General features: G+C 47.5%; 3 protein-coding genes and 1 non-coding gene across 19 annotated transcripts in view; 1 reads left to right on the top strand and 3 right to left on the bottom strand.

Moving 5' to 3' along the window:
- Positions 1 to 17,050, bottom strand: part of Nsd3 (nuclear receptor binding SET domain protein 3) — a 109,664-nt gene extending 92,614 nt beyond the window's left edge. For all 3 annotated transcript variants that reach the window (XM_036209382.1, XM_036209383.1, XM_036209384.1), the window contains exon 1: positions 16,992 to 17,050. The gene's annotated coding sequence lies outside the window, so the exon portion shown is untranslated. The remainder of the gene's footprint in view (positions 1 to 16,991) is intronic.
- A 5,593-nt stretch (positions 17,051 to 22,643) lies between these two features.
- Letm2 (leucine zipper and EF-hand containing transmembrane protein 2) lies at positions 22,644 to 42,518 on the top strand. 6 transcript variants are annotated; one of them, XM_036166299.1, is made up of 11 exons: positions 22,644 to 23,092; positions 23,492 to 23,891; positions 26,069 to 26,519; positions 27,682 to 27,825; positions 32,784 to 32,921; positions 33,744 to 33,944; positions 35,488 to 35,607; positions 39,163 to 39,276; positions 40,473 to 40,565; positions 41,244 to 41,318; positions 42,194 to 42,518. In XM_036166299.1, the coding sequence occupies exons 2-11, from the start codon at positions 23,845 to 23,847 to the stop codon at positions 42,254 to 42,256; spliced, it is 1,446 nt and encodes a 481-aa protein (XP_036022192.1). In that variant the 5' UTR covers positions 22,644 to 23,092; positions 23,492 to 23,844; the 3' UTR covers positions 42,257 to 42,518. The 6 variants fall into 6 exon arrangements, with proteins under 6 accessions (XP_036022192.1, XP_036022193.1, XP_036022194.1 ...); XM_036166300.1 differs by having other exon boundaries at positions 22,644 to 23,110; XM_036166301.1 differs by having other exon boundaries at positions 22,644 to 23,122.
- A 4,665-nt stretch (positions 42,519 to 47,183) lies between these two features.
- Fgfr1 (fibroblast growth factor receptor 1) lies at positions 47,184 to 104,891 on the bottom strand. Of its 9 annotated transcripts, none has more exons than XM_036209319.1 (18): positions 104,233 to 104,891; positions 91,398 to 91,576; positions 64,669 to 64,935; positions 62,864 to 62,953; positions 62,448 to 62,620; positions 59,563 to 59,686; positions 58,017 to 58,207; positions 55,879 to 56,023; positions 53,373 to 53,575; positions 52,283 to 52,428; positions 51,917 to 52,038; positions 51,097 to 51,207; positions 50,524 to 50,714; positions 49,394 to 49,516; positions 49,069 to 49,139; positions 48,645 to 48,782; positions 48,267 to 48,372; positions 47,184 to 48,138 (listed from the first exon to the last, which is right to left on the bottom strand). In XM_036209319.1, exons 2-18 carry the CDS (start codon positions 91,486 to 91,488, stop codon positions 47,962 to 47,964), a joined length of 2,469 nt encoding a protein of 822 aa, XP_036065212.1. In that variant the 5' UTR covers positions 91,489 to 91,576; positions 104,233 to 104,891; the 3' UTR covers positions 47,184 to 47,961. The 9 variants fall into 9 exon arrangements, with proteins under 9 accessions (XP_036065212.1, XP_036065214.1, XP_036065213.1 ...); XM_036209321.1 differs by having other exon boundaries at positions 53,379 to 53,575; XM_036209320.1 differs by having other exon boundaries at positions 62,870 to 62,953.
- Positions 81,691 to 81,765, bottom strand: Trnaa-agc. The gene has a single exon. It is a non-coding gene; the product is annotated as a tRNA-Ala (tRNA).
- Positions 104,892 to 142,963: the final 38,072 nt, after the last annotated feature.

Here is a 142,963-nt window from a genome sequence, read left to right as displayed (position 1 = left end):
TCAGCACCCGATCTGCTATCTGTTGTTTGTCTGAGACAGGGTCTCACTATGTAGCTCTGACTGTCCTGTAGACCAGGCTGGCCTCACACTCAAGAGCTCCACTTTCCTCTGCCTCCTGAGTGTGGAATAGAAGGTGTGTGCCACCACTGCCCAGGGAGACTGGCTCTTTCTTCCTAAAGAACTGGTGAAGAAAGCTCAGAAAGTCTCTGCAACATCACTTGTATGCCCAGCACAAAGCCTGTCAGCCAGTAATCAGGTCACTATGAGAAAAACAACAAAGTAAAATTTACCCCAATTACTTTGAAACCCTTTTAATAGTTATAATATGCAATTTTACTTTAGCTGGTAATACTTTCATTAAAAAATAAAATTAGAAAGCGTTTTATTAAATGCCAAAAATAAGGCCTATGAGATGATTCAATGAGTAAAGGTATTTGCCACCAATCCTGAGACCTGAGTTAACTCCTCACAACCCACAAGAGAGAATCAACCACCACCCTTGTCTTCTAACCTCTACTCATGCACCACAGTGTGCACACACAAATAAATATATTTTTTAAAAAACATACTGAAAACACACACGATAAACAACATGTCACCTAAGGGTCACTGGCTAAAAAGATCTTTTCAGAAATAGTATTTATGTAACGTGATATTCTCCACCATAAGTCTAATAACTCTACAAGCATATATAAACAGACAGTGGGCTACAATTCATATTAGGTACATTATGAAATACTCTTTGTATCAGTATTAAAGATAAGATTTGAGTCACTGTTAATGGGATTATAAGAAACTGTCATAATGTTACACTGATAAAAATATTAGAATCTTGACCTCTAGTAAAGGTGACTACCAGGGAAAGAAGAGTGACTTTTTGACATGAGTTATGGATTACTCCTAACCCTGTCCTCAACAACAACATCATACACATCTGAAGTGTACAGCTTCACTATTGACAGACTGGCCAGTTCAAATCTCTAAAATTCATGTTTGTCTTTTTTTGTTGATGTTTTTTCAAGACAGGGTTTCTCTGTGTAGCTTTGCGCCTTTCCTAGAACTCACTTGGTAGCCCAGGCTGGCCTCGAACTCACAGAGATCCGCCTGGCTCTGCCTCCCGAGTGCTGGGATTACAGGCATGCGCCACCACCGCCCGGCCATGTTTGTCTTTTTGAGACAGTATCTCAGAGATCTGCCTGCCTCTACTTCCCCCTCCCAAGGACTATGATTAAAGGTGTATGACACCATAACCAGCAAATGCTTTTACAATCCAAAGCAAAGTGCAGCAGTACCGTCTTGTGCTATGGACGAGAGCAGCTCTCAACGGCCGTTCTGTGGGTGGCTGCATGAGGTGGAGTACACCTTTAATCCCAGCACTCAAGAGGGGCAGAGGACCTCTGTAGTCCAAGGCCAGCCAGAGCTGCAGAGTGAAACCCTATCTCACAAAACAAAATGTGCTTGGTAGTGACATACACCTTTAATCCCAGCCCTCAGGAGGCAGAGGAATGAGATCTCTGAACTCGAGACCAGCCTGGGCTACAGAGTGAGTTCCAGGACAGGCAGGGATACACAGAGAAAGCCTGTCTTAGAAAACCAGAAACAGAAACAGCAGTGAAGCCGACCAACAGACCCCACCATGCACTCACGTCCCATTCCTTTCTGCATCTCCATCCCTCGTACAATAGATGAATACAGAAGCCGCTGAATGAATGCACAGACAGCAGAAGACAATCTCTCCTGTATTAATTAGTCCACTGGGCGTAAAATAACGACAAGGAGCCTGTACGGAATTCATTGGAGAGGGTTAGAAAGAACAGTGAAGGCATTCAAAATAGTGGAAGGAGCCGGTGGTGGACACTTTCAATCCCAGCAGAGGCAGGTAGATCTCTATAAACTGCAGCTCAGTCAGGGCGATACAATGAGACCTTATCTCAGAAAAACAAAGTTGGGGAGGGAAGTCTGGACACAGCTCAGAGGTTAAGAGCACTTGCTGCTCTTGTACAGGACCCTGGTTTAGTTCCCAACATCCTCATGGTGCTCACCACTATCTGTAACTCCAGTTCCAGGGGATCCAACACCCGCTTCTGACCTCCAAAACACAAGGCATGTATACGGAATACATACATACATGCAAGAAAAACACTCATATATGAAATAAAAATAAGTAACCAAAAATATGTTTAAGATAATAAATTATTATGTTTTTAAAAGCTTATTCTATACAACACAAAAAAACTGTATCAAGCAAGCATTTTTCTAATGAATAACTTTAAGTAGAAATTTATTTTGTAAAAATAAATGACAGAATCAGAGGATAACTCAGTGAGCAAAGTTCTTGCTACAGAATTTCAGTCCCCAGTACCCACACAAGCCGAGTGCACATCTATAACCCCAGTGCTGGAGGGATGAAAACAGTGGGTACCAGGGGCTTGCTGGTCAGTCCAGCTAAAATGATGAGCTCCAAGTTTACTGAAAAACTTTGTTGGAAGAAGTGGGGGCTGGAAGGATGGCTTAAAATCACTTGCTGCTCTTGAAGAGGACCTGGGTTCAATTCCCAGTCTCTACATGGAGCTCAGAACCATCTCTATCTGCAGTCCCATGGACCAGACATGCTCTTCTTACCTCCTCCAGCTGCACGAATGTGGTGCAGACAGGCAGCAGGCAAAACATTTACATGCATAAAAGAAATCCTAAAAAACTTAGGGTAGAGAAATAATAAAAGACACTGTAACACTAGCCTCTAGCCTCTACATGCACCCACACAGTGAGAGCAGCCAACACATATGAGCACATACCAAAATACACACACACACACACACACACACACACACACACACACACACACAATTACGAAAATTACGAACAAGTCCTCTAAATAAAGGCTTTCATTTACAATTTAGATAATTGTTCCATCGTTTAAGAATATGCAGGGGCTAATGAATTTACTCCATGGCTAAGAGCACTGATACCTTTGTAGAAGATCTGGGTCCAATTCCTAGTACCCACATGGAGACTCACAACCATCTGTAACTCCAACTCCATGGGGCTGACATCCTTTCCTGACCTCCAGGAGCAAGCACATGGTGTGTGTGTGTGTGTGTGTGTGTGTGTGTGTGTATGCGTGTATGTGCACATTTATAGACATATATACACACATACTTGTATATATTTGCAGGCCAAACATACATATACAATAATATATATTTTAAAATTTGTATGGAAGCCTGGCCTTGTGGTGCACACCTTTAATCCCAGCACTCAGGAGGCAGAGGCAGGCGGATCTCTGTGAGTTCGAGGCCAGCCTGGTCTACAGAGCGAGATCCAGGAAAGGATCCAAAGCTACACAGAGAAACCCTATCTCAAAAAAAAAAAAAAAAAAGGAGGAGGGAAGAAGGAAGGAAGAAAAAGTCTTATGGTAACCTGAGCTGTCTTCCAACACACTGTATAACCGAAGAACTCAAACTTCAGATGCTCCTGCCTCCACTTCCCAAGTATAAGCATGCACTAGTCCAAAAGATACAGACATAAAGTCTACATTTAAAACATTTTATTGCAATATCACTGGGTTTGAGGCCAGCCTGGTCTTCAGAATGAGTTCTAGGACCGTTAAGACTACACAGAGAAACCCTGCCTTGAAAAACAACAAAAACAAAACAAAACAAAAACAAAACTTTATTGCTCAGAAGTCTATATGCTGTTGTTAGTTCCAGTGACTAAAAGGATTTTAGGGAAACTGAAGAGCTGGCTCAGAGATTACAAGCACTGGTTCTCTTGCAGAGGACCCAGGTTCAGTTCCCAGCACCCACATGGTGGCTCACGACAGCCTGTAACTCCAGTTCTAGAGCATCTGATGGCCTCTGCTGACCTCTGCAAGCATGCATGTGGTACACAAACATACATGTAGGCAAAATACCCAAACATAAATCTAAAAATAAAAAAATTTTAGGGACTGTACCTAAGCAGCAGAAGCCAAATTCCAGGTTCCATCCCACACCAAAACAAAACAAAACAAAACAAAAATAAAGAACTTCAAAACTGTCCTTTTCAACTTTTTTTTTTAAACTGGGGGTGGGCACACATGAGTAAGTACCAAGTTGTGCATATGGAGATTGGAGAGCTACTTGCAGGAATTGGTTCTCTCCCTCCACCATATGGATTCCAGGTACCAGGGAATCAAACTCAGGTCTGCACAGGCTTGGCAGCAAGCACCTTTACCCTCTGAGACATCTCACCAGCCTGTATTCTGGGTTTCAAACAATTATTATTAATAAGCTATTTTATGTGAATGGGTTTGTTAACTTCAAAAATAGTAAACATGCAGGGGGTGAGACTTTATAGCAAACATTCTCCGGGGAAGACATTTAAATATCGAATGCTGGCTGGAGAGATGGCTCAGTGGTTAAGAGCTCACTGCTCTGAGTTCACTGCTCCTGTAGAAGAGGAGAGTTCAGATTCCAATACCCACATCAGGTGTCTCACAATTGCCTGTAACTCTGGCTCCAGATGCCCTCTTCCGGCCAACTCAGGCATCTTCATGCACATGTATATTCACACACAGACACAATAAATACACATAATATAAATTGTTTAAGTTTCTATAAAAAAAAAGGGGGGGTCCATCCCTAGCTGCTGGTGGTGGTGGTTCATGCCTATAGTCAGAAGTTCAAGGTCATACATAGCAAGTTTGAGGCTGCTTGGGCTGAAGACCGTATCTCAAAAGGAAATTCAGTTCTCTCCATTACCTCAAAGCTCTACCACACAGCGCTGATCGCACAGCATTGATCTAGTAAAACACCGTCCTTCAAACAACCTCAGGAAAACGTTCTTCCAAGATGACAGAAATAAAGTTAGTCATGAACACTCTGAAGAAATGGGCAAATATTATGATGCAAGAAAGAAATCAGCCTGGCATGATGGCACACACCTTTAATCCCAGCACTCAAGACTCAGGCAGAGACAGGTGGATCTCTGTGAGCTCAAGGCCAACATGATTCTACATAGAGACACCCTGTCTCAAAAAAAGAAAAAAGAAATAAAAGAAGAGAGATCACATACACAGACATTTAAGCAATCATACTTCATGCTAGAATAAAATGTCAGATAAACCCAGGGACAAGCAGAATGTCCACAGAGTAAAAGCATATACTATTAATACTGGTCTTAAAGTCATGTGACTTGAATCATAGTCAGGAGACTTTTGAAAAAAATTTTTTAGTTTTACTTGTATGGGTGATTTGCCTACATGGATGTCTTGCATCATGTCTATGCCTGGAGCCCTCAGAGCCCAGGAGAAGGTGTTGGATTCCCTGGAGCTAGAGTTACAGGCAGCTGTGGGCTACTACACTGGTGCTGGGGATTGAACCCAGGTCCTCTGGAAAAGCACCCAGTGCTCTTAACCATGGAGCTATCTCTCCAGCCTTGTCATGAAACTTCTAAGAGCTGGGCGTAGTAGCTCACCCCTTTAGTGGTTCACTCTTTTAGTCCCATAACTTAGGAGGTAGAGGCAGAAGAGTCTCTGTGAGTTCTAGGCCAGCCTTGTCTACATAGAGAGTTCCAAGACAGCCAGAGCTACACAGTGAGACTGTGTCTTGAAGGAAGGAAGAAAGAAGGGAGGGAGGGATGGCGGAAGGGAGGGAGGGGAAGAAAGAAACTTCTAACTCAGTGTGCCAATCTGGAGATCTAACCCCTCTGGGCTCTGACGTACAGTGTAAATGGACATTAAACCATATGATGAAGTATCTAAAATGACTCCAAACAATGGGAAGAGATGCCATTCCTCCTAGATGTCCACAGATGAATGTATAGCTTGGGTTTTTATCTTGACATGGACATATATGGCTTTTAAATTAAATTAATTAAGCCTCAATTGCCTTAACATTATTTAATGACTTTTATTTGAAATATCAAACATTAAATGAAATTTACATCCAATGCTTAGCTACATAAGATTTTAGAGGTACAAAATCAGCATGACTAGCATACTGTCTTCATAAAATTTTCTAAGTAATCAAAACATATCCAAAGCTATAAATTTTCCTCTAATTTTTCTCTTTATATTTTAAAAAATTTTGACAGAACAAAAAAATTAAGTATAACTATGCTACTCCACAATCTGGTTAGCTTTGTTGCTATCACTTTAAATAGTTCCCGAAACTTTCACTTGAAATTCCCCACTTACAGCGCGCTAAAGTCCTGTAATGTAGCTCAGGATTTAGAGGATAGCCTGGACTACATAGTCACACCGCCCCACATCGCAAACTACTGAAAGTTACTACAAACTAAGCAACTTCTTTTTTAGAAAGTATTGATTTATGTATGTACATGCACCTGAGCCTATGTATATATACTGTATGTGTAACACATGGGTACAGGAGACCATGGAGGTCAGAACGGGGCACAAGATCCCCTGGAACGGGGTTACAAGCAGTTGTGAGCCATGTGGGAGTTAGAAAGAAACCTAGGTCTTCTGCAAGAACAGTAAGCACTCTTTTTTTTTTGGGGGGGGGTTCTTTGTGCAACAGACCTGGCTGTCCTGGAACTCACTCTGTAGACCAGGCTGGCCTTGAACTCACAGCGATCCGCCTGACTCTGCCTCCTGAGTGCTGGGATTACAGGTGTGAGCCACCACAGCTAGTTGGTTCTTAGAGTTTTATAAATGTTCATTTTACTTTTTCATACCTTAGATTCTCTTCTATCCTCAAATCCAAAAAAAAAAATGAAGCTGGGTGGTGGCGGCGGCGGCGGCGCACACCTTTAATCCCAGCACTCGGAGGCAGAGGAAGGTGGGTCTCTATGAGTTTGAGGCCAGCCTGGGCTACAGAGGGAGTCCAGGTCAGCGAGGGTTGTAACACAGAGAAACTCTGCCTCCAAAAAAAAAAAAAAAAAGACAAAGTAATACGTGTTTTAAAGTACTAAGCAATACGTAAAACTAAAAACCTAAAGTTTTAGTTTCCTATAGCGACATCTGGTGTTTTCTGCTTTGTTTCACTAGTTCTATCACTTCGGGATTTTAGACTCAATTACAGTCAAATTTTACATCACTTCCTTGTTTCATCAGAACACTGAGCACTGGTTCAGTTATAGACGAATCATGTTACAATAACATCAGTGGAAGGCAATTTGGACTGGAAAGTTAGCTTCTTGTTCATACTTGTACCAACACGAATTCTCTTTCTGAGAACACCCACACAACCTATGCAAAGATGCTGCTCCAACATATTTTAACATCTACTAAGGCAACCAAGTGAGTTCATTTCTTCATCCACTAGACACATAATTACAGACAACCTCATCTGCAAACAGGGTTTCCTTTCTTCCTTCTCTCTTTTTTAATGCCAGAAATCAAACCCAGGGCCTCTTGATGCACAGAGAAACACTCTACTGCTGAGCCACGCTCTCAGCCTCTAATACATTACTTCTGTTTTTAAGAAGTACGGATTACCAACTACATGCCTGCTCCAGTCTAGGTACTTAGCACTTTCAATCTGCAGCTCTACAACTAAGAAGTAGTCATCTCTACTCAACAACAAGAATATTAACCCTTGGTGAAAAGGTGAAGTGGGGTAGGAACTCACATCTCAACTTGGGCCCCAGCCAAGAGGGGAGGGAGTTGGAGAGGTGGCGCTCTGGTTGAGAGCACTTGCTGCATAGCCACGAGGATCTGAGTTTCGATCACAGCACCCACATAACAAGCTAGGCATGAGCTCACAAATGCACGTTTGCAACCCCAGTACTGTGGGGGCAGAAACAGAAGGTTTAGAGGCTTGCTAGTAGGAAAAAGAATACAAGTCCAGGTACAGGGAGAGACCCTGCTTCAGAGGAAACAGGCAGGGAGGGAGAGAGAAGAAGGATACCCAACAACTCTGTGCTTATGCACACAGGTGCACATAAACGTGCATATACCACACCCAACACACACACAGTTCTACTAACTGGCTTAAAGCAAACACAACTGCAGAACAACTACTGGGATAAAGGTCAGTCAGATCAAAGCAAATCTCTTACAGTCGAATAGATGGGTAGAACACACTGTCCATGTACTCCCCCCCCCCCCCCACATGGTTTCTCTGTGTAGCCTTGGCTGTCTCCTGGAATAGCTCTGCAGACCAGGCTGGCCTCGAACTCACAGAGATCCACCTGCCCTCTGCCTCTGGAGTGCTGGGATTAAAGGCGTGCGCCACCTCCCCTGAGCCATTTTTAAAGAAGGTATTTATAAATCAAATCTGAATCAAAATGTTTTACTTTATTAATTTAGTTACATTTATTTATGTGTGTGTCAGAGGCAGAAACATGCATGGACCACAGTGCTTATGTAGAAGTCACAGGACAACTTAGGAAAACCAATTCTCTCCTTTTCACCATGTGGATTCCAGGCATTAAACTCAATTTGTCAAGCTCGGTGGAAAATACCTTTACCAGATGAGCCATCTACTCAGGCTTTTTTCCCCTTGAGACCAGGTCTCACTGTCTAGTCCTTGCCGGCCTGAGCCACTGTGTAGACCAAACTGCTGGCCACCAACTCACAGAGATCTGCCAGCCTCTGCCTCCCAAGTGCTGGGATTAAGTGTGCAGCACTCTGCCCTGCCAGCAGTAAATCTGTTTGTCTTTATGATGTGCTCTTCCCAAGCTGCTCAAGCTGGTCTCACACTCCAGCAGTCAAGGGACCGCCTGTCTTTGACTTCAAAGTATCTAGAATTCTAGCAGGCAGCACCTTACATGCACTTGAGAGCAGAGAGAGTTCCCAGACAGCCAGGGATACTCAGAGAAACCCTGTCTCAATCAATCAACCAACCAACCAACCAACCAACCAACCAACCAATAAAAGCTAGGTGGTGGTTGCTCACAAATTTAGTCCAGCACTCAGGAGGCAGAAGCTGGTGGATCTCTGAATTTGAGGCCGGCCTGGTCTACAGAACAAGTTCCAGGACAGCCAGGCCTACACAGAGAAACCCTGTTGTGAAAACAAAATGAATGAATGAATGAATGAATGAATGAAAGAAAGAAAGAAAGAAAGAGAAAGAGAGAAAAGCCAGCCAACTGATCTACTTATCCGAATTGGTTTCTATGGACAGTGAGAAAGCTGCCAGTGCTGACACCATGTTAGCAGCTGAAAAGGCAAGGAAAGTCTTTAAGGTCCTCAGCATTGCAGTGTTGAAAAAGCTGTTAAGACTTCAAATTAAAGTTCACTAGTTCTAAGAACTTCATATTGAAAAAGTAAATCCAATGTCATTTTCTTTGAAGGGCTACAGCAAGCGAATTGAGGCAAAGAACATTCTAAACGGAAGAAATTAATAAATAAAAATTGGTTTATTAAAAGACAATTTGGGGGGGACTGGAGAGATGGCTCAGTTGCTCTTCCAGACGACTGGGGTTCAATTCCCAGTATCCATATGGCAGCTCACAACTGTATCACTCACACAGACATATAGACAGGCAAAACATCAATGCACACTAGATAAATAGATAAATAAATTTTGAAAAAATAGTAATTTTGAAGTAGACTGAAATCTGAAGACTTATTCTATATTAGATGGCACTCTTTTTGGTTTGAGGCATCTAGGAAATTTCAAATTCTCCCATTCCTAAATTAAATAAGTATTGTGCTTTCAAATTCATTTTTAAAAAACTGGAGTTATTGTGTGGGTATTTATAAAACAACCTAAGAGGGTACCATATAAAATGTTATTATATAGCTTACATGAAAACTATAATGTATATAATTCTTTTTCATTTTTTCCCTTTGCTTTCTCCTCAACATTAGTCCTGATTGAGATTCATATCTTCCCCCAGCTTGGTGATACATGTCTGTAAACCCCAGCACTTGGAAGATGGAGGCAGTACAAACAAGAGTTCAAGGCTAGCCTCCTCCACATAACAGGTTGAGGCCAGTCCATCTCAAAGAGGAAAAAAAGAAAACAAGGGATTCCTATCTGGTTCATGTAGCACATGCACATACTGAGCACTTGTTCAAGGCCTCCAGTTACATGGGGAGTTCAGTGGTGGGCAGCCAGCCTGGGCTACTGGAGACCGCCCCATCTTAAAACAAACAAACAAACAAATGCCACGCCTATTAATTTTTAAATACACTAAGAATCCTCCTTCAGGGATGCTTCTCAAATTCGAAATCTTGTTAATGGCCAATGTGCTACAGGAGAAACAACACACATTCATCCAGCAAAACCACCATTTCCTAATTCACAAAATTCAAAATACGTCTTTTACTTTTTCACGTCCCACTATAGAGGTGTTATCCATGCTCTAGCAGTGTTCAGAGAACTATGTACTTCCTAAGGTTAGTAGTAAAAATGAAAATGAAACTGTATGCTTTTACAAAACACAAGCTAGGACAGGCAGGCAGGCTGTTGAGGGAGTCAGAGACTTGCCTGGACAGCCTCACTTCCTGAGTTTGCTCCCTGGCCCTCAGAGTGGAAGGACACACACCGGCACTCACATCTGGACACACACAGTGAAATAAGACAGCCAGACTTCTAAGTGAGCTCACTGCAGTGCATCTAGTTCCTAAGTCCGTCTTTTTAATTCTGGAAGATGAAATCCGCTGTGCGAGTGTCTGTGTGGGTGTGGGTAATCGCAGAAGTCGGTTCTCCTTCTCCGTCAGGAAGGTCCCAGGGATCTAACTCAGGCTGTCTGTCAAGTATGGTGGCAAGTCCTTCACCTGTTGAGCCGTCTCACCCACAGGCCCTTCATATTAATATTTACGAAAAGATTTGTTTACGAAAAGAAATAAAGCTCATTACTTATTTAAAAACACAAGTGATGGATGTGTTGTTTATTAACAAAAAAAAAAAAAAATCATTTGAATTGCTTCTTCAAAAGCTAATACCTTTTCCCCTCTCTGAAGTAAAACTAAAAACAGCATTGCATTGAAAAACAGATTTTTATGAATACCAACTTCTAAATCTTTTTAAAGCTTTAACAAATTTAATTTCTTGGGACTGATCTGCTTGTCACTGTGGAACAGTATGCATATGACTTTTGTTTGGAATCATAGAATATATTTTCTTTTTTGGTCGAGCTTCACTTAGCAGAATTAACTCAAGCTTCATCCATGCTGTGTTTATCATTTATTCCTTTTTATAAATGATCAGTAAAGATGTATATAACACAATTTAACTCTGTGTGTGTGTGTGTGTGTGTGTGTGTTGTTGTTGTTGTTGTTGTTGTTTGAGAGAAAGTCTCACTGTTTACACCAGACTGGTCCCAAACTTGAGAACCTCCTGAGTGCTGGGATCCTAAGTGTTTACCACTCTTGGCCTCATATTTGACAACTCTGTGTGTGTGTGTGAGAGTGTGTGTGTGTGTGTGTGTGTGTGTGTGTGTGTGTGTGTGTATGTGGTTTTTTGACACAGAATATCTCTTTGTAGCCCTGGCTGTCCTGGAACTCACTCTGCAGACCAGGCTGGCCTTGAACTCACAGAGATGCCCCTGCCTCTGCCTCCCAAGTGCTGGGATTAAAAGCCTGCATCACCACCACGCAGCTTTGGCAACTATTTTTGATAATTATATATTTCTGGACTCTAGTCCATTCATCTATCTTTATGCCAATAAAATACAATCACTGGCTTTATAAACCCTGGGAAAGAGTAGCATAAGTCTGGGCTGGAGAAATGGCTCAGTGGTTAAGAGCACTGGCTGTTCATCTAGAGGACCTAGGTTCAGTTCCCAGCAACCACATGGCAACTAACGACTGTCTAACTCCAGTCTTTAATATCTACAACAGGTAAGAATTTTTGCTTTAAGAGATTCAGTAAGTTGGGCACAGTGGCACAAAACTATAATTCTAGCAGTTGAGAGACAAGGTAGAAAAAGGCATGAATTAGGTATGCTAGCCTGGGCTATATACAGTAAGTTTAAATGAATTCATTTAATATGAATTTATGGGAACATATTTTTGTGATAGGAAAAAGTAATTTAAAAAATTAATCAATAGTGTCTCCTAGATTTTTTTTTTAATTGAGACAGGGTCTCACTATGTAGACCAGGCTAGCCTTGAACTCAGAGCTCCACTCACCTCTGCCTCTCAAGTGCTGGGAATAAAAGCATGTGCCACCATGTCAGGCCTGCAATGTTTTTAAAACTATTGTTTTTAATTAAGTATTTTCAGCTCATTAAAAAAACAAACAGGGGTTGGGGATTTAGCTCAGTGGTAGAGCACTTGCCTAGCAAGCACAAGGCCCTGGGTTCGATCCTCTGCTCCAAAAAACAAACAAACAAACAAAAAGAAAACTTGACCAGCATCTCAATTTTACTTTGGGACCAAGACTAGTTTTCTGATTTTTTTTTCCTCCATTCCTAACTATTTCGCTGACAATTTTATTACAACAAGGAAAATTCTGTCAAAACCTATTTCATTACACAAAACACAAACTTCAAGATAGCCTGGATATAGTGAATTTACACATAAAAACATTTTGTCCATATGCTACCTGTTGAAGTGTGAAAAAAACAACGTAAGCATGAACCCATCCGTGCCTCACTGCAACTCCCTGGAACTCATACTGACTGATGCTGCCTGACCTCAGCTCATTCCCTCTCAGCTCAAAGACTTTCATAGCAAGGAAGCAAAGTAATATGGTCTTGAGACAAGTCACTAGTTTATCACCAAAGCCTTGGACTTTTCTACAGGCCTCAATTTTTTCCTCCTGTAAAATAAGTTAGGTTGTACCATTTATCTTCCATTCGAACAGACTGTCACAAATGTAGTCAAAATCAACCATATTCTTATAACAGCAAAAGAATGATTAACTTAGCTGGTCCTAATCCCGGCACTCAGGAGGCAGAGGTAGAGGTAGATGGATCTCTGTGAGTTCGAGGCTAGCCTGATCTATACAGGGAGTTCCAGGACAGCCCGAGCTACAAAGTGAAACCCTGCCTCAAAAAAAAAAAAAAAAAAAAAAAAAAAAGAAAGAAAGAAAGAAAGAAAAGAAAAAGAAAAATGAAAACAAACAAACAAATGGGTTAACTTAAGTGGTAGTATTCCAAAAAATGGACCACTACTGGACTCTGAACCAAAAGTTGCAGGTCCACAGGCCTGCTAACTGAGTTAAGCAAAACAGCAGCCCGCGCTGTGCTGCGCAGGGTCTCAGATACACGGAAGACAGCGAGTTCCAGCTTGAGCGACTTGAAATAAAAGAAGAAAAGGCCAAGGGGTAGCTCAGAGGCCTGGGTTCTAGAATTAGAAGGTGAGCCCATGATATGTGTATTAAGTAAATCCACAGAAACTGTATTACACTCAAGACACTTCCAAGTAGTTATAGTGACAACCCGGGCACTATTCTTTTGAAATATTTTAAATAACAAGCATGTGTTATTCTTATGACTTTAAAGAAGAAACTAACAAACAGTTTGCTGCTCTGGGTTCTCTAATCCAAAAGAGCTATACTCAAATACCAGCCTGGCTATTTAAATATTTACTAACACTTGTAATGTTGTTATCTAGCCTGTTTCTCCATTTGCAAAAAGCAGTTAGAAGTCGAGTCTCAGAAAACCACAGGGAAGGTAAAAGGAAACCATTCCTGAGGAACCAGCAGAGCACACTGCAAGGACTATAGCCATCACTGTATGTTATGGCTATTATTTTAAAATTCCAGAAACTATTGTCTTTAGAGTGTCTCCGGACAGTTAGGCCAAAAAACAAACAAACAAGTTTTGTGGGCAATTAACTTCCTTCATTCAAGATTCCTTTAATCATTATAAGACCATCTGTGAATTTGCCACTCAAAAAAAAAAAAAAAAAAAAAAAAGGAGGAGGGATGTAGTTTAGTTGGCAAAGTGCTTTTAAAGCCCTAGGTGGGACCCCAGCTCTCCATGAACTAGGCATGCTAGCACATGTCAAATGGAAGATCAGAAGTTCAAGGTCAGCTATACTGAAAGTTTGAGGCCAGCCTGGGACATATGAGACTGTGTCTCAATAAATAAGTAAAAAATATTAGGATTGTCAGGCAGTGGTGGCGCGTGCCTTTAAACCCAGTACTCACTCTGTGAATTCCTGCCAACCTGCTCTATAGAGTGAGTTTCAGGACAAGCTCCAAAGCTATAGAGAAACCCTGTCTGGGGGGCCGGGGGTGGGGGGGGGGGGCATAGATCAGAGTCAGAAAGATGGCTCAGTGGTTAAAAGCACTAGCTGTTCTTCCAGAAGACCCAGGTTCAATTCCCAGCAGCCACAAAGCAGCTCATAACCATTCATAGCTCCAATTCCAAAGAACCCTCTTCTGGCCTCCATGGACCCAGACATAAATACAGGAAAAACATTCGTACACAAAAAAATAATTTAAAAAAATTGTAGCTGGGCATGGTGGCGAACGCCTTTAATCCCAGCACTTGGGAGGCAGAGGCAAATGGATCTTTGTGAGTTCAAGGCCAGCCTGATCCACAAATTGAGTTCCAGGACAGCCAGAACTTTTACACAGAGAAACTCTGCCTCAGAAAACAAAACAAAACAAAACAACCCCCCCAAAAAAAATTGTAAGTACCAACTAGGCTGATGATGAGCACAGTGCAGATTTAGATTTTGGGTGTTTAATAACTACAGTATCCTTCTTCACTGAATGGATACCTATCCAAGGAACCCAGAACAGAACATTCTAAGACAGTTCATTCAAGCTTCCAAATAGATGTTTTCTATTGTAATATACAATTGCTCATTTTCCTAAAAATAGTGGCACTAATAGTTCATGCACCTAAGTTTACCAATTACAAATAATATGTCAACCAAGAAAGAAATACAAATAAAATATCTGTATCAAAATAAATTCCAAGTACATGCTAAATGGCTTTTTTGAACAGAATTTGTCCCCAAAATTTAAAAAAAAAAAAAGTTCAGACTATATATTGTCAAATCAAAATACCCCATTATAAATCCAACATTTATGTCAAGTCTAATCTCAGAAAATCGTACTCCAACAATATTAAATTTAAGTTTTCCACCAAACCCCATAAAAATTGAGAAAACATTAGTACTAAGATTAGTTGAATCAGTCTGTAGTACGAATGGATTGAGCCCATTAAACAGTTAACAGGGCTCGCTGGTATTAGAAAACAGTTTCAATATTAACACATGGGCTAAAGTTTGGATTACCACAATTACAATCGTTTTTTTAAGTAAGGCGCATATTGAATCCTTTTCAATATGAAAAGAAAACAGATTTCACCCAATACCAATTTATCCACTTTGTCAAGACTTAGACCCTTAGGAACCAGTCAGAACCATACAAGTAGTTAGATCAGAATACATGAAAGAACATGTAGCTTTCCTGGGAGTGACAGAACTTCCCATGCACCTGCCCCCTAAAGGCTGGCAACTCAATGCAGATCTAAAGCTTACATGCCCACTTCACAGATCACAGTGCTGGGCTGAACTGGCATTTCCAGACTGCACTGAGCCAGCCACATGAAAGCAAAGCGAAGAGGTGATAGAAAGCTAATTAAAAAAACATTATTCATAACATGCATATCACCTATCACATATCACCAGGAACGTTTCTAATTTTCCAATATTCAAAATTAGGCAAGCAGATAATCTACCACAGGGTGATCTTCCCCACCCCTGCCTAAGAGTGCCCCAAGTAAAATAACCAAGGCAATTTCCTTGTTTACTTAAAGAACTGCAAAAAAAAAAAAAAAAAAGAAAGAAAAGAAAAAGAAAAAAAAATGTTGACTTGCTTGAGGTGTCTGAAACCAATCAATATTTAAGACTTTTCACAGTCATGTTTGAAATACCATAGTAATGATTTCTTCAGTTAGTAAAAAGAAATCTAATTTTAAATTTATAAAAAGGGTTAAATTTTACACTGCAATTTATCAGTATGCTTTTTTTTTTTGCAACCAGAAGAGGAAAGAAAGGGAGAAGCAGCAAAACACACAAGACGGAAAACATCGCTACCTCCTTTGGTGGTTATGAGTAATTGTAAATGACCAAAGAGGTAAGAGAAGTTCATGAATAGAAGTGGGGGGGGGGTGTAACAATGTGAACCGGTCCGTTCCAGATTCACGCAGATGTCGGAGAGGAAAAGGAATTTATTTACACTGCAGTGCCTGGTAGCAAACATGGCTGCCCCTGCCCCCTTTAAATCTGAATAGTCTTTACTCCCTCACCAAAACCATCAAATTATGGCCATGTCTCTCCCTGTCTCCCTACCATAACACAAACACATCTCTTCTTCTCTCAGAACAGTAACACCCACACCTCCCTCATTTCACAACAATCATAACCCCGTAACCACTAGCTTCTCTATTTCTGTAGCCTTGAAATACAAGACAGAATACACACAAATATAGGAACAAAAGGCTTTCCTTTCTAACCACCTCAAGAATCCCCATCCCTCTTTTCCTCACACTCTGTGACGCCTGGTCGATAATTCTCATCCCTTCCAACACTCAGCTAATGTCCTTCCCTAGCCGAATCGTACGTCTTTCAGTTTCCTGCGTCTATTTCCTACCCTCCTATTGCATCCTCACACAATCATTTTCATCCCCATTTCCTAATCTTATCTTTTCCTCCACTTTGATTCACTAGTTTCTCCCTTGATTCCCAGAAGATGCCTCGTTCCCCATCAATCCTATCCTATCCCTTTCCCCAACTCTTCTAGTTTCCACACTCCAGTCCAGACCTCCCTAATTTGCAGTCTACCGAGGTCTCTAATGTCCAAATCCAACTCTTCTTCCCTCCCCCTCCCCCGTTTGCATCCTTATCCCCGCCCCCATCCCACCTCTACTCCCAATTCCCAGCTCAGCACCACTACATCATATCCCAAGCCTACCTGCCCCACCTCCCAATTCCTTCCACACCCACCTTACCATCTGCTCTTATTTCCTCGAACCCTTTCAGACCACCCGCGGCAACTCCCCTTCCAGGGTCTCACTCCTTACGGGCGTCTAGGTCTTAGGTCGCCCCCACCCCAAGGAGCCTCCTGAGCCCTGACGCGCAACACACACACACACACACACACACACACACACACACACACGCACTTTACCTTCAGTTTGTTCCATTCTAACCCCCCGGCCGTGTCAGTACGATCACAGGAGAGACACGGAGGCCCGAAGAGGGGCTGGGTTGCCGGCAGCTGCCGGGACCGCGGGCGCAAGAGACGGAACCGAGCTAGGCCGCATGAAATCCTCGGACTAGATTTCCCTCGCGCCGAGCGCCCCTGCCATGGCGGCCGGCACTGAGGAGGGCCACGGCCCGGCCGGCCGGGCTCGTTTGCGGGCAGACGGAAGGCTGCGGGCGACGCGGAGCGAAGGGGAGGCGGCCGGACGGGGGTCGCCGAGTAGCTGCTGGTGCCGGAGAGGAGCCGGAGGCTGGCGGCCCCGAAGGGCAGCGGGGTCCCGGGGCTTCGATCGAAAACTGCACACCTCTCCTAGGCGCCCGGCACACAGCCCCGGCCTCGGCCTCCGTCCGGATCTCCGCGCCGCCAGCTCCCGCCGCCGTCGCCGCCGCCGCCGCCACCGCCGCCGCCGCCGCCGCCGCTGCCGCCGCCTCCGCGCACAAAGCCCCCCCGCCCCGTTCGGCGCCGCCGCCGCCAAATCCTAGGTCTCCCATTGGCCACAGGCCGCGGTGCCTGCCGGGAAATGCAGTCCTGGGCCGGGGCGCCGGGAGCGAAGGAGGAAGAGGGCTCGTCGGCTGCGGAGAGGAGGGGCGCGCGAGAGTCTGGAGCGGACGCGAGACCGCAGGCGATGAGGCAGAGGGACAGGAAGGGCTGGTGCGGAGGGGAAGCCAGGTCGGGCCTGCGAGGCTAATACTTACTAAACGGCAGCACGTACTAGACGCCATATGGTACTCGAGCGGGCCTGCTCTACAATCCCTAGATGTTAGGAAGAACCTAATGACCCGTGCGCGATTACGCAGACCGGGGAAGTGCTCGGGTTCGGGCGTCGCTGTCACTCTTGACAGCTGTCAGCAGAGCGCCCTGGCTCCCCCGGCGTCCCGACCAGGGGCTGCACTTTAGGACGAGAGCCTGAGAGCCTGGGCCGTCTCTCCCTTTCCGCCACGGAGAGAGACGGAAGGCTGCCAGTTTGCAAGCACTGTCGGGGCGGGGGGGGGGGGGGGGATGCCGGGTAGCGTCCGTGTCCGGCTCAGAAAGGCACCCCGACCTCCCGGGCAGGCACTGGACCCGGCTGCCCTCTTCCTGCCCGCACCAGGGCACAGAGACTTGTGGGTAACCAGGAGGACGTCAGTGCGACTGCATCCCAGGCCGCGGGCCACAGCGAGGACTGCGGGCGGGTCACGTGCCCCAGCCCTGCGCTGCTGCTGCTGCTGCTGCTGCTGCTGCTGCTGCTGCTGCTCCGGGGCCAGACCTCCGCACCGAGTGACGTGGGGGTATCTGTCCCAGAGCGATCACCCGAGAATCAGGGGAAGGAGGCAGTGCTCTGCAAACCTCCAGCCCTCCCCATTCTGGGAAATTCGAGTAAAACAACGACAGGCCCCGGGAAACAGTCTCGAAGGAGGGGGGGGGGGGGGGCGGAGTGCAGATGGAGTTTTCCTGGGGCCTGGTGGTTAGTTACTTAGACCCTTCAACCCAGAGACGTGAGCTTACAGAAGAAACATACGTAGCGAGCAGATGAGGAAACCGACATCCACTCTTGCTGTCTGTTCTGAGAACTGCAGAACCCGATCACTACGAAGTGTCATACTCTCCGTGGACACGACAGCGCTCCAACTATTGGTCACCATTACGAGAGATTTCCGATGTGTTTCTCTCTTCAAATCCCTCCTCAGTATTATTTTTAGAGATATTGTAATTATATTTAGGAGTGTTTTGCTCACATGTATATATGTACATCTTGTGCGTGCCAGGTCCCCGGAGGAGGTCAGAAGGGGTGTTAGACCTGCTGGAACTGTCGTTATGGATGGTTGTGAGCAACCATGTGGGTGCTGGGAACAAAACCCTGATCCTCTGAATTAAGTGCTCTTTACTACTGAGCCATCAGAAAGAACAAGTGCTTTTAACCACTGAGCCATCTCTCTCCAGCCCACCACCTCAGAATTTTACAAAATTTCTACATTTCAGTGATTTGGTTTTGTTTTTTTTTTTCATTTTTTTAAAATGGGTTTCGTTTGGTTGAGACAGTTTCTCTGTGTAGCCTTGGCTGTCTTAAAACTCGCTCTATAGACCATGCAGGACTCAAACTCACAGATATCCTCCTACCTCTGCCTCCTGAGTGCTGGGATTAAAGGTGTGTGCTACCATAGCCCGGCAGGTCAGTGATTTTAATGGGTACTAAATATATGTTTGTTAACATGACTGTTAATACTAAAGGTAATACTGAAAACAATTCAATTGATTTTATTTATTTATTTAGATTTTTGAGACTCTATGTAGGCTAGGATGGCCACTGATATAGTTCTGCCTCTGCTTCCCAAGTGCCAAGTGCTGGAATTAAGGCATGTGCCACCATAGAGGGGGGCATTACTCTTGTTTTTGTTATTTTAATTATTTACAATTAATATTAATTATGCCAGACATTGTGGCACACGCCTTTAATCCCAGCACTCAGGAGGCCGAGGCAGGTGGATCTAGAGGCCTGTCTGGTCTACAGAGCGAGTTCCAGGACAGCCAGAGCTGTTACACAGAGAAATCCTGTTTCCAAGTATATATATCTAATTAAATGTTTTTTGTGTGTTAATATCAGAGGACACTGGGGGGATTGGTTCCAGACTTTCACCACGTAAGTTATAGACGCAGTGGCAAGAACCTTTTCTACTGAGCCAGCTCCCTAGCCTACTTTACAGTTAATCTGTAAAATTTTGTTTAACTCAGCTGGCCTTGAACTCCTGGCAATCTTCCAGCCTCAGCCTCCAGAGCACTGGGATTATAAACACAAACCCGTTCTCAGTTAATCTGTAACCATCTTCTGTTTAGTCGTATTCATTTGCTTTGAGATCGGGCTTGCTGTGTGGCCCAGGCTAGTCTCCAACCCGACTGAAGCATTCACTCCTCCTTCCTCAACCTACCCAGCAACTGAGAGTACAGGCTAGGACTACGGGGCCAGGCTGTTCACTATTTCAAACCTGTCCTTTGTATATTACTATCACTTAAAGAAATCAAAATTGCATTTATAAATAGGCAGATTTATGAACTGGCTTTTTGGAGCCCATTCCCTGTGGTGGGATACCTTGCTCAGCCTTGATACAATGGGGAGGGCCAGGCTCTCCTTCAACTTGGTATGCCAGACTTTGTTGACTACCATGGGAGGCCTTACCCGCTCTGAGGAGTGGATGGGGGCAGAGTAGGAGGGAGGGGGAACTGGGGTTGGTATGTAAAATGGAAAAAAAATTAATAAATAGATAAAAATAGGCAGATTTATAAAATAAAAAAGGTGAACAAGGCAAGCAATATGAACCTAGCCTGATCCTCTCCCAGTCCTTTCCACTTTCCAGTTCCTATAACGCTCTTGCTTTTTTTGATCAGGCATTTGGATTTCCCATGTAAGGAGCTCATAAATGTCCTTAGAGATTTCATTTTGGGAAGCAGGCACACGTTACGCTTTATGTTTTCATCATCTAACATATTCTGAGTTTCAAACCATGCTAACTCTTCATAGCAAATGAGCAAACAACTCATCAAGACAGAAACAGAATAGGTTTGTCAGAGTATGGCAGTAAAATCTTTTGGGGGCTTCTCTTCTGAAAACAATTTAGGTAGATACATAGATATAATTTACATTTATCCTAAAAACCAGATGTCAAGCCTGATAAAATAGACAAGCCTGGAGAAAGTATCCATTGCTTTAAATGAATGGGTTTCATAAAAAGGGTTCTTATCTCCCCACCCCCCTTTTTTAAAAAGAATTGGATTGCTGACTCGTGACCATGCTAGAAAATCTACTTTATGTTTCAAATATTGTGATATAGCAGATAGTTCATCTGCTTGTAAATTCTGCATAAATTTTACCGTGCCTGTTTGTAAGTGAATATAATACATGGATAAGAATTTTTCCAGTATAAAATATCTCATTGTGAAATGAGAGAAATGTTTTTGCATCCTTTACTAATCTTTTCCGGAAAAGTACACGTTTATAATAATAATGCAATGATTCACTTATGAAATCAATCTTAAAATTATTATTGTAGAGCTTATAATTTTACCATCAGAATTTTCAGGGAGAGAAAAGAAAGCTTTAGCCTGGTGTGGTGGTGATCAGGAGGCAAGAGGATCTCAGTGAGTTCGAGGCTGGCCGGGTTTACATAGTGAGTTCCAGGCCAGCCAGGGCTGCACAGTGAGACCCTCTCTGAAGGCGGGAAAAGAGCGAAAGTTTCGTAGATTTCAATTTTTCTTAAAGAGAGATTGTGAAACGAAACCCCAATGTGGAAAGGTGTCGAACATGCACAAGGGGACCCCTAGCGGCCAAACCGAGAAGTTTTGCTTATTTTAAGTCGTCCATTCGGAGGTTTAGTTGAAATACACTTTTGTGGATTAAAAGCGGCCTGCATTTCTTTTTTCTTTCCTCTTTTTTGGTTCTTTTGAAACAGGATCCCACTGTGTAGCCCTGGCTGTCTTGGAACTCACTTTGTAGACCATGCTGCCTCTCATGTACTGAGATAAAAGGCATGTGCTACCGCACCCGGCCCTCAGAAACTATTCTATTTTGTACAGTTCAATTTTATCATCAGAGTTCTCAGAGACAGAAAGATTGAGAAAAATTTGAGCCGGGCATGGTGGCACATACCTTTAAATCCAAGCAGTCCAGTGGCAGAGGCAAGTAAGTGGGCCTACATAACGAGTTCCAGTCCAGCCAGAGCTACATAGTGAAACCCTGTCTCAAAAAATTTAAACAAAAGTAAATAAAAGAGCCCTAGTAGGTCGTAGTGGTGCACTCAGAAGGTAGGCAGAAGGTTCAGGGGTTCAAGACCGCTCTCTGCTACCTGTTAAGTTCCAGACCAGCCTTGTGCTACATAAGATTCTCAAAAATAAATTAAATAAATAAAATTGAAAAAAAAATTAAAAGTCGGATAAATGAATGGGAACAAGAATGCTTTCAGAACTTTCACTTGCCAAAAAAGCTGGCTTAGTTGCCTACCCTAGGAACTGAAGTTCTCCCCAAACCTGCAATGCCTATCTTATTTAACAGCTACGTTAGAATATATTTTAAATATCGAGATTACTACACAAACTAGTAACAAGCGACAGCATTAAGAAACCAGTTTCTTTAGTGAAATTCAAATTCCATATGAAGATTTCAGCCGCCTTCCAGCCTTCGACCCTGCAGAAGAGAGATGTTTTCCTTGCCGATGCTGACCTTCCTGCCACGCCGACCTCACAGCCTCCTCCGCCAACCAGAGTCCTCCAGGCAGGCAGTTTCAGAGTTTGAAGGGACAGAGGGACAGACCATCAAAGCGATGTCATTAGTGACTCCAAGATGGGTTGCCAAGGCGACTATCAGACATTAGTAGACACTACAGAATGTGGGCGGGCAGGGGGGAAAAAGAAACCCGCAGCTTTGGTCCCTACAGTACAGACGCCCCCTAAGCTAACTCCACCTAGAAGCCACTTCGCGGGCTCCCAAGGGGGACCCGGCTGCCTTCCGCGTTGCTACCGTGAAGGACGCGAGCGGTTCCCAGAATTTGAGAGCTCATTGGATGGTAGTGTCGTCACTCGGAGTGACGTCACAGGGCGAGGCGCCGGCAGGAGGCGGGACCATGGAGACTGGGCTTCCGGCCCCTCCAGCTTGGGGGCGGGGAGGAATTGGGAAGGTAGGGTTTGGGGCCCCATCGTCCCGCAGGCGGCGCGCACTCCCTCCCGCGTCTCCCCTCAGCACCCCCGACCTGGCCCCTAAACTTTGGCGCCCAGCCGACTAACGCCCCTTCGGTGTACCCAACCCCGCTCCAGCAATCCCCCCCTCAACCCGGGCCAGTCCGCCCCACATCCCCTGAGGCCGCCGGCCGAGAGAGAGCCCAGGGCGCCTTTTGCACCCGCGCGGCGATCGCGGGGTGCAGAGGTAACCCCGCAGCGCCCGGCGTGGGGTTCCGCCGAAACGCCGGGTCGACCGCCTGGCAGTGTGGCCCGTAGCCCGCGGCCGAGGGCCGGGAAGCCTCTGCAAGCAGGCCCGGCCCCCCTCCGGAGGAGCGTCAACCACGGTGGGGCTGGTTTCCGAGGTGCTGAGCCCGGTTCGCGATGTTCGCTTTGTGGTTGAGGTTTCCAGGGGATGTGGGGGGAACTAGACCGGGAACCTCCTTCCAGCGCGATTGCCAGCTAGCAGAGTTGCTGCCAGTCGCTGAGAAGCGGCTCGGGGCGGAGAACGGTTTTAGTTAAAGGTACAGAGCTTGCTTACTTAGTTCAGTCACACTGGGATGGGGTCCGTTTTCGTCTGCATCGGAACCGCCAGAGGTTATCATTTTGTCTTCGCTGTTACACACATGAAATGAGTTGAATATTTTTAGGCTTTTGGGTTGGCGGTAGCTTGACCAAACAGTGTGGGGAATGGACTGAAAATGAATCCAGGATGTTTACTTTCTACTTGTATTTTCTGCTTACAGATAAAGATGTCTTTCTCCTTTTAACCGTCGCAGCAGATTACTAGACACTATTGACCAGAAATAAAAAAGCCTTTGGAGGCCATATCGTCTTCACGAGCACCTTCTTAGAGCCCATTTCTGTGTTTTGGGATCGCAAAAGTACCATTTTCACATCCAGAGCTAAGAAAACACTGTGACTGTTGGAAATGAACTTGAAGGAAATTTTACACCTTGACTATGCAAAACTCTGCCCTTACACTAGTTTTTTAAAAATAACTAAATTCTGCTATTTAATTGATGCCTTTTAAAAATACTAAATTATTCACTTCTTTTGCCTAGGTCTCTGTGTTGGCTAGTTGAAACAAAAAATAAATATGGCCTTCCACAGTTATAATTCATTCTTAGCTATTTTGTGGACAAGGTAAGGTTTGGGATTTCCCACAAATGTGTATATGAATTTGTTCATCTATATGGAAAATATGTGTGCAAAAGGGTTGGCGACACATGCCTTTAGTTCCAGCACCTGGAGGCAGAGGCAGGCTGATCTCTGTGTGATCGAGGCCAGCTAGGGCTATCTATATACTGAGACCCTGTCTCGAAAGAAGAAAAAGAAAAAAATATAGCAACAAAACAAAAGGATTGTCATAGTTCACAAAATCTTGCAGAATTTTAACTACATCCTTAGGAGGAGAATATTTAAACTGCTTTAGAATGCGGGCTGAGTAATTTTGTAGGTGTGTGATAGAGGAAAAATAGAGAACATGGTTTTAGAGTAGCATTTCTGTTATTGCATATACATGAGGACCTCAGTGGTGAAAAGAGGTAAAATGGTTCATGAACAAGCTCAGCCCAGGGCATGTTCCTATCTAACGTCTCTTGTCACTTACATATGTCTTCAGAATATTGCTGAAAACTCACCATGTGCCACATTCATTGTCTATTTGCCCTTTGGGCCATGTAAAGAGTATTTATATTGATATGTTTCAAAACTATGATTAAAGAATAGGAAAAGAGTATCTTTTAGCCAAAAACCAACCAATGCCTTGTCAATAGTTTTCTTTCCTTTTGTTCCTCTCTTCTTTTTTGGGGGGGGTGGGTGGGTGGGGGGGTGTTTGTTTGTTTGTTGTTTTGCTAGACAGGGTCTCACTTCGTAACTCTGGCTGTCCTGGAACTCACTATGTAGAACAGGATGGCCTTGAAGAGATCCACCTGCTCTTGCCTCCTGAGTGCTGGATTTAAAGGTGTGTGCTACTCTGTGACTGGCTGGTGGCCTGTAGCTCTCTTTACTTGGACGGGTTTTTGTTTGTTTGTTTTAGTTTCTCAAGACAGGGCTTCTCTGTGTAACCGCCATGGCTGTCCTGGAGCTCATTTTGTAGACCAGGCTGGCCTCTTATTCACAGAGATCTGCCTGCCTCTGCCACCCAAGAGCTGGGATTATAGGCATGTGCCACTGCTGCCTGGTCACTTGGATATGTTTTATTTTTAAGATCTTATGTTCTAGTTTAACTATAGTATTAGAATATAAAAATCATTGGTTGGAGTGCTTAATTCTAATTCTTATTTTTAAATGCTCTTGAGGAATTTTAGGGAAATTATGCCTCATCACTTTGAGGGAGTCCATAGATGCACAGACAAAGCAATATTACATAATTAGTCCTCACAGGGACTGTGAAGTTGCCTCATTAAAACATTGTTATCACTAGAGTAGTTAATGGCAAAAGTCAAATCTTCATCTACTTTGTAAGAGTAGATAGAGCCAGTACTATCAAACCTCACCCCTGGCAGAAATAGGTTTTCGAATAGATATTTTGTTACTAATAAGATGTTTTAAGGGTTTTGTTGTTGTTGTTTAATTACTGGAGAGAGCATACACCCCTGGCACACTTTTGGAGATCACAGGACAACTTGTAGGATAATCTGGGTCCCAAGGATTTAGCCAGGGTTGGACAGCAAGCACCTTTCCGCCCTTGAACTATCTCCCTGGCCTCTAGATGTTTACATTAACAGCGGCCGCACTTCTATGTTGCTATAGCAAATTACCCTTCAGAATTAGCTTATTAATATTTTTCATAAGGATATGTTCAATGATTGCTGCAGTTCAGCTGTTTAAGAAGTGATATTTTTGTGGGTAGAGGTATAGCTCAATGGGTGAACACTTGCCTAGCATGCATGGACTACTCTTGGCTTCAGTTCCCAGCACTGTCTTCTTAATAACACACACCTTTAACCCCAATACTCAGGAGGCAGAAGCAGGTGGATCTCTGTGAGTTTGAGGCCAGTCTGGTGTGCAGAGAGAGTTCCAGGACAGCCAGGACTACACAGGGAAACCCTGTCTCATATATATATATATATATATGAAAGTTGTATTTCTGGTTAGGGGGTTGGAGCTCAATGGTAGAACACATTCTTAGCATGTGTAAGTCCTGGGTTTATCAACACAAACACACACACACACACACACACACACACACACTTGTATTTCATTCATTAATAAACATCAGTTGCTTACAAGCTTATTGCTTTGTTTTAACCAGATAAAATACCTTTTTGGTTTGTACTACTACATCTCACTGAAAGAAGGTTCTCCTTTCTTTCCAGATTGCCTAGCCATTTTCTCTATCCTTCCTGCTCTCACCCCCCATCGCTTGCATCCCTCCACTTGCCAGATTCTCATTTACGGGTGACCTATGTGAAAAACTATGGAAGCAGGAAGTACTCCTATCCCAGTCTGCCAGGCAACAAAGGTCATCCTCTACGAACCAGACTCACACAAAAACTACACACGTCGACTCGCTGGCTACAAAATGTCCCCAATAAACCTGAACCGGAGCAAATCCCAGGAAAGCCTAAGCCGACGATCCCTCAGCCTCCCAAAGAAGCGAAGACAGAGATTGCAGAAGAAAAGCAATCTTTTAGACAAAAAATCATGGACGAATTTAAACATTATTACAATGGATTCTCTTTACTTTGGATTGACACCAAAGTCGCTGCCAGAATAGTTTGGAGGCTACTGCATGGACAGGCACTAACGAGACGAGAGAGGCGAAGGGTAGGCAAGAATCATATTTGACATGGAAAATGTAAAATTAAAAGGAAGTAAAACTTCACCTTAAAACTCCTTAGGTAACTCCCTGGTCACACTGGAGGCTCTGGGTTTGATGTAGAGTGCTGCCCTCCCTGAGGTGGAAATTATAACTATTGATCAGAAAGCAAAGCTGCCTGCCATGCCAGGGCCTGCCTTCCTTGAGCAGCTAAGCAAGACTCCAGCCCCAGAGAACCTGTTTCCTTCTCCTATTATGTACCTTCAACTGGCTGGAATGTCTGCCTACAGTCGGGAGGCTTTTCAGATTGATTTTTATTGTTTTAAATTGTGTATGTGTCTGCTAGTGGGCACATGAATGTGGCTGTAGGTGTCTAGAGAAGCCACAGGCATCTATCTGATCCCCTGGCACTGCAGTTACAGACAATTGTAAGCCACTTGACATGGGTGCTGGGAACCGAACTCTTGCCCTCTGGAAGAACAGCAAGTGCTCGTAACTGCTGAGCCATCTCTCCAGCTCTATAGTTGTGTTTTTAAAGTCTTCAAGGACTTGAGAGGCTTCGTATTTTTATATATTAGAAATATAAGCCAGGCAGTGGTAGCCACGCACACCTTTAATCCCAGTACTTTGGAGGCAGAGGCAGGAGGATCTGTTAAGTTCAAGGCCAGTCTAGTCTAGAGAGAGATTTCCAGGACAAGTCAGAGCTATGCAGAGAAACCTTGTCTCAAAAAAGAACCCCCTAACCCTAGCCCAATATGTAATGTTAATATATTAAATATATATGTGCATTTTTAAAACCAAGTGCAATGGAACATACTGCTAATCATAGGTACTGGGGAAACTGAGGCAGGAGGCTCAGCCTGGGCAACACAGCAAACCCCTCCTCTCCAAAAGGAAAAGTTAATTTTAACTAATACTGCATCATCAAAATGTGGACCCTTAAGAGATGCCACTAATGCATATTGATTATCATAGATTTCTTTGAGGATAAATAAATAGCCCATAAATGCCACTTGCTACGTTGAAGAGAAAACTTCACCTTTCCAGCTGTAGAAAACCTTATTTTTTCACACACTTTGAGTGCCAAGGCAGGCTGTTTCGGGGGCGGTTCTTGCTTTGTCTGAGGCACGTCCCGGGTGTATAATGTTGCTTGTGCATTTATCTCTTTAGCTGTTGAGAACTTGCGCAGATGTCTTCCGCTTGGTTCCATTTATGGTGTTCATAATTGTACCCTTCATGGAATTCTTGATACCAGTGTTTCTGAAGCTCTTCCCAGACATGTTGCCATCAACTTTTGAAAGTGAATCCAAAAAGGTATACAGGATTTTAAAACTTAAAAAAAAATTAATAGGCTTTAGTTTTTAGAGCGGTTTTGTAGGTTAACAGGAAAATTGGGCAGAAAGTACAGGCTTACCATATGCCACTCATACCCCACCCGTTTCCCGTTAGTAACTTGCATCACCATGGTCCATGTTATAACCGAGTAACTAATGTTAACATATTATACACTATTATTAATGAAAGCCCATGCTTGACGTTGGGCCTCGCTCTGGGGTGTGCAATTTTGTCAGCTCCACAGCACTGCCCTGTCCACCATCCCAGTGTCCTAAGGAGTAGTCCCACTATTCCAAAACCCACGTGTCCTCTCCATTTGTACCCATATGTTTCTCTTTCCGCCTGGCCACTGTAGACATTTTCACCCGTAGTCATGCCTTTTCCAGAGTGCTGTGCAATTTGAATCACACACTGTGCAGCCTTCTCAGACTGGATTCTTCCACTTAGCAATATGCATTTACAGTTCTTCCATGAGGGACTAGAGAGATGGCTCAGTGGTTAAGAGCAAACTTTCTGCTCTTGGCAGGGGACCCTGTTTCAGTTCCCAGCACCCAAGTGGTGGCTGACAGCCATCTGTAACTCCCATTTTCAGGGATCATCCAAAAAATGAATACTGAAGTCCTTCTATGAAAAGACATGGTTTTAATAATTCTATTTATGAATATATAAGTGTTTTCTAAATCCATTCACCTTTTGGAATTTACTTCTAACTTAGGCAGGTATAAATAAAAATGCAATGAATATTTGTGTTCAGGGTTTTTTTTTTTTAACTTGAGCAAGAGTGATTGCACCCAGTAAGACTATATCTAGCATTGTAAAAATTTGCTAAACTGTTTTCCAGAGCAGCCATGCATTCCGCACTCCACCCAAGAATGCTGCTCCCTGTCTTCCCCAGCACCTGATACTGTGCTTTGGATATTAACCATTCTAATAGGTGTGTAGTGGTTAGCTCCTTTGGCATCTCTATAACTTCTTGGAGGGAATGTATGTTTATTTTTCCCACCATGTGTGTGTGTGTGTGTGTGTGTGTGTGTGTGTGTGTGTGAGAGAGAGAGAGAGAGAGAGAGAGAGAGAGAGAGAGAGAGAGAGAGAAAATGTGTGGTGTACATGTGTGTGGATAGCCATGCATGTGTATGCATGCATGTATACCTTATAGAGTTCTGAGATAGATAGATAGATAGATAGATAGATAGATAGATAGAAGATAGATAGATAGATAGAGATGGACAGAGATAGATAGATAGAAGATAGATAAATAGATAAATAGATAGAAGATAGATAGATAGATAGAAGACAGATAGATAGATAAATAGATAGAAGATAGATAGATAGATAGATAGATAGATCATCAGCTCTCCACTTTGTATTTTGAGTAGTCAGGGTCTCTCACTTAAGCCCACAGCTCACTGATATGGCTAGTGTAGCTAGCCAGCTTGCTTCTGTGTCCACAGAGTAGGACTACAGGCAGGTGGGACTCTAGTTCCTATGCCCCCACCCCCCAGCTGAGTCATCTCCAAAGCCTCTTTTGCCCACTTTGTAATTGGGTGTTTTGTTTCTTATTGTTGTTTCGAGTTCTCTGTGTATCTGTATATAAGCCCTTTCTCAAATCTATACTTTGTAAATATTTTCTCACAGTCTTTGCTTCATACTTTGCCCCAGTCCTGGAAATGACCCTAACTTTTTCCTTCCTTTCCATTGCTGTGAAGGATCCCAGGTCTTTGCCAGTGATAGGCAAATGATTGAGTAAGCCACACCCCATACTTGTGGTTCATCTTTTCAGAGGACAAACACTTTAAATGACCATGCCTTTGGAGTTACAGCTAAAAGCTGGTTAACAAACTCAAAGTCACTTAGATCTTATGTGTATGAGTGTCGGTCTGCATGTATGTCTGTGCATCAATCACATGCCTGCCTGGTGCCTGAGGAGGCCAGAAGAGGACACTGGACCTCCTGGAACTGGAGTTACAGAGGGGAATGTAGGTGCTAGGAACCTGGGTCCTCTGGAAGTCAGTGCTTTTAACTCCTGAGCCATTTCATCAGCCCCAAGTTAAATTTTTCTAATATTTTTTTCTAGAATTTTTATAGTTCTATAATTTGTCTTTGCGTGTATAATCCAGTTCATTTTTATGAAAGTTTGTAATAACAGTATCAGGGTTTTTTATATGTAAATATCTAGTTTTTCTATTATTGTTTATTGAATATTCTATCTCTAATATATTTTATTATTTGTTTTGTTGTTGTTGTTTTTCGAGACAGGGTTTCTCTGTGCAGCTTTGGAGCCTTTCCTGGAACTCACCCTGTAGCCCAGGCTGGCCTCGAACTCACAGAGACCTGCCTGCCTCTGCCTCCCGAGTGCTGGGATTAAAGGCGTGCGCCACCACTGCCCGGCCTGTTTTGGGTATTTTTGAGACAGGGTCTCACTATGTAGACCAGGCTGTCCTGTGATTCACAGAGATCTGTCTGCTTCTGCCTCCCAAAAGCTGGGATTATGGGTGTGTGCCATCATGCCCAGCCTCTCTACTGTTATTTTAACTGCTTGAAAGAGAGGAAGGAGAAAGAGATGGAAGGAAGGAAGGAAGGAAAGAAGGAAGGAAGGAAGGAAGGAAGGAAGGAAAGAAGGAAGGAAAGAAGGGAGCTATAAGTTCAAAGTCAACCTGGTTTACCTAGTAAGTTCCAAAAACTAGAAAATAATAAAAGAGCTAACATGATGCCTCAGAGTTTAAGAGCACTGGCTGTTCTTGCAGAAGACCCAGGTTGGATTCCCAGCACCACACTGTAGCTCACAACCATCCGTAACTCCAGTTCCAAGGGGTCCAATGCCTTCTGGCTTCTGTGGACAGATATATGTGCAGGCAAAATACCCATAAAATAAAAATGAAGATTTTTAAAAGGTTTATTTAAAATAATAATTAAAACAAACATCTACTGTTAGTTGGTTAATGAGTATTAGGTATGGTTTATCCTCAGTGTCTGTGAAGTGTACCAGGGAAGGTGCCTTAGTGACCAGAAAGGGGTTGGGCTAGAAAAGAAGCCCCCCACCCCCCTCGCTTGTCACTGTCGCTACTAGACAAGTGTCCTAGAGGTGGAAGCAAAGCTCTCCTCATGGACAATGAAATCTGCCCATCAGTAAGACTAGAAAGTGCCATCTAAAAAACAGAAACCGTTTCAGGGAAGGAATGGAGCTGAGGTTCAGAGAATGGGTGAAATTTTACCACAGTCCGTAAGTCTGGGAGAAGGCTGGTCAAGGACTCCGTAGCAGGAGGCAGACAAAAGGGATGTCAGGTTGGAAAGCATCGCCACTCACAGGAATTTGAACTTGAAATTGAATTTGAACTTCACCTCTGACTATGGTGAATAGAAGCTAAAACGTGAAGCAGTAATGGGCGACATGATTAGAAAATTGTTTTAGGAAAATAATTTTCCTGGCAGAAGGACAGAGCCAAGGAAGGAAATAAGCAGGGCCTACACCATGAGGTTGACAGTAAGAATAGAGACTTGAAGACAGATTGAGATAGTTCCTTTTCCCCTTTCTATTCTGTGCTTGTGTTCTGTTTGAGACAAGGTCTCTATGCAGCCCTGGCTGGCCTGGAACTCCTTATGTAGAACACGCTGGCCTTGAGCTCACAGAGATCCACCTGCCTCTGCCTCCTGAGTGCTGGGATTAAAGGTGTGGGCCAGCACATTTTTTTTCTTTCTTCTTTTAGCGATGTGAGGAACAGAACCCAGAACCCAGGGCCTTGTGCATGCTTGGCAAGCACTCTGCCACTGAGCTATACCCCTAGACCTTAATTTGAGATCAAAGTGGAAAAAAATAAAACTATAATGTTTAACTACCTGAAGATGGTTTAATTCACTTAAACTCTAGCTGGATGGCCTCTGCAAGCTGCTAGAATTGCAGGCCTTAATTTACTTACATTAAAATAATCAGGATCTAGAAAGAACCCACAGCATTCTAATGAAAATGTTCTTGAATAAATGACTTAACTGTATCCACCTTCTGTCAACCTTGGGCCCAGCATTTTGACCGTGGTTATTTCAAAAATCCTACCTACCACTGCATTTCTGATGACAAGTGAGGATTTACAACTACTACTCAACAGTGTCTTAAGAATGTAAAATAAGTCAGGAATGGTGGCGCACACCTTTCATTTCAGCACTCAGGTGGCAGAGGCAGGTGGATCTTTCCAAGTTCGAGTCCAGCCTGGTCAACATAGTGAGTTCTAGGACAGCCAAGGATCTATAGAGAGACCCTGTCTCAAAAAAAGCAACCAACAACAACAAAAAAGAATGTATATTTAATTCTCTTCTGTATAGTGCTTCCCCCCACCAATCTATTACAGCACATAACACTATATTATGATTAGATATTTCCTATTTAAACTGTAAAGTTGATTAGCATAGAGTTAGTTTCTTTGTAGAGCAAAATCTGGGGCTATCTACCAGAGTTTGGTTTAAGTAGCAGCCTAGATGAGGTTAAGAGGTAGTGACTCATCTGATAAGAAAGCCTTTCATTGGGGCTTATCATCATTGTATTAATGAGAAATAAATGCAAGATTAAGGAGACAAGTTAAGTAGATGCCCCTTTACAGTGGTTGGGTTTTGTTTTTTTGTTTTTGTTTTTTTAAAGATTTATTTATTATGTATACAGTATTCTGCCTGCATGTGTGCCTGCAGGCCAGAAGAGGGCACCAGATCTCATTACAGATGGTTGTGAGCCACCATGTGGTTGCTGGGAATTGAACTCAGGACCTCTGGAAGAGCAGCCAGTGCTCTTAACCTCAGAGCCATCTCTTCAGCCCCATGGTTGGGTTCTTACAAACTTGCTAATAGTGTTACTATCATATGTGTGGTGGGGATGCACAGTAGCAAGGTGGTAGTTATTTCTCTCATCATTACCAACCTGCAGTTGGGATTAACTTTTTTCCTTTTCTATTAAGGAAGAAAAACAGAAAAAGAAGATGGCTGCAAAATTGGAAATAGCAAAATTCCTTCAGGAGACAATGACAGAAATGGCGAGGAGAAACCGAGCCAAGTTGGGAGACGACTCTTCACAGCTTTCCTCCTATGTAAAACAGGTGTCGGGCTCACGCTAGGCCAGCGACTTCTGGGCTGGAGTTACAGAAGAAGCATGGCATCATGGATCATCCAGATTGTTCAGAATCTTTGATATGCCACATAGCTAAATTATAAATACACAGCATTTTAAACATTTAGTTTGGAAAAAAAACAAAAAAAATAAAAAACAGAGCCACAACAAAGCTACCTTAAAGTGATCATCTTGGAAAGAAAGATCAGGGGTTGGGGATTCAGCTCAGTGGTAGAGCGCTTGCCTAGCAAGCACAAGGCCCTCGGTTCGATCCTCAGCCCCCCCCCCCCAAAAAAAAGAAAGATCAGTACAAACTTTAGAAATACTCAAAAAAAAAAAAAAAAAAGCTGGGCGGTGGTGGTGTACGCCTTTAATCCCAGCACTTGGGAGGCAGAGGCAGGTGGATCTCTGTGAGTTCGAGGCCAGCCTGGTCTACAAAGCGAGTTCCAGGACAGCCAGGACTGTTACACAGAGAAACCCTGTCTAGAAAAACCAGAACAAAAGAAAAGAAAAAATATACTCCTGATTTTTCTAGTGACCAAGTTTGATTCTAGAAAGATTTGTGTTGCAGGGGTGGGGCAGGGCGTGTTAGACTAGGCATTGAACCTGGCATGCATCCAACACAAGTACCCAGTCTCCCACGGAGACACCGTTCCACACTAGACCTGTTTTTTATTCCCAGTGACCCACAGGATCCATTCCCAGACAATCCATAGAGTCTTTAACTGCTTTGACATTTCTCAAATAGTCTACTAAGAGGTTCATGTAAAGTGGGAAACTACTTTTAACTGGCCTTTGTCCCATTGCCTAGGTCCAGACAGGCCACCGGCCCAGCACTAAGGAGATAGTTCGCTTCTCCAAACTCTTCGAGGACCAGTTAGCCCTGGAACACTTAGATCGACCCCAGCTGGTTGCCCTGTGCAAGCTGCTGGAATTGCAGTCCTTTGGAACAAACAATTTGCTCCGCTTCCAGCTCCTCATGATGCTGAAGTCCATAAAAGCAGATGACCAAGTAAGATTCGAACCCCAGCAATAGTGTGTGGGGGTACCTTTGTGAAGTGCAATATTTTCTGTTGGGTCTGCCGTAGACTCATTCTGGCAAAATGAATGGTTTAAAAATCCATTGCTATGACAACTTCAACTTTCGCTCGCTACCCATTTCAATATTTGTTGTCTCAGGATCTATTTTCCTTGAGAAGGCCATTGTAAGCAGCCGCTAATCTGGATGTATTAGCCAGAACTAATCTAAAGTAGTTAGGACCTGCTGGGGAGGAAGTGTTGGCTCAGTGGTTTCTTGGCGGCACTCCCCTATCTCTCACACACATATACACACACACACACACAGAGACACACAGACACACACACATACTGAGAGAGACACAGACACACACAGAGACACAGACATACACATGGACATACATATATACACACACAGAGACACAAACACAGACACACACAGTCATACACACACATACAGAGAGAGACACAGACACACACACAGAGACACAGACACACACAGAGACATACACACAGACACACACACAGAGACACAGACACACACAGAGACACAGACATACACACGGACATACATATATACACACACAGAGACACAAACACAGACACACACACAGAGACACAGACACACACAGAGACATACACACAGACACACACACAGAGATATACATACATACACACACACACAGACATACACACAGAGACACACACACAGACATACACACACACACACACACAGACACACACACACCTCTGCCTCTGTTTCACAGAGGGGCACTCACGGCAAAGTTAATCTTCTACTGCGTGAGTTACTAAAAGAAGAGGGTAGCAGAGCACAAGGCTGGCCATCTTGCGAAAGACACCATTTGGAGCATAACTACTAATTAGGTTCCTTTAAAACCTGGAAAGAATGTTCCCTGAGTCAGAATCAGCTGCTGTAATACTCTACTTGGGGGAGCAGGTTTCCCCAAACAGAGAAGACATGAGCACATTGCCCTATTTAGATTTTGGATCGGTATAAACAATACCAGTCCTAGAGCTGCAGTTTTGGGTCACATGCAGAAATTGCTATTTATCAGGAGGAGTCTTGTGAACCAGAGAAGTCAGGCCGTTCTGAGAGAGTGATAGGAAAACAGTCGGAGGCACACAACTAATGGTATTGGAAAGCTTTTCACGACAGGTTTTTTTTTTTTTTTTTTTTTTTTTTTTTTTTTTTTTTTTTTTTTTTTTTTTTTTCTAACAAGCCCTCCAAAGGAAAAGGGGATGTTACAACCAGGCAAAATCCCAACCAAGACAGGAAATACTTCACTGTTGGGGATAGGATGTTGGGGGCGGTTCCATGATGACCTTTTATCGCTGTCCGTTAGCAGCATCCTTGCATCTCACTAGCCACCTTCCAAAGTTGTTGGTTTGCAGGAGTCAGTGTAAGGGGCAGAGGGCCAAAGCATTGGACTTGGGTTTCTGTCGATTCTGCTGGACTAGAGGCGTTGAGTAAAGTTGAAACCCAAAGATCCAACACTTGTTCCTTCCACTTCTTGCAGATAATTGCCAAAGAAGGGGTGAAGGCTTTGAGTGTGTCAGAGCTACAGGCCGCCTGCCGGGCCCGAGGGATGAGATCGCTGGGCCTCACAGAGGAGCAACTGAGGCAGCAGCTCACAGAGGCAAGCCGTACTCCAGCCCCCTTCGCGTCCCGGCCCGATTTCTACTTCACAGGTTGTAGTAGTCAGCTCTCTGTTGCCTTGGCAACAGGCATCTGGTGGAAGGGAGATGTATTTTGGCTCATGGCTTCCAAGCCTTCAGCCGGCAGTTGGCAGTTGCTTGGTGCCACTTCTCTGGTTCTCTGCCAGCACAGTTTATCTTGCAGAACTCCACAGCCGAGAAGTCTTGTTCATTTTATGGTGGTCCAGAAGCAAAGAAAGACACGCACGCCTTTAATCCCAGCACTCGGGAGACAGCGGCAGGCAGATCTCTGTGAGTTCGAGGCCAGCCTGGTCTACAGAGTGAGGTCCAGGACGGCCAGGCCTAGGAAATGAGACCCTGTTTTGTTTTGTTTTTTTAAAAAGGCAAAGAAAGAGGAGACAAGGTCCCACAGTTCCCTTCAGTGGTCTAACTACTTCCCGTGGGGCCCCTCACCCCCTAAAAGTTCCACACTCCCTAGTAGAGCCATAGTCTGGTGAGCAAGCTTTCAACACCCAGAACTTGGAGGAACATTTAAGGTTCAAACAGCTAAGCCACCATGCCTCAATGGCTTTATTTCATGGAGCAGTTAATCATACCCTAAAGAGATTCCTCTGTTTTCCTCTCGGATAGGGACAGGGAACCACATAGTTTCCTATAGTGCTATTACAAACCACCACGGTTAAAATGATCACAACCTGCTGGGCGGTGGTGGGGTGGTAGCGCACGCCTTTAATCCCAGCACTTGGGAGGCAGAGCCAGGCAGATCTCTGTGAGTTCGAGGCCAGCCTGGTCTGCAGAGCTAGTTCCAAGAAAGGCACAAAGCTACACAGAGAAACCCTGTCTCAAACAAAACAAAACAAAACAAAAAAAAACAAAAAACAAACAAACAAAAAAAGACCACAACAGCAGCCCAGAGGTCACAAGTGCAGGCTGTGCTCCCTTTTGGAGTCTGGGGAATAATCCACTCCCAAACTCCTTCACACTTTGGCTCAACCTTGTTCCCTGCTGCTGTAGGGAGGAAGAAGTTCTCACTTCCTCACTGCCAGCCCGCCTACTCTCAGCTCCAAGGGGCCCCCTCCTCCATCTGCAAAATCTGCCATGTGCCAGACCCTGCTCGGGCCTCACATCTTACACTTCCCATTTTGGGCCTCCAGGTCTAGTGATTAGGTAAAGCCTCCCCCCCCCACTCCACCCCCATCTTATCTCAGAGTAGACTGACTTGGGACCTCAATTCCATCTGTAAAATCCCTCCATAAAGCATCTAGACCAGTGGTTCTCAACCTTCCTGATGCTGTGATCCTTTCCTATAGTTTCTTATGTTGTGGTGACCCCACACACACACCATGAAATTAGTTTTATTGCTACTTTCTAACTCTAATTTTGCTACTGTCATGAATTGTAATGTAAATATCTGTGTCTTCCTGTGGTCTCAGGCCACCCCCTGTGAAAGAGTTATTCAATCCCCAAAGGGGTCATGACCCACAGGTTGAGAATCACTGATCTAGACTCATGGTTGAACAACTGGAAGGTGCGTATATATGGTAGATCTTGGGGCCAACTTGGAATTTGCCTATACCAAAGTAAGGACCTTGGCAGAAATTCTCATAAAAGGGCTCTCATTGTCAGTCTGTGCAGGGTCCAGACGGTGTCCGGAGCCCACTTTGGCTGCTTCTCCTCTTGGGCTCCAAATTAGTATGCAGTGTTGGCTTTGGTAGCAGATGTCTGTACCGCCCATCAGAGAGCACACTTGGATTCTAACAGCAGCAGTGCATTGGAAAACCAAGGAACGGTTCCGGATGAGTCCTCAGTGTTATCACTGTGAACGCTACTGTACCGTGTAAAGATGACTTGGGGACAGGAGCCAGTTTGTCCCTGGAAACCACGTTAGGTGGCTGCTCTCCTCTTACACGGCACACTAGCTGTAACTAGAAGATGAACATTTATAGAGCAATCCCAGCGCATGGGAGGCTGGGGCAGGAGGAGGACCATACAAGCTTGGGCTACGTAGTAAGTTTCAGGACAGCATGGATTCAGAGTGAGACCTTGTCTCCAGAAAATAAAAGATCTTTAAAATGATAAACGTGAGCTGTCTTTTAACAAAGACATGTCACATCCACGTATCAGCCAAGTTCAGACTTTGTCAGATCTTGGATAGAAGGGCACTTATGCATTGCTAGTTGAAAATGAAAACATCAGGAAGACAAAACCACATCATCTTTCAAAATTTAAAAACACACACCCATACCCTGCCTGGCTTTGGTAGCTGGTACCTGTAATCCTAGCATTTAGGAAGCTGAATAGAGGATCATCAAGAGTTGCAGGCCAGCCTGGGTGGTAGAGGGCATGAAACCCTGTCCTGAAAAACAACAGAAAACCTGGAGGCCAGAAGCATCTCAGGGTCACCCGAAGTTGCAGTCAGAGACAGCTGTGAGCCGCCTGGTGTGGGTGTGGGACCCGAGCGTAGGTCCTCTGCAAGACGGTTGGTGGGTTTAGAGACAGGACCTCACTATGTAGCCCTGGCTAGCCCAGAACGATGTAGCCCTGGTTGCCCTTGGGCTCAGGGATCCCCCTGCCTCTACTTCCGAGTGCTGGAACTACATTCCCACCACACTCATCTTGGCAGCGCCATTTTTAATTATCCCAAAGGTCATTAACAGGATTTTCAAATAAAATACAGCATTTCCGTACAATGGAAACCTGTCCAAATATTTAAGGGGGCATTACTGCATCCACTGGCATGAATCAATTTCAAGGGATTTCAGTGGGGATAAAAAGCCGAGGCCGAAAAAGGCTAGCAAGAAGGCTCAGCTGGCGAAAGCCTGACTCCTGAGTTCAGTTTCCAGAACCAGGGGCAGAAGGACAGAATCCCTTGGAAGAGTTGTCCTCTGACCTTCACACTCAGGTCCACACTTAGGCATTTTACACACACACACACACACACACACACACACACACACACACACACAAGCAAACAAAAGTGTGTGTCACTCATTCTGTAGAGATTTTACAAAACAATGTGATGCAGTGGCCCATGCTATAATCCCAGCACTTAGGAGTCTTGGCATAAGTGAGAGACTGGGCTGCATAGCAAAAATAAAATAACAACAACAACAAACAAAAAAACGTGGTCATGTTGATGCTTTAAAACCTTCATGCTAATGTTGATTTCTTTGGTTAATAAAGTTGTTTATTACTTTGAAACAGGCTCTTACTATATAGCTCAGGCTAGCCCTGAACTCAGCTTCCTGCCTCAGCCTCCCAAGTCTAGATTCCAGGATGCCCTGGCTTCTGGTGTATTCTTTCACACCATCTACTTTTTGCTTTGGAGAAAGCTATTTGGATCCGGAATTGGCTGGAGAGTTTAAGTGACCAGTGGGAGTGGTTGCTAGGTACTTGCCCAGGGGCAGAAACTAGGATGCTGGTTCTCCCATCCTGGTGCCACAGGTTATCAGTGTGCTTGGGAAGCCACAGATGAGCGGACCTCCTTCCTGGCTGCAGCAGCCTCTGACTCCATGTCTTGTTGCATTCCCCTCTAGTGGCTGGACCTCCACCTGAAGGAGAATGTCCCCCCCTCTCTTCTGCTCCTGTCTCGAACCTTCTACCTGATAGACGTGAAGCCAAAGCCTATTGAGCTGCCACGGAGTATAGAGGTCAGTGAGCGGTGCCGGTCCTGGACATCTATCATTGTAGGCCTCTCCGGAGACCAGGGTCTTCACGCCAGAGCAGACACTACTGTGGGAATTTACCTGGCACGGACGTCTAGTAGTCTTCATTAGCAACTCCTATACTCCTTCTAAACCATGGCTCCTTTTCTCTCTTGTTTCATTTGTTCGGATGTCTATACATTTTCAAGCCAATAAGGACTAACTTAGAATGTTAACCTTTTGTCTCCCGTCAACTCATTAATCCTTTTTTTTTTCTTTACTTGTAGTTTTTAAATTGTTTTTGTTGTTCAAGACAGGGTTTCTCTGTGTAGCCCTATCTGTCCTTGGATCCCCTCTGTAGACCAGGCTGGCCTCTAACTCAGATATCTACCCGCCTCTGCCTGCCTCCTGAGTGCTGGGATTCAAGGTGTGCACCACCACTGCCCTGCTTTTATTTACTTATATATTTTTGTTAAAGACTTGGAGCAAGACCCTAATTGCCAAATTGTTTTGTGTTTTGAGGGTTTTGTTTGTGTGTTCTGGGATGCATCTCACTGTGAAGCCTTGATTAGCCTGGAGGTCACTGTGTATACCAGGCTGGTCTTTCTGTTTTTGTTTTTTGAGACAGGGTTTCTCTGTGTAGCCCCTGCTGGTGTAGAACCAAGTATTTTAAATCCGAGATTCTAAATAGTGTGCAACTTTATATGTAGGATGCTCCAAACTCAAATGCTAACTTGCTATTGTAGGAGCATATTCCATGAAACTCAAGAAAGGCTTGGTCTGATAAAGAGAAATGAGTTTGACTTAGCCTACCAGGCATGGTAGTGCACCCCTTTAACCCCAGCACTGGAGAGGTAAAGGCAGAGGACTCTCTGTGAGTTCAAGACCAGCCCGGTCTATACAGTGAGTTTCAGGTCAACCTTCACAGTAAGATGCATCTCAAAACAAGAAAATAGAGAAAGATGTAGTCAGGCATATGCCTTTAATCCCAGCAGCGGTGAGTTCTAAGTCAGCTAGATCTACATAGTGAGACCCTGTCTGTCTCTTATCTCTGTCTCTGTCCCTGACACACACACACACACACACACACACACACACACACACACACACACACACACAGAGTCAGAGGAAGGCAAATGACTTCAAGGCACATACATATCCCTTTACTGGAGGAATTTACACTGACGTAATGTTTTCCCCAGGTTCCAAAGACAAACCCTGTCATGCCGTCATCTACACCCTGTGAGTCACAAGAAGATGTTGTCGATCCTGCACCTCAGCTAAAGGGAACTAAGGTTAGCTACTTTCTTTCGACTTGATTAAGCTGGAAAAGTTTTCCTCAGTGTTTACTTTCTTTTCCTCCGAACAAGATCTGACTGTGTAGCTCAAGCTGGAGTCAAAACTCCTGACCCTTTGCCTCAGCCTCCCAAGTGCTGAGATGACAGGCGTGCACACGCAGCCAATTCTCCACATTTTTAATCCTCCCAATGAAACTGATTCATTGTGTTCAATACATTATACTTGGTAATAAAGAACCTCTATTATACTGTTTAATCTTTCTTAAAAAAATCAACATACAGGACGAGGGATGTAGCTCATTGGTAAAGGGCTCGTGGCAAATTGTGAAACCATGGCTTCCATCCCCAGCTGTACCAAAAATAATTTTTTTTTTTCGAGACAGGCTTTCTCGGTGTAGTTTTGGTGCCTGTCCTGGAACTTGCACTGTAGACCAGGTTGGCCTCGAACTCACAGAGATCTGCCTGGCTCTGCCTCCCGAGTGCTGGGATTAAAGGCGTGAGCCACCACCGCCTGGCCAAAAATAATTTTTTAAATCAACATTTTAATTACATGTAATTTTCAGATTTTTTGGCCTTTCAAAACCTACAAGATAGACAGTAGTTAAGAGTTCCTGGTACTCATGGTGGATCCTCATGTTGTATTAAATCACTAATCTCTCAGTTCTGATGTTCAAGGATGAAGAATTTATACAGCTGCCCCCAGTACCATCCTCACTCATCACACCATCAGCAACCATTTCCAAAGAAGCAGTAAGTAATCTACGGAGAAAGCACTCTCCCCCAGTCATCTGTAAGGGCACGGAGACTCCAGAACCATGAGTACCACCGAACACCGCACAGTCTTCCTATCATCCAAACAGGAAGCTGGAGGCTGCACTCCAGCCATCTCCTAGTTGCTTTTTACCTCAGTTATCCAAAAGTAGAGAGAAAAAAAAGCAACCAACCCCCACCAATGCAGCGGTGGAGCAGGACCTAAGCATGTAAAGTCTAGAAGCTAATTACACTGTAGGCAGAACCTGATTTTTTTTATGTGCTAAATGCAAAATAGTTTCCACATGTTATATAGTTTCCACAGGCTTCTGATGTCAGGAAATACTAGCGGGAAAATAAAGTTTTTAGGAAAATGCATGTAAATAAGAAATTTCCGTGCCCACTTCTCCCGTTCAGGTGAAGGAATTTGGGGACAGGCAGAGAGCACGACCCAAGTGAACGGTTAGGAAGGTCACTGGGTGGAGGGATTGGTTGGGGGAGAGACGAACTGTGTCTGACAGTCCCGCTGTGGGATGGGATAGTCTGTGAACAACCTTGTAGCTGGGAAGGCATTCAGAAAATGGTCCCAAGGCCTGTGCTCTTCACCTGTAGTACCAAAGCAATGGACACACGTGACGTCATGGCCACTGTCTAGTTGCTTTTCCTTGAGGAGGGAGCGGGTGGCGGAAGCTCACACTAGTCCAGGCTTTCCTGGAATTGGAGCCAGTTCTCCTTCCTCGCCCGCCTGGGGGCAAGGGTTACACTCAAGCTACACACACTGAGCCTGGCTTGTGGCCATCAGTTTGGCTAAGAAGGTAAAGGGGGATGGGATGCCTGAAGAATTGACACTGGTTAAAGTCTTGCTTCGTACCTAGATCCTCCAGGCCAAATCCCAGAAGACCTCCCAGAACAGCAAGGCCAATTCCAAAGGAGCCTAAGGACCCCTTGAAGATGGAGCTCACTCTCTCCAGTCACTGTCCCCTCAGCAGTGACATCCATGAAGGAATTCCAGCTAAGACCGTCTGGCTTGAGATAAAGGGTCAGTCATTAAGTCGTTGGAGGCCTCGTGACCGTTCCAGAGATTCGAGCAGTGGCACCACGGTCAGGCCATTTAGAGAAGCTTAATTGCAGTCTATTTCTACTGTATCGTTGTAGTCCTACTAAACTTTGCATAAAGCCCACTCCCACGTTGTTTCGGAATGGCCTCCTGTTTGTGTGCACTTGAGGGCGAGTGTTGGAGAGTGAACTGTGGGCCCCATGGTTTCTAGGCAAGTACTCTATCCCTGGACTGTATCCCTCATCCTTTTCCTTTTTTTAAGTTTTGAGGTAAGATCTAAATTGCCCAAGCTAGCCTTGAATTTTAAACCCCCCTCCCCATCTCCCAAGTAGCTGGGATCACAGCCCAGTTGGTCCAGAGCTTTGAAGAGGAAATGTATTCCACATGGAGTCAGCTTGGCACCTTCCATACCTCTGCCTCCTATGGTGTGGAATCCCTTGTCAGAACATGGAGATCATTTTTAAGAGCACCTGGCAAACCTTTGCAGAGAGGCTCCTCAGTGGAACAGTGTCCTAAGTACCTGGGGGCCAGGTTGGATATACTTCCCAGTAGGGATATACTTTCTTGGAGGAAAAGAGGTTTAAAACAGATTTGTGGTGCCAGAGGGGCTGTTCAGTGGTTAAGACCATTTGATCTTGCAGAGGATCAGGGTTCTGTTGCCAGCACCCTCTTCTGAATTCCACGGGTACCAGTCATGCATGTGAAACACTCCTAGAAATAAATCTTGAAAAAAACCAAAAAGATTAACTAGTCAGGCAGCAGTGGCACACACTTTTAATCCCAGTACTCGGGAAGCAGAGGCTAGTAGCTCTCTGTGAAGTGAGGCCAGCTTGGTCTACAGAGTTCCAGGACAGCCAGAGCTACATAGTTAGACCCTATCTCGAAAAAACAAACAAACAAAAAAGGAAAAAGACATCCCCATCCTGTGTCCAGAGGCTGCAGGAATCTGGGAGGCAGACACTATTCTAGCACATAACTAATCTTAACCATTTGTGCTGGTCACCCAGCCACAGTCACAGAGGTTGGTAGTAAGCCCTGATACAGTCCCTTCACTACTTGGTAACAAGCAGTAAGTCAGAGATTTATGCTTAGTGTTTCCCGTGGACAAGCAGCCAATCAAGAGCATCTTCCTTTGGCTGTAGAGAGAAAGGGGAAAGGTATTGCTGCCTTTGCACAATAAAGTTAGGGTTTCTTACTATGAAATTGAAAGTTGGGTTGGGGATTTAGCTCAGTGGTAGAGCGCTTGCCTAGCAAGCGCAAGGCCCTGGGTTCGAGCCTCAGCTCAAAAAAAAAAAAAAAAAAAAAGAAGAAATTTTAAGTTAGATGGGATCACAGCCTGGGATCACCAAAATAAGAAATGCCAACAGCTCTTTGCTGCAAGTTCCTGTTGCTTCAGCTATTTCTGGTTTTTGAGACAAGGTCTACTACAGTCCTTTTCTGTTTTGTTTTGAAAGTGTAGCCCTGGCTATCCTGAAACGTGCTCTGTAGACCAGGCTGGCCTCGAACTCAGAGATCTGTCTGCCTCTCCCTCCTGAATGCTGGGACTAAAGGTGTGTGCCACCACCGCATCCTTTTTTTGAGCTGAGGCATCCTTTTTTTATTGAGCTGAGGATCGAACCCAGGGCCTTGCACTTGCTAGGTGAGCGCTCTACCACTGAGCTAAATCCCCAACCCTAAGGCATCCTTCTTAATCCTCATGCTTGGTCTCCTATGCTAGCAACTGAACTACACCCCCAGCCCAGAAAATGTATCTCAAAATGTTCCCTTGTCATAGAGGACGAATCCCACCCTGTGCTGCTAATTAACTGACTTCTCCAGACCGATGAAGCCCTCATCATTTTGTCGCCATTGGTCTGACCAGGCGCCTCACAAGAAAACCTCCCTCTTTATGCGCTTTATAGGTATGGGCTGTGGGAACAGGATTGGCTAGTTAACTGGCTTGATCCTGTTACATCTACATGACTCTGTGGCTGCCCTCTGGAGCTTTTGTAGCCTTCTCAATGGGCAGAATGGGAACAGTTAAATCTAGGAGCCCAGTCACTGTGGGCTCCGGTTGTGTTTTTTTCCTGTTCTACGTGTGTTCTTGGAGAAAGGGTCTCCCCGTGCAACCTTGGCTGGCCTAGAACTCACTATGTAAAGCAGACTGGCCTTGAATTTACAGAGATCTTCCAGCTTCTGCCCTCCTGAGTTCTGGTATTAAAAGCATGTGCCATTTAATACCATTCTCTTGGTATTCTGTTTCATTTGTGGGTTGTTTGTTTTGGTTTTTTGAGACAAGGTCTCTCTGTGTAGACCTGGCTGTGCCAGAACTCTGTCAACCAGGCTGGCCTCAATCTCAGAGCTTCATCTGCCGCTGCCTCTGGAGTGCTGGGATTAAAGGCGTGCGCCACCACGGCTGGGTATTTGTGTGGTTTGTTTCATGTAGCCCAAACTGGCCTTGAACTAATGGCTTTACCTGCTTTTGCTAACTTCTAGGCTAGTAAGAAACTTGATACATCTCTCTACCCATCTTTACAGATGGTATCACTGTTTCTGTTTTCAACACCTGGCATCCTTGGCCATGACCCCAGGCTGAAACCTCACGGGCAGTGCTCTGGCCACTGATTAGCAACCACAGTTGCAGATCCGAAGGATGCAAAGAAGCACGTAACGAGTCCTTGAGAGCCAGCTCCAGCGCACCACTGGAACCTATGATTGGCAGCATGGCATTAAACACACCTTTTACTAGAACATTCATGCATTTGGGAGGCAGTACAGTAAAGCTGATTCCAAACACTGTTACGTGTCCAGGGAGGGAACTGGTTCCAGGGTCCTTCATAACTTCAGTGTTGAGGTCTCATTTGCTTTTAGACAGGGTCTCACTCTGCATCTTTAGCAGGCATTGAACTCACAACGTAGACCAGGCTGGTCTTGAACACAGATTTGCTTGTCTCTGCTTAAGTGCTGGGATTAAAGGTGTATGCCACCAGGACCGCCAATCTCAGGGTTCTTGCTGGTCTTCTCCTTTCTTGGTTTCTGCCAGCTAAGCGGCTGGAAGGCCATGCCATGTTGCTTCAAAGTCCTCTCTCTCTTCCCTCACTGTCCTCTACTCTCCTGCAGATGTAGGTGCCGTGGTTCCACCAGCTGCTAATGATCTCACTGGGTACAATTTTTAAGGATAGTATCACCCTGCCCTAATTCCACACAAGCCATATTGGTCATGTCCACAGTTTTAGAATGCTCAACCCAGGCCAAAGATTCCCACTTGCAGGTAGGTCTGTTGCTTCTGAGAAAACTGGCCTATTACCTAAGACTATGGGGAAATTTGAGCTTGCTGGCGCCACCTGGTGGCAGCTGATAAACAGAGAGACTTCATTACCATTAAGGCAGATTTCTTACTTCATCTATGTTCAATCTCACTTACCTGAAATCAATATATTACATTAACAGAGCCAAGGGACTGATGATCTCTAGCCTATGGCAATTAGACAAGATGGAAAGGCAGTATTGATTGACGGCTTGGCCGTATTTTAACCCTCGGGAAACCAGACAGATGCAATACTATGACAGCATGTCTTCATTATATAAGCTGGGTTCCCTCTCCCAAGAGACCCAATCTGGTCATCTAAGTAAAACAGCCATTTCATTTTCTCCCAGGTCAATTTCACTGTCTTTTATTTGATAGCCAGCCCTGTCTCTGGGGACATTTGTGGGCAATTTGAATAGTAACAGCAAGGATTTCAGGGCCTTATAGTTCCTATCACTGTCCCTTGAGTCAACATACACAGCCCTCGGCAGAGTCTCCCATCCATTCACACACCATTGAGTCAAGTGGAGCTGAGGCAGAAATCATGGACACTATTTTAACAAGGAAAAGACACTACGGTATGGTCTCCAAGCAAATGGAGTTTGGGCTAAAATTCATTCCCTGGCCTTCTTTGCCAAATTATGCCTTCTTTCAGCATAAGAAAAGCACTTCGTAATTCTTTGACAGTTACATGTTTACAGAGAGAAACAATGATAACTCTGTGATGATGATCACAACCACAGCTACCAAAACTGCCCGTTTCAGACTGTAAAGAAGCAGCCCTGACCCCTGCAGGATGAAAGCATATTGAACTGTGGGTGGATTCCGCCGTGACCCAGCAGTACGCATTAAGGATAGAGTAGCACTGGTCTAAGATGCCAAGGTACCACTGGAGGAGGACAATAACCACCAGCAGGTGGCAGAAGTGAGTTTCCAAGCAGACCCAAACCACTGTTTTTCCCTTTCCTGGGGCATGGGTGGAGTTTATACAGGAAAAACCATAAGGAAGCCAAGATCAGGGACAGTGGTAATGAACGCAACCTGGTAACAGGGACACGGGAAGCGGAGGAGATGTTTGGGAGAGGAAAATGATGAGTAGTTTGGGAAAGACGAGACAAGCTTTGGGTGAGATTTTCTCTCACAGATGCACAGGCGCAGCCATACAGGGTTTGGAATCCCGAACGGTTCATTCTTCCGGTCGGCTAGTCTCGTCCCCTCTTAGGAAATAATCTGTGGTCAGAAGAAACAAGCTGGTAGTCTCGGCTCTCCTCCCCCGCCTTCCCCAGAGCATCAGAGATGGCGGGGTTGTCCGGGAGGTCCCGGGGAAACACAGAAAGCACCCAGTGCCAACAGCTCACGGCCCCTTGGTCCCTGTCTCCCTCCTCTGCAGCGGACATCTCCCTTTTCACACGCCCAGGATAAAAATGAAGCAGCAGCAGTTTTTATTGAGGACCTAAACTGAAAACAGGTTTAAAACATAATTTAAAAAAATAAAACAGCAAAAGTAGCCAAAAATATATGACCTTTTAAAAAACATTTTCCTTTGTTGTTGTTGTTGTTTTTAATATATAGCAACGGATGCTTCCCAGCCTCCAGGAGCATCTCACCCAATGGGTAAATCTCTAGTAACGACCCTTTTAAAAAGACATGTAAATATATACTCAGATTTATACACTTTGTGTTTTCTTCATAGCTATGTACAGAGCCCCGAGTCTAGGGCTCAGCCCCAGGGCCACATCACTGCTCCCCACCTCTGCCTCACTGTCTTCTGGTACCAGGTATTTGGTCAGCAAAGCATAATTAGTATTGGAATTAAGAAGCCGCTGGTACCACCCATCTGGAGCAGAGGCTGCCTTCAGTTAAGGCCTGGACAGAAACGAACCCCACTGCTTCAGTAGCCCCAAGGCTGCTCCCACCAGAACACGGGAGGCTAATGGGTCAACCAGAAGACTCAGTGAGCTCTTGCCCGCCTGTGCCATTTGCTTCCACTGCCCAGGCCTCCAAGGAGCGCCAAGCAACGGGGCAGGTCTTGGTCCAACACCTGGGAAGGAGGAAGTGGCTACCAGCAAGTACCGGCCTCTGGGCTCCTCTCTCCCACAGTAGGTGGAGAAGAGGAAGAGAGGTCTGGGGTGGGGGGGGGGGGTTGATGATAGGGTAGGCCACACAGGAAGGCCTCAGTTAACACACTGGCTCTTGCCAGCAGCGAAGGAGAAGAGAAAAGGCAGTGTGTCCAGCGGGGAATTATGGGTGAGGGGCCCAGGTGATGACGGAACAGGGGAAAGGCTGGGGAGGCTGGGTAGTCAGCGCCGTTTGAGTCCACCATTGGCAAGCTGGGTCGGGTGTCGGGGCAGACAGGGTTCCTCGGGTAACGGCTCATGAGAGAAGACAGAGTCCTCCCCTGAAGAGCAGGTAGAGCTCCGTGTGTCGGGAAAGCTGGGAGAGTACTGGTCCAGCGGCATTGACAGGTCCAGGTACTCCTGGGACAGGAAGAAAGGGCAGGTGGCACACAAACCCTCCTACAGGGCAGTGTCCCCTTGGGTGCCTAGACAACAACGAGGACGAGGACGAGGACGAGGGCCCAAGTTCCAGCCCAGGGTAGCTCTACCTGGTTGGAGGTCAAGGCCACAATGCGGTCCAGGTCTTCCACCAGCTGCTTGAAAGTAGGTCTCTGAGAGGGTACTGCATGCCAGCAGTCTCGCATCATCATGTACCTGCAGCAGGATGGATGGCGAGGTCAACGGGGTCATGGCAGGGTTGGGCAGGAGCCTTGGGGAGGGACGACCAGGGAGGCTACTCCCGCCACACATACAGATTTCACCATCCGCCCTCCATGCCCCCCCACCCCCACTTCCTTCGGAGCCCGAGGCGAGGACCTCAGGAACCTCCCATGAGCCTCTACGGACCCAGCATTCCAAGGACGGACTCAAACGGCGCTGCCTACCAACAGCCCGCTCCCCTAGTCTTTCCCCCAACCCGAGCTTACAGCTCATTGGTACAGTTAGTGGGCTTGTCCATCCGATGACCCTCTTTCAGCAGCTTGAAAAGTTCTTCCACAGGTACACCAGGGTATGGGGAGCCACCCAGAGTGAAGATCTCCCACAAGAGCACCCCAAAAGACCACCTACAGGAGAGCACAGTGCCACCGTGAGGTTCTCTCCCACCACGTCTTCTTGAGAAGTCAGCACAAGCTCATCTCCAACCTCTCCTGCCCCAACACAGCCCTTAAGTTCAGGGGGCAGCATGGGGCAAGGTAAAAAAAAAGGCTGAAACATGTTGTTCATGGGACAAGACAATGCTCCCCCCCCAGCGCCCCCCCCTCCTTATGGGGGAGAGAGATTCTCATCAGCCTAGGGATGCAGGACTCTTCCCCCAGCATATCCCGGGTAAATGCGGTTGTTCAAACTCACACGTCACTCTGGTGGGTGTAGATCCGGTCAAACAACGCCTCGGGTGCCATCCATTTCACAGGCAGCCGGCCCTGCAAAGCAGCAGTGTTGTGTGTGTGTGTGTGTGTGTGTTTGGCACGGACGACTCGTGGGATGAACTGATGATGGCAAGGGACAAGCAAGGACATGGACAGGTGGGTCCCAGGGCACGGGACGCCCATTTTCAGCCCATCCCACAGCCCCTTTTCTTAGCTCACACAGACCCACGTGTGTACAGCAGAAGAGTACAGCGAAAGCCTAGCGGCGCCCCCCGGGGGCCCAGGCGATGCCGAGCCAAGCCACTTACATTGGTGGTTTTTTTATAGTAGTCGATATGGTGAATGTCTCGCGCTAAGCCAAAGTCTGCGATCTTCATGACATTATCTTCTGTCACCAGGACATTCCTAGCAGCCAGGTCTCGGTGTATACACTGTGGAGCGGGAAGGACGAGAGGGGCTGACAACCTTGAACCATGCTCCGCCGCACAGCCATCCAGCGGGCCTCCCTGCCGCCCCCACTCCAGCACTTACTGTGCGGTAAGGAGCAGACTACTTTATCTCACGGGTCTTCTGCCCACACCCCCACCATACCCTCCAGATGACCCCCCTCAAAATATCCCTTAATTCCAGACACCTTCAGCTGTGGTCTTCTCAACCACTTTAAGCAAGCTCTGCTTCTTTCTTGATCCCAACCTCTAGCTTTTGGAATTGCACCCCCAAATCAGAATGTTCAGGCCTATGTTCAGTCGTGGAGGTGTGTGTACTGGGCCCTGTCCGCCCTGGCAGAGCCTGGCTGCCCTGGGTAGGGAGTTCAAACAAAGATAGAATGAGGACTGAAATCTTGTGACAGGCACTCGGGCAGACACAATTCATCTTATCCTCACGGTAAGTCTACGACATAGAGATTAGCATTCCTATTTTCTATCTGAAGAAATATAGAGCTGGGTTCAGTGGCACATGCCTGTAATCCCAGCACTTGAGAGATCAGGATAATCACATATTTAAGGCCAGCCCGTGCTGCACCATGAATTTGAGGCCATCCTCTGTCACCAAATGGGACCCTAGCCTCGAAAAGAAAAAAACAAAACAAACGTATATAAATTTAAAAAGCGCTGCCTAAGTCTTTGTGGACAGCGGCTGCATAGAAGTCAAACCTAATTCAATCCGACCCCGAGGCTACAAGGGCTTTCCCAACTCAGGTTCTTGGAGAAAATAACGAAGCACGGGGGTCAGGCTCGGTGCACCCAAAGCTCTAAAGGAGTAGGGGTCGTAAGCTGGAGCCAGGGACAGTGATGCATGTTAGCATCCCAGCACCAAAGAGACTGGGCCAGACGATGAACTCAAGGCCAGCATGGACTATGTAGTCATAAATCGGAGTGCTAGGCGGGTTCAGTCCCACCCTGCCTTTTCTGGGGAGGGGTGCCATCAGGCTCCACACCTTCTTAGAGGCAAGATACTCCATGCCCCGAGCCACCTGATAGGCACAGGATACCAGGTCTTTGGAGGAGAGCTGTTCCTCGGGGTTGTGGCTGGGGTTGTAGCAATACTCCAGCCCAGGAGGCCTCCGGGCCTGCAGATACTCCCGAAGGTTGCCCTTGGAGGCGTACTCCACGATGACATAAAGAGGTCCTGAGAGCACAGAGGTGGAGAGAAACCACAGGCCAGGCAATAGGTCAGCAAGTGTAGCTATACCCAATGGGAGCCCCTGCTCCAAACGTCACAGCCCGCTTATGTCCCATGCCCAATGTCAACTCTCTTCCCTGCCTCCTCCAGACAGGAACAGGGAAAGTCAGAAAAAAAGAATTCTTCCCAGGGGAGTCCAGAAAGTTCCCAAGTAGAGCTGAGGGTAGGAACCCTATTACAGATTCCAGTAACGCCCTTGCTCCTATTCACGGACTGAATCTGGGTGTCAGTAAGGAATCTTGGATGAATGCCCATGGGCCCAGCCTCTGAGAAACACACTAAACGCCCTGCTGAGCCAGTTTCTCAGCTGATGCCCAGAGCCACCTACCGTCCTGTGTGCAGGCCCCCAGCAGGTTGATGATATTCTTATGCTTCCCAATCATTTTCATCATCTCCATCTCCGAGATCAGATCCGACAAGTCCTTCTCTGTCGCGTCGGCTTCACATACAAACCAGAGAGTGGCGTGAGGGAGGCAGGAGGAAGAGCTAGGGGCTGGGGAAGCAGATCCTGGAGGGACCCCTTCTCTCCAGGACTTGCTTCCCTCGTCCCACTCCGCATCCAGGTGTCACCACTACCATGTGGTCCTGAATGCGGCTGGAGAGAAAAAAAAACAGCCAGATGGGACTAAGATGAGCACCCGAGCCCAGGTCAACACTAAGAAGCAAAGTAAAGGGCTGGAGAGACGGCTCAGCAGTTAAGAGCACAATGGCTGTTCTTCCAGAGGTCCTGAGTTCAATTCCCAGCAACCACATGGTGGCTCACAACCATCTGTAATGAGATCTGGCGCCCTCTTCTGGTGTGCAGGGATACATGCAGGCAGAACACTGAATACATAATAGGAGGAGGAAAGGAAGAAAAAGAGGAAGAGGAAGGAGAAGGAAGAAAGGAAGGAAGGAGGGAGGGAGGAAGGAAGGAAGGAAGGAAGAAAGAAAGGAAGGAAGGAAGGAAGGAAGGAAGGAAGAAAGAAAGGGAAGATTTAAACACTCAGGGTGTGCCATCCCCCTTCAGTCCAGATTAGACCCTCAGGCAGTGTAGCAGGTACGAGCAATGACAGAATCATAGAACATATTTTATTCTATTTGGTCCAGACCTAGCTGGCTTAGAAAGGAAAGAGACTACCGTGGCTGGAAACAGGCGCATCACTCACACTTCAACATCTTCACGGCCACTTTGGTCACGCGGTTGGGTTTGTCCTTATCCAGCCCGATGGCCTCCGCCAATACCACCTGCCCAAAGCAGCCTTCTCCGAGAGGTTTGCCTAAGACCAGTCTTGAGGCAGAAACAGAGAGTGACAGACAGTCAAGGCTGGTCAAGGTCAAACTTTTACAGGGCAGCTCATCCCCATTTCTCCCGGCATCCCACCCAATCAAGAGCGGGGAGCAGCTATTTCTAGAGTCAACCCGTGTACTTTCACTACCTAAAAGGCCTCAGCATTCACAACTGCTGCAGTTAGGACAAGCGTGGGGGTCCTGGGGGGGGGGGGTCCAGGGAGGGGAAGTTTACAGCGTATTACCGGTCTCTCGGCAGCTCCCAGCGGGGATCTTCGGGAAGCTCATATTCAGAGACCCCAGCTAGCATGGGGGTCCCACTGGAGGAGAGCCGTGAAGGCCGAACCAGGAGAACCCCAGAGTTCATGGAGGCACTGGAGTCAGCTGACACCTGCAAAAAAAAAAAAGTGGGGTCACCCTTCTAGCAAGGCAAGCAGGAACAGGTAGCAGACTCTTCCCAGCTCCCCAGCTTTCTTGCCATAACACAGATTTGCTTCTATCCCTAGCATGGTAGGATAAACAAACAACAACAACAAAAAAACCCCAAACATGTGAGGTGGAAGCTATATGACTGAGTAATTTCTTTTTTATTTTTATTTTTTATTTTTTTGAGCTGAGGATCGAACCCAGGGCCTTGTGCTTGCTAGGCAAGCACTCTACCACTGAGCTAAATTCCCAACCAATTGAGTAATTTCTACCATCAAAAAGTCTTTCCAAATCCCAGCCCTTGGGTAGTGGTGGCGCATGCCTTTAATCCCAGCACTGGGGAGGCAGAGGCAAGCTGATCTCTTGAGTTCAAGACCAGCCGGGATAACCAGGGCTACACAGGGAAACCTTGTCCCAAAAACAAAAACAAAAAAAAACAAAATCAAAAAGCTTTCTGGGATCCATTTTACTCACCTATTCAATGAGCATACCAAATATACCTCTTCCAACTGAGTATCTTATACTATCATAATATCATAATAGCTCTCCATTTTTTCCCTTTTCTTCTTCTTCTTTTTTTATTATTATCATGTAATAGCTCTTTTCTTGTTCCAACTCTTGGCAAAAACTCTCCCTCAGACTACGGATACCTAACTCCTAAGGCACCTTTCTGGGTCAGCAGTGTTCTGACCTCAGGTGATAGAACAAAGCCTTTGTGGTTGGGGTGCAGGGTAGACAGGCGTGGAGCCAGAGTTAGTTTCTGATGTGTCTGGTCTAGAAGTGGGAGCAAAGTCCAACGTGGTAGATGAGGAGCAGCCAGGGGGTGGGTGGGAAAGGGGGCAGGCCCTGGAGGCCCAGGGAGAGACGCCAAGGCAGTGTGGTGGGCGTGCAAATCCCCCATCTACTTTCTGTTACCTGTCTGCGCAGAGGGATGCTCTTGGCCAGCTTGTGCACGGCCATCTGGCCATGGAAGTCACTCTTCTTGGTACCGCTTTTCATCTTGTAGATGATGACGGAGCCCACCATACAGGAGATAAGGAAGGCCCCAGTGCAATAGATGATGATCTCCAAGTAGAGAGGCGAAGTCATCACAGCTGGTCTCTCTTCCAGGGCTGAGTCGGTGCGGACAGGGTGTCAGCGGTTTATGGGTACTTTGCCCGTGAGAGGTATGCCCCATGAGAAACCCAGCACCTCCTCCTTTCCCCCTGGGAACTTCTAGGGAAGGGGAGACTCCAGCTCCATCCCAGCGAAGACTGGGATTCTGGTATCCAAAGGACCAGACGTTTTGGGACCTCTGAGGCATCCTTCAACATCCTTAAACTCAAAGCCCATAGAGGATAAAGCCTTGGTTCTCCTGCTACACAAGTCCAACACTCATTAACTCCAGAACTACCTTGCAGCTTCCTGCTAGGCTAGATGGGCACCAGAGACTCTGCAGAACCTCAATGGTGTGCACATATATCATACAGAGACAGGCTGTTATGACCAAGAGACCAGGGACCTCAAAGCACAGGATGGCACTCAGAGTAAGGACTGATGGACGCTCATGGTAGCCATCCTGTGTCTTACTACATACATGACACCTCTGTTAGATCAGACTTGTAAATGCCTAAACACAGGCAAAACTAATGTAATGCCTAAATACGTCTCTAGATGAAAAAACATGTATTCGGCAGTTCCTAAGAAATCTACTCATGGCCCCACAGGATTCCTAAAATGTAAGGAAGTGGGAGATTTGGGGGATGGGGTGGGGAACACATTATTTTACTATATTCTTTCACCTCTATTTAGAATTCATATGGCCAGGTGGGGTGGCACACGCCTTTAATCCCAGCACTCAGGAGGCAGAGGCAGGTGGATCTCTGTGAGTTTGAGGCAGCCTGGTCTACTAGAGTTCCAGGACTGTTACACAGAGAAACTCTGCCTCCAAAAAAAAGAATAGAAGTCATACAGTCCTGGCTAGTTTTACGTTAACTTGACACAAGGTAAAGTCATCTGAATGGAGGGAACCTCAGTTGAGAAGATGCCTCCATAAGAGTGGGCTGTGGGCAAGCCTGCCTGGTACGTTCTTATTAGTGATTAATGTAGAAAGGTCCAGTCCACTGCGGGTGGTGCCATCCCTGGGCTGGTGGCCCTGGGTGCTCTGAGAAAGCAGGCTGAGCAAGCCATGAGGAGCAAGCCAGTCAGCAGCTCCCCTCCATGGCATCTGCATCGGCTCCTGCCTCCAGGATCCTGCCCTGTTTCAGCTCCTGCCTTGACTTCTTCAGTGATGAACTAGGATATGGAAGTGTGCACCGAATAAACCCTTTGCTTCCCAAGTTGCTTTTGGTCCTGGCGTTTCAACCCAGCAGTAGTAACCCTTACTAAGACACATATGCATTCCCATTTGCAGGTCAGTCCGCCTTTCCCTTTGGCACAAGAAACAGCGCCTCCTGCTGGGACCTCCTTCCCCTGCATGTATACAGCCCTGGTCCTACAGTCCTCCCCTTAAAACCTCAGCCAGCAGAAGAGGAAGTCCTCCCAGCCCAACCAGGAAATGACAGAGCCGGGAAGGTGTTGCTTATCCTTCCCCAGTGTCGGAAAATGCAGGCTCACAGGAAGCATCGACTGAACAGGGACAGGGCCGATGACAGAAACAAGATGCTTCTCCACAAGCGGCAGGGTCGGGGGCTGCTGGGCAAGCAAGATGGAAGTAGAGAAGGAACGCAACGCAGCAGCCACAGAACAGCAGCACTCGGGCCACATGCAGGCAAAACCATCCTCATCCTACATCACCAACCCACCACCCGGCAAGGCTGCAGGCTCCTTCCTTCCTGGTGGGTACCTGGGACACAGATCTCCCAGGTTGGGAGGGGAGGTCAGGAGGGATGAGCCACAGAGGCATCATCAGGTCAAGACGGGCCTTTCCCAAGGTAGTTCAAGTTTGCTACTATCCAGGCATGCTAGTCAAAATGTAGCAGACTAAAGAATGGGCCAGTAGCACCCAATGGAAGCAGTAAGCTCCGGTTGGCCGGGAACCTGTACTCATGAAGAAGAGGTTCAGGGCTTTTCTTGCTGACACTCTTGGCACTGGCTAAAGAAGTCCCAGCAATTCAAACCCTTGGTACCAAGAAGATAAAGGAAGATGTTACACCCCAGGACAGAAGGAGCCTGTGTTGCCACAAGGTAAACCCAGAGCTCATGCATGCATTACACTGACCAGGGAGAGAGCCAGATACAGATAGATATATAGGGGAGGCTGCCACATGACTTCCTGAAGATCCAGGAACCCCCTACGTGTGCCTCAAAGCCAGAGCAGAAAAGGGCACGTAGCAGATGGAAGTCATTCCTCTTGGCCTCTCCCCAGCCCTGTAATGGATGCGCGGCTCCCATGGCAAAGGCAGGAGGACATGGAAAGGATCAGTGCAGTGTATACCTTCCAGAACGGTCAACCATGCAGAGTGATGGGAGAGTCCGATAGAGTTACCCGCCAAGCACGTGTACTCCCCCGCATCCTCAAAGGAGACATTTCGTAAATGGAGCACCTCCATCTCCTTGTCGGTGGTATTAACTCCAGCAGTCTAGAAGAGACAACGGAGGCAAAATGGACACGCACAGGGCATGAGACCTCAGAGAGGCAGAGGAACAGAGGGGACAGAGGAGGGGACCAAAACCAGAGGAAGAAACGCTCCCCAGCATCTCCTTCGCAACAAGGCAAAAAACCACCAGGCAGCAGACCTGTTAGAGGAAAAGAGTCAGGCCCCGAGGGAGGCGCTCCTGCAGACCTGAGAAGGCGACGCACGGATGGCTGGTTACGACCCTTCACCTGGCAGCCACCGGCCCAGCCAAGCATGCGGGCGGTGGGCAGCATGGAGAAATGGGGCCTGGCAGGTGGGGGGCTGTTTGGTTTTAGGTAAAGAGAGTCAGTGGGGACAGATGGACAGGGAAAGAAAGGCAGTAACCCCCCCAACACACACACACACACACACACACACACACACACACACACACACACACACACTCTGCAGATGCAGGTCTGAAAGAGAATACCTGGTCCCTCCTCCTCACCACTGTTTAAGACTTCAGTCTAAAGTATCATTCCTAATGCATGGACAGGACGAGCATAAGTACACACACACACACACACACACACACACACACACACACACACACACACACAGAGAGAGAGAGAGAGAGAGAGAGAGAGAGAGAGAGAGAGAACATACATAAGGCACAAAGGGAGCCATAGTACCAAACCAAAGCAGCCTCCCAAGCCAGGGATTTTTCCATGGCTCTGGGCATTAGGAACACGGTAGGAGAAAGGTAGAGTTGGTGCTGGCTTCCCAACTTGCCCCAGCAGTGTGGGGTCTACATCAAGTACCCAGTCTAGGGTCCCGTCCATCTCCCCATTACCTTTTGCCACAGGTCTGGTGACAGTGAGCCACGCAGACTGGTTAGCTTCACCAATATAATTGGAAACCTTACACACATATTCCCCGCTCTGCGCCTCTGTCACATTGAACAGGGTCAGCACCTCCGCATCCGAGCTATTAATCCCCGAATGCTGGAACAAACCAACGACACACCAGTCAGTTGGGCAAACACTGAGATGTGGCCACACTATGTTCCCGGGGTCCCTTTCAGGCAGGCGCAAGGAGCCAAGGTAAGGGAGACACTGAGACCTACCATCTTCTCTTCTGAGTGAGACAAAAATAAACCACTAATACAAAAACAGAAGGGGAAGCAGGGAGGGGGAAGGAAGAAGAAAAAGGGAAACGGAAAGAGGAAAAGGAGAGGAAGGAAGGGGAAGGAGGGGCCAGTGTCCCAAAGCAAATAATCTGTGTGTGTTAAACTTCCGCTCCCAGACCAGGGTGGGGACTTGTAATTGGAGACAGAGCTCCAAGGCCCAGAGCTAGAGCCGGCCCCCTTTCTTCCAGAATATTGTCAGCACCAGTGGCAAAGAAAAGGGACAGCCAGTAAATCTCCTGGACAGCCAAGGCAGGGGAGGAGGAGGTCTAACGTCTGGTTATTCCTGCGGCCAGATCCACTGGAGACTTAGCCAATTACCTCCCTGGATTAATGGAGCATTCAGGGACTATGAGAGTCTGGGAGTGAGAGGAAAAAGGGAAGAAAATGCCATTACTCCTCAAACGGCTTAGAATTTATAGGTGGCCGTTACTTGTCCAACTGTTTAAACCACGCCCTTATCATTGACCTTGTTTGTAACTTAGAAAACAAGCAGGACTGACTGGGAAACATTTGTTGGTGAAAGGCTGTGGTGCTAGGCACAAGCAAGCGAGAGTCTCAAGTATCATTCCTGCAAGGCAGGCAGACGGATCCAAGATCCCGAATCACTCTCAAGGCTCTTTAGAAGCCAGCAACGATTATCACCCACCCCCACCCTCTGCTCCCAGCTCATCCCCACCTTCTGCGGTCACCAGCCTGTGGCTAGCTCCCTACCAAGATGGAGTATGTGCCTTATGGGGAAGGCTGAGCCCTAATCCCAGGCATTGAGCCCCAGAGGACATCTGGTCACCTTCCCAGCACACTGGCCAGGAATGAGGCTAAGATTACCTTCAGGATCTGGACATACGGCAGGTTGTCTGGGCCGATCTTACTTCCATTCACCTCAATGTGCTTCAGCCACTGGATGTGAGGCTGTGGATCACTGTACACCTTACACATGAACTCCACGTTGCTGCCCAGGGCTACTGTCTTGTTGGCAGGTAACCCTGCCTGAAGGATGGGCCGGTGAGGAGATCGCTCTGCAGAGAAAGGGAGAGGATGGGCGTGCTAGACTCGTCAATGGTCTGTCTGGTCCTGGCTGGGATGCTGGGATGCTGGGATGCTGGCAGAGGTAAGGTCTACCTGGGTTCTCCGGCATCCTTTCCAGTGCCCCTGGTAAACTCCAGTCCCTTGAACCTGGTTTCAGAGAAGGGACACCATCTCCTCCAGTCCTGCACCCACATTTTCAGGCACGACCAAGTCTCTTGTCTAAGCGGAGATACCCCCCCCCCCCCCCCCCCATTCCAATATCTTAGGCCCTCCCCAGATCTTCCGGACCACAATCTTCTTCCTGAACGACATCAATGCCAAGGCAGGTGGTGGCTCTGAGGCTCTGGGCCATACACGATCCGGAGCAGAAGACCCACAACCTTTACGATCACAGCCTTGAGACAAACAACAGACTGTTCTTCCTGTCTCCCGAAATGCTTGGGATTCTACATTCAAAGGCGCTTGACCTCTGCACCTCTGTATGAGCACTTGGCCTACAGCTACTCTAATTATGCCTACACCGTAAGGATACAAAGGGCAAAATTCAGGGCATGAACCTAAGGATCCTGGTATGTTAGCGGTGTTTATTAAGCAACAACTGCTATTATGCTACATTTCTCATCACTGCACCAAGCTATGTCTTTCAAGACATGTATCATAATAGCAGTGACTGCCTAATGAACAAATAAAAAACAGAGAGCCAGGAATGGGAGCACACGCCTTTAATCCCAGCACTCAAGAGGCAAGGCAGGCAGGCAGACCTCAAGTGAGTTCAAGGTCAGCCTGGTCTACATGGCAAGTTCCAGGACAGCCAGGGATGCACAGACCCAGTCCCAAATAAATGAATGAATGAATAAAGATTATTCATTTATTCATTCATTATGTATACAGTGTTCTGCCTGCATGCCAGAAGAGGGTGCCAGATCTCATTATAGATGGTTGTGAGCCACCATGTGGTTGCTGGGAATTGAACTCAGGACCTCTGGAAGAGCAGCCAGTGCTCTTAACCTCATGAATGAATAAATAAAAGAACAGAAAGAAGAAAAAAAAAGTGAGGCTTAAGGCCCATGCCTGAAATCCTAGCACTTGAGAGGTTGGAGAGCAGGAGGATTACCATGAGTTCAAGGTCAGGCTGCACAACACAGTGAGTTCCAAAGCAGCCTGGGCTTGAAGTCTGAGACTGCATCTCAAATTGGAAGGAAGAGGCGGAGGGAGGGAGGAAAAGTGAGGCTCAAAGTGGGAAGCACAGTGCCAAACGTCTGGATTCCACCCCTAGGGCCTGAGACTCCGCGGCCGCCTCTCCCTACCCCGCCCTCCTCCCGACCCTCAGCCTCGGCCTTCTTACCTACAACATCAAGCTGGTAGGTGTGGTTAATGCTGCCATACTCATTCTCCACGATGCAGGTGTAGTTGCCCTTGTCGGAGGGCACCACCGAGTCCATTATGATGCTCCAGGTGGCATAGCGAACCTGTAGGGCACAGCCAAGGAAGGGGCTTTGTTGAGCGTCTGGGGAAAGGTGCACAGGAGAGCAGGTAGCACGTGGCCATTGCTGCAGTGCTCGCCAAAACAAACCCTGGAGGGACTAGCTCTCGGCGGAGTCATCACGCTCGGAACACACCCCGCAATCTAAACTAGCATGGTGTGAAGACGCTGGACACCTCCTCGGTAGCATTCCGAAGCAGCCATGATCCGGACAAAGGTGCCTTTGGCACAGTCTCCTAAACTCCCTGGGAATCCTCTCCACATCCATCAGTTTCATCCCTATGCCTGATGTGGCTCTCCTGCTACTCTGGACACCGAGTTTCAAAAGCTGTCTCCTCAGGGTCGGCAGGATCGGTGGACAAAGACACGTGCCACCAAGCCTGGGCAAGTTTGATTCCTAGGACCCACGCCGTGGAATGAGGCAACCAGGTCCCAAAATCTGTCCTGAGATGGCCAAATGCACATCACTGCTTGCACACAAGACAAAAGTGCAATTCAAACAGAAAACCCTCTCTCTTCTTCCAGCTGACTCGCGTGGCCGGATCTGTGCTCAGCCTCCCTTCTGCTCTTCCTCCGAGGCACTAACTGAACAGTGGTTCACCACAGTTGTCCTTTTTGACATCTGCCTTCTTAGTAGGCTACAAAATCCTCACAGGCCAGAATGCTGGCCTGTCCCAGCTGAAGCACAGCAACGTGTGAACAGTAAGTTCTTGGTAAGTTAAGAAGGGGAGCTTTCCCGTAGTCCTTTAGAAAAGAAAAGAGGATCCAGGAGTGGTGGCGCACGCCTTTGATCCTAGCATTCAGGAGGCAGAGCGGGCTGAGTTCCAGGACAGCCTGATCTACCCAGCAAGTTCCAGCACAGCCAGGGCTACACAGAAAAACCCTGGCTTCAAAACGAAACAAAAACAACAACAACCTAAATAGACAATCAAGTAAATAATAAAAAAAAGAAAAGGGTTGGAGAGATGGCTCAGAGGTTAAGAGCACTGACTGCTCTTCCAAAGGTCCTGAGTTCAATTCCTAGCACCCACATGGTGGCTCACAACCATCTGTAATGAGATCTGGCGCCCTCTTCTGGCCTGCAGTCATACATGCTGTATACATAATAAATAAATCTTGAAAAAAAAAAAAGAAAGAAAAAGAGCTATTGTTGCTTTTAAGTGTGTGTATATGTACACTTATATGTGCATGTACATATGTAAGTGTGGGCGCCCACAGAAGACCTGCAGCTGGAGTTGTAGGTGGTTGTGAGTTGCCTGATGTGGGAACCAGACTCTGGTCTTCTGGAAGAGTGATATATGCCTATCCACTAAGCTGTCTCTCCAGCCAGCTCCTCCCTCTGCTTTTCTTTCTCATACAAGAGCAATGAGAAGCCATGTGTGGTGGCACTTAGGACCTAAGACCGGAGGACTGGAGTTCCAGGCCAGCCTGGTTAGATGGGGAAGAAACAGTCTCCAAAAAGTCAGAAGGAATGAGAAAGAGACTCCAGGTGAGATGGGACCTATTTGGGACCTTGGGGATCATCAGGTCTCCGAGGAAGAGAGTCTCACTGAACTCTCCAGTTCTCATGGAAGCAGCTTATCAGCATAGGAAATGCTTAACGGTGTCCATGAGCTACACGAACGCTCTCACATGCTGTATTTCTTGGCAGAGGTCCAGTGAGTTTATTGTTCTCACATTCTCTTGTGGGGAGGTGACTGGTTTTCCCTTTTAGGACTTGGGGGTTGAGGACGTGACTCAAAGTGGGCTTAGCATGTAGAAAGAAAAGGCGGGGGGGGGGGTGGGTGGGCTATACACACTGACAGCTTAAAACAAACCTACAAGCCAGGCGGTGTTGGTGCATGCCTATAATCCCAGCACTTGGGAGGCAGAGGCAGGTGGATCTCTGTGAGTTCGAGGCCAGTCTGGGCTACAGAGCTAGTCCAGGACAGGCTCCAAAGCTACAGAGAAACCCTGTCTCGAAAAAACAAAAAAAAAGAAACATACCTACACTCTTTTATCTAATAATTTCATTTCCAGTAATCTGTCCGGAGAAAAGTCCTTTAAGATGCCAGGCATGGTGGCACACACATTTCTTTAATCCTAACACTCAGGAGGCAGAGGCAGGTAGATCTGTCTGAGTCTGGGACAGCCTGCATACTGAGTTCCAGGCCAACCAGAGCTAAGGAGTGAGACCCTGTCTCAAAAGCCAAAGAAGGAAAGGAGGGAGCCAGGAGCTAACTGGCTGGTGAGGTGGCTCAGTGGGTAAAAGGGTTTGCCACCAAGCCTGACACCTGAGTCTGTCCTTCAGGACCCACATCGTTGAAAGAGAAAACTGACTCCTCCAAGTTTCCCTCTGATTTCCCATATTCATAGCCGCCCCCACAAATAAAAATTTTAAAGTAATAAAAAAAAATCAAAACACTGCAGTTCCAAGGGGATCTGACACCCTCTTTAGACCTTTGTAGGCATTAGGCACACGTTTGGTGCACACACATATATCAGATGAAACAATCGTAGATACATATAATCCCAGCACTCAGGTGGCAGAGGCAGGCGGATCTCTGAGATGGAGGCCAGCCTGGGTTACAGAAGGAGTTCTAAGACAGCCAGGGCTATACACAGAAACCCTGTCTAGAACTGCCCCCCCCCCCAACCCAAGGCAACTAAAACAACAAAATAATCAAGGTATTTAATACAGGTTTCCCAACCCAGCCCTCCATCCGGTGTCTCCCTCTAACTTTTCTTGGATATGTACACACACGTACCTTATAGCCTCCAATCCGGTGGTCAGGTTTGAATTCTTTGCCGTTTTTCAACCAGCGCAGGGTGGGATTGGGTGTTCCACTGGACGGACACTTGAACTTTACCGTCTTGGCTGCCGGCACCGCATGCAGTTTCTTCTCCATCTTTTCTGGGGATGTCCAGTATGGGGCGACAGCTGTCCAGGAAAAGCCAAGGGAGACAGATGAGGGGAGCGGGTACGGTCAGGCTCAGAAGCAAGGGCCCAGGCAGGACCACACGTACCCCATCTTCTCTCTGCCATCTAGAGGGGCAGCAGCCAGGCACCGAGGCCCACAGGCCCTTTGAGCCTCTCTCTCTCCTCCCATTTAGGCAGGCCTTCCCCTAACTCTCAACTCCCACGTCTCACAGGCAGTAAATAAGGAAGAAAACAGTGTCTCACGCCTACGGTTTGGTTTGGTGTTGTCCGTCTCTTTCTCCTCTGAAGAGGAGTCATCTTCATCATCGTCATCCTCTGAGGAGGGAAGCGCATCTGTGAGAAGGGAGTGGGGGGGGGGGGCGCTGAGGTACTTCTGAGCATTTCCAGATGGTCATCGAACAGAAGTCACCTCATCAGGACCAGCTCGGTGCAGTCACGGACAACACACCCATCCATCCCGTAAGGACTCCCAACCTTCCCAGATTTTGCCTCAGTGACAGTCTGCGTTTAAGAACCGCACGCTCCAGCGCTCATCCTGGCCCAAGGCACTGCCTTCTGCCTCCAAGTCCAGATGGCTCCAGCTGGGCCAGCAATGCTTTTTTCCAAATGTATTTAATTCCAGCCCATACACCCAGGCCTTTCAGCTAACAGTACCACCTGGGTACCCACGACAGCAGCTGAGGAATCGGTATTCTTTGGACGTAAACCACTGAGAAACTCAGGCAGGTCTAGACACTCTGGGCCTTGGAGCTACTTCTAAAACCATAAGATGGATAGCTTGCCCTCAGGATCCTCTAGTTTAGATCTGCTGAGGGCTGGGAGCTGCGTGCTTCTCTCTCTCCCCCACCCCCCACCCCTGCTCCAAAAGATTTCTTTTTAATTTATGTGGATGTATGCGAGCCTGAATGAATATGTACCAAGTGCATGCAGGAGCCCAAAGGGGCCAGAAGGTGTTGGGTCCCCCAAGAACTGAAGCCACAGCTGTGAGCACACTGTGGGTGTTGGGAACCAAAGCCAGGTCCCCTGCAAGAGTATCAAGCGACCTTCACAGCTGAACCATCTCTCTAGTCCCAGAGCTGTCCTTTTAATAGTTGTTTTAAGCCAGGGTCTCACAATGTAGAGATGTAGACCAAGTTGGCTTCAAACTCAGAGAGATCCTCTGGAGTGCTCTGATTAAAGGTGTGCACCACTATGCCCGCCTACAACTGCCCTCCCTCCCCAACTGGGAGGCACGCCATTTAAAAACAGGCTGGGTGTGGTGGAGCACACTTTTAATCCCAGCACTGGGGAGGTAGAAGCAGGTGTATCTCTGTTAAGTTCGTGGCCAGCCTGGTCTATATAGTGAGTTCCAGGACAGCCAGGGCTGTGTAGAGAGATCCTATCTCCAAAAAAAATAAAATAAAATAAAATAAAATAAAAGGCTAGTTATCCATTCACCAGAGGTCTCTCTATTCCCCCTTGCCACGCTTTGGGGCCAGGGAAACATGTTCCTCAACGGGGGACAAGTTCTAAATGATGCCTGGGAGAAAGTACCAAGCCACATCTTGGCATCAGGAAAGCTCCAGCTTTTCTTTCTCGGATCCTGGTCTTGAAGCATATTCCCAACAATAAGAGCTCCAGGCTTGCCTGGCTGCACTCATAACATCCCATAAGCTGGACAACAGGTGTCTTTTTCTCCACAAAGCCGGGACATGGCAGTGTACCTGAGTCCTTCCTACCACAGCAGGAACCTCACCATATGTTCTCAGGCTCCAATCACTAACCCCAGGCCCTGATAAGATGAAGCTGGCTGAGCCCCACTGAGCAGGAACGGGCATGCTGTGGTGGGAAAATCACACCACAGCAGCCCCAGGTCACTGGCCCGGCATCTGCCCTACCTGGTCAACCTCTTGAGAGCTAAGCCACGCAGCGGGCAAGGAGCAATGTTAGTGGGCGCCAGTTCCAAAGCAGAGTAGGGGCAGATCATGGAAGGGAAGGAAGTTACCTCCCTTTAACACGAGCAAATAAAGTGGAAGGAGTGCACGGGGAGAGAGGGCTTTGCTACCAACCTGAGACATTGACGGAGAAGTAGGTGGTGTCGCTGCCAGTGGGGCTGCTGGTCACACAAGCATAGAGGCCGGAGTCGGCCGGGATGGAATCCCGCACCTCCACCTCCTCCCCTGTGATGCGGGTACGGTTGCTCTCCACCAGCTGCACCCCGTCCCGCAGCCAGTTGATGCTCTGCACATCATCCCGCAGCCGGCAGCGAAGCTGGAGCAGGTCACCAGGGTGGACCAGGAGAGACTCCACTTCCACAGGGACTCCCCAGGGCTGAGCTGCAGCCACCCAGAGGGGCCAGGAAGAAGAGCCAAGTTGGGGGGGGGCGGGGGAAGGAGGAGGAGAGAGAAAGGGAGTTAGGTGAGCCACAGGGTACTGCACTGTCCCGGGCCTCCATGGAGGCCACAGAGCTGGGGACGGGACTATGGACCGGGTGGGAAATGAGGGGCAACCTGAGACCCCAGCTCTCCTCCTCCTCCTCCACCCCACTTCTTCGTGAGTCAAGGAAGAAAGAGGCCAAGTTAGGAAGCAGCTGAGGCAGCATTAAGCAGTGTTTGTCTCGACTTCCTGCTATCTGACGGGGCGAGGTTTTCCTGTATCCCAAATGCCCCCTTCCCCATACACAGCTCCTCCGTTCTTTGCCAAGAACAGCCACTTCCCACCGGGACACCCCATTTCTTGTTAGCCCCGTCAGCTCCGTCAGCTTCGCCTCTTCCCCTAGCAAATAAACCCAACGCATCAACAAACCCAGCAGCACGTCCGCCCAAGTCCGACTGGGACTCTGGGCACACATGACTCAGCGAGGGTGGGGGCCTGGCCCTCCAGGAACACAGATGCACGTGTGGGAGGGACAGCCAAGGAGAGGTCAGCTCAGGGGAGCCTCCAGAGAACAGGTGTCGGGGCCCCAGGCCTGCAGCTGCCACAACAGCACATTTGCTCTGGCAGCAGACCCGGTACATATAAACCCTTTCTTGCCCGTCCGCTGGCTGCCTGGGCTCACCATCTCCTGCAACCCACCTTCCTCCTGGAGGTACACAGTGTCACCCTGTGGGGACGGGGGTGGGCTGGGGAGGGGAGCAGAATGGCTCCCAAATGCTCAAACGTTTGAATGTTTGGTCTCTGGTTGGCAGAACTGTTCTGGGAAGGATTAGGAGGCTTGAGCTTGTTGGAAGGGGTGTGTCACTGGGGGTGGGCTTTGAGGCTTCAAAAGCCCAAGCCGGTGCCAGTCTCTCTCAGTCAGTCAGTCTGTCTGTCTGTCAGTCTGTCTCTCCCTCCCTCCCTCCCTCCGACTTGTGGATAAGATGTAAGCTCTCAGCTACTGCTCCAGCGCCATGCCTGCCTGCCTGCCGCCACACTCACCACCTAGATGGTCATGGATTCACCTGAAACTGTAAGCAAGCCCCAAATTAAATGCTTTCTTTTTATAAGTTGTCTCTTCACAGTAAGAGAAAAGTAGCTAAGACACACACACACACACACACACCTAAGCATCCCAGGCAGAAGTGCTAGAACTACCCCGAAGACCTGATGTTATGGAGAAGTGTATGACGTAGATGAGCAGGAAAACCTGTATTCTTGGCACTCCTAATAGCCAGCCACACTGGCCGAATAAATCCCTTTGCTAAGGAGGAAGCAAGGAGGCTTCTGTTCCTTTTGTATGTTCAAATGTATGACTGGCCTCTTCCTCCACAAGAATGTACCAGGTGCCCCCTCATGGCTGCCACCGGCCGTGGCTCAAGTGGACTTGGTCGCAGGTGCCTGAGACTCTGGAAGAGCATGTTCCCTCAGCTCCTGCTCTGACCCCATCCTTTGCTCCTCTCTCTAGGTACTCACCAGTGTTCAGACTGGCAGGTACCTCCTCCTGGAAGCCAGTTCTCACCACCATCTGGTGAGAGGATGGAATGGGTCACCACCAAGAGTTGCCCAATTAACTACTCGTGGACCCAATGACATGGACAGTCTCCCTATTGTCTTTCTTCCTGAATTCCTTTTCTTTGCCTTTTAAACTCCATCCATGTCTTTAGTTTTCTGAGGCAGGCACGTGCTATGTATCCTAAACTAATGCCAAACTTGTGATCATCCTGTTTCTGCCTCTGCCATGTAGGGATTTGGAGTAGGCACTACCAAATCCAGGCCCCTCCCCCTGCTTTTTTTTTTTTTTTTTAAAGTCAAGGTCTTACTTTGTAGCCTTGGCTGGTCTGGAAGTCACAGATCTACCCTGAGTGCCGGGGTTAAAGGTGTGTATCACCACACCCGGCTTACACCCAGACTTTTATTTTCTGAGACCATCTTACTATACAGCCCAGGGTGTCTTGAACTCACTGTGTAGCACAGACTGGCCCCACCACATCCGACTCCCCGATCCCGACTTTTCTGCAGTGCTGGGGGTGGAACCCAGTGCTTTTGCATATGTTAGACAAACTGGTGCCGCTGCGCTCCAGCACAGCTCCTCATCTCTCTGTTTTAGATGTTTCATTTTTTAACTATGTGTATGTGTTTGTGTCTGTCTGTGGGCGTGCGCATGTGAGTGTGGGTCCCTATGGCGGCCAGAGGCGTCAGATTACCTCAAGCTGGAGTCACAGCCAGTTGTGAGTCACCTGACATGGGTGGTGGGAACCCCGTGGGGATCATCTGAACTTAGTCACAGACCCATCCATCCCTCCAGCTCCTCACTTCTCATTGGAATGACTCTCTTTCTGAAGATTTGTACTAGAAACCTTACTTAGGTGCATGGCAGGCAGGCGGGTAGCACTGGTTTTCTTCCACGGAGCTCACATATTGTTGTTTATCAGCCTGAGGACTCTCCCCTAAATACTGGGCCATCAACAAAGGAAACAAACTACTTTAAAAGAGTCTGGGTACCAGCAGGCGGACACATGTTTATTTTTGTGAATCTGGTCAAGGGGTGCACCACGGACGGCGGAACACGTGGCGGATTGAAAATAGCTGTGGTGGACTATTCCTTCCGTTTCTAACAGTTTAGGGCTTTGGCAAGAGAAGAAAAACAGCTTGGCCTTGACCCTGAAGGAAAACAGCAAGTGCTCCTCTTATTGATCCCATCTCTTTTCCCTCAAGTGATCTCACTGATTAAATATTTTGCTGCTCGGGAGTGGCACCGGCTATTGGTCGACAGTGAACTCAAATTCTCAGACTCGGTCATCAAACAGCCTACTCACACGGGTCCCAGAGACAAGAAGTAGTTCCCAAAGAAACTTGGCAAAGGTGGAATAAAAAGATAGACATCGCTCCCAAGGGAAGGAGCCAGGGATCTGCCCTTTTGCACGGCTCTAACTTCCAGCCAGTGCTGGCAAATGTGGAAGAGACTCATCTCTGGGCTCTTACAAAACCTCCAGGAACCAGCTTTCTTGTTTCCAGGCTGCCTCTTCCCCCTCCTTGAGCCATCCTGGGATAACTTCTGTCAAGTTCACACTCTCCCCACCGCCACACTCTGGTTTACATAGTCTCATCCAGCTGTCCACATCAAAATCTTACCCTGGATATAAAGAAAGACCCAAACCCCCTTGGCCTCCGAGGCGCCTACCAATCCTGTCTTCCCGCTCACAGCAGACATAACCTCTTGCGTTCTCCTGACTCAGATTAGCCACAGTCTGCCACCAGAAGCATCCCAGCAGCGTTTAGTCCACGACAGTGGTTAAGTTTTCATACATATTCGATAGAGACAAAAAAAAAAAAGAAAGAAAGAAAAAGAAAAAAAGAAAGAAAAAAAAAAAGTTACCCCAAGTTTCTCCATCCACAGTTGATGGAATCAGCAAACCCATAGACATGGAAGACAGAGTTAGAAAACCATTCCAAAAATCTAATTTTAGACTATTTTATCTCCCTGCCACAAGAAAATCCATAAGCTATAGAAGTGACCCCTGGTTGGCCTGGTTTCTAGCACCCTAGCTGTCCTGGAATTCATTCACTATGGAGACCAGGCTGGGCCTCGAACTCGGAGAGATCACGTGTCATGTGGGCAAGGTTCTTCGATACCATAATTTTTTGCTCAGTCAGTCTGTCTGTCCGTCCTTCCTTCCTTCCATTTGTTTTGATTTTAGGGACAGAGCTTCCCTGTGTAGCCCTGGCTATCCCAGAACTCGCTCTGTAGACCAGACTGGCCTCTGCTGCCAGAGTGCGGGGGTTAAAGGCGTGTGCCACCACATCCCTGTCTACTTCTTTCTTTTTAATGGCCAAATAGTGTTTTGGTGTATGGTCTATCCCATCCCAGTGACAGCTGGAAGACACTGGGAAGGATTGTCTCTCAGTGATGACAAGTGCCCAAACCATCTCCTAAGACTAGAAAGCAAATGTTTTCATATCACTTAACAGCAGGAACACAGAAATGGGTCTTTTAGACGACTCATAAATCAGCCAAGAGCCTGTAAAGCATTAGTGGCCTTTCTAGTTGATAGCAGAGCCCTTACATATGTTAGGCACTCCATTCACAAAACAGAGATAAAGCCATTTATCGTGGGAGGTAACAGAAAGGTGACCAATTGGACTCTTACCTGTGTTACTGTCCCATAGAGGGGCCCTGACCTTGACTGGTTCCTAGGTAAGGTGGCAAATTGCTCACGAACAACCCATGGCGGTTAAAAGCTGTGGGGCCCGCACTCACGTCTTCCTTTGACAAGAGGTGCTTGTCATTCTTTTTGCCTCCTCTGAGCTGGACTTTTTCAGTCAAGACCAATGGGCTAGAGCTACATGGAGCGGGTGTATCAGTCAATGAGAGACCAGCTCTCTGCTACTTTTATTAAGTATGAAGGATGAAGAAAAGGAGGCCATTGGAGGGCTCGGCCACTGGAAATCAACATTCCAATTCTTGGAGAATGTGACCAACCAAGCAGCCAGATGGTTCAGGGTAAAGGCACTTGCTGCCAAACCTGATAACCCATGTTTGACCCTTAGAAGCCACAGGGCGGGAGAAGAGAGCTCACTCCTGAAAGTTGGCCTCCGATCTTTTTTTTTTTTTTAAGATTTATTTATTTATTATGTATACAGTGCTCTGTCTGCATGTTGCCTGCATGACGGAAGAGGGCGCAAATCTCATTACAGATGGTTGTGAGCCACCATGTGGTTGCTGGGAAATGAACTCAGGACCTCTGGAAGAGCAGCCAGTGCTCTTAACCTCCGAGCCAGCTCTCCAACCCGTGTCCTCTGATCTTAACATATATACAATAAACAAACAAACATAGTCTTTAAAAAAAAAAATTTTTTTGAGACAGGTGTAGTGGATAGCCATCCCAGCATTGGCCTGGAAGTTCCAACCCCCATTGAGGCTTCAGTAATGATCACGCCCACAAGGCGGGGCAGAGGAGGGAGCGGAAGACCGAGGATCAAGAGGAGGTGGCTCTCTTGGTTCTGGGACGCTGGACGCAGGAGGTAGACCGAGCAGAGTTCTCCAGAGAACACCGCCGGACTGTGCTATACCTTTGCCAGACCCTGCAACCTACCCCTTCATTTGTAAGTTACCCTACAAAATAAACCTCCCTTTTAGCTACGTGGAGTGGCCTTAATAACTTCACCAATAGACAGGGTCTCACTGTGTAGTCCTGTCTGGTCTGAAACTCACTATGTAGCTGTGAGCTTCATAAGGTCTGCCTGTCTCTGCTTCTAAGCACAGACATTAAAGGTGTGTCCTTCCAGGCTGATTGAAAAACATTTTAAAGGGGGCTGGAGCAATGGCTCAGAGGTTAAGAGCACCGGCTGCTCTTCCAGAGGACCCAGGTTTGATTCCCAGCACCCACATGGCAGCTCACAATCACCTCTAAGTGCCAGTTCCAGAAGATCCAATGCCCTTTTCTGGCCTCTTCAGACACCAGGCATACATGTGGTGCACAGGAATGCACACGGGCAAAATACACATACCCATAAAAAAATAAAAATAAATAAATCTTAAAAAAAAAACTTTTTTCTTTTACTGTTCTTGTGTGTTTGTTTGTTTGTTTGTTTTGTTGTTGTTTCAAGACAGGGTTTCTCTGTGTAGCCCAGGCTGGCCTCGAACTCACAGAGATCCGCCTGGCTCTGCCTCCTGAGGGCTGGGATTAAAGGCGCGCGCCACCACCGCCCGGCCAAAAATACAACTTTTGAGAATCAAATACAAAGTCATTCCTCAGTGTGTACAATGGGTGGGGATGCTGTGAGGAAATGTTGAGTCAGACCTTTACTTCACGTATCTCACCCTGACAGATGAGACCGGGCACTGTGTCTGGAGGCCTATGATGTCTGGATTGTCAGGGATCCGATGTGAGGCTGATAATGTCTGATGATGAGTCAACAAATAATGTTCACAAATTTGTCTGCAGGTTAAAAACGGAGCTGCAGAGATAGACAGACAGACAGACACAGAGACAGACAGATAAACGGTGCGTGCTGGAGTGGGCAGGTTAGACAGAGCTTGCTGCGAGCATCCTCAAGACAGCTCAAGTTTCAGCCCCAATCCTAAAGCCTGTACATACAACCGTCTAAAAACGTCAGGTGTCCCAGCACCAGGGAAGCTGAAGAGGAGGGTCCAGAAGTGATCGCCAGGTTGGGCTACAACGGAAACACAGAGAGAAGAGGGGAAAAGAAAAGAGGGGGGAGATCAGGAGGGAAAGAGGAGGGGAGGTTTTCATACTTGGCTGCTGACCCCTGCTTGGGGCAGGCTTCATGCAGATGAAAGGCCACGGAAACAGGCTGGACCAGTGCTCCCCAAGAGGGAGGGAAAGGATGTGCCGACCCCATCCTGCTTCTCTAGGAGCAGAGGGGAGGACCGCACTTCAGTAATCTTCAAGAAACGGGCCGCAAAGGGCACGGAAAGGAGATCTTTCTCACAGTGCCTTTACGTTGATTAATGTGAATGAACCCTACCACCCCCTTCCTGTTTGTACCTCCAGTCTTTTGGCTGTATCACTTCCCAACAAGCCAAGAGGGGCAACATTTTTTGCTTATGGCAGAGCTGGCCAGAAATGTCCCAGTCACTTAGCAGGTAATTCTGGCCCGAGTATGTTGATCAGATCTCTGGACTCAAAATCCGTTTTTCTGACATGAGCCCTATCTATGTAAGTGGGAAATGAAGCCTTGAAGCCCAAATCCATATAAATCTTATTACACTCCAGCTTGTACAGCGGTCAATAGGAGACATCCATTAAAGAGATCCCCCCAGGGACACACCTGTCTGTGGAGACTGTAAACCCAGTCCACTTGCGCCACAGGAATAAACAGAGCCGGAAAAGCATTCCGTGCGAAAATGTCACTTCCTGAGCCGGCAGGATGGCTCATTTGGTAAGAAAGCTTGCTCAAAGTCTGACTGGAGTTCTTCCTCCAGGACTTGAGTGGTGGAGAGAACTGACTCCTCCTACAAGCTGTCTTCCGACCACCACCACACATGCACCGTGGCATACATGCACACATACATGCACGCGCGCACACACACACACACACACACACACACACACACACACACACACACACGCTCACAACATTAAAAATAAATAAATGCAATTTTTAAAATTTATGAAAATATACTGCGTCCTTCCCCAGCCCTGGTTCTATAAAAACCAACTTGGGCTGAAGGCAAGGTCATGCCCCAAACCCTACGTCTTCACGTTACTCCAACAAAGACAGACAACGTATTTGCAAAACACTTTGCCATGCACCCTGTGTGAAGCTTCCCATCATTACCTAGGGATGCTTAAACAACTGTGCAAACGGGATACCCACACACAACAGAGCCAGGCTTTTCTCCAAAGCATCATCTCCTCTGCAAGCAGGCATGCAGTTCATGGTGTGTCGTTGGACTTGTGTGGGGCTACTAGCTCCCAATAACAACCCAGAGACTTGATATTAATTATGAAAGCTTGGCCTTAGCTTAGGCCCTTTCCCAACTAGCTCTTCTAACTTAAATGAACCTGTCTCTATTAATCCACCTTCTGCCACATGGCTTGGTTACCTCTGTTCTTTACTGTGCGTCTGACTTCTTCAGAGTCTCTGGCGAAATCCGCACGCCTGGTTTCTTTCTCTAGATTCCTCTCTCTCCCAGAAGTCCCGCCTATACCTCCCGCCTAGTATTGGCCATTCAGCTCTTTATTACACCAATCACAGCAGCACATTTTCACATAGTGTACAACTTTCCCACAACCATTGTGTTCTCTCTGTTGTATGGCCGTGGAGCTTACCATATGCCGTGTACAATTGTCATTGTGTGTTACCTCATCCAACCCCTACAGCAGGCCCATGAAATAGGTACTGTTAGTATCCTCATGGCAGAGAGGGGAAATGGAGGTGTAGGGAGGTACAGGGTTTATTTAGGACAGTCCACCTGGGTAGTAAATGGTAGGGCTGGGATTCAAACCCAAGTGCCCTGGCTCTTCAGAACACACATCTACCATGCTCCAGCTCACCTTTGGTTGACTTTGCTGGGTCTTTTGTTTTGCTTTGGGTTTTTGTTGCTGCCGAGACAGAATGGTCCAGGTTGGTCTTACATTAATCATGAAGCTCATAGTGACCTGCCTCTGCCTCTGGAGTGTTGGGATAAGCGTGAGTTACCACATACATACAACTCAGTCTCACCATGTCTTTATAATCCTTGACTTTTAGAGTTTGCAAAGTCCTTAGGGGGCAAAACACTGATGCCATCTAATGGTCCCTGGTGTCCCCCTACCTTCTTGCAAGAGATTCTAAAATTGGCTACTCTGGACTTACTCGCCTTTTCTCCCCCTATCCCCTCAAATCCACAACTCACTGTATAACAATACCATAAGAATGCTTTATCAGCCGGGCAGTGGTAGCACAGGAGGATCTGAGTTCAAGGCCAGCCTGGTCTACAGAGCAAGTTCCAGGACAGCCAGGGCTACACAGAGAAGCCATGTCTTGAAGAAAACAAAACAAAACAAGGATGCTTTCACCTTGTTGAGTATGGAGGTGAACAATTTGAATCCCAGTACTCAGGAGGCAGAGTCAAGCAGATCTCTGTGCCTTTAAGGGCAGCCAGAGCTATATACCGAGACCCCACCTCAAAACAAAGCAAAAATAACAAAAAACAAAACAAAACAACAACAAAAAAAACAATGCTCTTAACTTGAAGGACCCCTTCAATTGAGCAGGTGTACCTCCTAATAACGGTGCCCTTTTTGTCACTGCATGTAATCCTTTACAAAACATGTTTACTAGTGATCATGTGAGCTATGTTGCTGCTCCCCCACTTAAAAGAAGCAGAGGCCGTGAGCTTTCTTGCAAAGTCACAAAGCTCTAGGTGTCTGGTCGACTGCGTCCGGGCACCCTCCCTCCCCTACGCTTCTCATCCCAAGTGTGTTCTAGATTGTGAGAGAGGATCCACTCACTCATTGGCTGGCGACAGGCACCGCAGTGTCCTGGCCACCGGGAGACTCTCAGCCCTCATGCTGCCCTCCTGGGCTTTTAGCAGTCAGCTCAGCACACACCTGTCTTCTCATCCTTCACTGACAGTTTACAGCTGATAACCTCTGACCCCCACCCCCACTGCAGAAGAAGAACATTAGGTCGTCAGGGATGCCTCAGATGACACACTATCTCCTGTGCATGCGCTCGCTCGCTCTCTCTCTCTCTTTTAACATTTTATTTATTTATTTTATGTGTGCTTTTGTGTGAGGGTATCAGGTCCCCTGGAACTGGAGTCACAGACAGTTGTGAGCCGCCATGTGGGTACACTGGGAATTGAACCTTGGTCCTCTACAAGAGCAGCCAGTGCTCTTAACCACTGAGCCGTTTCTCCAGGCCCTCTCCAGTGCTCTTACGTTCTGAGATCCACAGATTATTTCCTCATTAAGAACCCAGAGTTGCTGGGCATAGTGGCATACACTTGAAAGGCAGAGTCAGACGGATCTGTGAGTTCGAGGCTAGCCTGGTCTACAGAGTGAATTCCAGGACAATCGGGGCTACACAGAGAAACCCTGCCTTGAAAAAACAAACAAAATCCAGTTTTCTCCTCTCCCTTGCCTCCGTGGTCCAATCTCCCATTTCCCCATTATACCTTATATTTAGCTTTTTGCCCATCCTAGAGACTTTGCATCTTTAAATGTCTTTCTCTAACGACAGCCACAGATCACCTCTGTCACTTCAAATTATTCCTGGGGTTCATAGTTAAAGAAACTCCATCCCTCGCTCCTTCCTTGAACACTCGAGATGAACGTTGGCATTACAGGCATTTTCCACCATCCCCACTTGTGGTGTCCAGGACTGAACACAGGGCTTCCCACAATCTAGGTAAACATTCAACTGAGCTACATCACCAGCCCTGGTTTTTGTTATTTTTTTTTTTTTTTTGTCTTCGAGAAAGACTCACTATATATCCCTAGCTGGGCTAAAACACACACACACACACACACACAGGCATCCACCTGCCTCTGCCTCAAAAGTGCTGGGGTCAAAGGTATGCTTCGCCACACCTGGAAACCAATCCTTTCTTGTTCGTTCATTTTAGAGATAGCCTCTCCTCACCCCCCACCGCACCCCTCACTCTGCACCAACTCCCCATGATTCATGGGGTGGTCCAAAGTAAGATCCTCCTGCCTCAGCCTGACCTTCATTCCGTTTTTAAATGTACCCCCACCATAGCCTTGAAAGTGTTTGTGGCTGCATCTGTACCATCAGCCCTGTTGCCTGACCACCAGAATGGTCTACAAGCAAATGTCTCATCCCTTCTCAAAAGGTCAGGAATGGTAATGACATCTTGGGGCACCAGAGGACTCCTCCCTCCACAAAATCCAGAGACTGGTCCTTCGGGGGACGACGTCTCGGGTCATCCCTGTTCATCGTTTTGGCTGGGGTCTTTGGGTTAAGAAAACGAAGGGAGAATGGCATCTGGGTAACACGAGGGAGATGATGGTGGTCCAGGAGTGTTTACAGTCTTGGCACAAGCTCCCAGAGATAAATGGGGGGAGCAACTGTGGATGTGGGAGGAATTCGGGGTGGCTTTGAAAGCAACTTAAAAGGAACTGAGCACAGCACTGTGGGACTCCAGGGGCCCTCAGCAGAGGTTTTTTATTACGTTATTCTGACTCTGAAATAGAACCGAAAACTCACTTTACTCTAGTGAGACCAAGACAGAGCATGTAATCGCAGAGGAATCCCAGGTGAGAACTATCATTCTCTGAGGAACCCGGCCCAGGGAAGGAGCCAGAAGAGATCCGTGACTCCTAAAATCCCCTTGCTGAAGGGACGACGCTGCAAAAATGGGGGACCATAGGTGTGTGGTAGGGGAAACAGGAGCGTCAATCAATTACCAGGGTCCTGACCTGGAGGTTTGGACAGGGGTGGGGTTTTTTTTGGGGGGGGGTTGTTTTTTGTTTTTTTTAATAGAAATGGGAAAGGAGCAAGAAGAACATTTTGCATGCAAATGGGCCGCTGCCAGAACAGCCCATTAAAATGTAAAACTCCACTTTCAGCTGACAAAATGGTGCAAACCACGGTGCTTGTCATGGGGGCGGCAATAAAGCCAACAACAAAGAGGCCGAGGAACAAGGAGGCCTGAATGGCCTCTGTCAGCAGGTCCCCTCTCCCGTTGCCATGGGGACCCCACCGGGGCTTACTAAAGGTATTTCCTGAGGAGAAAGGCAGTACACACATGCCCAGGCAGCCGAGCTAATCCTGACAGGAAGCCGTCGCCATTCAGGAGCCCAGGGGCTTGGGGCTGAAGTTTTGTTTTGTTTTTATTAAAAAAAAAAAAGATTTCGGCCTTTTGTGTGTCCCACCTCATCACTGTAATTTAGTGCAGAGCTGCCCATGATGACCCAAGACACAGCTAGGGCCTCTGCATCCACCACATGACCCCCCAAAATCAGCTCCCCAGGAGCTGGGCTGGAGGAGGTAACAGGCAGAACCTTACTTGGGAGTCCCAGTAACTTTGGTTCGACCTTAAAGCAGACAAAGACAGGCCTCAGAACTGTGTTTGGTCAGGGCTCCAACTTTACCTGGGAGTATCTCGCCTGTATCTTCCCCACTGGGAATACGGTCCCCAGGCCCTGGTGTCTCCCACTCCCACTGCAGCCCGGTCCAGCTGGAAGGGTTGTAATTAAGTGATTAACAAAGGAATCAAGTCTCCCCTCTTCCCCCTGCAAAAGTTCTGGCTCTGCTGATAAAACCCTGGACCAAGCAGGAAAAAAAAAATCTCTTCCTATACCCTTTCCCCCAGCTGGTTCCTTAATACACTTTGCTCCTCTCTCTCCCAGCTCACTGGCCAGGAAGAGGCTAAGAAGGGAGGTGGGGATACCCCGCAGCTCCAGGAAGGGCGGGCTGTGCTCAGGGCTCCCAGAAGTTTGAGTCACCCTGTCTCCGTTGGTACCAGAAGAATGCAGCCATGGCAGATTCAGGGAAGAAAGCCAGCGCCACAGCTGGCAGCGGGGACAAACTCCTGTGTGACAGCTTCCTCCTAGGGGCAGTGCAGGGTCCACTAACATTTCCTGAGCAGCTTTAAATGGGAAAAGCCTTCCCTGGTGGAGAGTGGAAAACCGAAGTGGTCTCCCAGACTGCAAGCCCGGGCCTATGCGCGGGCTGGCAAAGCCTATGCTTTTGAGCCTATACTCCTCCATTCCGCATCCGCGGAACACACACAAACCTACAACATGGCCCTGGATCTTGACAAAGTCAGAAACAGGAGTTTGTGTAAGCATCGACGCTTGCCCACCCCACCCCCAGCCCCAACACAGACGTGCACATTCAAACACACCCGCGAGGATGCTTCTGCGGCCATGCTAGGTCGCTTCAGTGTTGGGCTAGAGACTGTTAAACGCTGGGAAGCAGGTGGATCCAGCCAGGTTCTCTTCCTGCGCCGCCAGGCACTTCCTAAATCCACTTCAGAAGTACAATTGGTCACCCACTCATAGACCGCCTGAGAACATCTCTGCCAAGTTGTTGGCCCCGGGGTGGGGGCAGGGGGTGGGGCGGGGGGTGTTACGTGTTACAGGGTGGTGGTCCTGTTGCTAAGGAGGTAGCTTGGACCCTCCCACTACTGGCAGGGAGCCCAGGCCTCCCAGCCATGTGTCTGCAGCTGCGACCTGTCATGCACTTCCTGGTCTGGGTTCTGTAATGGAAAGATCATTAAGCGTGGGGGAGGGAAGGGAGCGAGCGGGACTCCACAGGGAAGAGGTAACTCAGCAAGTCCTACTCTTCCCTGGGCCCTGACCTTAAAGTCTGCTCAGGTTCCTTAAAGAAAGGAATGCGCTGCCCTGCCCCCAAGCGCCCCGAGCCTCCTAGGGCCGCTCCCACCCCCCACCCAAGCAGGCTCGGACGCTCCAGTTTGGAGAAGGAAAAGGCCGGCAGCTGGGCAGGAAAAGGTTCAGTCCCCAAAACTTGCTGATCCATTCAGTAGGAGAGTCAGCTGTTTCGGAATGTGCCTTCTGCACCCCACCCCCCCCCCCAAAAAACCCCCACAGATGGTGCTGGAGTGAACAATTTGCTATACCCGGTCACTGTTGCCTGCTGCCTGCCTGCACTGTGCCAAGGAGTCTGGGGGTGTTTAGGTCAGAGAGCCCCCCCTCCCCCCGATTTAGACCACCCACTCCAGGGTGGGGAAATGGCCTTCTCACAAGCGTCATCATGCCATTCCCTCCCCCCCAGAGAAATGCCCACAGCTGGGGCACTTACTTGGCATTCTTGAGGCTCCAGCTCAATCCCTACTTCACTCATACATTATCAAAAAAATGGGGGGAGGTCTTTGGTGGCACACACCTTAAATCCCAGCATACGTGGGTAGGCGCATCCAGAGGCAGAGGCAGGCAGATAACTGGGTCTGCACAGCAATTTCCAGGCCAGTCAGACTGCACAACGCCCTGCCTTTAAAATAATAATAATAATAAATAATGATGATGCTTTTTTTTTTTTTTTTTGGCCGGGGCTGAGGATCGAACCCAGGGCCTTGCGCTTTCGAATGATGCTTATTTTTACATTATGAAAATAAACATAATACAACCTCTTAAAATGACATAATATGTAGAAAGCTGGTTAATCGGTTAACAGGCAGAGTGTCAATTAGGGAAGGTGAAAAGTTCTAGAAACTGCTGAACAGCGCTATGAATGTGGGTGTGGTGGCCCATGCCCTGCAAGCCTAGCATGTACGACACTGAAGCAGGGACACTAACCAAAGTTCAGGGGCCAACCTAGGCTACACAGCAAGTTCCAGAACAGCAGAGCTGCCTAGAGAGACCCGGTCTCACGAGAAACGTGGTAAGCTTAAGCTTACACATATTTGGATCCAGCAAGAACAACAATGGAAATGGCCCCAAGACCCTAAAGACCTGGAAGCCACAGATGCCCAGAATGGAGACTGGAGCTTCATTGATAGCCCCTCTGTCCACAAAACGTTCTGCCTACAGCCTCTACTTCGCACACATACAGTATCAAAGACTAGCAGTCTCCTGCTTCAACATGCAAAAAAGCACGATGTGTGTGTGTGGGGGGCTTCTGACTTAGGAGGGGGCCTCTCCACAGAGCAGGTCTCCATACCTTTCTACATGGTAATCCAGAGCCATGGGACTCTAGGGGTACAGACTCCGTCCCTCAGCCAAACAATCCTAATGTCCTCTGGAAAGAGAGGGCCATTTAAGATTCACTTAGTCCCAGGCCCACTGGCTCAGACCGCAGAGGCAGACTGGGCTCGAAGACCCTACTACTGTACACTGACTCTGGGCATGTTATCTCCTGTTAGGACTCAGTCTCCCTGCTGTGACCTCCAGCGCTAGGCTCGGCTCCTTCTAGCCCACGTTTCACCTGAGTTCCAAGACTACAGATTCACCACACCTGGCCAGCTTTCCCTTTTGAAGATCAGAAATGTTGAAGGCAGGTGTGGTGGTACTCGCCTTCAAGCCCAGCATTTAGCGGGCAGGTTCATCTCTGTGAGTCTGAGGCTAGCCTGGTCTACACGGTAAGTTCCAAGATAGCTTGGGCTACATAGTGAGAGCCTGCCTGTCTCAACACACACACACACACACACACACACACACACACACACACACACACACACCACACACACACACACACACCTTTCAACTATAATATGGTAGGAAAGTACAAACAAAGTCGACCATGTCCAGAGCCCCCATGCAATGTTAAAGCAACCCAGCCACTAATCTACATCCTCTACCTTAAATGGCTTCAAACTCAATGCCCCTGCCTCAGCCACCCAAACAGCTAGGATTACAGGCCATTACAGAGAGATACGTCCCACCATGGCTAAATTTAGGCTTTGTGTTAGATGATGTGACCATCTTCAGGCTAGGGTAAGCGTGCTGAACACACTTAATGTGGGCCAGAGCTATGATACTGCATAGGCTAGATGTGCCAAAGCATCTTTTTAAATGATTTATCATCATTATGTATGTGCACAGTGCCCCCCTGTGCTGTGGAAGCCAAAGGACAACTTTGTGGGCTCCTCCTAACCTTACATAAGCTCTGGGGGTTGAATTCAGACAGCGGCAAGCGATTCCCCAGGCTTGAGCAGCAAGCATTTTTCCTGGTGAGCCATCTCCTCAGCTCGGACTACGTTATACTTTTCATTATCACTTTAGAGCGTACCCCATTACATATCAAACGTCTTTAGGCCTGACTACCTGACTTCAGTCCCTGAGACCCACATGGTAGCAGAAAACCGACTCCAGCCAGTTATCTGCGGACCTAGGGGTGTGGTGAGCTACACTATGCAAGTCTGTAAGAACACTGTGTTTACATGATGACAAAAAAACTCTTCATGACTGAGTTGGGGATCTAGCTCAGTGGTAGAGCGCTTGCCTAGCAAGCGCAAGGCCCTGGGTTCGGTCCTCAGCTCTGGCAAAAGAAAAAAAAAAAATCTCTTCATGATACATTTCTCAGAACATCATTAAGGCAGCAAATAAATATAAATATCTCTATATATTCACCCATAATACTCACTAACAGATATGACCTACAGATAAGCAATTTACCCCTTTACTCTGAGCAAAAGGCCATCTTATGCAGCATGAGATGTCCTTAAATAACCTGGCTTAATGTCTTTACTTGATGTGGGCTTCAAGACTCCTCCCTAAATGAGTTCTTTATTGTATCTACAAGTCTATTATTAAAAGCTAATGCTGCCGGGTATGGCGCTACATCCTTTTAATCCCAGCACTTCAGAGACAGAGGCAGGAAAATCTCTGTGAGTTTGAGGCCAGCCTCGTCTACACAGCAGCTTTCTCCAGGAAAGCTAGGACTACATCGAGAGGCCTTGTCTCAAAAACCCAGAACTAAACAAAACAACAACAACAAAGTTAACGCTGGCCAAAGCTAATCCTGACCCATGGGGAAGACAGAAGGGACCCACCCACTCAAGCGTTCACGAGGGGGGACCCTAAGGCTATTCACTTTCCCCTTTTGGTTACAGAGACAGTCTAAGTGCCAAAGCGGAAAAGACAGTTACTAAACCTCAACACACTGTATTCTCTTCCAGTGCGCTACTGTGTGGAGTGGGGTCTGCATACCAAGGCACAGGAGTAGACGTCAGAGGTTGCCTACTTCCATCACATCAGTCTTGGGGATTAAATTCCGGTAAATCAGGCTTCACTACAAGTGTATTTATCCACTGAGCCACATTACTGGTCCTTGCTTTGCTGCTGTTGTTGTTTTTATTTAATTTTATGTGTATATGTGTGTGCCTGAGTATGTATGCATCACATGCGTGTAGTGCCCTAGAAGGTGAGAAGAAGCATCAGGTCCCCTGGTATTGAAGTTACCGTGGGTGGCGAGTCACCATGCGGCTGTGGGAATCAAACCTGGGTCCTCTGTAATAGGTTGTCCTCTGCCTCCCTCTCTCCAAACACAGTTTTTACACTGGTTAAAGGCTGGAGAGAGACAGCTCAGCAGTTAGCTGCACTTGCTACTCTTGCAGAAGACCTGGGTTCTGTTTCCAGAAATCACATGGTCACTAACAACTGTTTGTAACTCCAGTTCCAGGGATCCATTGACTTCTGGTCTCCAAGGGCACCAGGCATGCATGTGATACACTTACACACACTCAGGCAAAAACACTCATGCACATAAAATCTAAAAAAAAAAAAAAAAAAAAATTTTGTCGGAGCTGAGGATCGAACCCAGGGCCTTGTACTTGCTAGGCAAATGCTCTACCACTGAGCTAAATCCCCAACCCCTAAAAAATTTTTAAATCTTTTAAAAAGCCTGACCTATAAAGAAACCTCTACTCTGCTGGCTGACACTTTGGGAACCCAACAGTACCCTCCCCAAGTTTTAAATCTCTACATTAGCATGCGAAAGGCAAGCTTTGTTCTACGATGCTGTAGGTCTGGGGACCACTTTCTTTATGGCACCTCACAGATCTGGGATTGCTGAAAAACCTGCAGAAAGGAATGAACTGTCCTACTGAACTAATGGGGGTATCTGTCATCCTAGTATGGGGGAAGCTGAGGCAGTGGGGTTACTAGTTTAAGGGCAGTCTGAATGACCTCAGAATGTCCCCAGAAAATCAACACAAGGCAGGTTGATCTCAAAGAAAGGTGAAATCAGCCTCCTGAGGATCAACTCCAGTTGGATGTGAGGATACAGCACAATATAGTACTGAAATAAAGCAAAACTGTAGTAAGGCCTCCCTTGGAATCCTAAGTCTCCCCCTCACCAAACGTCTAACTACCTCAATCTACCCCTCTAATTATGGGACTGAATGAGGTCATCATAAAGATGCAAAGACCTAAGTGTGCAGAGTGTGAAGCTGCCACAAAGTAGCATTTAATCTTGTCTTAAAAGAGTGTTAGTGGAGTTACCAGTCTGAGGTGTATTTTGACAGAGTCATGCAATCAAAATTTTTAAAAAAGGAAGGCTGGGGAGATGCTCAAGCCCAAGTGTTTGCCACATAAGCTCTGATCCCCAACACTCATCTGTGAAAAGCTGCTGTGCCCACCCCCACCCCCACCCCATCCTTCCCTCACTGGGAAGGTGGACAGGAGGACCCCTGGGCCAGTTTAGCCTTATCAGTGGTAAGCTTTAGGTTCAACGGACAGACCCCGTCTCAAAATGAGGGAGACACCCAGAGAAGACCTCTGGTCTCTAGACCCCTGTGCCTGCATACAGGAGCACATGCATACACAGCACCCTCCCTCAGCCCCACTCACTCCCCACAATTCTTTTCTTTTCTTGTTGGTTTCTCAAGACAGGGTTTCTCTGTATAGACCTGGCTGTCCTAGAACTCCCTCTGTAGACCAGGCTGGGCTCGAACTCACTAAGATCCACTTGCCTCTGCTGCCTGGGTGCTGGGGGATTAAAAGTGTGTGCCACCATGCCTGGTCCAAAAGAAAAAAAAAATTCTTAAAACATTTTTTAAGGTAACCACCCTTGGCTACATAGGCAAATTTTATTTATAAAAATGTGTTTAGCTGGGTGTGGTGAGTCAACTCTAATTTCAGCACTCAGTAAGCTAACCTAGAGAACAGTAGCAAGTTTAGGTTACCTAATGAGTTCTAGGCTAGCCTGGGCTATAGTGTAAGACCTTCTGTCAAAAAAATAAAACCACCTTTGCAGTTCAGGAGTGATGGCACATGACTCTAATTCCAATGTAGTTTATAGAATACATCCAGGAGCTCTGCTGGGACTATAATGAAACCCCATCTAAAAATAAAAAGAAGGAAATTGCCACCTTCCTAACTACCAAGCACAACCTAAATGATTTCCTGACAGTAGAGAGAGTGGGTAAAAATTCTGTAACCCACACAAGGCAATACTACGTAGTGACTACCAAAAACATTCTGTATAGGAATACAGATTTAAGTTACAAGCCAATACAAACAGTATATGTTCCATTTCTCAAATATAAACACAAGGAGACAATTTAAAAAAAAAATTTCAAGTCAACCATGATTATTGTTGAACAGTGAGAATCTAAGAAATTATTTTTCTGCCTGCACAGTTCTGTAGTTTCTGGGTAAACTACATAGTAATGTTTTAGAGGTTTTCTTGTTTATTTGTTTATTTATTTATTTTTGGTTTTTTGAGGCAGGGTTTCACTGTGTAGCCCTGGCTGTCCTGGAACTCATTCTATAGATCAGAATGGCCTTAAACTCACTGGGATCCACCTGCCTCTGCCTCCCAAATGCTGGGATTAAAGGCATGTGTCACCACTGCCCAGCTGTTTTTACTTTTTTAATTTTAATTTGTTTTTATTTTTTAATTTTATTTATTTAAATTATTTTTAAATTTAAATTGTTTAAATTTATTTGTTAAAATTATTTGTTAACTTTTAATTTTGAAACAAGGTCTCCCTCCCTATGTAGTCCTGGCTGTCCTCGAACTCATAGAAATATACCTGCTTCTGCCTTTCTGAGTGCTAGAATTAAAGATGTATGCCACATCCCATCAAAACAATGCTCTTAGCCAGGCATGGGAGCACATGCCTTTAATCTCAGCATTTGGGAGGCAGAGGCAGGTGGATCTCTGTGAGTTGGAGGCATGGTCTACAGAGTGAGTTTCAGGACAGCCAGGGCTACACAGAGAAACCCTGTCTCGAAAAACCAAATCAAACCAAACCAAACCAAATAGTGTTCTTCAAGACTGATGGTGGCACAAATCTGTAATCACAGTACTAAGGAGGTGAAAGCAAGGTCAATCTTTGCTACATACTGAGTTCAAGATCAGTCAAGGTTACATGAGACCCACCCCCTTCAAAAACAAATAGTAAAGACATTCTTTTCCACTGTGCAGATCTTTGTTCTAATGGAATAAATAGGATCGTTTACCTAGTACACATGAAGCCCTGGGCACTAGGGTGGGGTGGGGTGGACATGTCATAAAGAAAAAAAATATATACTATACAGCAGGATAAAGTAAGCATTCAACTGCGAAATGATAAAAGGCAGGCCTAGGGGTCACCCATAACATGGAGACACGGAGCTAGCGGAAGGCTCAGTGGTTAAGAGCACTTGCTGCTTTTGCAGAAGGCCCAGGTTCAACTCCCAGCACCGACATGGTGGCTCACAGCTGTCTGTAACTCCAGTTCTAGGAGGTGACTTCTTTTCTGGCTTCCACAGGTACTGCATGCCCATAGTAAACACCCATACACACAAAATAAAACATAATGATGTGGAAATCAAAGAAACCTCAAGAAGGAGGTGGCCTTTTGAAGGAAATCTAGTGTAAACCCAATCTAAATCTTAAGAGAAGAATTAAGTACATACCATTAAGGAGTTATAAAAAGTGGGGGGACATGGGGGGCATTTCACATGAAGGGAGCTGGATAAGCAATGGTCATGTATAATAAGGTGCATGCTACATTTACGGGGGGGGCGGGGAAGGGGACATATTTGGATGGATGGATGGAAATCAGTGAAGGAAGGGGCTGGTAATAACCAGTCTAGCAGTCACTGTAGAGAACACGGAGGAAACGGTTAGATCTGGACCCAATTTTCTTGGCTAGTGAACCATCTGAAATTTCAGCGCTGATGTTTTCTACCCCGGCTCACAGGCAGCGGGCGAGCCTACATTTTGCTGAACTGCCAGGCCCTCCCTGCCACTTTGCCTACACTGTGTCCAGGGGCTGGGAAACAGCTGCTTTCGGGCTAACCAAGAGGACCGCTGCCCCTGCATCATCTCTCTTACACAAGCCATGGGGGGTGGGGGCAGCAGTGCAGCAACTCAGGGCATGAGGACCCTCTCTAGAGCCCTGCTCGGTATGAGGCTGGCAGGGTCCTTGTGGAAAAAGAGACCCTGATGTTTAGCCAAAGCCCAGATCGGGGCAGGGGTTGGAGCAGGCACTCAAACCCACCATTCTACTTACTGGTAGGAGAACCATGAAGAGGGCCCAGGAGACCAGTTTTTCCCTTCTAGTTACACCTTAAGTGGACAGAGAGCAAAATGAAAGCCAGAGGCCGTCCAGACTCCAAAAGGTTTCTCCTAAGGCAAGGGCTTCTCAACCTTCCCAATGCTGTGACCCTTTAACACAGTTCCTCATGTTGGGGTGACCCCCCCCCCCCCCCCCCCGTGCAACCTTAAAATAATTTCGTTGGTACTTCATAACTTTAATTTTGCTCCTGTTATGGATCTTAATGTAAACATCTGATATGCAAACCTTGTCGGGGTCACGACCCACAGGTTGAGAGCCTACAGGAATGACTTGGAGTTTGCCCCCAGGGCCCTTAGAAGCCCAGGTAAGGCACTTAACTTTTCAGCTAACTTACTTGAAACCCAGAGAAGAGGAATAGGGTAGGGTAGGCAGGCCAAAAAAAAAAAAAACCCAACAAATCAGTCTTGGAGAGGAGGCTGGGTATGGCCATCCTCTAGGAGCAGAGGGCAGCTGAGCAAAAAGCCAAGAAGAGAGGGCAGCTGGGTCGGTCTCCTCTCCCGGTCAGGGGACAAAAAGCTGTCTCATTTCCAGGTTCCCTGGAAGAGGGAAGTAAAGGTGTTGCCCAGGGAAAGGAGACCAGACTTTCCAATAGCCTAGAGGAATGAGGCCCTGTGAAAACAGGCCTAGCTGCTGGCCAGGCTCTCTGACCCAGCCCTCACCCCTCGGATAATGATTCCCCAGATAACACCAGGGCCACCCATTACAGCCCAGGGCCATCACGCTCCTGGTTGACAGGACTTGCCCCTGGCGCAGGCCCTGCTGACCCACTCTGTGCAGCTGAGGCACACTCCTGCAGGATCCTGCTCCCTCGGGTTCTGCCCTCCCCACAGGTAGTCCGTCCCAGACACCAGGTGACAGAACCCTGGCTTGATTCTTTGTAAGGGCTCCCTCCCCACCCCCACCAGAGACTGACCGGGCAAGGCCTCCTCCTCCGGACAACCATTTGTTCTTTCTCCCCTGAGAAATTCCTCCTCCTCCCTGACTTCGGGGAGCGGCTGGCAACGCCAGAGTGGAAAATCAGTGAGGCTAATGGTGCAGCAATGCAGAAGCCAGAGCCAAGATCACAGCCTTGAGTGGCTCTGCTGCCCTGGGGCCTTGCTGCTGAGGAGCAGGCCACGTGAGTGCCCTCACATTCTCCCACAGGCCGAGCACAGCCCTGCCACCACCACCCACCCGCACCCACTAGCAAGCACCTTTTGGAGACACTGGCACCCACCTCAGGGGAGAGGGTGTGCGTGACAAGGTAGGTCCCTCAGCTTAGGAGGACACACCTCAAACGTCACAGACCTAAAGCTTGCACCCTCCATTGAGCGGGGGTGTGGGGGGGGGGGGGGGGGTGGGCTGGTCATTCAACACCTTTTGCTTCATATGATTCCCCTCGCCTTCTGAGATCCTCTACCATCCAGTGTCAAAGTGTGAGTTAAAACAAACAGGGTCTTTTCACAGGAATTTTACTGGGCGTGGGGTGCGGTGGGGGTGGATTCCCCCAGGCGTCCCAGGCCAGCTATGTGACACTGTTCCCAAGTCCACACCGACAGCCTAAAAGTAGCAGCGGGTCTACAGTGTGCCTATCAGCGAAACACTCTGATGCCTAGCTAGGCTCCCCGGCAGGCAGCTCGGCTGAAATGGACACCCTCTAGGACCCGTGGTGGGGTGGGCGTGGGGAGGGCTACCAGGGAACTCTGACTGAGGCTTGAGGCCTGGGGGCCAGATTCTGGCAGCCTCTGCCTCTCCCCACAGGCACAGGTTTCTGCAGAACAAGGACAAAGCCCCGCTTTGTGGGACACAGGCGGCCTGCAGCCAGCAACGGAGCTGCTTTTCCATTAAACGTAACCTTCTCCTCCCTGCAAGCAACCACCAGACTCCTCAAATCTGGGTGGGTAGGAGGGGCTGTAAAGCCTCAGCCATTAAAATCACTTATGAGTTGCAGGTTTCGGTGGATGAAGGAAAAGTGTCTGGAGACTAGAGGTCTCCCACTCTCGGCTCCTTCTAGGGTGCTCAGGAGAGAGGGAAAGGAAAGGCCACCACTCCCAACCACCACACGTGGCATTTTGGACGCAGCCGCTCACTGATCCCTCAGGTCCTGCTCTCAGAGCAAAATACATGGAAACAGGCTTTTCCTCAAGCTCCAGTCTCTTAGAGTGGTTCTTATCTTTGGAAAGAGGGTATTCTGCCCCTGGGCCTGTGTCCTGGTTTCATTTTACCCAGAAACCTCAAAGCCCCATCTGAACCAAACTTAAGACTCGGTAATATGGTAAACTGGGAGAAGGAAGGAGAGGGAGAGAGAAGGGAGGGAGCCTGGTTTTTCCTGGAACCCTTATTAAATCAACTTTGTAAGGACAGCCAGAAACTGCCGGCCTCCCAGGTCCCCCAGGGGCGTTCGCAGAGACTGCCAGGATCGCCTTTGGTCAGGGGAGGGGCTGCCAGCTCCTCCACCCCCCCCCCCCAAGCCTCTCCAAAGCTCTCAGTGGAAGCAAGGTTTGGGATGGTTTGTTTTCAACTTCTGAACCAATCTTTTTCACATGGACTGCAATTGTTTTTGAAGACAATAGCAGCATTACTTAATAATCAGCATGGCCAAGACTACAATATGCTGCGTGTCTGTGTTCTAAAAGAGTTTACACAGCATGGGAGAGAAACTATTCCTGTGACATCACAGTTACGGTCGTTCTCATGTTCTGACAAAAAGCACCCCCTCATTCCCGCCCCCCAGGAGCAGGGTGTGGCAGCATAAGCTTTTAATCCCAGCATTCAGAGGCTGAGGCAGGTGGATCTCTGTGTGTTCCAGGCCAGCCTGGTCTATGTAGTAAGTTCCAGGACAGCCAGAGCTATCATTACATGAAATCCTAGAACAAGCAAAACTAATGTATGGTAACAGGAAGCAAGTCAGAGGCCGCAAGGAGCATGGGAGACCCTTTTGGAATGACAAAATGATGCTCGATCTCTTGACTGGGGTGGTAGTTACATGGGATAGTGTAGCACTTATGAAAACACACTGAATTACCTGTCTAAAATTGGCACATTTTATACTACATAAATTACACTCCCATCAACTGACTTCAGCCCTGACTACTGTGCAGCCCAAGAGTCCTCCCCAACTTCTCCGACTCCTCCTTCTATTCCAAGAACCATTTCTGTACCAGGCGGTGGTGGCGCACGCCTTTCATCTCAGCACTCGGGAGACAGAGGCAAATGGATCTCGAGGCCAGCCTGGTCTACAGAGTAAGTTTCAGAACAGCCAGGGCTACACAGAGAAACCCCTATGTTGAAAAAAAGAAAAACCAACCAACCAAGGACCTTCTGTCCCCTAGCTCCAACCTCCACGGTTGCATGGCCTCTCCTTCCTTTCCTATGCTGGCACGACTCAGCGGTTTCAATGACCCTTCCCCTCTACTTCTCAAATTCCTTATGTGAAGACCTTCCAGAAAACTGCCTGCCTACATGCAAGTGCCTGGGACAAGATCTGAACTGCTTGCTTTCCTTTCTTGGGCTGCAAAGAGTTTATTAGAGAAAGGAGGAGGACGAGTTAGAGGCGGAGGAGGAGGAGGTAGAGGCTGAGGAGGAGGAAGAGGTAGAGGCTGAGGAGGAGGAGGAGGAGGTAGAGGCTGAGGAGGAGGAGGAGGTAGAGGCTGAGGAGGAGGATGAAAAGGAGAAAAGGGACGAAGTGGGTAGGAAGAGGGGTTGGCAGCCAACCACCCATGGATTCTATTTCTAGAATGCCATTACTATCCCTGGTTCCCAGTCTCATTCCCTCTGACTGACATTCAACACAACCTTCTATCTTGTCTGCTGGATAACAGTACCAGATGCAAAAATAGCAGCTCCCACTTTACAGGGAAGTGTTTTATCCATATTACAACGGTCGAGTCCTTCAGTATTATTTCCATTTTAATGATCTGTCGCAGAATGCAAACCAGTTTTCTGAAAACTGGATCGTGTCAGTAAACTTCCAATTCCTCAGCAAGGATCACTTCAATATACTAAGTTCCTCAGCGAGATGTAAGCCTTCCAAATGCCAGCCGAATCCAGTTTTTCCAGGTGTTACTTTCCACAGTTACTTACTCAGTGAGCAATACCGCTGTCCAAACTTCTTAAGCCTCCTGATGTCATAGCTCGCTCCTTCTGCTCCACCTGCAATGCCCTTTATTAACCCCCTTGGGGACCTGTACCTTGGTACCCTAAGGTAAGATTAACAGGGTAAACACCTGTAATCCCAGCACTCGGAAGGCTGTGACAAGAGGGTCATGAGACCAGCCAGGACTACCCAGCAAGATCTTATGTCAAAAACAAAAAGATAAAAGATCCCTACTTTCTTTTTTCTTTTGAGACAGAATCTCTCTATGTAGAACCGGCTGGCCATACAGGCCAAACCGGCCTCAGATTCAGAGATCTGCCTCCAAGTAGTATTGGGATTAAAGGCATGTACCCTCGTCTGCAGGAGGACCCCAACTTTCTAGACGCACCTCAGTTCTGTGCATGACTTTCCCATTGCATTCTCTTACAACTCCACTGTGTATGCAGCTTTACTACCTCTGCTAGGGGCTGGAGAGATTGCTCAGCAGCTAAGAGCACTGGCTGCCCTTGCAGCGGGAAGTGGGTTCCCAGCACCCACAAGGCAGCTCACAATCATTCTTAACTCCAGTTCCAGGGGATCCATGAGTCCTCTTCTGGTCTCTGCAGGCACCAAGGACCCATGTGGCCCACGTATATACATGCAGGCAAAAAACTCGAGAACATAAAATAAAAATAAATAAACCTTCAATATATAAATACAGTCTGCTTCCTATTTATTGCCTCTGCACTGCTTGATGATAACCTCCCTGCAGGTAGAGAGGTTCTCCCTTGCTTTGTTCTCCCTTGCTTTGATTCTGCAGTGTGTTCTGGCTCATTTACGTCTTTGGTTCTGCTACTGGACTGCAACACAGAACAGCATTCCTATTTCAGCCTCTGTATCATCTAGAAAGTCTCACACTGTCCCTGCCCCTCTCTCACAGCCATCTGTACACACAGATTCCCCCACTGGTCATTAAACAGGTCCCTGACAGCTTACAAGGACAGCCCTGTCAACACAGCTGCCATTGTCATGTGCACGCCGAAGCCTGTGACCCACTCTATGCCAGCCTTCTCTGTGACCAGCCCCTAACTCTCAAGCCACACTGCCTGTTGACAGCAGAGACATCCCAACATTTCTCCTCCAGCTCCCTCAGAAGCCACCAGGTATCTTCCGAGCAGGAACAACCCCTTGGGGACTTAGAACACACCATAGGCCAGGGGGTGCCTCATAATGCTCCCGTGGCCCCAACATGCCTCCTGGTTCTCAGTCTCCTCCAAGTCCCCCAAACAGGCCACCTCCAAAGCAAACTGTTCATCAAGCCCCCACACAAGAACTGGGTGACAAAGTCCAAAAAGGCACGTGTTCATGACTGCTCACCCCATAAGAAGATGCATCTCCAGAACAGCTTTCTGGAAGCCAGAGGCCAATTATCAAGTTCTTCTTATGCTAGAATGTCTCCTCTAAATCTATATACCATGACACTCTTCCCCACTGCAACACTTGCCTTTTGATGATCACCTGAGTGGAAGACCTAATTGCATTGTTTCCCCAGGGAAAACAAACAAACAAACAAAACCAAAGCAAAAAACAAAAAAACAAAAAAACCCAAAAAACCATAAATGTATCCTGAGTGCCTCACTTCTGGCAAGTGGATGGCGCCAGTCTTCATGATCTCTGCTTTTGATAAGCCCTTTCCTATCTATGTAACCAAGCCCAAATCAACCCAGGTGTTTTAGGCATCTCTCCAACCGGAAAGGAGCCCTTTGCTCCTCCAAGGAGAGCATCTTCCCAGCAGCCCCCATTTTCTCCCTCCATTTCCCCCCCCCCGACCCCGTTTCCTCAGCTCAGAGGTCCAGCTGACCCTCAGCCTGGTGTCTTACCTTGTTCAGGCAAGGTCGGGGCTGGCCGGGCCATGCAGAGTGCGGCTGTGACCAGCACAGCCCAGAAGAGGAGGCACCTCCAGCTCCACATCCCAGTGCTGTGCTTAGAGGTTGGTGACAAGGCTCCACACCTCCATGGATACTCCACCTTGAGCTTGATCCGCCTTCTCAAGCTGTCTCTGGGGAAAAGAAACAGCAGCTGTAATAGAAGTCGGGGTGGCGGGGTGGGGCGGGGCAAGGAAAAGAAGAAAGTGCATCATGCTCATGGTCAACCTGTCCAGGATGCTTGAAATAACTAAGTGCCTTTATTTTTCTTTTCTTTTTTTTTTCCCTTTTCTTTTTTTGGTTTTTCGAGACAGGGTTTCTCTGTAGCTTTGGAGGCTGTCCTGGAACTCGCTTTGTAGACCAGGCTGGCCTCGAACTCACAGAGATCTGCCTGTCTCTGCTTCCCGAGTGCTGGGATTACTGGCATGCGCCGCCGCCGCCGCCCCCCCCCCCCCCAACTAAGTGCTTTTTAAGGTGCAAAGAGAATCGAGCTTATCCCAACACCGAATCAGAGGTAACAGGCCTAAGTTCATAATACAGCTTGTCCCCCAATGGGGCACTTTGGGGGAGGTGATGAGCTCTTTAAGAGATAGACCCTCATGGGAGGTTTTAAGCCAGTTGGGCGCATGCCCTAGAAGAGGATTAGAGAAATCCAGTCTCACATCCCTCCTCACCCTTTCTGCTCCTGGCCATGAGTGAATGGAGAGTCCCAAGCAAGCCCGAAGATCCTTTTTCATCCCACCAGGAGGTATGCCCAAAAGCAACCTGTCAACCATAGACTGAAACCCACAAAACCTTTTCTCTTTCTAACTTGATGGCCTCAGGCATTTTGTTATCGTGATGGGGAGCTGGGTTCCACCCTTCAATTCCTCAACTGTTTTGAGTACAGACTAAGTTGCCACGCTGGCTGGCACTGTCACCATAAAGTCCTTCCAGATAAAAGCCTCGCTCATTTAGGGGAGAAAGTAAAGGAGCTCATGAAAGTCCCCCAGAGCCATACTGTGACCAAGGGCTTGGGAAAAGTGTTATCAGTTTCAGGTCCCAAGGACTTTCAGCAATGTGGGTTACTGTTGACATGGCCAAGTCCGAGAACCACACCACATACAAGCAGTCCCCCAAATGTCATGGAAATGGCACCAAGAAACCCCAGTCACAAAGATAGGAATCTTTTAAGATGCAGGCAAACAATACAAAGGCAATTAAGGGCCTTCTGAAGCTAGGGAGGTTAAGGGGAAGATGCTGAAGAATCCCAATCACAAGGCAGACTTGCTTTCGTCGCCCACCCCAAGCTTGGGAATCGGATGTGTGTCTACATGGCCAAGGGTTGCCAGCTGTGCCAACCAAAGGCTAAGGCCCAACGAAGGCCAAGGCTGCAGCTACAGCCCAGGCCCAGGCTTCAGTTCCAGCTCTGGCTCAGGATCCCAAAGGTGTCTAAGACCCTGTAAAAGCCAATAAGAAAGCAGACGGACCAGTGTGACCCTGCCCCTGCACCTCAATCCCAGCCACACATGCGCTATTTGTAGATGGTTGCTGTCCTGTGCAAATTTAAAAAAAAAAAAAAAAGCAGATCCTCATTCAAGTTTAAGTATTGTGCAATCATTTCAAGAGACAAGGATCTGATGATTCCCCCAGGCACAAGACTTCATTCCAAAGAGAGGTAGAGTCAGGGAACAAGTCGAGAAACAGAAGGCATGATGGGTGGCGGCGGTGCACACCTTTAATCCCAGGCAGATCTTTCTAGGTTCAAGGCCAGCCTGCTCTACACAGTGAGTTCCAGAACAGCCAGGGCTATGTATATGAAAAGAAAGAAAAAAGAAAAAGAAACAGGAGGTAAGTAGGTCACAAACAATATGGAGACCCTGCTAAATCTCCATGGACAAGCATGTAAGAAGAGGCCAGAAGACTTTTTTTTTCCCCACCAGGGATGGAATCCAAGGCCATTCACAGGCTAAGCAAGTGCTCTACCCCAGAGATCCATCCCCAGCTCTCTAGGTCTTTCTTTGTGCCTCTAATATGTTAAGAATTGCAGGCACCTCCAGTCTTACCAGCCTCCTTCCCAGAGAACACACGCGTCACCACGACTTAGGGTGAAGACAGAGCAGGACACTGGGAGGCGGATCCAGCTACCTGAGGTTGGATGGTGATGGCTGATTGATGCCTGACAGCCATGAGGGGGTGGGGGGAGATGAGGGCCCTCCACAGTCAGGCACAGTCAAGGACTTGCAGCCCTAGCTAAAGCCCTTGACAATTCTCGGGTTCATGACGGTGATTTATTTTTGATATTTTATTTTATTTTGGTTTTTGTTTGAGACAGGGTTTCTCTGTGTAGTTTTGGGAGCCTGTCCTGGAACTCACTCTGTATCCCAGGCTGGCCTCAAACTCACAGAGATCCGCCTGGCTCTGCCTCCCGAGTGCTGGGATTAAAGGCGTGCACCACCACCACCAGGCCTTATTTTTGATATTTTAAATGTTTTCTTTACTATTGTTGCATGTGTGCATGTGAGGGCGTGACTGTGTCTGTCACAGCACACATGCAAAAGTCAGAGGACAACTCCGTGAAGTCGGCTCTCTCCTACCTTTCCAGGGGTTGTGGGGACTGAACTCACATTGGCAGGCAGCCATCTTCCCCTGATGAACCATCTCACTTGCCCTGTGGTGCTAAAATTTAAAACAACTTCCTAGGGTCCTAAAGAAGAGCTAATCGATGGCAAAACATCTATCAAGTGACAAGAACTTGCTGGACATTATGTGTGGGGTAACCATCTCTGTCTTCCAGGTTTGTTCTGTCCTCCAAGGCTCCAGGAAACCATCTAAACTCTTTAGAGACTCGGCCTCCGGAACATGCCCTAATGTGGTGTGAGCCCTACCTCTGCCTGAACCAGGCAGGGCCCCCCTTCTCCAGTGAGTCAGCCCTGACTGGCAGAAAAGCCCTGAATTCTTGGCCAGCAGAACATGTATGCGATACCACTAGCTGTCTCCAAAGGCTTACTAAAAAAAAAAAAAAAAAAAAATTAATAATTTCAAACCAAAAGTGAAGTAAATATTTCTCTTCTTTTTTTTTTATCTTTTTTCTTTTCTGAATTTAGGAAACTGACTAGAAATGGAAGGAATATTTACTGAATATTCTGCAGTCTCTACACAAGTAAAATACATTTATAACTATAAAAGTTACTGTAGTCTCCTCTCTGTTTCTAAGGGAGAGTACTTGTCTCTACCAAGAGAGGAAGAAACTGAGGGTCCACGAACTTAAATACTAAGCTGGGCAGTGGTGGCTCATACCTTTAATCCCAGCACTCAGGAGGCAGAGGCAGGTGAATCTCTGTGAGTTCGAGGCCAGCCTGCTCTACAAAGTGAGTTCCAAGACAGTCAGGGCTGTGACACAGAAAAACCTGTCTTGGGGGGAGGAGAGGGGAGAAGACAGGACTAAGTACTTTTCCCAGGGAAATGGAGCTGTTTGTAACACTAGGACTTGATCCCCAGGTCTAGGGGATATATATTAATTCAAGATGGGAAAATGCAAATAATTTGGCCACACCTAACTGAGATCCAGCTCAGAGGAAGAATGACCGACTGCCTAGCATATGGGAGGCCCTGAGTTCATCATCCCCAACATAGAAAATAAAAAAACAAAAACTAGCACCTCCACCTGACGCAGACACAGGCGAATTCCCATACACCAGAGAAACCAAGGGGGATAAGGACAAATGCAAGCTAATACTGGAAGTTACAAGTTCCTGGTTCTGTTTCTTTGGTGGGCAGAAAGACCGTTAGGAACAAATTCCTCAGGACCCTTCAGGACCCAGGGTCAGGCACAATCTCAGGCCAGGATAGAAGTAACACTCACCCAAAGGCGCCTCTAAACCCACATCTCACATTCCAAAGATATGTCTAATCAGTATCCGCCTGTTATCCGGAAAGGTACACTTGACGAAAAACCTGAGTCCCACAGCAACCCTGACTACTAAATCTTTAGCATCAGCAAAGGGTGGATGGGAGGAGGTGGTGTCGTGGTGAGGTGATTGATTAGACTGCAGGAAGAGCAGCTTCCACCTGTCACCCTGTCCCCTGAGATGTCTGCCCACCTACTTCCTCCTAAGCATCTAGCCTATCTCCTTCCGTCCGTCTGTCCATCCGTCCCCGGGGACGAATGCACTTCAGACTTCTGGCACCTTCTCTCTGACTCATTTCCAAAAGAGGTACAAGAGTTCCTCACGCCTCTCCCTCTCCCACCCTCTGGGCCTCGAACTGTACAACAAAAGCATGCTGCAGACACCTGGCCTCCTGGTACCAGCTCCGGGAATGAACAGGTTGCTAGGTACATGCACCTGGAGGTACACGCTCTGCCCACCTGCAGAGCCTTCAGTGACCCAAACCACAAATCCAAATGCTGTTTGGAATCCTGGAGGCGGACACCGTAGCCCTCGGGAATCGCCTCCTTCCTTCACTGATTGATAGATGGGACCTGTAGCCTTGCAGGTGTACACAGAGGTTTCCCCCACAGTGCTACATCTGTTACCCCACCAGTGTCCTCCACTACCGGTTGAGGCTCCCAGAATCCAAAGCCCAATTTGCCTAGACAAAGAGGTCTTAAAGAGAGGGCAAAGAGGAGACCACAGGACCTCAGTTTTCATACTTGTGGGAAGGCTAAAATATTCGTCTTGACTACATCCGGGTGGTTATACAGACCAAATGGACTGTGTGAAAGAAGCTGAGTGTGTCTCTTTTAAAGTACTTATGCAATAAAAGTTTCAGTGCCTCTAGTGGGAAGCTGGGGCCTGGAACACTTGGCCTTGGCACTTCAAATTCTAAAGGTATAAAGAGTCTATTAACACCAAATCTTTGTCTAAAGATGATTCGAGAAAATTGGCCGATGTGTTCAGGGCTAAGTATTATCATCATCATCATCATCATCATCATCTCTTCCTCCTCCTCATCTTCCTCTTACGGATTTTATTTGCATGAAGGAATGTGAATTCGTGTGTGTGTGTGTGTGTGTGTGTGTGTGTGTGTGTGTGTGTGTGTGTATGCACCACATTTGTATGAGTGCCCAAGGAGTCCAGAAGGGAGGACATCCTGTCTCCCGTTGCTATAGTGACAGGAGGTTATGAACCACCTGACATTGGTCCTGGGAATGGAACTCTGGTCCTCCTGAAGACTGGCAAGAGCTCTTAACAGCTGAGCCATCTCTTTGGCTCCTGGGTCTTCATCTCCCTGTTTTCTAGAGAAGGCAGTCAATGGACAGTTTCATTTATGACCCCGCCACCCTGGGACAGTCAGCTTCCCACCTGAAGGAGACCAGAACATCTGTCTTGTAAGGAGGCAGCACGGTGAAGTGCCTGCTCTCTCCAGCACTGGTCTGACAGAAGAAATAATAATAGACTTGCATTTAAAAAAATCATTTTCAGAATGATTTGTTTTATGTGTATGTTGTGCATGCTTATGCTTGTATGTCTGTGTACCATGTGTGTGCCTGCAGAGGCCAGAAGAGCGCTTCAGATCCCCGTGAAACTGGAGTTACAGATGGTGAGCCACCATGTGGGGGTGCTGGGAACCAGACCCAGATTCTCTGAAAGAGGCAACGCTCTTAACCACTGAGCCATCTTTCCGGACCCCAAACTCCTTGTGTTGAGTCACCCCTTGACAACACTCTCCTATAGAACACACACTTCCCCACTCCCCACAGGTATTTTGCACACTCCATCTTCACATCCTTGGCACTCTAGATAGTTGGCAAATCTGGTGACTCCTGGCCACATGCAGCTGTTGAGCTATTGAAATATGGCTCCTGCCAACTGGAGTGCGCTAGAAGTGAAAAACAGAAACTGTTTGTGAACATTATGCAGGGGAAAGAAATGTAAAATATCTTACCATATTTTTTTTTTTTTTTTTTTTATATTGGGGCCAGGTACAGTGTGTACTTCAGCACACTTGAAGCAGTAGGGCTCAACTGCCAGGACTCCCAAATGTTTTATACTGATGACGTGAGGGGGATGATATTTCATAAATGACAATGATATAATGGAAACACTAAGACACAATATGAATACAATGTCCTCTTAAAACCCAAACAAGTAAAGGTGGGTTTCACATGTTTCTTCTCACATACCTCCAAATGAGGATTCTACCACCCCGAAAAAGGAGGCTCCTATAGTATCTGCAGGTCTGTGGAAGTGCCTCTCTCTTCCGCAATCAGGCCAGGTCCACCCTAACCAGTGAACCCCAACTCACAAAGCTCTGCTTCCACAGGCCGCCTAGCTCCTCAGCCCTGTCCCTCTGATTTCCCAATAAATTACCAGACCTTTTCCCATGGTGCTTACGTCACCTTCCTGGACGATCACTCCTCATGTTCTCCACCCTCTTCTCGCCCCACGTGTGCTGGCTAGTTTTATGCCAACTTGACACCAGCTCGTGTCCTTTTGGAAGAGGGAACCTCAACTACTGAGAAAACCCCCACCAGAGCGCGGCCTGTAGGCAAGCCCTTGTTGTCTCTTGATTGATGACTGCGGGAGGGCCCAGCTCACCATGGGCAGTGAGTGCCACCCCTGGGCTGGTGATCCTGTGTGCTATAAGAAAGCAGGCTGAGCAAGCCACGGGGAGCAAGCCAGTGAGCAGCACCCCTCCCTGGCTTCCTGATTGCAGGTTCCTGCCCTGTTTGAGTTCCTGTCCATGACTTCCCTCAATGATGGACAGTTTCCTGGAAGCGTTAGCTGAAATAAACCCTTTCCTCTCCATGTTACCTTTGGTCATGGTGTTTCCTCACAGCAACAGAGAGCAAGTCAAACCCTGACAAAAACATCAAGAAACTGCAGGCTTCTGGGAAGCAGGACCTAACCGCCTTTCCTAATACCCTCGGCCCTCAGCATGTACATAGGGCATATATGTTAGAAAGGAGGAAAGGGAGTCTGAAGAGAAGAAACACACTCAGACCTAGGATCCTCTTCGTGAAATATCTGGAACCATGCATGTTTCAGGCTTAGAAGTTGTTCCGATTCTAGAATATTTGGATAGGCTTTGCCAAGAAAGATCCAAACGGAAGATCTCAAATGTCTTACAGTCTCAAACTCTTTGAATACCAACATTGACATAAGTGAGCATCTGGGAGTCTAGGTTTCTCAACCTGTATATGTTTGTCAAGAAAAAAAGATTAGATTATTGGGGGGGGGGGGAGAGGCACAGCCGGTTCCCTGTGCTAAACAACACCAACAGAGAAATGTTCTAAACATATGGAGGCCCCAGAATTGAGGACTGTGATACAGAAGTATGGATCCCTTTAGATTGGGGTAAGACAGAGGTACCTTTTCCCTCACATCACTTTAATAAACATTTTAAAATGCTAGGGTAGTTCTGCTTACAAAATTGTAACTGCTACAAAAGAAACACTAATTATGGGGCTGGAGATGACTCAGCTTGCTGCTGTAGATGAGGTGTTCCACGGTTCGGTTCCAGTGAGTTGGGTTCTGAGTTCTGTGACTCATGTTCATACCCAGACACATGCTTACACACATAGATAAAAAATAAAATAAAAAGGAATGCCAATTGCTTGTGCGTGTGTATTTTATGAAGTTCGGTTTATTAAAAATAGTTTCCTAAGCATAGAGATTAAGAGAAGGAAACAGGCTTTCACAAAGAAGGACACACCCAAGAGTATGGCTGTAGGTTCCTCAAAGACCAAATGAGGGGTTTATTTTTGCATCTCTGTTAAAAGTATCCAAGTGACTGGCAACAAGGCTGGGCGGGGTGGGGGTGGGGTGGGGTGGGGATGGGGGTGTTAGCTCAGCGTTAAAACTGCTGGCCTAGCAAGTGCAAGGCCCTGGGTTCAGTACCCAACACGGCAGAAACAAAACAAACACCTGTGTGCGTGTGCGTGCGTGCGTGCGTGCGTGCGTGCGTGCGTGCGTGCGTGCGTGTGTGTGTGTGTGTGTGTGTTCACACATATGCAAAATATCTAAGAAATCTTTTATATTGAAAAGTATTAATAGCTGTATGGGGCACGTATGTGTGTATCATCTCACACTCAAGAGGAGGAGACAGGAGTGTCTCAAGTCTGAGGCCAGTCTGGCCCTATATGAGAACCAGACTCAAAAAGCAAATGGGCTGGGGACATAGATTGCTCAAGAGTGTCCAGCACTTGCTGCTCTTAAAGATCTGGGTCCAGTTCCCAGCACCACAAGGTGACTCATAACCACCTATAACTTCAGTTTCAGGGGATCTAAACACCCTCTTCTCAACTCCTCAGTGACCAGAAACGCAGGTGGTACACATGCATACATGTACTTTTTGGGGGGGGGGGTGGTGTTCAAGACAGGGTTTCTCTGTGTAGCTTTGAGCCTTTCCTGGAACTCGCTCTGTAGCCCAGGCTGGCCTCAATCTCACAGAGATCCACCTGGCTCTGCCTCCCGAGTGCTGGGATTAAAGGTGTGCGCCACCACCGTCTGGCTGGTCCACATACATACATGTAGGACAAACACTCATGCACATAAAATAAATACATCTAAAAACAAATAAACAAACAAAACCCAGTAACAAAAATACAGCAAGTGAAACAGTGTAGGAGGCTTAGCTGTGAAGACAGGATGCATGAGTGCAGTGTCACCATATTCTTGCAATCCCTTACCCAGGTGAACACTTTATTTCCAGGCATGATGGGGGGAGGGGTGCCCACAAATGAGGTGTCTTCCTGGAGGTTGCTAGGAAGTAAAGAATTCCTATTTAAGGACAATGCAGACTGGACGGGGAAAACAAATATTCCATCCCATATGAAATATTTGAGTCTCTGGAATCACCAGCACCTTCTCTAAAGACCCACATCTGGACTCCCGGGTGCGTTTAGTTAGACCTCTTCCAGAGCCCTGGGAAAGAGAGATGCAAGACGAGTTTCCCAAGAGGAAATTAAACTCCTCTTAAGTGATGAAAGTGAGGCTTTTTCAGAGCGAGACGTCAGAGTCAATTCTCACTTCTTTTCTGCCTGCGGCACAGGCCCAGACTTTCCAGAAAGGAAACGGGGTCCTCGAGGGGGCCCCTCCCAGGGCCCATACTGGCTTCGAACTCAGCATGTAGGATGGCCTTGAACTCCTGACCTTTATACATCCCTCCAGAGGGCAGGGACAAGTGATACTGCATTTCCTCAGCTCTTCAACAGCCATCTGGATGAAAGAGATCCAAAAATTGGAGGAGAGAAAGGGCCACTGGGGCCAGCAAGACAGCTCAGCAGGGAAGGGAGGGGGCCCTCTGAACCCATGTGGGAGGAGAGAACCAAGTTCTCTTTTCCAGAGCTGGGGATCGAACCTAGGGCCTTACGCTCTAACACTGAGCTAAGTCCCCAACCCCTTTCTTTTCCTTTCTTTTTTTTCTTAAAGATTTTATTTTCAGTTACCCATATATGTGTGTGTGGATATGTGCATGCCAGTGCAGGTATCTACGGAGACAGTAGATTTCCTATGAACTGTCTGATGTGCGTGCTAGAACTGAACTTGAATCCTCTGGAAGAGCAGCCAGTGCTTTTTTAAATCCCCCCCCCCCACACACACACACACAGGGTTTCTCTGTGTAGCCTTGGCTGTCCTGGAACTCACTCTGCAGAGCTGGCCTTGAACTCAGGGAGATCCACCTGCCTCTACTTCCTGAGTGCTAGGATTAAAGGTATGCATCACCGCTGCCCAGGCTGCAGCCATCTCTCCAGCCCCCAAACCAATTCTTACAACCTACTCTGATTGCCGGCTGGAGCACGGTGGAACCCATGTGCACACACAGAAATGAGTAAACAGATGAAATTTTAAGAACTAAAAAAAAAATGAAAGGAAGGAAGGAAGGAAGGAAGGAAGGAAGGAAGACAGACAGAAAAGGGACTTCAGAGACCCTAGCTGCTTGCTAGTCCTCACGAACAAATCTTTTTAAGAGTCTTGCATCAGGCCAATATCACAAGAAAGCGGAAAAAGCAGACCGCTAACAGCAAAGTCTACAGATTGTCTTTGGTCCCCAAGGTTCTGGAGTCTGCCTGCCCAATGCTCCATTCCACTTTCTCACCTGGAGTCCACCCTGAATAAAGCTAGCTCTGGTTTAGGGTGCCCATCTGCATCCTAACCTTCTCTTGTAAGGAGACGGTGATGGCATCTATGATGCCCCTCTGTTCCTTCCGCTCTTTGCTGTTCAAAGGGTACCAAAGGGAACTGAACCTTCCAACACGCCTCACGGCCTGAGGCCAAGGAAAACAACACTCTAAGACTACAGCTTGGAACCAAGGAAAGCAATGCCCACATTGGTCCAACCTCCCCTGGTTGAAAGCACCCTTGAAACTGGCATTGGAAGTGCACATGGCTCGCCATCCATGGCCCCTCACTGAAAAGCTGGCACTTTACTATGACTAAGAGTAAATGCAACATATTTCAAGTAGCTTGTCACTGATGAAATCCATAACTGTCCCGGCTGCAGCCAAGCCCCAGAAAGCGTCTCAGTCCCCAAACACTCGGCACTGAGGGGTCAGCAGGGTCTCAGGAGTGTGTCCCAACTGGGGAAATACATAAACAAGCCATTAGGGAGGGAGTCAAGCCATCAGAACAGTTGGCGGGTATTAGTTGAGCTTGCTGGCCTTAGGTCACAGAAAGGAAGGGACACCACCCCAGCGTGGGGGTAATTGGCCAGACCATGGCCGGTCCCAGGGGCCCTGCTACTTAGCTTTAAAACAAGCCTCAGAGAAACCCGGAGCCTGGCCAAGAGAGGAAAACAGCCACTCTCTGCTCAACCATCTCGGGGCAATGGATCTACAATTTAGATACTATTCCAAAAAAAGCACTGGTCCGGAGGTGCAAAGACCAGGGTACATCTGTGAAGGAAACAGTCACCTTAATTACCATGTCTAGAGAAAGTGCGATTTCATTACAGCCTCCAAAACTACCGCCCCAAGGAGGAAACCAGAGAAGTGTTTTCAATTTAAAAGACTGGAGAGGGTGAGAGGCACCAATTCTCCCCACCCTGCCGCCAACTTTGGACCCCTTGGACGCTTTGCTGCCCCCCCCCCCGCCCCCGAAAGAGCACTGCAAAAAAGTGGACATTCCATCCCCAGCCCTGAAGTCATTGTTTAAAGAGCCAAACACTCCATTTTAAGTTTCCGAGGGCTGCAACCCAAGGAACTCACTGAAGACACGAGGTGCCTCTGGCTACCACAGCCCCGGCCACCGCACCCCGCTTGCTCCCGCATCCAGGACGGAGCCCCCGCGAGGAGCCCATAGCGATAGGTAGGCTCGCAGTGTCCACACAGGACAGACGCTCCAACTATAATTAAAGGGCGAGGCGATGCTTTGGTTCCAGTACACGTCAAGGCCTATTTTGGCCCAGACCCACCGACAAGGGCTACCTCTTGCGAGCAAGCCGCTCCCAAGTGGGTCCAGGGAACTATGGCTGCGTCTCCCAAGATGATTCTCCGGCACAACCCCCGCCACCCATCGCTCGCCACCATCAGGAGAGACTAGTGTGGAGGAATCCAAAATCACTTGAGATCCACAACTTTCTTTTCTCTTCCAACCCAAAGCCTCCTCTCCACGCCTCAAATTTTAAGGGGTGGTTGGTGGTGGTAAGGACTATGGAAGAATCTCAGTTTTAATTTAGGAGGGGGAGGGGGAGGAAGAGGGATGTTTAATAATGTGGCTGCGGTGTACCCGTGTAGGGTGAAACGGAACCAGATGCGGCAGCTACATCTGGAAATGGGGGGTTGGGTAGCGGAGAAAAACGCCGTCGAAATGCTTTGCAAATGAGTTAATAGCTTCTAGGCCCAGAAAGAGAGAACTCCTCCTGCACTCTCAAGGTGTCCTGCTGCTTCACGGGGTGGGGGGTGGGGGGTGGTGGCAAATGTCTATTACAAACCCCACTATTAAAAAAAAAAGAGTCAGTAAATTCCTCCAAAAATATGGGTACTCGCCTGTCTCATCCCGCCGCGACACCACTGGAGGAGGCGCGGGAAGCGCGGGGAGGGGGTCTGGGCCAGAGAAGCAACAAGCGGGCAGCGGAGGGCTCCGCACCGGACCAGCCCTCCTCCCTCCCCCCACTTCCCAGAACGATCCAGACCCCGCGGCCCCCTCCCCTTCTCCAGATCCCTTCCGAAGTCCTCCAGGTCTAAGACTTAAACAGAACATCACCACCACCACCGCCCCTCGGAAAGGGGGACTCTTGGCTCGTTCTCCGCTAAAACCGATTCAGCCATTTGGTGACGACACCTCCCTCAAAACCTATTCCAAGACAAGCTAGCTTTCCCCGCCACTTCCTTTCCTCCATCAAGCCCCCAACCCGGACCCCAGACTTGCCCAGACGTGGAAAAACACTTGAAAAAGATCCCAGATGTGGGGTGGTGCGCCCAAAGCCACCGGCTGAATCGGGGTGAATCCTCACAAGAGGACCAAAAGAGATGGAGTGTGTACGTACACACACACACACACACACACACACACACACACACACACTCCCGCCCTCCTCCCCAGTCCGGGAACCCACGGCCTCCGCCGCCTTCTCCCGGGCCGGGAGGGTCGGAGTCTGGACTTGGAGCGTTGCAGCTGCCTCGCCAGCTCCGGAGTGCGAGTTGGCGGAAAAGTTGGGCAGCGGGCAGCAGCCGCGGGCCCCGCGCGGGGAGGGGGCGCGGGCGGCGACGCTGGCCGAGGGAGGAGGGAGACAGGGGCGCCGGGGAGGGAGTGGAGCTGGGGAGGGAGGGGGGTCGGAGGAGGGAGGCGCGGGCTGCGGCGGGCTAGGCGCGGGGGCCGCTCGGGACGCCCAGGCAGCCGGCTCTGCGGACGCCGGCGACTCTTACCTCACTTGGCGCTGCGGTCCCGCCTCTGGAGAGCTCGCCGTGGCGCGGCGGGTGTCTGTGTCTTGCGCCCCAGCCGGTCGTCTCCGGGTTCCGTTCAGGTCCTGGCGGGGTCGCGGGAGCTCGGCGGCCGAGGCACGACTCCCGGCGGCACTGGGAGCCCGGCGCCTCCAGCCCGGGCGGGAACAATGGAGCCGAAGCTGGTGCCCCGGAGGCGGGGCGGGGGGGAGGGCTCGGGTCCGCCGCCGGGGGTCCCCAGATCGTGCGCCCCCCGCTCTCCAGAACGCGGCGGCGGGCTCCTCACGCTTCTGGCAGCCCGGGTTCCATCGCCCCTCCGGGGGGAGCCACAGCGTGCAACTGACTGCAGCACTGGTGTGGTGCGCCCCTGGGACCGGAGAAAAGTCCTCCGGCTCCGCTGCTTTTCCAGCTGCGGCGCGCGCTCGCGGCCGGGAAAGGCGAGGTCGCCGCAATGCGCTAAGCACGGTGTCCGTCCAGTCCGGACGTTGCGGCCCAGCTCCCGGCGCAGCCTGGGTCCCCGGCACGCAGCGACTGCACCGGTGTCCCGACTCCGGTTCGGCGCCACCCGCTGCAGAGGGCCCCCGCAACGGTACCCGCAGGAGCGCTCCGAGCGCTGTGCGCCGGCGAGGCGCGAGGGCTCGCTCTCTCACTCCCACCCGGCGCTAGTCCCACCTCCTCCTCCTCCCCCTACAGATGCCTGCTGGGCCTTGTAGTTCCCAAGCCCCGGCCCGGGAGAAACCCGGAGCCCGGCAGAGCTGCTTTACAGTTTGGTCTGGCTTGAGTATCGCCTGGAGGGCGCCGGAATTTCAGACCATGAATAAATCAGAAATTTGGGGATGGGAGTATGCGTGGGGTGAAGCGGGGGGTGGGGGGGGGGGAGGGACGGGGGACTGGTACTCTTAGTCTTGAAGCTGTTCCTTGGCAACTCGGTCTTCAGTTATCTGTGTGTCTTGGGGAATGAGTTTGGTGCTCTAAATCTCAGTTTCCCATCTGTAAAAGGGAGATAACAATACACAAAGTGGAGGTAGAAATAGGACCCTCATATGGCTCACAATAAATACAAGTGGTTTTTATTGATGGATGAGTCGGTCTTCCCCCTCAGACCCTTCCCTTGGATCGCAACTTTCCCCAGCCACATAATTTAGGTTTTTGTGGTTCACTCTGGAATGGACCCTGCAAATTCTACAGTGCCGTTCTTGGTAGCCTCAGAAATCAACAGCTTTCAATGAATGCTCAGGAAGCAAGCAAGAAGTGAGTGGTGAAGGAAAGGAGGGATTTTGTTTGTTTGTTTGTTTGTTTTTGAGCTGAGGATCGAACCCAGGGCCTCGAGCTTGCCGCTCTACCATTGAGCTAAATCCCCAGCCCCCCCCCCTTTTTTTTCTGAGGAATTAACCAGAGCCAACCCAGAGACCAACCCTACAATATACTACTATGGCCCTCAATGTAAATGACTGAAATGCCCTTCCTACCAGATCCATCCACAGAGCGGTTAATCTGTAGTTCTTTAATCCAATGGGCATGAATCCTGTTGGGAATGTTGAAAAATACAATACCTGGTCCCGCTTGCACATGCAGAATCGTGATATCCCCATGAAGCAGGCTAAGAGTTGTAAGACAGTTGGTAGGGTCTTTACCTGACCTGCAGGAGCTCAGTTTCCAGCACCGACTAAGCCAAAAGTGAAGTTGCACAGCTGCCGTCCTAATCCTGGGAAGGTGGAGGGTCTGAGGCTCAAGGTCATCATAGGGAGAAGACAGCCTGTGCTGGAGACCCTGTCTCAAACAAAAGAGAAAAATAGGCTGGGGTGCAGCTTAATTGGGAGACAGAGTTTTGATTGCAGCACACCCTTAAACCCGAGTGGGTGGCAGAAGCCTGGTGACTTGTTGCATAGCAATGAGGGGGGCAGGGAGGAGGGACTCGGCAAATTTTCCTAAGGGTTTATGGTGACCAAGATGTGTCATCTCGTTTTGGGGGACCACTGGAAGGGTGGGAAGTCCGCCACACTGTGAAGAATTCTTCCACCACTCAAAGACTTTGGACATGTCATGCATCTGATAAAATCAAGACAGAGGTGTCCCTATGGGTCTCCCCCGTGAGAGTCAGACTGAGTAATGAGTGTGCCAGTGCCCCGAAAGTCAAAAGCCACTGTGAGAAGAACTGTATCCTCAGGAACCCATCAACAGAGCGAGCGGTGACAGCTGGAATACCAAACTCTCTGGCTATTCCCTCGGCATTGGACAGTTTTCTATGCGACCACCAGGTAACAAAATAGTAAGTTATATGATATGATCACATTGATGCCCGGTGGAGGGGAAGAAGGGCTGGAGTTTATTGATTTATTGACTTTCAGGGTTTTTGTTGTTGTTTGTTTTGGTTATTTTGAGAGGTAGTCTTACGCTGTAGCCCAGGATAGCCTGAAACTCACTCACTATGTAGACTCAAACGAGATCGTCCAACCTTTACCTCTGAGTTATAAGCTACCAGCATGCCTAACAAAGCTGGACATTTAGCTCAGTGGTAGGTCCTGGGCTTAGCTTATACAACCACCTGGGTTCAAACTGGGGGGGAGGGAGGTGCAGAAAGAACACGTTTATTGAGTGCCTAGAAAGTAAACATTCGGTAAGTCCTTTCTGAGCAAATGAATAATCAAAAACTAAATAAAAGGCAGACACGACAGCCAATATTTAAGGGTTATTACCCCTATAAGCATATCGCGGTACCATTCAACCCCTCAGCTCCTAGTCAGGCCCCATTTATCCTCTCACAGAAGCTGCCCAACAGCCTTCTCTGCCACCCCAGGCACCTAGAGATGCTGCTGATGCCCGCTGCTCTGTCTACTGATTCGATATTTAACCTAAGTTTTGCTAGTTTTCTTCCTGCTTGGTTGTTTCTCTCCAGCAAGCTTCTAAACTGTCCTGGGGCAGTGGTTTCAACCATGCATCTCACCTATCTCAAGAGATTTTTCTTGAGATATGTACAACTGTTGTTTGGGGCCTGGATGCATGTGAGAAACTTACCAGAGAAAGATACCTACCACTTGAGGTAATGATAGGGCAGGTGGGTGAGTCATGGAAATGCAGAGCTGACTGCTAAGAGCCAACTATCCTTCGGCCTTGTTCCTAAGGACAGTGCATTGGGCTTCATTTCAGCAGTTCTTCTGATAAAGATCTTTATTCACTTAGAAAAGATCTTACTGCAAGTTCTATACCAACCTCCCCCAAAACAGGGATTCAGGACTGCACCACCAGGTCCTTCTAAAACAAGAGGATTTTAATACAGCCTTGGGCTGGGGATTTGGCTGGGAGAGTTCAAGCAGGCGCATGCTCGTGTGGTGTGTGTGTGTGTGTGTGTGTGTGTGTGTGTGTGTGTGTGTCTGTCTCTCTCTCTCTCTTTTCTGTATTTTATGAGGTTGACGCGCTGCCTACTGCGCTAAGGAGGCAAGTTCTTTTCTGTGTTTTATATAATTAAATTTATTAAATAAATACTATAATAACTTTACAATCCGATCCTTTTAATTTTGATTTCTTTTGGAACATCTGAAGAGCATGTAGAAGCTATAAGTTGAAAAATATGCCCTTGCTGTAACCAGAAGAAGAAAAAAAAAGATCCACGTGCCTATTTGGTGTTGAGGTGCAGAGTTTGACACCGTTAATGTGGTCCCTCTATAGATCTGGGGGAATGGGAATCAAAATGAGTAGTCAACTTGCTGGCTGTCTGTCGGTCCACCTGCTCTCCGGGAAACAGCTAGAGAGGCTGGACTGGAAAAGGTGACAGGCCCAGAGGAGGCAGTGGTGTCCCCAGATCCAGCCAGGGCGCCTGCCTTTCCCCCTGCAGCATTGCTCGGGGGGGCCCCGCGACACTCCCGCCCGGCTCTTTGCAGAGCCGCAAACCCTCGCAGCAGCCGGCGCTGCTCAGGAACGCCGCAGGCCACAGGATGGGGCAACTGCGGCGGCCCCGGGCCTGCACGGAGGGCGAGGGCGCCTGGCAGTTGTCTCTTTACCGGGAAACGTAATCTTCCCTCCGAGATAACAAAGAGCTGGGAGGCTCAGGAAGGGTTGGTAGGCCCCTCGCCTGGCCAGTAGGTCGGCGGAGGGGGAGACAAAGGCCCTTGCGCTCTAGGACCAGAGATAACCAGGGGGCCTGCTGCCTCTGGGGTCTGTGGGAGGAAGGGGGGGTGCAGAATACAAGTGGGGAGCTCTTCCGAAAGCCCCGGCTGCCTTCTTTGTTTCGGAACACGGCTGCAGATCCTTCCCTCTGCGGTTCTAGCGGGAAGGCAGGAATTTTACAGCAGGGCTCTCTTCGGAGCTGTTAATTCGGAAATCAAGCGTGCCCACTGGGGCCCCGAGCAACCCCTTCTGCTCCGGCCATCAGGGCTTCCTGGTTGGGAGAGATGAAGCAGAGGCTCCAGGATCCCCGTGCGATTCCCTGCTTGCCCCCTGCCCCTCCCCCGCCCCAGCCCAGCCCGCTGGAGTCCCTGGAAGGCTGGGAACCCGCCAGGCTAGCTGGGACAGCCATCGCAGGAGGAGATGCAAGAGCTGGGGACTGCCTTGGCCTTCCGTTAAAGTGGCTGCTTCACAAGTCCTGGGTAGCCCCTGGCCTTCTGTAAAGTGGCTGGTTCACAGGCCCTAGATAGCAGGTGGGCCGCTTGTGCCTTTTGCCCCAGGCTCCTGGAGTTAGGGACAGCAGCCAGCTACCATCTGGCCGCCATTTGGTGACCCCTGGCTGTTCCTAGCGCAGCATCAGTGAGTGAATGAAGGGGGTGGGGGGGAGTGTCTTGTTTGGCATGATGTTTTTGTAAATAACTTTCGGTTCGTTTTATATGCCGAGAGTGGGAAAAGGAGCTGCCACATTCGTTTCTCTGAGCCCCGTGTCTGCCCGAGGAGGGACATTGGTGTGTCAGGCTCTGCTGGGCATAGCCTCTTAAGAGAACAGATTAGGAAAGGCGATGCCTGACCCTTGAAAGATAATAGACACCGAACAAGCACCTAGACTTGCCTGGAATGGTGGAGGCTATCAGGCCCAGAGATACATGGAAGGATGGGTTAGGGAGACATTGGGTTATCTTTGAGTGTCTGTTCCGAATCTGCCATTTCCTTCTGCCCGTGTGATCGTGGCCAATTTTCTTCTCTCCGTTGGTTCTCCGATGGTACCTTGAAGATGCCAAGAGCAATTTCTTGGTATTATTGAAAGGATTACATGAGATATTGCAACAATGCACCTGGACATGATGCCTAGGACCACTGTAGGTGCAGCATAAATACCGCTCATTGTTATGACGTTAGACCAGGAACTTTCTTTCCTCCAGTCCATCTCTTTGGCAGCCTAGCTTCTAGCTTCTGTACGTGCGGCTTTACTATCCAGTCTGTACCTCTCTGCCTGCTCGAAATTCCTTCCTCTAACACCAGCTTCAGAAAAGGATATTTTCCACTTTTACACCCCCTTTTTGGCACCCCAAGATAAGTAGCCCCGCTTTGCTAGGGGTCTTGCTGTGACACAGGAAGAAAACAAAAACATGTATGGAAAAGCAAATACGAAGAACTTTGGTCTCTGGTCTACCTCTCCAAATCCCTTCAGAACACTAGCTGAAGGCGAGTTGGTCTTTGGCCCCGGGTTTTCCTTCAGGACACTCTGAAGTTTCCCTTCCTCCAACTCACAAACCTTTCCCAGCTAAAGCCAACAAACAATTCATCCAAGGCCAGGAGACACAGAGATGACAGAGCAAACACTTTTGCATTTCTGAGAAGCCCCAGGGAGGGTAGGTGGTGGTGGTGGTGGTATGTGTGTGTGTGTGTGTGGGGGGGGGGTGTTCCTAAGGCTTCTGCTCTTCTGAGGGACAAAGATCAAAGATTCAGGGTTAGCCTGAGACCCTTGGGGATTGAACTTTGAAGTGGATTCCACTCAAGTTGCAAATGATTTCTGCTAGGTGGGTAAGAACTTTTGGAGATATGGGGAGAGGCGGAGCTAAAAAAGAAAAAAAAAGGTGATGGAGCTGAAGATAATAGAGTGATTATCTAGCATGCACTAGCCCTGGGTTCGATCCCCAGCATTACATAAACAGGGGATCCCCAAACCAAGTAAATGGAGCATGCTTGTAATCCAACACTTAGGACATAGAGTAGCGGGGATCAGTAGTCCTGGGTCATCTTCCTGCCTGGGTGAGTTTGAGGCCAGCATGAAGCCCTGTCATTAAAGGGGTGAGGGACAAAAGAGAGAAAAGAAAACAAAGCATCTGGCCCCAATAATCTTTTGGATGAGATTATCACATAATAATAAAGGCCAGAGAGGGTGTTGGATCCCTTAGATCTGGACTCTCAGGCGGTTGTGATCTGCCTGGTGGGGTGCTGGGAACAGAACTTGAATTCTCTGGAGGAGGGTGCCCAGTTTTGAAATTACGGAAGTACATGGTTTATTTTATCAAGTTCCCTGTGGACTAGTTAGATAATGAGAATGTACATTGTTAGATAATGAGAATGTACATTGTATCCAATGCTTTTCACTCACAAACAATGCTGTGACAGCTATTACTGTATACATAGAATACAAATTGTCATGGGTATCTAAGGGAATTCAGTTTCACCTTCTCATGAATACCAAAATCTGTAGGCACTAAAAACCCAAAGATGCTGGAGTGCCTTACATAAAAATGGATACTATTTGCATATAATACACGAACTCCTTCCCATATACTTCAAATCACCTCTAGATTACTGATAGTTCTTTTTGGTTTTGTTTTTCCAGACAGGGTTTCTCTGTGTAGCCCTTCCTGTCCTGGAACTCTCTCTGTAGATCCACCTGCCTCTGCCTTCCAAATGCTGGGATTAAAGGTGTGCGCGCCGCCGCCGCCGCCGCCGCCGCCGCCGCTGCCACCACCACATGGTAATACTTCTTAATATAGTAATGCTATGTAGATTTATAACAATATAACAATAGGCTATTGTTATACTATATTGTTTAGGGAATAATGAAGAGAAAAAAAAATTGTTAATGTTCAGTAGACATAATCTAAAAAAATATTTTTGCATTCTACACTGAATCTATGAATGCTGAACCCTTAGATATGGAAAATCAACACATTGGTTCATCTAGAATATCTAGAAAGAAACAACATTGATGGACTAAGTGACGGGTGGATCAGTGGGAGCAAAGAGGCTTTAAGACTCATCCTTGGGATTGGAGATTTAGCTCAGTGGTAGAGCCCTTGCCTAGCAAGCACAAGGCCCTGGGTTCGGTCCTCAGCTCCAGAAAAAAACAAAAACAAAAAAAGCCAACTTCCTTTAGAACTTGAAACGTTCACCTTGGGAGCCATTGATACTGCTTAGCAGGTAAAGATACGTCCAAGCCCAGGCCCCACATGATAGAAGCAATTAACTCCTGCATGCTGTCTTCTAACCTCCGGAAGTATGCTATGCACGCTGACTAGTTTTGTGTCAACTTGCCACAGCTTGAAGAGTCATTTTGGAAGAGGGATCCTCCATTGAGAAAATCCTCCACCAGAGTGGCCTGTAGGCAAGCCTGTGGTGTCTTTTCTTGATTGATGACTGATGGAGGGGCCCAGCTCACTATATGCAGTGCTGCCCACCCCTGGGTTGGTGGTCCTGTGTGCTATAAGAAAGCAGGCTGAGCAAGCCACGGGGAGCAAGCCTGTTACCTGGAAGTATAAGCTGAAATAAACCCTTTTTCCCCCCAGTTATTTATGATCATGGTTTTTTATTGCATCAATAAAACCCCTAATTACAACACTGTGGTACACATGTGCCTGTATGCTGCATAGGCATATAACATAAACACACACACACACACACACACACACACACACACACACACACACACAATTTTAAGAGTTGAAGAGATGGCTGAGTGGTTAAGTGCATTTGTTGCTCTTGGAGAAGATCTGGGTTCAATTCCTGGTACCCACATGATGTCTCACAACTCTTCATAACTCTAGATCCAAGAGACCTAGATGACTCCTTCTGATCTCCAAGGTCACCAAGTACACATACACACATGAAGGCAAAACACACACATAAAATAAATAAATCTAAAAAGAAACAAAATAAAATGTAATTTTAAACAACTTAAAGAACATTTTACTATATACCTGCAATTTCTCCCTAACCAATTATTTCTTCCCCCTGTTCTATTGAAACAAAAATGTTTTTGTTTTGCCTTGGAATTTTTTTACCTTTCATTCTGTATGTCCTCCATGTCTGGCTGGCTGACAGACCCTGGGGCGTCTCCCTCTCTCTGTCAATCTCTTTTCTTCTCTCTGGAACCTAGATTCCTTCTCTTCCTTATTCTCTCTGCCTGCCAGCCCTGCCTATCCCTCTACTTCCTAGCTATTGGCCATTCAGCTTTTTATTAGACCAATCAGGTGCCTTAGGCAGACAAGGCAACACATCTTTACATTGTTAAACAAATGCAGCATAAACAAATGCAGCACACCTTTACATAGTTAAAGTAATATTCTGCAACAATTACTAATAATAGTTATCTTTGGGAGTGTGACAACTTCTTTTTTTAATGTACTGTACTTATTTATTTTGGATTTTTGAGACAGAGTCTACAGAGTGAGTTCCAGGACAGCCAAGGCTACACAGAGAAACCCTGTCTCGAAAAACAAAACAAAGCCAGGCTCAGAAAGCTGCCTTACAGTCCTTGTGCTGGGATGGTAGATAGCTGGATGGTTCTTGGTCTAAATGGCCTTGAACTAAGGTTCAGTGAGAAGCCTTTCCATGAAAAATATGGGGAGAGTTATTGAAGAGAACTCTTGAATGTGCAGGTACACCCATACACACCCAACTACAAGCACTCATGTGAATATACACAAGCACACACCTACACATTTACACAATAAACAAAGTAAAGCAAAACCCCTAAATCTACATTGAATGGAGTCCTGGCTAGTTGTATGTCAACTTGACATAAGCTAGAGTCATCTGAAAAGAGGGAAACCCAATTGAGAAAATGTCTTTATAAGATTCAGCTGTAGGACATTGTCCTAATTAGTGATTGATGGGGGAGGGCTCAGTCCATGGTGGGTGGGGTTATCCCTGGGTTGGTGGTACTGGGTTCTATAAGAAAGCAGGCTGAGCAAGCCATGATGAGCAAGCCAGGAGGCAGCATCCCTCCATGGCCTCTGCATCAGCTCCTGCCTCCAGGTTCTTTCCTTGTTTGAGTTCCTGACCTGAATGTCTTCAATGGCAGACTATAATGTGGAAGTGAAGGTGGAAATAAACCCTCTCCTCTCCAGTTTGCTTGTATGTCATGGTGTTTCCTCACAGTAACAGAAACCCTAAAACAAGATGCTACCAGCATAGTGGGGTGTTGCTGTGACAGACCTGACCATGTTGTTTGGGGGAGGATTGTGGAAGGACTTTGGATGGAACTTTAGGCTAGAAAACCCATTGAGTCTTGAGAGCTCAGTGAACTGTTCTGTAGGAGCTTGGAAGATAAAAATGTTGAGAACAGTGCAGACAATGGGGGCCTGGCTTGGGAAGTTTCAGAGGAGAGTAAAGACTCCACCTGGCCATTTGTGTGAAGAACCTGCGGTTCTGGTCAGCTGGGGCTGAAGCATTGGCAGTGATTAGCAAGAGACCAGAACCACTGAAGCAAAACCTTTGCTATACTGGGACAGTGGATGCTAGTCTGCTGGAGCTGAGAAATTAGCGGTGATTAAGAAGAGAGCCACATCACTGAGATGGAATCTTCTGGGAAGTGTTTCCTCAGAGGCAACACAGAGAAGCTGTGTTCCAGAGGTGGTCAAGGTTGTACCTCATGCCGGGAGCTGAACTTGGTAGTGTAAGAGTCACCCAGGTGGTGCAGGTTTTGAAGGCATGAAGAGGTTGTGGAGAACAGCTTGAGGCTTGGCATGGCGAGAGGTCAGGAGAGGCCACTGGTGAAGGCGGAGCCAGCATAGCAGTGGAAGCCCCAGGATTGAAGGGGTCATAGAGAAAAGTTGAAACTCTGCACCATAAAGAGAGCCCAGTTGCAGCAGAAGACTCCAGCATTTTGGAGATGCCAGGACCATGGGATGACCACCCCTCACCCCAACAGTAGAGTGGAGCCAGTTGGAGCTTAGAAAATAAGCTATGTGTGCTGTGACGGTGTATTTGGAGATGTGACCCCCCCACACACACCCTGTGGAGGATCCCTGAAGATTGTGAGTGAATCCCAGATAATTGGACATTGAGTTATTCGCACAATTGGAGTTTGGTTTTGCTTTGATCTGATTGTGACAGTGCCCTGGTTGTTCGTCTTGAAGTAAGAAAGCATTTAACTTATTTTTTATTTTACGGAAGCCCACAGTTGAGAGACTGTATTTAAAAATCTTAGGTTTTGAACACGACTTTAGATTTTTGTTTGTTGGTTTTGTTTTTTTGAGACGGGGTTTCTCTGGGTAGCTCTGGCTGTCCTGGAACTCACTCTGTAAACCAGGCTGTCCTTGAAAACTCACTCTGTAGACCAGGCTGTCCTTGAACTCAGAGGTCCACCTGCCTCTGCCTCCCGAGTGCTGAGATTAAAGGTGTGTGTCACTATCGCTGGCTGAGACTTTGGATTTTTAAGAGAGTGGATTTTATTTTATTTATTTATTTATTTTTATTTTTTATTTTGGTTTTTCAAGACAGGGTTTCTCTGTGTAGTTCTGGTGCCTTTTCTGGAACTCACTTTGTAGACCAGGCTGGCCTCGAACTCACAGAGATCCACCTGGCTCTGCCTCCCGAGTGCTGGGATTAAAGGCATGCACCACCACGCCCGGTCTATTTTAAAGTGAATTTGTAAAGACTGTGGGTCTTTTTAAGTTTGCAAAATGTTTTATATTGTGATGTTGATATTAATGTGTAATCTTGGAGATAAACAAGAAAGAAAAGGTTATGGCTTCACAGTGATTTGCTTACATGTCAAGCTGACAAGAAGTCATCTGAAAGAAGGGACCCTCAATTGAGGAAATGTCTCCATAAGACCCAGCTAGAGGGCATTTTCTTAATTAGTGATGGTTGGGGGAGGGCCCTGCCCAGTGTGGGTGATGCCATCCCTGGGCTGGTGGTCCTGGGTTCTATAAGAAGGCTCCTGCCTCCAGGTTCCTGCCCTGTTTGAGTTTCTGTCTTGACTTCCTTCAGCAATGGACTATGATGTGGAAGTGCAAGCCAAATAAATCCTTTCCTCCTCAATTTGCTTTTTGGTCATGGTGTTTCACCATAGCAATAAAAACTCTAACCAAGATAAATGGTATGGTCTTTAGGCAAGAAGAGAAGTCATGAAACATGGCCTGCTAGATGGGTGTCCTGAAGGGAAAGAGATTGTAAACCACCTGACAGTCTCTGGCATAGAACTCAGTCCCTCTTCAAGGGTAGCAAGCACCCATCTTTTCAGCCCTGTTTGTGATTTTACATCCTCAAATTCTGTGACTTTGACTCCCGTGGAGGAGTAATCCAGCCATCTTTTATCTTCCTCCTTACGCAGTACAGATTCCTGGGGGTGGCAGAAAAATATTGTTGCCAGAAATTTTGGTATTTGAGTGGTTGACTTCTAACCTCTTGAGAGTATTTGGTGGAGTTTGTTTCTCTTCTATACTGAAATTGTCCTCATTAGCATGGTCTTTTACGTCTGTTTCATTTTGGGCTTCATTAGAATCTTCAATGGGTCCCCCCCACCCCCCTGCCTCGGGGCTGGTCGCCTGCTGTGACTGGAGTGGAATTTCTTTTCAATGACTTGGGCTCAGGCTCTGCTATGATGCTGTAGAGGCTGGGAGGAGAGAGAGGGGGCTGGCAGTCCCTGGCTTCTTTCTGCACCTCCTTCCTGTGCTGGAGCCTGTGTGGTATGTGTAGTGTTTGTTTTGAGGCTAATATTTGACAATGTTCACTATGAGCTGGCAGCACACTAAAAGCGCCCTTCCACGAGTTATCTCATTTAAACCCCATGACGATGAGCCAGGTACTATTAGCAACTCCTATTTCACAGGCGAGAAGGCTGAGGCTTCCAGGGGCTAACCGATACAAGGTAAGGCACAGAAGCAAGCCTCCACGTCCAAACAGGCTGACTGCAAAGCCTTGCCCACAGGAGAAGAGGCTGCTCTCCATTAACGTGACTACAGAGGGGATTTTAAAACTGCTCTCTTGAAAACTTCAGTTATTTGAAAAAAAATAAAATAAAATAAAAAATTCAACTAGGCATAGGAATCGTGAATGGCTTGAGCAGTATGTGAAAGAGAATTTGGTAATAACCAACTTGAATCCATGCCAGCTCTGTCCTGTCAGATCCAGTGAGACAGAGTGTGTTTGTTGAGGATTACACAAGTTTGTGCAACAAAGCACGTGAGTGTTGAGGAGGGGACCAGCAGGGTAATAAAAAAAATAATGTTGGGGCTGGAGAGATGGCTCAGAGGTTAAAAGCACTGGCTGCTCTTCTGAGGACCCAGGTCCAATTCCCAGCACCCACATGGCAGCTCACAACTATCTGTAACTCCAGTTCCAGGGGACCTGACACCCTCACACAGACATGCCAGCAAAACACCAATGCACATGAAATAATTTTTTAAAAAAATGTTGAGGGGCTGAGAAGATGGCTCAGTAGATAAAGAGTTCAGATTCCCAGAATCCACATATGCTGAGTAGGTGTGGTGGCCCACCTGTGATCCCCATGGGAGGAGGGAGGGAGAGGGAGAGGGGAAGGGAGAGGGAGAGGGGATCCCAGGAGTCCACCAGAGTTGGCTCTGGGTTCAATTAAGAGATCCTGCCTCAGAATAAGGTGAAGAGCAATCGAGGAATACTAGCAACATCAGTGTTTGAGCCTGCTTCAGATCTACACACACACACACACACACACACACACACACACACACACACACACTGTGTATAAGCACCTCCACACATACTTTCATACATGCATACATATCATACAGACATGCAAAAACAACAACAAAAAAAACCCAGCCCACTGGTATCTGACACCTATGGGTTGGGATCTGTGCCCCTTACCCAGGTTTCAAGGTCACCCCCCCACTGCTCAAATTCAGCTGGTCTCCCTGGAGGTGCCGGTCAGGAATTATGAGTTCATGTAAGGCAGGGCCAGGAAAAGTATGGCTGGCATTTTTAAGGAGACTCACCCAGCCAGTGCAGAAAATGTATTTTAAGAAACCATATCTCTGTCATGAATAGGCCCAGGGAGAATTGAGATGGAAAAATTCTTCCAAATCAAGTATGCTTTCTTCTATGTATGTTCCAAGTTTATTTTTGTCTCCCCCCCTCCGGCCCCCCCCCCCCCCCCCATCCTTCACCTGCATTTAATTCCATCTACTTTGGTCTTCCAAAGTTTTGGGTCCAGGGGTAAGAGGCGGTATTCAGGCTCAAGAAAGAGCTTTGCAGGACATGGTGTCACCAGCATTCAGGAGGCAGGCCAACCTCTGTGAGTTTGAGGCCAGCTTGGTCTATGTGGCGAACTCCAGCCAGCCAAGCTACACAAACAGACTGTGTCTCACCAAACAAATGACTTCGTCTATTTCACTGTCTGTTTCACCTTATCAAAAGCTGTGTTTGACCTGTTTCCTTTGCCTAGTAGCCCCCCTTACCTTCCTAAGAGCAGAGTGTGAGTCACTAGTTGCCTACTTTAGAGTTGAACTGAACACCGTGACCAAAAACCAAGATGGTTTTGTTTGTTTGCTTTTTTGACACAGAATCTCACTATGTAGCCCAGGCTGTCTTGGAACTCGCTCTGTAGACCAGGTCAGCCCTCAAACTCACAGAGATCCTCCTGCCTCTCTCTCCTGAGGGCTGAGATTGAAGACATTCATCACCACATTCAGTGAAGATTTATTTTTAATTTTTTAATTGTGTGTGTGTGTGTGTTTGCACACACACACACACACACACACACACACACACACACGAGCGCGCACACATACACAAGTGCAGGTGCCCGTGGAAACCAGATCCCCCAGGAGCTGGAGTTACAGGTGGTTGTGAGTCATCCGATGTGGGTCCTCTACAAGAGCAAGCAGTGTGTACTTTCAACCTCGGAACCATCTCTCCGGCCCTTTAGTGTAGTCAATATTATTAAAACAATTAGTGAAGCCGGGTGGTGGTGGCACATGCCTTTAATCCCAGCACTCAGGAGGCGGAGCCAGGCGGATCTCTGTGAGTTCAAGGCCAGCCTGGTTTACAGAGTGAGTTCCAGGAAAGGCACAAAACTACACAGAGAAACCTTGTCTCGAAAAACAAAACAACAACAAACCAAAAAAAACAAAAAAACAAAAAACAAAAAAACCCCAAAAGTGAATTAGCTAGCACAGAACATTTAAAATATGGAAGTGAAGAAAGAATCCATACAGTTCAGGAAGACAAGTGTCCAACACGTCCTTCTGTGTGTGTGTGTCACTGAGCCTGGCCCGCGTTTCCACCAGGAGGGCCACCTCCTCTCCAGCAGCAGGCTAGAGATCAGCAAGCAAATCCAGTCTTCATGGCTTGATGGAGACGTGGGATAGACTGGCTGAGGCAGCCAGCTCTGCGGTTTCTTCTCTCCAGCATTTTCATTGAAGCCCCGGGAAGGGAGCCAGGACATTTGATGATGTTTGTTTCTACAGATACCTTGCTCTTTCTTTCCTTTCAGATCAGATTATCATGTGCTGGCGGCAGCAAAGGAGAGTTCTGGTGACAGGTAGAGAATTGGTAGGGAGCACACCGTAAAATAAATACTCACACAATCTCACCCAGGCAGCAAGCTGCCACTGCCCCCAGGCCCTGGACGTTTCTGCTTCAGGTAGCCATTTGTTTGTAACTCTCAAGCCCCTTGGAAAAAAGTCTAAATGAGACTTTCACTGGCCTTCATCAAAACACGGAATAACCCAGGCTAGCACTTCTTCCACGACCTGCCTGTATTCCCCTGGAGACTAGAAAAGCACTGTTCGGCTGAGCGCACACAGGGTGGTGGTTGTATCTTCTTCCTCCTGTCACTTGGGCAAGTTGAAAGTGAGCCACTGTGGGCCACTTTTCCTCAACCATAAAATGGTCAACGCACAGTCATTTGATTTAGTGAGTTCTCAGCTCTGCAGCGGTGCCAAAGCCAGATGCGTTTGGTAGCAATCTGAAAAAAAAAATTCAATTTTATTTTATTTTTAAAAATTTTTTTTGAGACAGGGTTTCTCTGTGTAGCTTTGCTCCTTTCCTGGAACTCACGCTGTAAACCAGGCTGGCCACGACCTCACAGAGATCCACCTGGCTCTGCCTCCCGAGTGCTGGGATTAAAGGCATGCACCACCACTGTCCGGCTCAATTTTTGTTTTTGTTTTTTTTTTTTTTTGAGACAGGGTCTCACTATGTAGCCTTGGCTGGCCTGGAACTCAGAGATCTGTCTTTCTTTGCCTCCAGAGTGCTGGGATTAGAGGTGTGTGACACTGGCCTGGGCCTCTGATGATTTGACTTGGGCTAGTGATGTGCAATGTGATACTGGGTGGCCACACCAACCAAAGTCCCTCGTGTGGCTAAGATGGATGCTTGGTAGATAAAGGTACCTTTGCTGCATTTTCAGCTTATGGTGTCCTCAGCCTAGGATGGATTTGCCTTGTAGTGAGGGGCTGAGCAGCTATCAAGGGTTGTGAGGATACACAAAACTTCCTGTCTACAGTCCTTTGCGTGGTACCCGACACATGACAGGGCTGGGTAGCCACACGCAGCCTTTACAGAGCTACTGTACAAGGTTCTAGAAACTGAGATGGGAAAGAAAATGAGCAAGCAAGGAGAAGAAACAGACCACTGGTCTTCATTTGTCTCTGTCTGTCTCTGTCTGTCTGTCTCTCTTCAAGCAAGCCAGGCAAGTACTCTATCCCTCCAGCCCCTAGCATAGCTGTTAATGAGTGCTGTAGGGCTGGGTATCTCAGTGGCCATGCAAGAGGTATCCTGGGCTCAACCTCGGGAACCTAAACAATAAAGGATGCAATGCTAAAGGTTATGGACTATCCCCAGGGTTCCTGATCCCGGCCCCTGTCCCCTGGCCTGCCTCTCCCTTGTAGGGCAGACAATGCTGCCCTTCTGCTTGTCTTCAGAAAGTTCCCTTCTCTAGAGAACCTGTCAGAGAGCTAAGGAGCAGGCTCAGTACTTTAACTGCATTTTGTAAAGCACAGGGCTCCTCAATCCCTCACTGATCCACGCTGGGTCCTACAAGATGTGGGTGGAACGTGCAGGCTGAGGGTAATAGGATGGAGAAAAGCTGCCTCTGCCCAACCGTGGAGCTTCTCACAGACCCACTTGCATCCAAAGCCAGTCTAAGCATGGGATGTGGTGGTTGGGTACCCCCCAAAACACTCCCCCTTCCCCCCCCCCCGTTCCAACCACTGCAAATCTAGTGGGAACCAGAAGACAGATGACCTTTGCCCTATGCAACTTCTAAAGCAGACCTCTGCAATCCTTCCTTGTGATAGGTGGAAAAAAGCAACTTTTGGTCCAGTTCTAGGGAATTTGAGAGTAAATTGGGGGTGGGGGACAGCAGGATGTACAGTCGACTCACCTTATGTGTGCTTTTATTTTCAACCAATAATACTTGCAGACTGCACCATACATACTCCAGCAGCAGGGAAAGCATGATTGAAAAGCAGCTATTTGGGGTGGGACAGCTGGGGAGGGAGAGATGGTCTGTGATGGAGGAGTGCTTGCTGAGAAATGAGCTGCAGGGATGGGCTAATGGCATAATGTAAGAAAAAGGTGAGCAGGGCACACACCTTTAATCCCAGCACTCGGGAAGCAGAGGCAGGCAGATCTCTGTGAGTTCAAGGCCAGCCTGGTCTACAGAGTGAGATCCAGGAGAGGCGCAAAGCTACACAGAGAAACCGTCTTGAAAAACAAAACAAAACAAAAAGGTGATTCCTTGTGGAAGGAGGAAAAGACAGGAGGTGTGGAGAAGCAACAGATCAACAGGGGACAAGAGAATGTAGGGGACAAGATAAATGGCCGGTGCCTAGGGTTGGGTAGGTGGTTGCTGCAAGGCTCCTTACTTGGAGCCTTTGGGTGGGGTCATTGTGGGATTCCAGAGGGGACTCAATAGAGCCTGCCACAGAGGCTATATTGTCCAGACAGCAGTCCCCCAGATAGTCTCCCAGCGCCCCATGCAGCCTCTGCTGTCCCTCTGTAGCCAGGATTCCTGGTGCTAGCTACATGGAGAACTAACTGTTCCCCACGTTATTTCTATGAGCACGATGATGCTTCCAGGGATGAGTGAGTGTCCACTCCCTCCCAGCTGTCCTGATGCTAAATTCCAGACTCTAGAATTTAATAGGCCTTCTTGAGGCAGGACCGATTAAAACAGCAAATCCAATTATTTTAGTTTGTATAGAAAGTCGCCTCGGAGTCCAGACATGATGTTCACACACACCAATTGAAAAGTTGTTCATAGCCGGGGAGTGATGGTGCACACCTTTAAACCCAGCACTTGGGAGGCAGAGGCAGGTGGATCTCTATGAGTTCGAGGCCAGCCTGGTCTACAAAGGGAGTTCTAGGACAGCTAGGACTATTACACAGAGAAACCCTGTCTAAATAAATAAATAAATAGATAGATAGATAGATAGATAGATAGATAGATAGATAGAAAAATGAAAAGAGAAAGTTGTTTATAGTAAGGCCTGGGTATCTTTCAGGGATGAAGGAAGGTAGGGGGGTCTCTCGGTTTTCAGCCTGTAGTCCCTGGCAGGACCTTTAGGGTAGCACTCAGGCTGCAGGAGAATATTGACTTCTTCATTAGAGAAGTGCTGACTTGCACTGTGGGCCACAGAGCAGCACCCCCTCCTCCTAGTATAGCCCATGCTCTGTCCAGGCTTTGGAAGGCACAGGTAGGGGGGGGGGGGGTGGGGATGTTGCCTATGCATTCTCATTGTGTAGAGAAACACAAAAGGAGAGAACGTCATCTGTCCAGTTGGATTCAGATCGTGGAACATGGGCTGGAGAGACGGCTTTCAGTGATCAAGAGTACTGTCTGCTCTTCCAGAGGACCTGGGTTCAATTCCCTGAACCCGCATGGTGGCTTAGAATTGTCTGTAACAAGGCATGCAAGTAGTGTGCAGACACACATGCAGATGAAACACCCATACACATAAAATACATACATACATACATACATACATATGCCTTCAATTCCAACACTCAGGAGGCAGAGACAGGTGGTGGATCTTGGTGAGTTTGAGGGCAGCCTGGTCTATATAGTTACTTCCAGGACAGTCTCTATATAGAGAAATGTTGTAGGATACTCTTTTTTTTGTACATGGTGAAGATGTGTCTTTGCCAAGGTGCCTTCTGATTGGCTTAATAAAGAGCTGAATGACCAATAGCTAGGCAGGAGAGGATAGGTGGGACTTCCCAGGAAAGTGTAACTTGGGATGAATTTAGGCATGAGAGAGACATCAGCAAGACATAGATGGAGCTGGACATACAGAATGAAGGAGAGGTAAAAAGCCATATGGCAGAACATAGATTAATAGAAACAGGTTTAAGTTATAAGAGCTAGTTGGGAACAAGCCTAAGCTAGAGACCAAGCTTCCATAATTAATAAGTCTCCATGTCATCATTTGAGGCCTGGCGGCTGACAAAGCCTGACTACAGAGAGACTTCTATCTCAAACAAAACCAAAAAGTTAGTGCTGGCCAGGTGGTGATGGTGGTGGTGGTGGTGGTGGTGGTGGTGGTGGTGGTGGTGGTAGTGCACGCCTTTAATCCCAGCGATTAGGAGGCAGAGGCAGGAGGGTCTCTGTGAGTTCAAGGCCAGCCTGGTCTACAGAGTGAGTTCCAGGACATTGGGGCAGACACACACACACACACACACACACACACACACACACACACACACACACCACCACCAACAACAACAACAACAACAACAAAAACCAAACAAAACTCTCAAAAAAGCAACAAAGCAGACAAAAAGTTAGTTCTGGCTAGGGTGTGGCACAAGTCTGTAATCCTAGAATTCCAGAGGATGGGTGTCTATTTCAGAAACCTGTGTGTTTTTGAAGGTAATGCAATGGGGCAAGTTAAGCAGTCTGTTCTACCTGTGTCGATTTTCACAGAGTTCTGTATGATGGAGGTTTGTACAAATGGGTCTGTGGAGAAATGTGTGAGAAAAGATATTCCTGGTCATGAAATGGTCTCTCTGTTTTAAGTTTTCTCTCCTCTATGCTAAATTCTCCCATCTCTTTGCATTTTAGTTTATAAAAATTTTATTTTTTTATATTTATTTATTTAGTTAGTTTTTTTGTTTGTTTGTTTGTTTTTTTCCCCCAAGACAGAGTTTCTCTGTGTAATAGCTCTGGCTGTCCTGGAACTTGCTTTGTAGACCAGGCTGGCCTCGAACTCACAGAAATCCACCTGCCTCTGCCTCCCCAGTATTGGGATTAAAGGTGTGCACCACCACCACCACCACCACCACCACCACCTGGCCTTATTTTTTATTTGTGTCTCTATGTGTGTGTGTGTGTGTGTGTGTGTGTGTGTGTGTGTGTGTGTGCTCATGTGTGTGCACAGATGCCCAGAGAGTCCAGAGGAGGGTATCAATTCCCATGGAACTAGGTCAATGGTCTGACCTACGTCCTGAGAATCAAACTCTGCTCCCCTATATATGGGGTATGTGCTCTTAACTCATGAGCTGTCTTTCCAGCCCCCCCCCCCCCACACACACACCTTTTTCTTCTTCCTTTCTTGAGACAGGATCTCACTAGGAAGCACTGCGTAGCTTGGAATTCACTAAGTAGATCAGGCTGGCCTTAAACTCACAGAGATGCCCATAACTTTGCTTCCTGACTGCTGTTACGAGGAGTCAATGGCATATAGCCAGTCTCTAACCACACACACACTGTCTAAGTTTCCTCCTTCCTACTCCTGGTCTCAGAGCTGTGTTCTCCTTGAGGACACCTGGATGCCAGGACATTCTACAGGTTCATCTCTCACAGGTGGGTCGGGCTCGGACTCAGCAGGGCTTACCTAAACCAGATTCTTTTTGTGACGCATATTGGCTCATGCATTTTGTATTTACCTGGCTTATGTAAATCTCCTCTGATCTAAATTAAGCTTCTGGAGGAGGGGCAAACAGTTCTTTTCTCTTTGTTCACTAACTCTCCACCCCTTTAGTCTGTTATTTTTTTTAAAACAATGCAGTTGTACATGGTCCTCTAAAGGTCAGGCAGACTGAATTATGTGGCTGGCTGAAGCTGGGAGGTGGCCACAGAGGACGGGGAGTTTAGATGATGGATGGGCGACAGTTGAGGCTGTGTTGAAATGGTAAAGGAAAGCTCAGCCCTCACAAACCCCAAGCTCAGTTCTGGGACATGACTTCGTGGGAAAGGACCTAGGCTGTAACATTCCTGGACAAGGGAGAAGGTGTTTGAAGCCTCTGAAGTGAAGAGGAGCTGGGGATTAAATTTCCTCCTTATTTTGGAATCTTCACAGCTCCCTCTCAGGCGGGTTACTGGATTGGAAAGTAGCTTCATCTAGCTGTCCAGCCCCTGAGTAAAAGCAATGATCATGTTCCTCCCCCTCAGCATTCTCACTGTCTGGGAGGAAGTGCCAGCTTGGCGCTTACTGTCCCAACCCAGGAAGGTATGGTCAGACGCAACCAGAGGTTACCCTTTGCCTTGTGCATTTGCGAGTGTGCGCATATGTGTGCACCTGCGTGTGTACACACACACACACACACACACACACACACACACACACACACACACCTTAAGAAAGAAGACTCTCACCAGGTGGTGGTGGAGCACGTCTTTAATCCCAGCACTCAGGAGGCAGAGCCAGGTGGATCTCTGTGAGTTCAAGGCCAGCCTGGTCTACAGAGCAAGTTCCTGGACAGGCTCTAAAGCTACACAGAGAAACCCTGTGGCCTGCAGTCCTGTCCTGTCCTCTGTAGAAAGAGGCCTTTGCTTGGAGTGGGTTTTGATATCAGCTGGAATAAAAGTATTCAGAGAGGGAAGAAGTCAAGAACTCATCACACATAGGGAACCTTAGCTGCCTCAGCCAAGGGGCATCAGTTTGTTCAGAAGCCATTTTTATCTCACCGCTATTGTCTGAACCAAAGAATAGAAAAGAAGGCAGACCTCCTTTTCCTCGGCTCTCATTTATTTTGGACTTAGTACTAACGGACAGTAGTCTAGATTAATGAATTTCATTTATTCACTTTTTTTTTTTTTTTTTTTTTTTTTTTTGGTTTTTCAAGACAGGGTTTCTCTGTGTAGTTTTGGTGGGTGGCCTGAATCTCACTCTGTAGCCCAGACTGGCCTCAAACTCACAGAGATCCGCTTTCTGTGCCTCCCAAGCGCTGGGATTAAAGGCATGCACCACCACTGCCCAGCTCATTCACTTATTTTAATTAAATACTATGTATATGTTATATATATATATATATTATGTATCAGTTATATTCATCTAACCTTCCAGCCCTTAATTAAAGCAGTGACCTTGTTCCTTGCCCTCCACATTGTCACTGCATTGAAGGAAGGCATATATATACTGAGACACAGTCTCCATGTGTGTGCAGATCTGGTTGGCCTGGAACGTATGTAATCTAGGCTGCCCTGAAACTCACAGAGAACCACTAGCCTCTGTCTCTTGGGTGCTGGAATTTTAAAGATGTGTACTACCTTGCCAGGTTATTTGAATATATTTTCAGTTAAAAAAATTATAATTTGTGTGTGAGTGTGTGTCTGTCTGTCTGTGTGGGGTGTATGTGCCTATGAATAGAATTGCTCTTTGAGGCCAGATGCATTGGATCCCCGGAGCTGAGTTAGAAGAGGCTGAAAGCTGTCTGATGTGGGGTGCTGGGAATCTAATTCGGTCCCCTGCAAGAGCAGTATGAGCCCTTGATCTCAGAGCTATGTCTCTAGCCCCTTAATTTAAAATGTGTGTGTGCGCACGTGTGTACACAATATGCGTGTGGGAGTGCATGCCATGGCATGTGTGTGGAAGTTAAAAGACAATTTTGTGCAATCAGTGGTCGCCTTTTACCAGGTGAACCATCCAGCTGGCCCTGTTTATTTAGTTCTTACATCCAGATACCTGATAAACAACAAATGGATTTTGGCATCCCCTGTCTTTGATTCACAGACTGAAATTAAAGAATTTGATCACAGTTATCTTTAGATCCTAGGTTTTATATAGACACATGAAATTATTTATCTACATATTTCACAAAAATGGAAGTAAGACTGTCTGGGAGAACAGGGGATACCAGTGAATGGGGAGAAAGGGGAAAGAAAGGGATGGAATGGTCAAAGCTTATTGTATGCTTATATAATAATGTCCTTAAGAAGCCCATTACTGCTGGGCATAGTGACACCCATCTCTAATCCCAGCTCTTGGGAGGCAGAAGCAGGTAAATATCTCTGTGAGCTCAAGGCCAGCCTGGTCTACAGAGCAAGTTCCAGGACAGCCAGAGCTACACAGAGAAACCCTGTCTCAAAAAACAAAAGCAAATAACTAGGTACATGCTCGTATGTCGATCAGAAAGTTCCCATCATGCTTGATTCTAATAGATAATTGTCTTGTCACTGCAATGGGCACAGAATGTCGTGTTACATTTCTCAGGTTCCTGGTGAAGGAAGAGAGAACTACAGAACTGTGAATCTGTAGGGAGACACATCAGGAAGACAGAGTTCCCTGGAAGAGAAAGAAAAACGTTGTCCTGGTGAAGAATGTCTAGAGATGGAGCAAGATTTGGGGAAGTTGTTCCTACAGAGGGGAGGGATGTGACTACAGGGCTCAGACAGGACGCCGAAGTGCCTCTTCGTCCTGAGGGTCAAGGATGCACTGGGAAGTGTAAGCAAAGACAGTCTCTTTTGGACCTGAGTCTCCTGCATTCCTACCATGCCAGGCTGCCAAAGAGCAGTAAGATGCAGGAGGAAGTGGATGAGTGAAAGTTAATGACAGCAGCCTTCACTCAGCTGTCTGGGGACAGGGAGTTTAGGAAAACCTCTGAAACCAGAGACGGAAAACGCTCACTCTCCCTTTTCAGTAGTCTGAAGTCTCTTTGTCGGTTCAGAAGCAAGAAGGAAGAAGGAACAATTTTGCTATGAGGCAAAACTCTGCAGGCTTTATTCTTATTTAATTTAGGCGTTCATTTTAACTGTAAGATCATTCTTTGTAAGATCATTTGAGAAACTTCCATACTGGTAATGTATGTAATGTAAATTTCCACCAGAGGTAAAATCAAAGTTCTCTTTTCCATACATCTCATCAATATTTGCTATTATCTATTTTCTTAATGACAGACATTCTGAGGATGGTTATCATTTTTTTTTTTTCTTTGAGACAGGGCCTTGCTATGTAGCACAGGCTAGCTTCAGAGTCTCTGTGTAGCCCAGGTTTGCCTCTAACCCATGATGACCTTTGCCTCTATCTCCTAAGGGATGGGATTTTAGACATGAGCCACCATGCCTAACTGGTTAGTATGTAAAGGGAAATAGCTCTTCATGCTGCTGGTACCAACTGGTACAACTGTATCAGGTACCATTTGGTAAATGATCTTAAAGTTGGAAGTTTGTGATTATTCTCCCAGGGGAACAAATCCTGGAGAGTTCTTGGACCGGTGTGTGAGGTAGCAAGGGCTGGGGCAGGAAGAAGGCCTGACAGCAGCCACAGCAGGAGATAATCCAATGCTCATTGCCAAGAAGATGGGTCAACAAAGCAGGTCCATTCACTCATGAGATGCTACCCAACAATGGAAAAAAAAAAAAAAAAGGATTGAAATAATCATCATCATAGATCTTAAAAGTATAGGGAGATGCCGGGTGGTAGTGGCGCACGCCTTTAATCCCAGCACTCCAGAGGCAGAGCCAGGCAGATCTCTGTGTGTTCGAGGCCAGCCTGGGCTACCAAGTAAGTTCCAGGAAAGGCACAAAGCTACACAGGGAAACCCTGTCTCGAAAAACAAACAAACAAACAAACAAACAAACAAACAAACAAACAAGTATAGGGAGATAAACCAGTTTGTCACAGAAAAATACAGTGTGATACCATTTATTAAAAGCTCAAAGCAAGTACAATAAAGTAAGATGTTAGTCAAGGATATATACATTGTGACAAACTCTACACCCCAAACCAGGACAGCATGAAGTAAGATGGGCCAGTGGGTCCCTCTGTACAGTTAGAGAAGAGCTGTGGGAAGATTCAGGGCCATAGGGAATGCTCCATTTCTGAAGGCAGATGGTGTGTTCGTTCTGTAGGTTTGGGATTAGTTAACTGTGAGCACAGTCCCTGCAGAGCAATTGAAGGGGGAAAGATTCAGCTGGGCTCAGGGTTTCAGAGGTCTTGGTCCCTCTGGGTCACGTGGTGGAGCAGCTCAGTTAGGGGTAGAGGGAGAGGTGGCAGGCGCTCCTTAGATCAAAGCCAGGAAGCCATGAGCAAAGCTGAAACCAGGGTCCAGACTACCTTCAAAGGCCTTCCCCTGAAGACCTGCTTTCTGTAGCTAGCTCCTAACACCGTGTCACCATGGCAGTCGTGAACCAACACATCACACACACACACACACACACACACACACACACACACACACACACACCTAGACATTTTAAAAATTAAAAAAAATATATTTATTATTGCATCTCAATACATTTTCTTTTCAGGTGGTCTTTCTACATGTCAAATAATTCATTATAAAAAACTTAGATTTGTTTGCTGTTTTAGATTTTTTTTTCTTCAATTGAAATTAGATTTTTTTTCATACAACTTATTCTGAGTATGGTTTTTCTTCCCCTAACTCCTCCCAGATCTTCTCCACCTCCTCATTCACCCAAATCCACACCTTTCTTTCTCTCTTTCATTAGAAAACAATCAGGCATCTAAAAAATAATAAAATGAACAAACCAAAATAGGACAAAACAAACAGAAAAGAAAAAAAAAAGAGTAAAAAAAAAAAAGGTATAAGAAACACATACAGACGTAGAGACACACACATTCTCATACACTAAAATCCCATAAAAACAAAATTGGGAATCATAATATATAAGCAAAAGACCCATAAGGTTAAAAAGAAATGCTCAAACAGGGCATCATTAGACATAAAAAGAAAAAAGAAAAAACAAAAACAAAAAAACAAAACAACAACAACAAAAAAAACCACCCTCCAAAAGTACCATTGAATTTGTTTTGTGTTGGCCATCTACTGCTGGGCATGGGGCCTGCCCTTAAGTGGTTTGTATCCCCAGGGAGAGATTCCCTGGAAGAAAACTAATTTTCCTTTGCAAGTGAAAAATTGAAGGTAGCTTCTGGATTAGAAAGGAGGGCTTGCATTTACTTCCCTTTCAGGGCTGGGACCCCCGTCTGGCTTAGAGCTGTGCAAGTCCCATGCTGCCATAGTCTCTGTGAGTTCCTGTGTGTGACAGTATGCTGTGTTTAGAGGGCCTTGCTTCCTCGGTGTCCTCCATCCATCCCCTTTGGCCCTTACAATCTTTTCACCTCCTCCCCTTCAGAGTTCCCCAGACCTTGAGAGGAGGAATTTGATGAAGACATCCCATTTAGGACTGAGAGTTCCAAGGTCTCCTATTCTCTGCATACTGTCCAGCTGTGAGGCTCTGTATTTGATCCCATCCACTGTAGGAGGAAGCTTCTGTGTTGATGGCTGAACAAGACGCTGATCTATGACTATAGAAAAACATTGTTAGGAGTGATTTCATTGTTTTGTTCCATTAGCAGACAGTAAGTTTTGGTTTTCCCCTAGGTCCATGGTCTTAGATCCTTGGCTACCAGAGCAATGTCGGGCACGGGTTCCATCTCATGGAGTAAGCCTTAAATCCGATGATCTCTGCGCCACGATTACACCAATGTGTCTTTCAGGCAGGCCACCTTTGTAGATGGAAGGGTTTGTAGCTGGGTTGGTGTTTATGACCCTCTAGTACCATGAGCACTGGTCCATCGGGGTGAAGGCTCTCTACCAGCTCAACTTCTCTGTGTTCAGTGAGTCCTGCAGGCGTTGTCTTCGGCTATAGGGCCTTACCATCAGTTTGTAGAGAGCAGATGAAAGTCTGGGTGGCTGTTGAGAGGTTTTCATGTCACTCCTTTGGCCCACGGTCTGACTGGATGTCACCCAGTCCCAGCACTGGAGGTTTTATTTGGTGGTAAGAGATGTCTAGTTGGGGCTTTGTCTCAACCCATTATTTGGTGATTCCATTTAGATTTCTTTCCTCTGTGTATGTATTTTTAAGAAACCTCTAATGTATTAGGGTTCCGTCTGACTCCCCAAATGGCTGTTAGCTGCCCCCCCATATTCTCTTCCTTTTCTTCCTCTTCCCGACCTTTGATCCTCTCATTCCAGCCTCCACCCCCACCCCCACCCCCTGCATCCATCTTAACTGTCTATTCTATTCTCCCTTCCTGGGGAGTTCCTTCCCTCCCCCAGTCCCTTACTCCATAACTAACTTGTGTGATTATACGGAACGTAGCCTGCTTATGAAGACTCCACAGCTAACATCTGTGGAGAAGCAAATACATACCATATTTATCTCTGGTTCTTGGTTACCTCACTCAGGATGATTTTTTTCTAGCTCCATCTGTTTACCTGAAAATTTCGTGATATTTTTTTTCTTTTTTAAACAGCTGAGAATATTAATTTTTAATTTTCATTTTTTAATGTGTATAAGTGTTTTGCCTGTATGTATGTATGTGTACTACCAGCATGCCTGGTGCCTTTGGAGATCAGAGCCTCTGGAACTGTAGTTAAGGATGATTGTGAGCCACCATGTGTATGCCAGGAACTGAACTCTGGTTCTCTGAAAGAGCAATAAGTACTCTTAACAACCAAGTCTTCTCTCCCGGCCCATAATTTGTTTGCTTTTGAAACAGGGTCTTCTGTTGCAGCGGCTGGCTTGGAACTTGCTGTGTAGCTGAGGATAGCCTTGAACTTGTGATACTTCTGCCTCCACCTCAAGACTGCTGAGATTATAGGTATGATCCACCATACCTGGTTTATGCAGATTGAACCCAGGACTTTCTGCAAGCCAGGGAAGCACTCTACCAACTGAACTACATCTTTAGCCCTAACAGCGTTCTAAAAGTTAGAAAGGTACATAAAGATATATAATGGGAATTGTTCTCCAAAGGTAAATGACATTTTCAGAGATTGTGTATATTATAGAACAATTTATACCTCCATCTGTTAGAGGTAGGTTATTCTTTTGAATTACACTTAATGGTGTGTGCATGCACGTGTGCATGCATGCATGCACACATGCTTGAGGTGTAGATGCAGAGGTCAAAGGACAACTTACAGTAGCTGATTCTTCCTTTTCATCATGAGGGTCTCAGGGATCAAACTCAGGTCATCAGGCTTGGTGGCAAGGACCTTTACTAGCTTGCTAACCTTAGAGATGGATTATATTTGACAGCAAGAATAAATGTATTTGTATGTATTCTGCTTTTTCTGTGAACTTTTTTTTTTTTTTTTTTGAGACAGGGTCTCACTCTGTAGCCCAGGCTGGCACCTTGAACTCACAAAGATCTACCCTGCCTCTGCCTTTGCAATGCTGGCATTAAAGACCTTCACTAACACACCTAGCTCTGTGGATTGTTTTGTTTTGTTTTGCTTTTTTTTGTTTGTTTGTTTTTGTTTTTTGGGATAGGATTTCTCTGTGTAGCCCTGGCTGTCCTGGAACTCATGCTGTAGATCAGGCTGGCCTCAAACTCAGAGATCTGCCTGCCTCTGCCTCCTGAGGGCTGGGGTTAAAGATGTGTGCCTCCACCACCTGGCATCTGTTGACTGTTTTTAAACAATGCAGTCATCAAGTGATAGAAACCAGGTCAGGGTCAGCAGTAAGTCTAAGGAAGAAAATGGATTTGTCTGTCTGTATAGTGGTTTGAAGAAACAAAACAAAACAAAAACAACCAAATGCAGAGTATAACGGTGCATGCCTATAATCCCAACATTCAGGAGGTTGGTTGATGCAGGAGGATCACACATTTAAGGCCAACTTAGACTACTGGACTACATAAAAGTTTAAGGCCAACTAGAGCTACCTAGCAATAATCCAGTTTTTTATTTGTTTTTTAAATAAAAGACTATTACTCATGGGGAATAAAAAACAAACAAAAAACAAAACAAAACCAAAAAAAAAAAACCTCAGAGAAATAAGATTCATTTAAAGAGCAGAAGATGGTAAGACTTGGAATTTGGACCTATTTAATGCTCTAGGGATGGGAATTCAGTCACATCCTATTGAGTCAGCGCAAGGGCAGAGGCAGAGGATTCTTCCTTGACCTGAGCTGTAAGTGTCTCAGATGAGCTGTGGAGCTGTGGAGGAGTAGAGGCCGCACTCCAAACCAAATGAGAGCAGGAAGCGAATCCATCAAGCGACAGGTAGGAATTAACATGAAATATATGTCAAGTGCATGACGGACTCAGGACTGTGGAGTACGAGGGAGGCAGGGAACGGATGTGTGTTGGCACTGAGGTCGGGAGGGGCTCCACGGCTGAAACCAAGGGCCTGTGGGTAGAAGGGAGGTGAGCAGCACCCAGGAAAAGGTGTGGTGCAGATGAAGCCAGCCTGAGGAACTTCCAGGGGCTTAGCTGATCTGGGAAGGCTTCCCAGAGGAGATGGCTTTCAGGGCCACTTGAATGAGGGAGAGAATCAGGCTGTGGGATGAACTGCGGGCAGGTGTTTTAGGGCAAGTAACGATCCACACCATCGGATCCGATGGTGTGCGTGGTTATTATTTGCCTGTTGTGTCTTTTTGTGTCTCCTTCAAGATCTCAGAATCTGGTGTGTGTGTGTGTGTGTGTGTGTGTGTGTGTGTGTGTGTGTGTGTGTGTGTGTGTGTAGAGGGGCTTCTATGATAGGCTGGCAGCGAGTGAGCAGACACCAGAACGCAAATGAAGAATTCAGCGTCCTGGGTGTCAGCTGAGACCAAAGGACTGGAACCCGATGAAGTGGTCCAGGCAGAAACAGAAGCCGAATATCAGGTGGGGACTAGAGGCCTGGGTCTCCTGCTGGGCTACATAGAGACCTTTTGGGGAAGGGGGTGGGGAGCTCTTCCTAGTCTAAGTAGTTCAGTCATTGATAGCCAAAAGAAACAAGTCTTCCAGCCATAGAATCAAACAGCCTCAGAGCTGCAGAGCGAAAACATCGTTTATGATCACGCCTGCCAAGCCCTCTCTCTAAAGCTCATTCTCCATCATCACCCATGAGGCAGGCAGGGCAGGTGTGTTATTAAACCATCCTACAAAGGTAGAAAATAAGAAGCAGACTCCAGGGCTCCACATCTCCCTACATTCCCAGGTGGATGTCAAGTGACATTGTGAGCATGCCCAGTATCGGCTCCGGTTCTGAAGCACTGAGGCTAATTGTTTTTGTTTTTTGTTTTTAGATGGGATCTCTCTATGTAGGCCCTCACCATGGTCTGGAACTCGATATGTAGATCAGGCTGGCATTGAATTCAAAGAAATCTATCAACCTCTGCCTCCCAAGTAACGGGATTAAAGTCAGGCACTCACCAGCAACAAGGTTGGTTTGTTTCTTATTTCCACCCAGTTTTAGTCTCCTAGCCTTAAGGCCATTCTGGGCCACTTTCACCTAATCTCACAACTGGTGGTGATGTGTCTGCCACACCAGGCAGACTTCCACTTGCTCTCAGGCCAGTTAGGGTACACCCTATAATCCCGGAAAACATGCTGTAAATTGGCACTCAGAACCCCAAGGACCCATCTGGGCTCTCAGGGGGCAGTGGCATAGGCTGTTTGGGCTCTAGTGTGAGGGGAGTGTCTTTGCTTTTCTCCCAGCCTGGCTTCCTGTCTAGACATCTTGAATGGTCCACTGCATTTAGCATGCTGAGTTTGCCTGCCAGCTCTGTCAAAGCCACACGGTTCAGTACCCGGTGCTATTACCTCCCCCTCATCAGGCCTGAGCTCTGGAGGGAGAGATTGGTCACTGAGGATTGAGCCTAGGAAATTGTACAACAAGAGGATACAGGGGACCGTTAAAAGATGCCAACCTGCCTAGAGGCAGCTCAGCATCCCAGAATCCTGTCCCTCCCACACCTGAAAGAATAGGTTGTCAAGGCAACTTCTCAAAGGCCCCAGCATCCACAGTCTCATTGGTCCCCATGGGCCACTGAACTTGGCTGGGAGGGAAGGACCCGGTTCTTGAATTGGCTCTGGGAAGATGTGAGCAGAGAGTAAACATCTGGACTATCTGATCTCCAGCCAATACTCTCCCCTTCTTGGGCTCGGCTTTACTGGAAGGTGACCCCTGAAGAAGAGGCAGAGCTAGAAGAAATATCATCCTAGCCAGGTAGAGCCACGACGCTAGGGCTCATTTCCCGAACAGATGACCTGCTCATTTGAAGCAGAGCGTCACCTGCCCTGGCCCCTCAGTGATCCTGACATGGGACTTTATGGTGGAGGAAAGGGAGGTGAGACCTATTCTGCCTACCCCAGGCCACAGAAGTAGTTTCGGCTCTATGGGTTCCACAGTGGCTCCAAGAGACTTGAAATCAAAATCAGATAAAAAAAGCAAATCCCAGTTATGTGATGTCCTACAAGACATCGTCGGCTTTTTCTATCTGGGACTCCGCAACCATAATTCAACCAGCCTTGGGTTGTTCTTTTCAGCATTCCTAAAATAAACCACAGAATGTAACAATTATTTATATGGCATTTACATTATATTGGGCATTTTAAGTCATCTAGAAATAATTTAAAGAATATAGGAGGGTGTGGACGGGTTCTAGGGAAATATAACTAAATATGCAAATCGGCATCTTCAGATCTTGCCATCCTGAAAGTCATCCACCATGGATGCCACAGGAGGGTCAAACCCGACCCGAACTCTTCTTTTTTTTTGAGCTGAGGATCGAACCCAGGGCCTTACGCTTGCTAGGCAAGCACTCTCTACCACTGAGCTAAATCCCCAACCCCCAAATTCTTCTTAAAACAAACCGAAACAACAACAAAGTGGGGGTCTGATGCTACACACCTGAAATTCTGACAGTCAGGAGGTGGGAGCTGAAGGGTCAGGAGTTCAAGGCTAGCCTGTAGAACTGCCAGGGTCATCAACAGTAAGAAATGTTGGCTAAACTGTTAGAACCAAGGAAAGTGTAAGGAGACATCACATATAGAGCAGCCATGTGCAAAGCGGCGTGACCACTGCGCTGGGTGGGGGGGGGTCTACTATTAACATCAATAACAACTAGTTTTGCCAGAATGGGTTTTCTGTTTTTTAAAATATATATATTTATGTACTTAGGTAGGGGTGTGTGTGTGTGTGTGTGTGTGTGTGTGTGTGTGTGTGTGTGGTGTGTGTAAGAGAGAGGGGTGGAGAGAGGGAAGGAGAGGGAGATGGAAAGAGAGGGAGTTGGGTTGGGGATTTAGCCTAGTGGTAGAGCGCTTACCTAGCAAGCTCAAGGCCCTCAGCTCTAAAAAGAAAAAGAAAAAAAGAAAAAAAAAAGAAAGAGAGGAAGGGAGAGCAAACTGTGGGAGGCCAGAGGAGGGTGTTGAGTCCATGGGAGCTGGAACTGCAGGTGTTTGGGGGACACCTGGCGTGTTAAGTAGGTGCTGGGATCTGAACCACAGCCCTCATGGGTGCGGCATAAGCCCTGGTACCATTGAGCTATCTCTCTAGTTCCCACGCAATACTTTTTCTCAAATAAACATTTTTGTTTCACAGGTCCTGGAGAAATGGTTTGTCAGGAAAGTACTTGCTGAGCAAGCTTGCGGATCTGAGTTCAGAAACACGGCACTGACATAAATCAGGCTGTAACCCCATCCAATGCTGGGGTGCAGTGCTGGAGGCAGGCAGATCCAGGGGCTCACTGGCCAGTCTAAACAACTGGTGGACCCAAATTCAGAGAGCACCCCTCTCTGAAAAACACAAAGGGCCTGGAGAGATGGCTTGCTGCTCTGGCAGAGGACCCATGTTCTGGTCCCAGCACCTCACATGGTGCCTCACAACCATCTGTAACTCCAGCTCCAGGGGATCCATCACTCTCTTCCGGCCTTCATGGGCACCATGCACACACATGGTACACGTACATACATGCAAGCAAAACATTCATGCACATAAAAACAAAAACTGAAAAAAACAAAAGAATGAAAAAAAAAACCAATGTGGAGAAAATGATTGAGAAAAATGCCCAGCATCCACCTCTAGCATCCACATGCATTTGCTCGTATGTGCATCCACATGCGCACACACACACACACTAAATTTTGTTTTGTGGGGCTGGGAATGTAGCTGAGTTTTTAGACTGCTTACCTTGAATGCATGAAGCCCTGAGTTCAAGCCCTAGCACCATATGAAACAGCTGTGATGGTATACATTCTCTTTGGCCACAGTGCAGGTTTGAAACCAGCCTGAGTTACGTGAGACCCTGTCTCAAAAAAGCCACAAACACATGTACTTGTTTATACGTTTAGAAATAGCTAGGCATGTTGGCACATACCTGTAATTCCTAGCACTTGGGAAGCTGAGGCAGAAAGATTGTCATGAGTTCAAGACCAGCCTAGGCAACATAGTGAGTTCCATGACAGCTGAGGGTAAAAGTGAGACCCTGTCTAAAAAAAAGGGGGGGGGGTACCATGAGGCCCCGACATCAGCATGACTCATCATGTTGATGTTCACTGGGTCACATGGCTGAGGGACTGTAGTGTGTGTTAGGGTTACCTACTGCCAGGCTATGTGAAAAAAAGAAAAAGAAAAAAAGCTTGCCTTTTGTTTGGGTTTTGCTGCTGGTGGTGTTCTGAGGCAGGATCCCAAGCTGGTCTTGAGCTGAAGGTTTTCCCACCTCTGCCTCCTGAGTGAGCTGTGACAAGCAGAAAGAACACTTCTAATGCATCTAATGCATTCTCACAGAATTGTCTTTAGGACTTTGCCTCACCATTTAATCTCTCTAGCCCCTGGGTGAGAGAGGGGCACTGAGTCACATCTCAGAGGTCCTGGTTCTAAGGTTCAGATGCATTCTGTCACTACATTCTGGCCTACGGAGTCAGATGGCAACCAGAGGGCAACCAGAGGGCTACCCGGGTGTCCTTCCAACCTTCCCTAAAAATGACGAGTGCTCAGGGTCAGGGGTGGGCTGGCTGCATGGATGCACAAGATAATTTGGTTGGAAAGCAAAGCCAAGGCGGACACCATAAGCATTGCAAGGAGTAAAGATTCCTGAGAAGTGACACCCATTTCCCAGCACCGTTCACATCCCACCTTGTCCCTGGAGCCATCGCTCAGTGTCTGGTCGTCCACCTGTGAACCCTTTCAAGCCTCTGTGTTACGGAATGGCCTTCACTCCACATGCTTTGCTAGTGATTCTTAGCATTCATGGCTTGCTCTGGTATACAGCGATTCTGCTCTTTGTTGGTGGGTTCTTACAAAAATCTACCCTGCTGTCTTTCAGTCTGAGGTCACAAGAAATGCAGATCTCGGGCTGGAGAGATGGCTCAGCAGTTAAGAGCACTGGCTGCTCTTGCAGAGGTCCTGGGTTCAGTTCCTGAAACCTACACAGCAGCTCCTAACTGTCTATAACTATAGTTCCATAGGAGTTGATGTCTTATTTTGGTGTATAGACATACATGCAGGCAAATCGCCCATATCAATAATATCAATGAACAGATGAATCTGTCTTACTAGGTAACAAGCAGGCTGGACTCGAAGGAGTGGGCATTGTGGGTGGCTTCCTTGAAATGAGTCTACAAGTGTTGCTGAATGATAACTGCAGATCTTTTTCCCCTTTAGAGGAGGAGAGTATGAGCTGCAAACCAGGATCCCCATTCAGTGACACTCAGGGACCATGTCCTCAACATCCGGGGCTTGAAGTTTGGCTCTTCTTGCCTTCCAGAACCATACTGTTTGATCTCAGCTCTGTCCACCCCCACGATCCTCCTTTCTGGGGCCCTGGTCACTGTAGCCTTGGTGGCTTTGCCCTTTTGACTGCCAGGTTGGTGTGTCAGTTTGAAAGACTTGTCTGGTAGACTATACTCTGACCTAGATTGTGAGTTATATTCTGTGAATTGGCTTGGGCTTTACAGGGCAAGCATACCTGGGTTTCGGTACCATACCTTTCCCCCAGAAGGCTCAGTCCTAGCTTTAGTGTGGGTATGCCCAGTCAATGGGGGTGACCATATGGGCTCCTCAGTCTTCAAAGGCAGGAGCCTTTCATTTTGGCCTGGCAGTTTGTCATGTCTCCAACACCTGACTGATTCTTCCTGTTGGATTTCTTGTCCTTTCTTGCCCAACCCCCTTTCCATTGATGGGAAAATTCTTTAGAAGGGAACACAGCTCCCACCTCCTCAATCACTGCTGCTTCCATGGAGCTCCACAACTTGTCTATCACAGATCCCAAACGCCCACACAGTCTGTATCCTAGCGACTGTGGAAGCTTACAGCCCCAGGCTGTCTGTGGCCTGGGAGGTAATATTGGGACGTGAATTTTTGTGAATGTGTGTGGGTGTGATACGGAGTTGTGTATTGTGTATAGATAATAAAGGATGTTGGTGTGTATGTAAGTTCTATAGACACCCATGTGTCTTTGCGTGTGTGTTGCAGTGTTACATGTATGCATGTGTGTGTGAGTGTGGGTATCTGGTATGTATACATGAATAAAAGCTGAGTCTGTGCAGAGGAATAGTGTCATGGCTGCTTGTGTATGTGTGGGTGTGCCAGGGCATGAGTGTGTGCAGGTGTCTATGTAGGTGATAAGAAAGACAGCCGAGCAGAGGTGGCACATGCTTTTAATCCCAGCACTCAGGAGACAGAGGCAGGGGGATCTCTGAACTGGAGGCCAGCCTGGTCTAGAGAGCAAGTTCCAGTATAGCCAGGGCTACACAGAGAAACCCTGTCTTGAAAAACAAAGTTCTCCAGCCTAATTCTGGGTGGAGAGTCAGACCTAGATCCTGACCCTCTCAGACTAGGGCCTGGGGTGGGGAGCTTTCATTTCCCTCCCCCATCTAAAGTTGTCCCCCTGAACACCAGTGGGCCCTCCACAGTCCAGTGGGCACTTGGACAGATTACCAAGAGGTCATGTCACTTCAGCTCCTACAGGAGACAGCTCCATGAGAAAGGTCACTCACCGCCTCTTCATCTTGGTCCAGTCCTCTGCTACCAGGGGCAGGGCCAACTATGCTAGAAACATTTGGAGTCTCCTAGACCCCACAGCCCAAGGAGATGAATTTGGCAGCAGACACCCAATGGCAAGGAACTGCTGACACAGGCCTGAGTTTGCGCAGGCTCTGCTGAGGTGATGGATGAGGGGCTTTCAAGTGAATCGAATAGAGTCCATGCATAATACATCTTTATGGAAGCAGATCCCAATTTGCATCCCATTAAATAGCTGAGGTCTCAGAGGCCCTGAAGTACAACTCAAGCCCGTGTCAGTGGGAACCGTGAGAGGGAGGTGCCAGAGCTTAGAGGCCAGGTTAGTGGACAGGGCGTCCCTTCGTGTCCTCTCAGAAGCCCCAGGCTTGACTCTAGTGGCTTTGGGCATACTTGGTGTCCCCAGGCTGGTCATAAACAAGGCCAGATTTCCAACGCTGCTGTTATTAACATCCATTGTCTTGTTGGAGGAGAATAGTGTGTGCCTCAGTTTCCAAAGATGAGAACCGAGCCTAAAAGGAGCACATGCTTCTCCCGGCGAGGACTGGGCACTGGGGACACTGGAGAGATACACTGTAGACAGGTACTGTTGTGTTGTTAGAGAGTGCTCATCCCAGAGAGCTGGGACGTGTGACCAGGCTCATTCCAGCTGTGCTTTACCAGCCATTGTCTAGCCTATGCTCCCAAACACTGTTCGCCTCTGTTTTCCGACCTGGAAGGGAAATACAATCACCTGCCCTGCAGAGCCTGTATGAGCTTGGAAGGAGGGTCTCTCTGAACCCCAGAGGTAATGCTACAGTTGAGAAGGTGGGGTTGGCCCTGGACTGTAGTTAAGGATGATTAGGGGAGAAGAGGGGGGACAGAAGACAGGATGGAGGGAGCCCAGGACTTAATCGTCCATTCTTCCTTCTCCTCCCTTCGTGCCCCAGGCTTCCTCTGCAGTCAGCCAAGTTGGTGGCAATAGAAGTTGGAGCTGGCCAAGTGGGGCCTCAGCTGGGTGTCGTTTGGTTTCCTTTTGGAAAGAGAAGTCTAGGTGGGGAGGAGCCTGGGCAGTGGTCAGTACAGCTAAATTGGAGCTCTTGATATTTTAAGAGCAGAAAAGAATTCTGGAAAAACTGGAAGATGAGCCAGGCGTAGGGGGAGGAGGAGGGCCCACTGGAGGAGGGGCTGGCTTGGATCAGAGGCTTGGGCTACAGTCCACACTCTCACTGTCTGGAGGTGGTTCCCAGCTCTTCTGTTTTTTCCACATTGCAGTGCTGGAGATGGAACCCAGGACCTTGCACATCCTAAGCAGCCATTCTAGACAGAGCTGCATGGCCAACAGCCTTTCCCTGAGTCTTAGCTGGGATGAAGATGTTCTTGTGGTGGGAGAGGGGAGACTTACATCTCCACTCCAGAATCAAGCACCTTTGTGTACACCACCCAAGCCCCACTTGGCTCTGTTCTACTGGCCACTGGCTTCTCTCTTGTATTCTGTCGTCCCCCTGCCCCTCCCCCCCTTGCCCTGAGTCAAGGTCCCAGACAAACATCAGGGTTCTATGAGGCCATCCTTTGGGTAGCCAGGTCAACTGGTGCTGCCAGACATCAACACTCTCTGCAGTTCATGGAGAGGCTGTGGTCAGGTGAGTCAGCCCAAGGCCCAACTCCTTGTGGGATGTGCATGGCCTCGGTGATGTGGCAGGCTTTGGGGGGAGGGTATAGTTTCTCATCTCTCAGATTTATACAGCTGCCTGATACTGGATGGCTCAGGCTGGTCTCAGACTCTTAGCAATCCTCCTGCCTCAGCCTCTCAAGTGCTAGGATTACAGGCATTTGACAGCATGCCCAACTCCAGGCTACACATTTTATATGACATTAATGGAAGTGAACTGTCTGGCACATTAGGGCCCTAAATGTTTTCCAGTTTCCCTCTCAATGATGGGGGAGCAGTGGAGCAGGCTGGTACAGGCGTTGGGGAGGGACATCATTTGGTAACACACCTTAATCTGTAGGGATGATGTCCTAGTATGGCTACAGGGGTCGGTGAGCCAGGCATCACTACAGAACTGACATTGTCAAACAAACTCAGGTCCTAGAATGAATGTCCAGCTCTACTTCAGTTTTCTTTTGGTTTTGTTTTGTTTTGTTTTGAGTTTCTCTGTGTAGCCCTGGCTGTTCTGGAACTCACTCTGTAGACCAAGCTGGCCTTGAACTCAGAGATCCACCTGCCTCTACCTCCCAAGTGCTGGGATTAAAGGCGTGCGCCACCACTGCCCAAACTTCTCAATGTCCCATCATTTTTTTGGGGGGGGGGGGGGGGGGAAGGGGGAAACACAACAGACAATGGGAGGCATGAAAGTTCAATAAAAGGTGTAAATGGGCAGTGGCAGCACACACCTTTCATCCCAGCACTCAAGAGGCAGAGGCAGGCGGATCTCTGAGTTCGAGACCAGTCTGGTCTATAAAGTGAGTTCCAAGACAGACAGGGCTACACAGAGAAACCCTGCCTTGAAAAACAAAACAAAACAAAACAAACAAACAAACAAGGTGCAAATGCATTTTTTTCTTTCTCTTTTGTTCTGGGGGAGGTATTAGGGGCGGAGTCTTGTGCATCCTGAGCAGAAGTCTGCCATTGAAGGTAGGTAAACCACGAGCTCCTGTAGTGTTTTGCAAGTCCTATGTAGACTGTGATGGTCCAAGTCAAGATGTTACTGCACGTGTACAGCTTGCTGTAATTGTCCTGTAGTGTGGTAATAATGTGCCTCTGGGCCAGGATGTCATACCAGAGGGTAATTGTCTAAGTGTCCAGCCTTTTGAATTGATGCCAAAGCATACTAGGTCCCAAAGCCCGAGAGATGTAGCTTGAGATGCTGGAAATCTCCAGCATCCAGAGGGATGGGGGGGCTTTTACCCCAGGTCTCCCCAGGTTTCACAGTTGTTCTAGCATTGTCTTACCAGGGCTGTGTTGTGTTGGGCTTCAGCTTGTTTATTTATTTATTTAGTAGTTGTTATTATTGCTATTTGAGTCTCTTGTCACCCAGGATGACCTTGAACTTCTGATCCTCCCGCTTCCCATGATTACCCGAGATTATCTTACCCGGTTTCATTCAGTGCTGGGAGTTAACCCTCCTACATGCTAGGCAAGCACTCATCCAGTCGAGCTATAGCCCAGCTAGGTTGATTTGTGCCTCGAGATAGGGTCTTGCTATATATATCTTAGGCCAGGCCTTGAACTCACAGCAGTCCTCCTGCCTCAGCCTCCTGGGTCCTGGATTATAGGTGTGCTCTACCATGTCTAGCTGTTTTGTAATTTTTTAAACAGGTGGGTTGATGTTTATGACTTGGTCAATAACCTCAACAATAATTATTCTTTCCCAACAGACTGTTTGCTTGCTCGATGAGACAGGATTGGCTGATCTGATGTCACAGCTCAATCCCAGGACATTCTCTGGTGGCTATTTCCCAAAACATTCCTCATATCATATTACACCAATGCATTTATCAGCCCACATTTGAGGGCTAACTACTGCTGTATAATCATTGTATACCTGTTTGGATGCTCCTTAGCCGATAGGGTGGCCGGGCCTGTGATTATCCCTTCAGTTCTGCGGTTTAGTTGGCTATTATTGTTCAAGTTTTCATCTCTTATGAGTCAGTTAAAATGTGGAGCCGTGAGCAGGTGATTCTGGGGCAACCAAGTGAATGTTCAGT

The sequence above is a fragment of the Onychomys torridus genome, chromosome 17 (genome assembly GCF_903995425.1).
Source record: "Onychomys torridus chromosome 17, mOncTor1.1, whole genome shotgun sequence".
NCBI classification, from domain to species: Eukaryota; Metazoa; Chordata; class Mammalia; order Rodentia; family Cricetidae; genus Onychomys; species Onychomys torridus.
This window is presented reverse-complemented; position numbering and strand designations above follow the sequence as displayed.

What these genes read in the sequence shown, in the direction of transcription:
- Fgfr1 (XM_036209319.1), bottom strand. Translation starts at nt 91,488, where the DNA reads ATGTGGAGCTGGAGGTGCCTCCTCTTCTGGGCTGTGCTGGTCACAGCC. An exon ending in CTACCAGCTTGATGTTGTAG is followed by an intron (nt 58,208 to 59,562) that starts GTAAGAAGGCCG and finishes CTTTCTCTGCAG; the next exon opens with AGCGATCTCCTCACCGGCCC. An exon ending in AGTATCTTGCCTCTAAGAAG is followed by an intron (nt 49,517 to 50,523) that starts GTGTGGAGCCTG and finishes CCCGCTCCACAG; the next exon opens with TGTATACACCGAGACCTGGC.
- Letm2 (XM_036166299.1), top strand. Translation starts at nt 23,845, where the DNA reads ATGGCCTTCCACAGTTATAATTCATTCTTAGCTATTTTGTGGACAAG. An exon ending in TTAGCTATTTTGTGGACAAG is followed by an intron (nt 23,892 to 26,068) that starts GTAAGGTTTGGG and finishes CTTTCTTTCCAG; the next exon opens with ATTGCCTAGCCATTTTCTCT. An exon ending in TTGAAAGTGAATCCAAAAAG is followed by an intron (nt 27,826 to 32,783) that starts GTATACAGGATT and finishes TTTTCTATTAAG; the next exon opens with GAAGAAAAACAGAAAAAGAA.